This window comes from Coregonus lavaretus, assembly GCF_964263955.1.
Source record: "Coregonus lavaretus genome assembly, chromosome: 26".
Taxonomy (NCBI): Eukaryota; Metazoa; Chordata; class Actinopteri; order Salmoniformes; family Salmonidae; genus Coregonus; species Coregonus lavaretus.
In genome coordinates this window covers 46,161,343-46,292,873 of record NC_140013.1, presented here as the reverse complement: position 1 = coordinate 46,292,873, position 131,531 = coordinate 46,161,343, and the positions used below count along the sequence as shown (strand labels likewise).

Genomic DNA, 131,531 nt, shown 5'->3' with positions numbered 1-131,531 from the left:
CTCTCTCCCTCTCTCCCTCTCTACCTCTCTCCCTCTCTCCCTCTCTCCCTCTCTACCTCTCTCCTTCTCTCCCTCTCTACCTCTCTCCCTCTCTACCTCTCTCCCTCTCTCCCTCTCTACCTCTCTCCCTCTCTACCTCTCTCCCTCTCTACCTCTCTACCTCTCCTTTCTACCTCTCTACCTCTCTACCTCTCTTCCTCTCCTTTCTACCTCTCTACCTCTCTAGCTCTCTCCCTCTCTCCCTCTCTCCCTCTCTACCTCTCTCCCTCTCTACCTCTCTCCCTCTCTACCTCTCTCCCTCTCTACCTCTCTTCCTCTCCTTTCTACCTCTCTACCTCTCTCCCTCTCTACCTCTCTACCTCTCTCCCTCTCTACCTCTCTACCTCTCTCCCACTCTCCCTCTCTACCTCTCTCCCTCTCTTCCTCTCTACCTCTCTACCTCTCTACCTCTCTCCCTCTCTACCTCTCTTCCTCTCTACCTCTCTACCTCTCCTCTCTTCCTCTCTCCCTCTCTACCTCTCTTCCTCTCTACCTCTCTACCTCTCCTCTCTTCCTCTCTCCCTCTCTACCTCTCTTCCTCTCCTTTCTACCTCTCTACCTCTCTTCCTCTCCTTTCTACCTCTCTACCTCTCTTCCTCTCTTCCTCTCCTCTCCGAGTTTGAGTTTATTTTGATTTTTACACTAGTGCACATTAATCAACATTTCAGTGAAAGTGCCGGTTTTAGCCAGCCAGCTAATTTTCAACCGCAGTCCCTGGGCAGGTTATTAATAAGACAAACAATGAGCAGTGAGCAACATGCAGAGCAACATAGAACAAGCAACACGTAGCATACAGAGCAACATAGAACAAGCAACACGTAGCATGCAGAGCAACATAGAACAAGCAACACGTAGCATGCAGATAGAGCAACATAGAACAAGCAACACGTAGCATGCAGATAGAGCAACATAGAACAAGCAACACGTAGCATGCAGAGCAACATAGAACAAGCAACACGTAGCATGCAGAGCAACATAGAACAAGCAACATGTAGCATGCAGATAGAGCAACATAGAACAAGCAACACGTAGCATGCAGATAGAGCAACATAGAACAAGCAACACGTAGCATGCAGATAGAGCAACATAGAACAAGCAACACGTAGCATGCAGATAGAGCAACATAGAACAAGCAACACGTAGCATGCAGATAGAGCAACATAGAACAAGCAACACGTAGCATGCAGAGCAACATAGAACAAGCAACACGTAGCATGCAGAGCAACATAGAACAAGCAACATGTAGCATGCAGATAGAGCAACATAGAACAAGCAACACGTAGCATGCAGATAGAGCAACATAGAACAAGCAACACGTAGCATGCAGATAGAGCAACATAGAACAAGCAACACGTAGCATGCAGATAGAGCAACATAGAACAAGCAACACGTAGCATGCAGAGCAACATAGAACAAGCAACACGTAGCATGCAGAGCAACATAGAACAAGCAACACGTAGCATGCAGAGCAACATAGAACAAGCAACACGTAGCATGCAGAGCAACATAGAAAAGCAACACGTAGCATGCAGAGCAACATAGAACAAGCAACACGTAGCATGCAGATAGAGCAACATAGAACAAGCAACACGTAGCATGCAGATAGAGCAACATAGAACAAGCAACACGTAGCATGCAGATAGAGCAACATAGAACAAGCAACACGTAGCATGCAGATAGAGCAACATAGAACAAGCAACACGTAGCATGCAGATAGAGCAACATAGAACAAGCAACACGTATAATGCAGATAGAGAAATAGCACCAAAAGCAACAAAACAAAATACAGTGTTTCCACCTCACAAGCTACAGACAACATGGAAAGCAGTAATACACAGCTAGGGATTATGTTCACTGGTCTGATTGGCCTTCAGCCATGTCTTTATGTTCACTGGTCTGATTGGCCTTCAGCCATGTCTTTATGTTCACTGGTCTGATTGGCCTTCAGCCATGTCTTTATGTTCACTGGTCTGATTGGCCTTCAGCCATGTCTTTATGTTCACTGGTCTGATTGGCCTTCAGCCATGTCTTTATGTTCACTGGTCTGATTGGCCTTCAGCCATGTCTTTATGTTCACTGGTCTGATTGGCCTTCAGCCATGTCTTTATGTTCACTGGTCTGATTGGCCTTCAGCCATGTCTTTATGTTCACTGGTCTGATTGGCCTTCAGCCATGTCTTTATGTTCACTGGTCTGATTGGCCTTCAGCCATGTCTTTATGTTCACTGGTCTGATTGGCCTTTAGCCATGTCTTTATGTTCACTGGTCTGATTGGCCTTCAGCCATGTCTTTATGTTCACTGGTCTGATTGGCCTTCAGCCATGTCTTTATGTTCACTGGTCTGATTGGCCTTTAGCCATGTCTTTATGTTCACTGGTCTGATTGGCCTTTAGCCATGTCTTTATGTTCACTGGTCTGATTGGCCTTTAGCCATGTCTTTATGTTCACTGGTGTGATTGGCCTTCAGCCATGTCTTTATGTTCCCTGGTCTGATTGGCCTTCAGCCATGTCTTTATGTTCACTGGTCTGATTGGCCTTCAGCCATGTCTTTATGTTCACTGGTCTGATTGGCCTTTAGCCATGTCTTTATGTTCACTGGTCTGATTGGCCTTTAGCCATGTCTTTATGTTCACTGGTCTGATTGGCCTTCAGCCATGTCTTTATGTTCACTGGTCTGATTGGCCTTCAGCCATGTCTTTATGTTCACTGGTCTGATTGGCCTTTAGCCATGTCTTTATGTTCACTGGTCTGATTGGCCTTTAGCCATGTCTTTATGTTCACTGGTCTGATTGGCCTTTAGCCATGTCTTTATGTTCACTGGTCTGATTGGCCTTCAGCCATGTCTTTATGTTCCCTGGTCTGATTGGCCTTTAGCCATGTCTTTATGTTCACTGGTCTGATTGGCCTTCAGCCATGTCTTTATGTTCACTGGTCTGATTGGCCTTTAGCCAATTGTCTCCGTGCTGCTGTGCTGTTTGTTGCTACTTGGCTACCTGCCAAACTATTCACGTTTTACTTTTAATAAACGTTTAATCAATCTCTGTGTTCAACAAATTTACCAACTTTTTAGTTTTGTCCTCACTCATCTTTTTTCGTTAAACTTTTTCACCCCGGACGTTTATCCCGAGACAGAAGAGTCATTTTCCTGTGCGTTTTAGCTGCCAACTTTACGTTATTTTCCTTTTTTCCATCGCAACTTTTTTCCCTTATTCAACTTTTTCACTCCGGACGCTTTATCTGGACATGGTTCATCAACATCTTCAACAGCCGAAGCTAAGTAGTAACATTAACATGATGTCTTCTAATTGCAGTCGCTGTACTCATAATATACAGGAGAACGATCGCCTTACGGCGAGAATAGCTGTGCTACAAGCCCAGCTTCAGACGCAATCGTTAGGCAAGGGTAATATCAGTGTAGGAAAGGAAGAAACAGCGTCTGTGCCACCAGTAAGTACAGACAGTAACGTTAGTATAAATCCCCCCGCACAGTCCCCGCAGCCGGACAACTTTCTCATGGCTTCTGGAGGGAAATACTGTTGGAATGCTCAACCGGTGTCGCTCATTCAGCCGACAGAAACCTTCAACCGGTTTTCCCCATTATGTAGCGAGTCGGAGTCTGAGTCTGAGTCTTCTCTAGTCTCTACTCCTCCCGTTACGGGGTCTGAGACTCCGAAGGCTCCCACCATTAGCTCTGACAAATTGAAAACCCTAGTCATTGGCGACTCCATTACCCGCAGTATTAGACTTAAAACGAATCACCCAGCGATCATACACTGTTTACCAGGGGGCAGGGCTACCGACGTTAAGGCTAATCTAAAGATGGTGCTGGCTAAAGCTAAAACTGGCGAGTGTAGAGAGTATAGAGATATTGTTATCCACGTCGGCACCAACGATGTTAGGATGAAACAGTCAGAGGTCACCAAGTGCAACATAGCTTCAGCGTGTAAATCAGCTAGAAAGATGTGTCGGCATCGAGTAATTGTCTCTGGCCCCCTCCCAGTTAGGGGAAGTGACGAGCTCTACAGCAGAGTCTCAGCACTTAATCGCTGGTTGAAAACTGTTTTCTGCCCCTCCCAAAAGATAACATTTGTGGATAATTGGCCCTCTTTCTGGGACTCACCCACAAACAGGACCAAGCCTGACCTGCTGAGGAGTGACGGACTCCATCCTAGCTGGAGGGGTGCTCTCCTCTTATCTACCAACATAGATAGGGCTCTAACTCCTTTAGCCCCACAGTGAAATAGGGTGCAGGCCAGGCAGCAGGCTGTTAGCCAACCTGCCAGCTTAGTGGAGTCTGCCAATAGCACAGTCAGTGTAGTCAGCTCAGCCATACCCATTGAGACTGTGTCTGTGCCTCGACCTAGGTTGGGCAAAACTAAACATGGCGGTGTTCACCCTAGCAATCTTATTAGGATAAAGACCTCCTCCATTCCTGCCATTATTGAAAGAGATCGTGATACCTCACATCTCAAAATAGGGTTACTTAATGTTAGATCCCTCACTTCAAAGGCAATCATAGTCAATTAACTAATCACTGATCATAATCTTGATGTGATTGGCCTGACTGAAACATGGCTTAAGCCTGATGAATTTGCTGTGTTAAATGAGGCCTCACCTCCTGGTTACACTAGTGACCATATTCCCTGTGCATCCCGCAAAGGCGGAGGTGTTGCTAACATTTACGATAGCAAATTTCAATTTACAAAAAAAAAAATGGCGTTTTCATCTTTTGAGCTTCTAGTCATGAAATCTATGCAGCCTACTCAATCACTTTTTATAGCTACTGTTTACAGGCCTCCTGGGCCATATACAGCGTTCCTCTCTGAGTTTCCTGAATTCCTATCAGACCTTGTAGTCATAGCAGATCATATTCTAATTTTTGGTGATTTTAATATTCACATGGAGAAGTCCACAGACCCACTCCAAAAGTCTTTCGGAGCCATTATCGACTCAGTGGGTTTTGTCCAACATGTCTCTGGACCTACTCACTGCCACAGTCATACTCTGGACCTAGTTTTGTCCCATGGAATAAATGTTGTAGATCTTAATGTTTTTCCACAAAATCCTGGACTATCGGACCACCATTTTATTACGTTTGCAATCGCAACAAATAATCTGCTCAGACCCCAACCAAGGAGCATCAAAAGTCGTGCTATAAATTCTCAGACAACACAAAAATTCATTGACGCCCTTCCAGACTCCTTCTGCCTACCCAAGGACGTTAGAGGACAAAAATCAGTTAACCACTTAACTGAGGAACTCAATTTAACCTTGCGCAATACCCTAGATGCAGTTGCACCCCTAAAAACGAAAAACATTTGTCATAAGAAACTAGCTCCCTGGTATACAGAAAATACCCGAGCTTTGAAGCAAGCTTCCAGGAAATTGGAACGGAAATGGCGCCACACCAAACTGGAAGTCTTCCGACTAGCTTGGAAAGACAGTACCGTGCAGTACCGAAGAGCCCTCACTGCTGCTCGATCATCCTACTTTTCCAACTTAATCGAGGAAAATAAGAACAATCCAAAATTTCTTTTTGATACTGTTGCAAAGCTAACTAAAAAGCAGCATTCCCCAAGAGAGGATGGCTTTCACTTCAGCAGTGATAAATTCATGAACTTCTTTGAGGAAAAGATCATGACCATTAGAAAGCAAATTACGGACTCCTCTTTGAATCTGCGTATTCCTCCAGGGCTTAGCTGTCCTGGATCTGCACAGCTCTGCGAGGGCCTGGGATCGGGAGAGACACTTAAGTGTTTTAGTACTATATCTCTTGACACAATGATGAAAATAATCATGGCCTCTAAACCTTCAAGCTGCATACTGGATCCTATTCCTACTAAACTGCTGAAGGAGCTGCTTCCTGTGCTTGGCCCTCCTATGTTGAACATAATAAACAGCTCTCTATCCACCGGATGTGTACCAAACTCACTAAAAGTGGCAGTGATAAAGCCTCTCTTGAAAAAGCCAAACCTTGACCCGGAAAATATAAAAAACTATCGGCCTATATCGAATCTTCCATTCCTCTCAAAAATTTTAGAAAAAGCTGTTGCGCAGCAACTCACTGCCTTTCTGAAGACAAACAATGTATACGAAATGCTTCAGTCTGGTTTTAGACCCCATCATAGCACTGAGACTGCACTTGTGAAGGTGGTAAATGACCTTTTAATGGCATCAGACCGAGGCTCTGCATCTGTCCTCGTGCTACTAGACCTTAGTGCTGCCTTTGACACCATCGATCACCACATTCTTTTGGAGAGACTGGAAACCCAAATTGGTCTACACGGACAAGTTCTGGCCTGGTTTAGATCCTACCTGTCGGAAAGATATCAGTTTGTCTCTGTGAATGGTCTGTCCTCCGACAAATCAACTGTACATTTCGGTGTTCCTCAAGGTTCCGTTTTAGGACCACTATTGTTTTCACTATATATTTTACCTCTTGGGGATGTTATTCGAAAACATAATGTTAACTTTCACTGCTATGCGGATGACACACAGCTGTACATTTCAATGAAGCATGGTGAAGCCCCAAAATTGCCCTCGCTAGAAGCCTGTGTTTCAGACATAAGGAAGTGGATGGCTGAAAACGTTTTACTTTTAAACTCGGACAAAACAGAGATGCTTGTTCTAGGTCCCAAGAAACAAAGAGATCTTCTGTTAAATCTGACAATTCATCTTGATGGTTGTAAAGTCGTCTCAAATAAAACTGTGAAGGACCTAGGCGTTACTCTTGACCCTGATCTCTCTTTTGACGAACATATCAAGACTGTTTCAAGGACAGCTTTTTTCCATCTACGTAACATTGCAAAAATCAGAAATGTTCTGTCCAAAAATGATGCAGAAAAATTAATCCATGCATTTGTTACTTCTAGGTTAGACTACTGCAATGCTCTATTTTCCGGCTACCCGGATAAAGCACTAAATAAACTTCAGTTAGTGCTAAATACGGCTGCTAGAATCCTGACTAGAACCAAGAAATTTGATCATATTACTCCAGTGCTAGCTTCCCTACACTGGCTTCCTGTTAAGGCAAGGGCTGATTTCAAGGTTTTACTGTTAACCTATAAAGCGTTACATGGGCTTGCTCCTACCTATCTTTCCGAGTTGGTCCTGCCGTACATACCAATACGTACGCTACGGTCACAAGACGCAGGCCTCCTAATTGTCCCTAGAATTTCTAAGCAAACAGCGGGAGGCAGGGCTTTCTCCTATAGATCTCCATTTTTATGGAACAGTCTGCTTACCCATGTGAGAGACGCAGACTCGGTCTCAACCTTTAAGTCTTTACTGAAGACTTATCTCTTCAGTAGGTCATATGATTGAGTGTAGTCTGGCCCAGGAGTGTGAAGGTGAACGGAAAGGCTGGAGCAACGAACAGCCCTTGCTGTCTCTGCCGGGCCGGTTCCCCTCTCCACTGGGGTTCTCTGCCTCTAACCCTGTTGCAGGGGCTGAGTCACTGGCTTGCTGGTGCTCTTTCATGCCGTCCCTGGGAGGGGTGCGTCACTTGAGTGGGTTGAGTTACTGACGTGATCTTCCTGTCTGGGTTGGCGCCCCCCCCTTGGTTTGTGCTGTGGTGGAGACCTCTGTGGGCTATACTCGGCCTTGTCTCAGGATTGTAAGTTGGTGGTTGGGGATATCCCTCTAGTGGTGCGGGGGCTGTGCTTTGGCGGAGTGGGTGGGGTTATATCCTTCCTGTTTGGCCCTGTCCGGGGGTTTCTTCGGATGGGGCCACAGTGTCTCCGGACCGCTCCTGTCTCAGCCTCCAGTATTTATGCTGCAGTAGTTTATGTGTCGGGGGGCTGGGGTTAGTTGGTTATACCTGGAGTACTTCTCCTGTCTTATCCAGTGTCCTGTGTGAATTTAAGTATGCTCTCTCTAATTCTCTCGTTCTCTCTTTCTCTCTGAGAACCTGAGCCCTAGGACCATACGTCAGGACTACCGGGCATGATGACACCTTGCTGTCCCCAGTCCGCCTGGCCTTGCTGCTATTCCAGTTTCAACTGTTCTGCCTGCGGCTACGAAACCCCTACCTGTCCCAGACCTGCTGTTTTCAACTCTTAATGATCGGCTATGAAAAGCCAACTGAGAGACCTGAGCCCTAGGACCATACGTCGGGACTACCGGCCGTGGTGACTCCTTGCTGTCCCCAGTCCGCCTGGCCTTGCTGCTATTCCAGTTTCAACTGTTCTGCCTGCGGTTATGGAACCCCTACCTGTCCCAGACCTGCTGTTTTCAACTCTTAATGATCGGCTATGAAAAGCCAACTGAGATTTATTCCTGATTATTATTTGACCATGCTTGTCACTTATGAAAATTTTTGAACATCTTGGCATGGTTCTGTTATAATCTCCACCCGGCACAGCCAGAAGAGGACTGGCCACCCCTCATAGCCTGGTTCCTCTCTAGGTTTCTTCCTAGGTTTTCGCCTTTCTAGGGAGTTTTTCCTAGCCACCGTGCTTCTACACCTGCATTACTAGCTGTTTGGGGTTTTAGGCTGGGTTTCTGTACAGCACTTCGAGATATTAGCTGATGTAAGAAGGGCTATATAAAATAAAATTGATTGATTGATTGATTCACTGGTCTGATTGGCCTTCAGCCATGTCTTTATGTTCACTGGTCTGATTGGCCTTCAGCCATGTCTTTATGATCTCTGTGAAGGTGTGATAGGTGGGGCAGTTGTGTGTGTCTGATGGCAGTGTGTTCCAGACATGGGAAGCTCTCCCAGAGAAAGCAGATTGACTAAAGGTGCTTTTCCTTAAGGGAACTATACCGTCACCTCTCATTGCAGACCCTCTACCTCTCTATCGCTCCTCTCTACCTCTACCTCTCCCCTCTCCCTCTACCTCTCCCTCTCCCTCTCCTCTACACCTCTCCTCTCTACCTCTCTACCTCTCCTCTACACATCTATCTCTCTGCTCTTCCTGTACCTCTCCTCTCGCCTCTCTATCTCTCCTTTCTACCTCTTCCTCTCCTCTCTACCTCTCCACCCCTACCTCTCTCCTCTCCTCTCCTCTCCTCTCCTCTCCTCTCCTCTCCTCTCCTCTCCTCTCCTCTCCTCTCCTCTCCTCTCCTCTCCTCTCCTCTCCTCTCCTCTCCTCTCCTCTCCTCTCCTCTCCTCTCCTCTCCTCTCCTCTCCTCTCCTCTCCTCTCCTCTCCTCTCCTCTCCTCTCCTCTCCTCTCCTCTCCTCTCCTCTCCTCTCCTCTCTACCTCTCTACTTCTACCTCTCTTCTCTACCTCTCCTGTCTTTGTTGACATTGTGTTGTTGATCTGAAGTGAACATTTAACATTGGCCAACTAGATAAGACTGATGCCATGGTCCCCTGGTCTAACTTGTCTACCAATCTGGTTTACTGTTTTCCTCTCTCCTTACCTCCTCCCTCCCTCCTTACCTCCTCCCTCCCTCCTTACCTCCTCCCTCCCCCCTTACCTCCTCCCTCTCTCCTTAACCCCTCCCTCTCTCCTTACCTCCTCCCTCTCTCCTTACCTCCTCCCTCTCTCCTTACCTCCTCCCTCTCTCCTTACCCCCTCCCTCTCTCCTTACCTCCTCCCTCCCTCCTCCCTCTCTCCTTACCTCCTCCCTCTCTCCTTACCTCCTCCCTCTCTCCTTACCCCCTCCCTCTCTCCTTACCTCCTCCCTCCCTCCTTACCTACTCCCTCTCTCCTTACCTCCTCCCTCTCTCCTTACCTCCTCCCTCTCTCCTTACCTCCTCCCTCCCTCCTTACCTCCTCCCTCCCTCCTTACCTCCTCCCTCCCTCCTCCCTCCCTCCTTACCTCCTCCCTCCCTCCTTACCTCCTCCCTCTCTCCTTAACCCCTCCCTCTCTCCTTACCTCCTCCCTCTCTCCTTACCTCCTCCCTCCCTCCTTACCTCTCCCTCTCTCCTTAACCCCTCCCTCTCTCCTTACCTCCTCCCTCTCTCCTTACCGCCTCCCTCTCTCCTTACCTCCTCCCTCTCTCCTTACCCCCTCCCTCTCTCCTTACCGCCTCCCTCTCTCCTTACCGCCTCCCTCTCTCCTTACCGCCTCCCTCTCTCCTTACCCCCTCCCTCTCTCCTTACCTCCTCCCTCCCCCCTTACCTCCTCCCTCTCTCCTTAACCCCTCCCTCTCTCCTTACCTCCTCCCTCCCTCCTTACCTCCTCCCTCCCTCCTTACCTCCTCCCTCTCTCCTTACCTCCTCCCTCTCTCCTTACCTCCTCCCTCTCTCCTTACCTCCTCCCTCCCTCCTTACCTCCTCCCTCCCTCCTCCCTCCCTCCTTACCTCCTCCCTCCCTCCTTACCTCCTCCCTCTCTCCTTAACCCCTCCCTCTCTCCTTACCTCCTCCCTCTCTCCTTACCTCCTCCCTCTCTCCTTACCTCCTCCCTCCCTCCTTACCTCTCCCTCTCTCCTTAACCCCTCCCTCTCTCCTTACCTCCTCCCTCTCTCCTTACCTACTCCCTCTCTCCTTACCTCCTCCCTCTCTCCTTACCGCCTCCCTCTCTCCTTACCCCCTCCCTCTCTCCTTACCTCCTCCCTCTCTCCTTACCCCCTCCCTCTCTCCTTACCCCCTCCCTCTCTCCTTACCTCCTCCCTCTCTCCTTACCCCCTCCCCATCTCCTTACCCCCTCCCTCTCTCCTTACCTCCTCCCTGACTCGTTCATGTGCCCATGTCAGGACCAGCGACAGACAGAGAATGACCCTGTCCATACTATGTCAGTGGGCGTGCCAGCATCCGTTATCGTCAGCAGCAACAGCAGCTCTGGCCACGCCTCCTCAGGCCATGACTGCCAATTAGCTGAGGCAGCAGTGGTAAACCAGGTAGACAACACGCCCCTTTATGCTAAGTCCCACCCCCTGTTGCTGCTACTGCCACTCTGCGTTAGGACGTTGTCTTTACCTGCTGGCTTCTCTCTGTCTCTGTTTCCCATCTGGCCATACTGTACCTTCCATTGGCCATACTGTACCTTCCATTGGCCATACTGTACCTTCCATTGGTCATACTGTACCTTCCATTGGCCATACTGTACCTTCCATTGGCCATACTGTACCTTCCATTGGCCATACTGTACCTTCCATACTGTACCTTCCATACTGTACCTTCCATTGGCCATACTGTACCTTCCATACTGTACCTTCCATTGGCCATACTGTACCTTCCATTGGCCATACTGTACCTTCCATTGGCCATACTGTACCTTCCATACTGTACCTTCCATTGGTCATACTGTACCTTCCATTGGCCATACTGTACCTTCCATTGGCCATACTGTACCTTCCATTGGCCATACTGTACCTTCCATTGGCCATACTGTACCTTCCATACTGTACCTTCCATACTGTACCTTCCATTGGCCATACTGTACCTTCCATACTGTACCTTCCATTGGCCATACTGTACCTTCCATACTGTACCTTCCATACTGTACCTTCCATTGGCCATACTGTACCTTCCATACTGTACCTTCCATTGGCCATACTGTACCTTCCATTGGCCATACTGTACCTTCCATTGGCCATACTGTACCTTCCATACTGTACCTTCCATTGGTCATACTGTACCTTCCATTGGCCATACTGTACCTTCCATTGGCCATACTGTACCTTCCATTGGCCATACTGTACCTTCCATTGGCCATACTGTACCTTCCATACTGTACCTTCCATACTGTACCTTCCATTGGCCATACTGTACCTTCCATACTGTACCTTCCATTGGCCATACTGTACCTTCCATTGGCCATACTGTACCTTCCATTGGCCATACTGTACCTTCCATTGGCCATACTGTACCTTCCATTGGTCATACTGTACCTTCCATACTGTACCTTCCATACTGTACCTTCCATTGGCCATACTGTACCTTCCATTGGTCATACTGTACCTTCCATTGGCCATACTGTACCTTCCATTGGTCATACTGTACCTTCCATTGGCCATACTGTACCTTCCATTGGCCATACTGTACCTTCCATACTGTACCTTCCATTGGCCATACTGTACCTTCCATACTGTACCTTCCATTGGCCATACTGTACCTTCCATTGGTCATACTGTACCTTCCATTGGCCATACTGTACCTTCCATTGGCCATACTGTACCTTCCATTGGCCATACTGTACCTTCCATTGATCATACTGTACCTTCCATACTGTACCTTCCATACTGTACCTTCCATTGGCCATACTGTACCTTCCATTGGCCATACTGTACCTTCCATTGGTCATACTGTACCTTCCATTGGCCATACTGTACCTTCCATTGGTCATACTGTACCTTCCATTGGCCATACTGTACCTTCCATTGGCCATACTGTACCTTCCATACTGTACCTTCCATTGGCCATACTGTACCTTCCATTGGTCATACTGTACCTTCCATTGGCCATACTGTACCTTCCATACTGTACCTTCCATTGGCCATACTGTACCTTCCATTGGCCATACTGTACCTTCCATTGGCCATACTGTACCTTCCATTGGCCATACTGTACCTTCCATTGGCCATACTGTACCTTCCATTGGCCATACTGTACCTTCCATTGGTCATACTGTACCTTCCATACTGTACCTTCCATTGGCCATACTGTACCTTCCATTGGCCATACTGTACCTTCCATTGGCCATACTGTACCTTCCATTGGCCATACTGTACCTTCCATTGGCCATACTGTACCTTCCATTGGCCATACTGTACCTTCCATTGGTCATACTGTACCTTCCATTGGCCATACTGTACCTTCCATTGGTCATACTGTACCTTCCATTGGCCATACTGTACCTTCCATACTGTACCTTCCATTGGCCATACTGTACCTTCCATACTGTACCTTCCATTGGCCATACTGTACCTTCCATTGGTCATACTGTACCTTCCATTGGCCATACTGTACCTTCCATTGGCCATACTGTACCTTCCATTGGTCATACTGTACCTTCCATTGGCCATACTGTACCTTCCATTGGCCATACTGTACCTTCCATTGGCCATACTGTACCTTCCATTGGCCATACTGTACCTTCCATTGGCCATACTGTACCTTCCATTGGTCATACTGTACCTTCCATACTGTACCTTCCATACTGTACCTTCCATTGGCCATACTGTACCTTCCATTGGCCATACTGTACCTTCCATTGGTCATACTGTACCTTCCATTGGTCATACTGTACCTTCCATTGGTCATACTGTACCTTCCATTGGTCATACTGTACCTTCCATTGGCCATACTGTACCTTCCATTGGTCATACTGTACCTTCCATTGGCCATACTGTACCTTCCATTGGTCATACTGTACCTTCCATTGGCCATACTGTACCTTCCATTGGTCATACTGTACCTTCCATACTGTACCTTCCATTGGCCATACTGTACCTTCCATTGGCCATACTGTACCTTCCATACTGTACCTTCCATACTGTACCTTCCATTGGTCATACTGTACCTTCCATTGGCCATACTGTACCTTCCATTGGTCATACTGTACCTTCCATTGGCCATACTGTACCTTCCATTGGTCATACTGTACCTTCCATTGGCCATACTGTACCTTCCATTGGCCATACTGTACCTTCCATACTGTACCTTCCATACTGTACCTTCCATTGGCCATACTGTACCTTCCATTGGCCATACTGTACCTTCCATTGGCCATACTGTACCTTCCATTGGCCATACTGTACCTTCCATTGGCCATACTGTACCTTCCATTGGTCATACTGTACCTTCCATACTGTACCTTCCATACTGTACCTTCCATTGGCCATACTGTACCTTCCATTGGTCATACTGTACCTTCCATTGGCCATACTGTACCTTCCATTGGCCATACTGTACCTTCCATTGGTCATACTGTACCTTCCATTGGCCATACTGTACCTTCCATTGGCCATACTGTACCTTCCATTGGTCATACTGTACCTTCCATTGGCCATACTGTACCTTCCATACTGTACCTTCCATTGGCCATACTGTACCTTCCATTGGCCATACTGTACCTTCCATTGGCCATACTGTACCTTCCATTGGCCATACTGTACCTTCCATTGGCCATACTGTACCTTCCATACTGTACCTTCCATTGGCCATACTGTACCTTCCATTGGTCATACTGTACCTTCCATTGGCCATACTGTACCTTCCATTGGTCATACTGTACCTTCCATTGGTCATACTGTACCTTCCATTGGCCATACTGTACCTTCCATTGGCCATACTGTACCTTCCATTGGTCATACTGTACCTTCCATTGGCCATACTGTACCTTCCATTGGCCATACTGTACCTTCCATTGGTCATACTGTACCTTCCATACTGTACCTTCCATACTGTACCTTCCATACTGTACCTTCCATTGGCCATACTGTACCTTCCATTGCCATCTCAGTTCATCCTAACTATAGACCCGGTGGTTGTTTCCTCTCTAAATCACCATGCCAATCCATCTCTGTTTCCTCTCTCTCTGTTTCCTCTCTAAATCACCATGCCAATCCATCTCTGTTGATCTCTCTCTGTTTCCTCTCTAAATCACCATGCCAATCCATCTCTGTTGATCTCTCTCTGTTTCCTCTCTAAATCACCATGCCAATCCATCTCTGTTGATCTCTCTCTGTTTCCTCTCTAAATCACCATGCCAATCCATCTCTGTTGATCTCTCTCTGTTTCCTCTCTAAATCACCATGCCAATCCATCTCTGTTGATCTCTCTCTGTTTCCTCTCTAAATCACCATGCCAATCCATCTCTGTTGATCTCTCTCTGTTTCCTCTCTAAATCACCATGCCAATCCATCTCTGTTGATCTCTCTCTGTTTCCTCTCTAAATCACCATGCCAATCCATCTCTGTTGATCTCTCTCTGTTTCCTCTCTAAATCACCATGCCAATCCATCTCTGTTGATCTCTCTCTGTTTCCTCTCTAAATCACCATGCCAATCCATCTCTGTTGATCTCTCTCTGTTTCCTCTCTAAATCACCATGCCAATCCATCTCTGTTGATCTCTCTCTGTTTCCTCTCTAAATCACCATGCCAATCCATCTCTGTTGATCTCTCTCTGTTTCCTCTCTAAATCACCATGCCAATCCATCTCTGTTGATCTCTCTCTGTTTCCTCTCTAAATCACCATGCCAATCCATCTCTGTTGATCTCTCTCTGTTTCCTCTCTAAATCACCATGCCAATCCATCTCTGTGGATCTCTCTCTGCTTCCTCTCTAAATCACCATGCCAATCCATCTCTGTTGATCTCTCTCTGTTTCCTCTCTAAATCACCATGCCAATCCATCTCTGTTGATCTCTCTCTGTTTCCTCTCTAAATCACCATGCCAATCCATCTCTGTTGATCTCTCTCTGTTTCCTCTCTAAATCACCATGCCAATCCATCTCTGTTGATCTCTCTCTGTTTCCTCTCTAAATCACCATGCCAATCCATCTCTGTTGATCTCTCTCTGTTTCCTCTCTAAATCACCATGCCAATCCATCTCTGTTGATCTCTCTCTGGTTCCTCTCTAAATCACCATGCCAATCCATCTCTGTTGATCTCTCTCTGTTTCCTCTCTAAATCACCATGCCAATCCATCTCTGTTTCCTCTCTCTGTTTCCTCTCTCTGTTTCCTCTCTCTGTTTCCATGCCAATCCATTGTCATAACTCTCATTTTCTTTAGCTATTCACCATCACGTCTCTGTCGCTTGCGTTTGGGTGTTTAAACTAGATCTGGGAATTGCCCGGGACTTCACCATATGATTTTATCATGATAGTTAGTGTCTTCAGAAAGTATTCACACCCCTTGATTTAATTGTCATTTTTTGTTAATGATCTACTCAAAATACTTTAACGTCCAAGTGAAAGAGAAAGTTCTAACAGTAAAAATTGTATAAAAAATATAAATATCTTGAGTAAGTAAGGATTCAATACATGTTAGAATCACCTTTGGCAGTGATTACAGCTGTGAGTCTTTCTGGGTAAGTTTGTAAAAGCTTTGCACAAGTGGATTGTACAATGTTTGCACATTATTGTTTATAAAACTTTTGAAGCTCTGTCAAGTTGGTTGTTGATCGTTGCTAGATAGCCATTTTCAAGTCTTGCCATAGATTTTCAAGCCGATTTTAAGTCGTAACTCAGCCACTCAAGAACAGGTAAGCAACTCCAGTGTAGATTTGGCCTTGTGTTTTAGGTTAGGGTTAGGGTTGGGGTTGGTTGTGTTTTAGGTTATTGTCCTGCTGACTCCATGTGTCTGGTGGAAAGCCAGGTTTTCCTCTAGGATGTTGCCTGTGCTCAGCCAGGTTTTCCTCTAGGATGTTGCCAGTGCTCAGCCAGGTTTTCCTCTAGGATGTTGCCTGTGCTCAGCCAGGTTTTCCTCTAGGATGTTGCCTGTGCTCAGCCAGGTTTTCCTCTAGGATGTTGCCTGTGCTCAGCTCCATTCTGTTTCTTTTTATCCCAAAAACTGTCCTTGTCGTGCTGATGACATGCATACCCATAACATGATGCAGCCATCACCATGCTTGAAAATATGTGACCGACCTGCTGGATTTGGTCTTATGTAGCAAAATGTGAAATTGTGTTTTTTTTACATTGGATAAAAGTAGAGTCTCAGAGCTAGAAAATTGTATATCATACACTACAGCTGAGGAACAATGGGAAAGTAATTATTCTTTGAAAGTTGATAAACTTGTAACCTTACTTTCGAGAAAATGATCCTTGAATGTTTTGGTACCTACTGGAGAGCTCTTCTTTGTCTACACCCATTCAGCATCGTTCACACCATCTTAAGCCTTAGCCCCACCCAGCTCTTTAAGGATTCACATGTGAGGCCATGTACTAAACAATCAAAGATTTCAAGACTAAAGGCTGGTTTATACTACGGGTGTGTTTGTAATATATAAAAACATTTTGTAAAAGTTTTCTGGGCATTCATAAACTCAGAGCATTGTCAGATTGTCCGTTCATACATTCAGGTTCGCTCTCTGAGCATTCAGAGCAACACTGGACACTCTGGCGGAGGAGTAGGGTTGATCTGAGCGTTCTGACCTAACAGCGGCAGTCAAGCACCCAAGCTAACTGGCTAACGTTGGCTAGCTACTTCCAGACACAAATGAGAGAACAGCTCACTCTGACCATTTTACTCGCCCTAGCAGAGCTGGTTAGGCTGTTTTTATGTTATCCAGAGCGTTGGTGACTGTAACTGTGCTGCTGGCAACAATCTAATTACGCTTTTTGCCAACGTTTACTGACACCGGCCATATTCAACTTGTGTTGAGCGTTCATAAATTAATCAGTTATTATACGCTCTTTTCCAGCTACGTCTATCGACAGTTGTCGCAGTGACATCATGAACATTCTATTGAAATGGTTACTATAGTCTTTTGTTTAGACATGTAGCTAGCTAGCTAAACAATGAACCATAATCCCAACTCATAACGTTACTACCCTTCATGAATCTGCAGGTAGCTAACCAACCAGGTTCAATGTTAGCTAGCTAACATTAGCCTATAACTAGCAATGCAAATGGCTCTGAGATACAAATAATATTACTACACAGATCATACTCGTAACGTTAGCTAGCGAGCCACTTTTTCCACATTTTGTTACTTTGCAGCCTAATTCTAAAATGGATTAAATTAAATGTTTTCTTCATCAATATACACACAATACCCCATAATGACAAAGTGAAAACAGGTTTAATTGTTTTGGTGCAATTTTATTAAAAATAAAAAACAGATACTTATTTACAAAAATATTCAGACGCTTTGCTGTGAGACTCGAAATTGAGCTCAGGTGCATCCTGTTTCCATTAATAATCCTTTGTGTTTCTACAACTTGATTGGAGTCCACCTGTGGTAAATTCAATTGATTTGGAAAGGCACACAACTGTCTATATAAGGTCCCACAGTTGACAGTGCATGTCAGAGCAAAAACCAAGCCATGAGGTCAAAGGAATTGTCCATAGAGCTCTGAGTCACGATTGTGTCGAGGCACAGATCTGGGGAAGGGTACCAAAAAATGTCTGCAGCATTTGCTTCAACAAAGTACTGAGTAAAGGGTCTGAATGCTTATGGTAAATTCTGTGGTAAATTCAATAGATTGGACATGATTTGGAAAGGCACACCTGTCTGCAGAGAAGAATGTGAGAAACTCCCCAAATACAGGTGTGCCAAGCTTTGTAGCGTCATACCCAAGAAGACTCGAGGCTGTATTCACTGCCAAAGGTGCTTCAACGAAGTACTGAGTAAAGGGTCTGAATACTTATTTCAGTTTTTTATTTTTAATACATTTGCTATAATGTCTAAAAAGCTGTTTTTGCTTTGTCATTATGGGGTATTGTGTGTAGATTGAGGGGGAAAAAACAATTTAATCAATTTTAGGATTAGGCTGTAACGTAATAAAATGTGGAAAAAGTAAAGGGGTCTGAATACTTTCCTAATGCACTGTGTGTGTATACAGTGACTTGCGAAAGTATTCACCCCCCTTGGCATTTTTCCTATTCTGTTGCCTTACAACCTGGAATTAAAATAGATTTTTGGGGGGTTTGTATCATTTGATTTACACAACATGCCTACCACTTTCAAGATGCAAAATATTTTTTAATGTGAAACAAACAAGAAATAATACAAAAAAACAGAAAACTTGAGCGTGCATAACTATTCACCCCCCCAACGTCAATACTTTGTAGAGCCACCTTTTGCAGCAATTACAGCTGTAAGTCTCTTGGGGTATGTCTATATATACACACACACACACGATATTTGCCCCATTCTTCAAGGCAAAACTGCTCCAGCTCCTTCAAGTTGGATGGGTTCTGCTGGTGTACAGCAATCTTTAAGTCATACCACAGATTCTCAATTGGATTGAGGTCTGGGCTTTGACTAGGCCATTCCAATACATTTAAATGTTTCCCCTTAAACCACTCAAGTGTTTCTTTAGCAGTATGCTTAGGGTCATTGTCCTGCTGGAAGGTGAACCTCTGTCCCCGTCTCAAATCTCTTGAAGACTGAAACAGGTTTCCCTCAAGAATTTCCCTGTATTTAGCGCCATCCATCATTCCTTCAATTCTGACCAGTTTCCCAGTCCCTGCCGATGAAAAATATCCCCACAGCATGATGCCGCCACCACCATGCTTCACTGTGGGGATGGTGTTTTCGGGGTAATGAGAGGTGTTGAGTTTGCGCCGGACATAGCATTTTCCTTGATGGCCAAAAAGCTAAATTTTTGTCTCATCTGACCAGAGTACCTTCTTCCATATGTTTGGGGAGTCTCCCACATGCCTTTTGGTGAACACCAAACGTGTTTTATTTTATTTTTCTTTAAGCAATGGCTTTTTTCTGGCCACTGTTTCGTAAAGCCCAGCTCTGTGGAGTGTACTGCTTAAAGTGGTCCTATGGACAGATACTCCAATCTCCGTCGTGGAGCTTTGCAGCTCCTTCAGGGTTATCTTTGCTCTCTTTGTTGCCTCTCTGATTAATACCCTCCTTGCCTGGTCTGTGAGTATTGGTGGGCGGCCCTCTCTTGCAGGTTTGTTGTGGTGCCATATTCTTTCCATTTTTTAATAATGGATTTAATGGTGCTTTGTGGGATGTTCAAAGTTTCTGATATTTGTTTATAACCCATCCCTGATCTGTACTTCTCCACAACTTTGTTCCTGACCTGTTTGGAGAGCTCCTTGGTCTTCATGGTGCCGCTTGCTTGGTGGTGCCGCTTGCTTAGTGGTGTTGCAGACTCTGGGGCCTTTCAGAAAAGGTGTATATATACTGAGATCATGTGACATTTCATGTGACACTTAGATTGCACACAGGTGGACTTTATTTAACTAATTATGTGACTTCTGAAGGTAATTGTTTGCACCAGATCTTATTTAGGGGCTTCATAGCAAGGGGGGTGAATACATATGCATGCACCACTTTTACGTTATTTATTTTCTATAATTTTTTTGACAATTTTTTCTTTTCACCAATTTGGACTATTTTGTGTATGTCCATTACATGAAATCCAAATAAAAATCCATTTAAATTACAGGTTGTAATGCAACAAAATAGAAACATGCCAATGGGGATGAATACCTTTGCAAGGCCCTGTATATACAGTACCTGTCAAAAGTTTGGACACACCTACTAATTCAAGCTGTCATCAAGGCAAAGGGTGGCTACTTTGAAGAACCTCAAATATAAAATATATTTGGATTTGTTTAACATTTTTGTGGTTACTACATGATTCCATGTGTGTTATTTCATAGTTTTGATGTCACTATTATTCTACAATGTAAAAAATAGTCAAAATAAAGAAAAACCCTTGAATGAGTAGGTGTGTCCAAACTTTTGTCTGGTATTGTAAATAAATCAGACTGTCACAAGCAATGCACCATCACACCTCCTCCTCCATGCTTCACGGTGGGATCACACTTCCTCCTCCATGCTTCACGGTGGGATCACACCTCCTCCTCCATGCTTCACGGTGGGATCACACTTCCTCCTCCATGCTTCACGGTGGGATCACACTTCCTCCTCCATGCTTCACGGTGGGATCACACTTCCTCCTCCATGCTTCACGGTGGGATCACACCTCCTCCTCCATGCTTCACGGTGGGATCACACCTCCTCCTCCATGCTTCACGGTGGGAACCACACGTGCAGAGATCATCCTACTCTGCGTCTCACAAAGACAGGACAGATTTCCACCGGTCTAATGTCCATTGCTCGTGTTTCTTGGCCCAAGCAAGTATTTTCTTCTTATTGGTGCCCATTAGTAGTGGTTTCTTTGCAGCAATTTGACCACGAAGGCCCGATTCACGCAGTCTCCTCTGAACAGTTGATGTTGAGATGTGTCTGTTACCTGAACTCTGTGAAGCATTTATTTGGCCTGCAATTTCTGAGGCTGGTAAGTCTAATGAACTTATCCTCTGCAGCAGAGGTAACTCTGGGTCTTCCTTTCCTGTGGCGGTCCTCATGATGTTTTTTGCGATTGCACTTGAAGAAACTTTTAAAAGTTCTTGAAATCTTATGGATTGACTGAATTTCATGTCTTAAAATAATGATGGACTGTCGTTTCTCTTTGCTTATTTGAGCTGTTCTTGCCTTAATATGGACTTGGTCTTTTACCAAATAGGGCTATCTTCGGTATACCACCCCTACCTTGTCACAACACAGCTGATTGGCTCAAATGCATTAAGAAGGAAAGAAATTCCACAAATTAACTTTTAACAAGGCACACCTGTTAATTGAAATGCATTCCAGGTGACTACCTCATGAAGCTGGTTGAGAGAATGCCAAGAGTGTGCAAAGCTGTCATCAAGGCAAAGGGTGGCTACTTTGAAGAATCTAAAATATATTTTGATTTGTTTAACACTTTTTTTGGTTACTACACATAGAAAATAGTACGGATAAAGAAAACCCCTTGAAGGAATAGGAATAGGTGTCCAACCTTTTGACTGGTACTGTGGTTAGGGTTAGGGTTATTAGGGTTAGGGTTATTAGGGTTAGGGTTAGAAAACCCCTTGAAGGAATAGGAATAGGAATAGGTGTCCAACCTATTGACTGGTACTGTGGTTAGGGTTAGGGTTATTAGGGTGGTTAGGGTTATTAGGGTTATTAGGGTTAGGGTTAGAAAACCCCTTGAAGGAATAGGAATAGGAATAGGTGTCCAACCTTTTGACTGGTACTGTGGTTAGGGTTAGGGTTATTAGGGTTAGGGTTATTAGGGTTAGGGTTAGGGTTAGAAAACCCCTTGAAGGAATAGGTGTCCAACCTTTTGACTGGTACTGTATGTGTATATGTATATATGTACAGTTGAAGTCGGAAGTTTACATACACTTAGGTTGAAGTCTTTAAAACTTGTTTTTCAACCACTCCACACATTTCTTGTTAACAAACTATAGTTTTGGCAAGTCGGTTAGGACATCTACTCTATGCATGACACAAGTAATTTTTCCAACAATTGTTTACAGACAGATTATTTCACTTATAGTTATTTCCAGTGGGTCAGAAGTTTACATACACAAAGTTGACTGTGCCTTTAAACAGCTTGGATAATTCCAGAAAATTATGTCTTGGCTTTAGAAGCTTCTGATAGGCTAATTTACATCATTTGAGTCAATTGGAGGTGTACCTGTGGATATATTTCAAGGCCTACCTTCAAACTCAGTGCTTCTTTGCTTGACATCATGGGAAAATCAGCCAATACTTCAGAAAATAAATTGTAGACCTCCACAAGTCTGGTTCATCCTTGGGAGCAATTTCCAAATGCCTGAAGGTACCACGTTCATCTGTACAAACAATAGTACGCAAGTATAAACACCATGAGACCACGCAGCCGTCATACTGCTCAGGAAGGAGACGCGTTCTGTCTCCTAGAGATGAATGTACTTTGGTGGGAAAAGTGCAAATCAATCCCAGAACAACAGCAAAGGACCTTGTGAAGATGCTGGAGGAAACAGGTACAAAAGTATCTATATCCACAGTAAAACGAGTCCTATATCGACATAACCTGAAAGGCTGCTCAGCAAGGAAGAAGCCACTGCTCCAAAACTGCCATAAAAAAGCCAGACTACGGTTTGCAACTGCACATGGGGACAAAGATCGTACTTTTTGGAGAAATGTCCTCTGGTCTGATGAAACAAAAATAGAAATGTTTGTCCATAATGACCATCGTTATGTTTGGAGGAAAAAGGGGGTTGCTTGCAAGCCGAAAAACACCATCTCAACCGTGAAGCAAGGGGGTGGCAGCGTCATGCTGTGGGGGTGCTTTGCTGCAGGAGGGACTGGTGCACTTCACAAAATAGATGGCATCATGAGGAAGGAAAATGATGTGGATATTGAAGCAACATCTCAAGACATCAGTCAGGAAGTTAAAGCTTGGTCGCAAATGGGTCTTCCAAATGGACAATGACCCCAAGCATACTTCCAAAATTGTGGCAAAATGGTTTAAGGACAACAAAGTCAAGGTATTGGAGTGGCCATCACAAAGCCCTGACCTCAATCCTATAGAAAATTTGTGGGCAGAACTGAAAAAGCGTGTGCGAGCAAGGAGGCCTACAAACCTGACTCAGTTACACCAGCTCTGTCAGGAAGAATGGGCAAAAATTCACCCAACTTATTGTGGGAAGCTTGTGGAAGGCTCCCCGAAACGTTTGACCCAATTAAACAATTTAAAGGCAATGCTACCAAATACTCATTGAGTGTATGTAAACTTCTGAACCACTCTGAATGTGATGAAAGAAATAAAAGCTGAAATAAATCATTCTCTCTACTATTATTCTGACATTTCACATTCTTAAAATAAAGTGGTGACCCTAACTGACCTAAGACAGGGGATTTCTACTAGGATTAAATGTCAGGAATTGTGAAAAACGGAGTTTAAATGTATTTGGCTAAGGTGTATGTAAACTTCCGACTTCAAGTGTGTGTGTGTGTGTGTGTATATATATATATATATATATATATATATATGTATATATATATATATATATATATAATTTTACAAATTGATACTTTGAGTCAGATTTTGATATCTTACAAAGCTAATATTGTGATATGAAACTGTAGGTCCCCCCCCCCCCCCTCTAGTTTCTAATGCTGTGAAAGCATAGCATGTCTACTGGCACTGCATGTCTTGGATCTGTCCAGTGGGTCCACTCAGTGTGTTTCTGCCTGTCTCTGTTGGTACTGTCCAGTGTGTCCACTCAGTGTGTTTCTGCCTGTCTGTGTTGGTACTGTCCAGTCATTATGTATAGGGTGTAGTGGGTTATTAGGGTCTAGTGGGTTATTAGGGTGTAGTGGGTTATTAGGGTGTAGTGGGTTATTAGGGTCTGGTGGGTTATTAGGGTCTGGTGGGTTATTAGGGTCTGGTGGGTTATTAGGGTCTGGTGGGTTATTGGGGTCTGGTGGGTTATTAGGTTCTAGTGGGTTATTGGGGTCTAGTGGGTTATTAGAGTCTAGTGGGTTATTAGGGTCTAGTGGGTTATTAGGGTCTGGTGGGTTACAGGATCAAGCCTGACCTGCTGAGGAGTGACGGACTCCATCCTAGCTGGAGGGGTGCTCTCCTCTTATCTACCAACATAGATACGGCTCTAACTCCTCTAGCCCCACAGTGAAATAGGGTGCAGGCCAGGCAGCAGGCTGTTAGCCAACCTGCCAGCTTAGTGGAGTCTGCCAATAGCACAGTCAGTGTAGTCAGCTCAGCCATACCCATTGAGACTGTGTCTGTGCCTCGACCTAGGTTGGGCAAAACTAAACATGGCGGTGTTCACCCTAGCAATCTTATTAGGATAAAGACCTCCTCCATTCCTGCCATTATTGAAAGAGATCGTGATACCTCACATCTCAAAATAGGGTTACTTAATGTTAGATCCCTCACTTCAAAGGCAGTCATAGTCAATGAACTAATCACTGATCATAATCTTGATGTGATTGGCCTGACTGAAACATGGCTTAAGCCTGATGAATTTGCTGTGTTAAATGAGGCCTCACCTCCTGGTTACACTAGTGACCATATTCCCCGTGCATCCCGCAAAGGCGGAGGTGTTGCTAACATTTACGATAGCAAATTTCAATTTACAAAAAAAAAAATGGCGTTTTCATCTTTTGAGCTTCTAGTCATGAAATCTATGCAGCCTACTCAATCACTTTTTATAGCTACTGTTTACAGGCCTCCTGGGCCATATACAGCGTTCCTCTCTGAGTTTCCTGAATTCCTATCAGACCTTGTAGTCATAGCAGATCATATTCTAATTTTTGGTGATTTTAATATTCACATGGAGAAGTCCACAGACCCACTCCAAAAGTCTTTCGGAGCCATTATCGACTCAGTGGGTTTTGTCCAACATGTCTCTGGACCTACTCACTGCCACAGTCATACTCTGGACCTAGTTTTGTCCCATGGAATAAATGTTGTAGATCTTAATGTTTTTCCACAAAATCCTGGACTATCGGACCACCATTTTATTACGTTTGCAATCGCAACAAATAATCTGCTCAGACCCCAACCAAGGAGCATCAAAAGTCGTGCTATAAATTCTCAGACAACACAAAAATTCCTTGATGCCCTTCCAGACTCCTTCTGCCTACCCAAGGACGTCAGAGGACAAAAATCAGTTAACCACTTAACTGAGGAACTCAATTTAACCTTGCGCAATACCCTAGATGCAGTTGCACCCCTAAAAACATTTGTCATAAGAAACTAGCTCCCTGGTATACAGAAAATACCCGAGCTTTGAAGCAAGCTTCCAGGAAATTGGAACGGAAATGGCGCCACACCAAACTGGAAGTCTTCCGACTAGCTTGGAAAGACAGTACCGTGCAGTACCGAAGAGCCCTCACTGCTGCTCGATCATCCTACTTTTCCAACTTAATCGAGGGAAATAAGAACAATCCAAAATTTCTTTTTGATACTGTTGCAAAGCTAACTAAAAAGCAGCATTCCCCAAGAGAGGATGGCTTTCACTTCAGCAGTAATAAATTCATGAACTTCTTTGAGGAAAAGATCATGACCATTAGAAAGCAAATTACGGACTCCTCTTTGAATCTGCGTATTCCTCCAGGGCTTAGCTGTCCTGGATCTGCACAGCTCTGCGAGGGCCTGGGATCGGGAGAGACACTTAAGTGTTTTAGTACTATATCTCTTGACACAATGATGAAAATAATTATGGCCTCTAAACCTTCAAGCTGCATACTGGATCCTATTCCTACTAAACTGCTGAAGGAGCTGCTTCCTGTGCTTGGCCCTCCTATGTTGAACATAATAAACAGCTCTCTATCCACCGGATGTGTACCAAACTCACTAAAAGTGGCAGTGATAAAGCCTCTCTTGAAAAAGCCAAACCTTGACCCCGAAAATATAAAAAACTATCGGCCTATATCGAATCTTCCATTCCTCTCAAACATTTTAGAAAAAGCTGTTGCGCAGCAACTCACTGCCTTTCTGAAGACAAACAATATATACGAAATGCTTCAGTCTGGTTTTAGACCCCATCATAGCACTGAGACTGCACTTGTGAAGGTGGTAAATGACCTTTTAATGGCATCAGACCGAGGCTCTGCATCTGTCCTCGTGCTACTAGACCTTAGTGCTGCCTTTGACACCATCGATCACCACATTCTTTTGGAGAGACTGGAAACCCAAATTGGTCTACACGGACAAGTTCTGGCCTGGTTTAGATCTTACCTGTCGGAAAGATATCAGTTTGTCTCTGTGAATGGTCTGTCCTCCGACAAATCAACTGTACATTTCGGTGTTCCTCAAGGTTCCGTTTTAGGACCACTATTGTTTTCACTATATATTTTACCTCTTGGGGATGTTATTCGAAAACATAATGTTAACTTTCACTGCTATGCGGATGACACACAGCTGTACATTTCAATGAAACATGGTGAAGCCCCAAAATTGCCCTCGCTAGAAGCCTGTGTTTCAGACATAAGGAAGTGGATGGCTGAAAACGTTTTACTTTTAAACTCGGACAAAACAGAGATGCTTGTTCTAGGTCCCAAGAAACAAAGAGATCTTCTGTTAAATCTGACAATTCATCTTGATGGTTGTAAAGTCGTCTCAAATAAAACTGTGAAGGACCTCGGCGTTACTCTTGACCCTGATCTCTCTTTTGACGATCATATCAAGACTGTTTCAAGGACAGCTTTTTTCCATCTACGTAACATTGCAAAAATCAGAAATTTTCTGTCCAAAAATGATGCAGAAAAATTAATCCATGCATTTGTTACTTCTAGGTTAGACTACTGCAATGCTCTACTTTCCGGCTACCCGGATAAAGCACTAAATAAACTTCAGTTAGTGCTAAATACGGCTGCTAGAATCCTGACTAGAACCAAGAAATTTGATCATATTACTCCAGTGCTAGCTTCCCTACACTGGCTTCCTGTTAAGGCAAGGGCTGATTTCAAGGTTTTACTGTTAACCTATAAAGCGTTACATGGGCTTGCTCCTACCTATCTTTCCGAGTTGGTCCTGCCGTACATACCAATACGTACGCTATGGTCACAAGACGCAGGCCTCCTAATTGTCCCTAGAATTTCTAAGCAAACAGCGGGAGGCAGGGCTTTCTCCTATAGATCTCCATTTTTATGGAACAGTCTGCCTACCCATGTGAGAGACGCAGACTCGGTCTCAACCTTTAAGTCTTTACTGAAGACTTATCTCTTCAGTAGGTCATATGATTGAGTGTAGTCTGGCCCAGGAGTGTGAAGGTGAACGGAAAGGCTCTGGAGCAACGAACAGCCCTTGCTGTCTCTGCCAGGCCGGTTCCCCTCTCTCCACTGGGGTTCTCTGCCTCTAACCCTGTTACAGGGGCTGAGTCACTGGCTTGCTGGTGCTCTTTCATGCCGTCCCTAGGAGGGGTGCGTCACTTGAGTGGGTTGAGTTACTGACGTGATCTTCCTGTCTGGGTTGGCGCCCCCCCTTGGTTTGTGCTGTGGTGGAGACCTCTGTGGGCTATACTCGGCCTTGTCTCAGGATTGTAAGTTGGTGGTTGAGGATATCCCTCTAGTGGTGCGGGGGCTGTGCTTTGGCAGAGTGGGTGGGGTTATATCCTTCCTGTTTGGCCCTGTCCGGGGGTTTCTTCGGATGGGGCCACAGTGTCTCCGGACCGCTCCTGTCTCAGCCTCCAGTATTTATGCTGCAGTAGTTTATGTGTCGGGGGGCTGGGGTTAGTTGGTTATACCTGGAGTACTTCTCCTGTCTTATCCAGTGTCCTGTGTGAATTTAAGTATGCTCTCTCTAATTCTCTCGTTCTCTCTTTCTCTCTGAGAACCTGAGCCCTAGGACCATACGTCAGGACTACCGGGCATGATGACACCTTGCTGTCCCCAGTCCGCCTGGCCTTGCTGCTATTCCAGTTTCAACTGTTCTGCCTGCGGTTACGAAACCCCTACCTGTCCCAGACCTGCTGTTTTCAACTCTTAATGATCGGCTATGAAAAGCCAACTGAGAGACCTGAGCCCTAGGACCATACGTCGGGACTACCGGCCGTGGTGACTCCTTGCTGTCCCCAGTCCGCCTGGCCTTGCTGCTATTCCAGTTTCAACTGTTCTGCCTGCGGTTATGGAACCCCTACCTGTCCCAGACCTGCTGTTTTCAACTCTTAATGATCGGCTATGAAAAGCCAACTGAGATTTATTCCTGATTATTATTTGACCATGCTTGTCACTTATGAACATTTTTGAACATCTTGGCATGGTTCTGTTATAATCTCCACCCGGCACAGCCAGAAGAGGACTGGCCACCCCTCATAGCCTGGTTCCTCTCTAGGTTTCTTCCTAGGTTTTGGCCTTTCTAGGGAGTTTTTCCTAGCCACCGTGCTTCTACACCTGCATTACTAGCTGTTTGGGGTTTTAGGCTGGGTTTCTGTACAGCACTTCGAGATATTAGCTGATGTAAGAAGGGCTATATAAAATAAAATTGATTGATTGATTAGGGTCTAGTGGGTTATTAGGGTCTAGTGGGTTATTAGGGTCTAGTGGGTTATTAGGGTCTGGTGGGTTATTAGGGTCTAGTGGGTTATTAGGGTCTAGTGGGTTATTAGGGTCTGGTGGGTTATTAGGGTGTAGTGGGTTATTAGGGTCTAGTGGGTTATTAGGGTGTAGTGGGTTATTAGGGTCTAGTGGGTTATTAGGGTGTAGTGGGTTATTAGGGTCTGGTGGGTTATTAGGGTGTAGTGGGTTATTAGGGTCGGGTGGGTTATTAGGGTCTAGTGGGTTATTAGGGTCTAGTGGGTTATTAGGGTCTAGTGGGTTATTAGGGTCTAGTGGGTTATTAGGGTCTGGTGGGTTATTAGGGTCTAGTGGGTTATTAGGGTCTGGTGGGTTATTAGGGTCTGGTGGGTTATTAGGGTCTAGTGGGTTATTAGGGTCTGGTGGGTTATTAGGGTCTGGTGGGTTATTAGGGTGTAGTGGGTTATTAGGGTCTAGTGGGTTATTAGGGTGTACAGGTATATAATATGGTTGTGGAAGCATGGTAGATGTAATGACATTTCCCGTGTTGTAAACCATCTACTAGACCTGACATACACAACCGGTCAAAAGTTTGGACACACCTACTCATTAAAAGGTTTTTCTTTATTTTTACTATTTTTTACATTGTAGAATAATAGTGAAGACATCAAAACTAAAAAAATAACACATATGTAATCATGTAGTAACCAAAAAAGTGTTCAACAAATCAAAATATATTTTATATTTGAGATTCTTCAAATAGCCACCCTTTGCCTTGATGACAGCTTTGCACAGGACTGCAGACCTGTACACCCCCCCCAGTCCTGCTGCAGACCTCTACACCCCCCCAGTCTTACTACAGTCCTGTACACCCCCCCAGTCCTGCTGCAGACCTCTACACCCCCCCAGTCCTGCTGCAGTCCTGTACACCCCCCCAGTCCTGCTGCAGTCCTGTACACCCCCCCAGTCCTGCTGCAGTCCTGTACACCCCCCAGTCCTGCTGCAGACCTCTACACCCCCCAGTCCTGCTGCAGACCTCTACACCCCCCAGTCCTGCTGCAGTCCTGTACACCCCCCCAGTCCTGCTGCAGACCTGTACACCCCCCCAGTCCTGCTGCAGTCCTGTACACCCCCCCCCCCCCCCCCCAGTCCTGCTGCAGACCTCTACACCCCCCCCCCCCCAGTCCTGCTGCAGACCTCTACACCCCCCCCCCCCCAATCCTGCTGCAGACCTCTACACCCCCCCCCCAGTCCTGCTGCAGACCTCTACACCCCCCCCCCCAGTCCTGCTGCAGACCTCTACACCCCCCCAGTCCTGCTGCAGACCTCTACACCCCCCCCCCCCAGTCCTGCTGCAGTCCTGTACACCCCCCCAGTCCTGCTGCAGTCCTGTACACCCCCCCAGTCCTGCTGCAGTCCTGTACACCCCCCCAGTCCTGCTGCAGTCCTGTACACCCCCCAGTCCTGCTGCAGATCTCTACACCCCCCAGTCCTGCTGCAGACCTCTACACCCCCCAGTCCTGCTGCAGTCCTGTACACCCCCCCAGTCCTGCTGCAGACCTGTACACCCCCCCAGTCCTGCTGCAGTCCTGTACACCCCCCCCCCCCCCCCCCCCAGTCCTGCTGCAGACCTCTACACCCCCCCCCCCAGTCCTGCTGCAGACCTCTACACCCCCCCCCCCCCAATCCTGCTGCAGACCTCTACACCCCCCCCCCAGTCCTGCTGCAGACCTCTACACCCCCCCCCCAGTCCTGCTGCAGACCTCTACACCCCCCCAGTCCTGCTGCAGACCTCTACACCCCCCCCCCCCAGTCCTGCTGCAGTCCTGTACACCCCCCCAGTCCTGCTGCAGTCCTGTACACCCCCCCCAGTCCTGCTGCAGACCTCTACACCCCCCCAGTCCTGCTGCAGTCCTGTACACCCCCCCAGTCCTGCTGCAGACCTCTACACCCCAGTCCTTTTCAACTCTCCCAAACACCAGGCAGAATGCTATCCCTTTCAGCACTTTTATGACTTCATGACTACTACTACTGCTATAAATATTACTATTAGTGGTCTGTCTGAACCTGTGTTCTCTCTGAAAGTTATCTTCTGTTTCTGCTTGTAGTTTTTTGCTTGATGTCCTGTAGCTGCCTGTCCTGTTAAAATGCTGTTCCACATGTTTTATTATCGTCAAATCTAGTATAGTTTATATTATTTGGAACCGTTAATATCATGTTTGTATCTGTGTTTCCTGTCTGACGTGTTTCCTGTCTGTTTTGACCTCTAACACCAGATGCCCCAGGCGGCCGGCCAGCAGCAGCAACTGAAGCTCCAGAGCCTGTCCCCCTCCCAGAGCCTGTCCCCCTCCCAGAGCCTGTCCCCCTCCCAGTCCTGGCCCCCCTCCCAGAGCCTGTCCCCCTCCCAGCCCCTGGCCTCCCACACCGCCCTCTCTCTGTCGGACAGCCCCCAGCCCTCCCCCCGCCCCCAGCCCTCCCCCCAGTCCTGGCCCCCCTCCCAGCCCCAGACCCCCACCCGATCCTGCACCCCCTCCTCTCTTCCCCCAATGTTAATTATCCAGAACCAGATCCCAGGCTCCTCCCAGCCTGCCCCACAACAACAACAACAGATACACCTCCAGCCCCAGCCCCTACCCCGGCCCCCCTCCCAGCCTTCTCTCTACCAACCGGACGTCCCCCCTCCCTCCTGCTCCCCCAAACCCCCACAGATCCTCCAGGCCCCTCTGGCAGGGTTCCAGTTCACTGCTAGCCAGGTGGGGGCCCCCGGGGGTGGAGTGGTGAAGACCCAGGTCCCCCTGCAGTTCCCGGTCTTAACAGCAGAGCAGCAGCACCATCTGCAACTGGTTGGTGCTCAGCTCCAGACGCTGTCTACCATCGCTCAGCCCTCTCCACAACAGAAACAACTGCTGGACAAACTACACCAGGTGTGAAGGAACCCACCCTAACATTCCCTCACTTCTCACTGCTCAGATGTTTTGATTTGCTGCTACCTGTGTGTTTATCAAAGTATTCGAATAATCCATTTTCTCTCTTTATTCACGCTCAGGTCCAACAGAACATTCTACTACAGGCCAACCAGCAGCAGCAGCAGCAAAGCCAACCCCAACAACATCGTCGTCAACAACAAGACTTGCTTGCTCCTCAGACGTCTGTGCTGGTCAAGACTCCTGCCACAGGTCAGAAAGAAACAACATTACTACTGTGAAATGTGTTCCTGATCTGACTCCCCTCTCTCTCTTCAGCATCCAATGACGTGTTGTCAGGAGTTCAGGTGAACCAGGGGGGCATGGCTCCAGCTAGCCTTAACCAGTCAGTACACCAGGCTGGTCAACAGTCCCTACACCAGGCGGGTCAACAGTCCCTACACCAGGCTGGTCAACAGTCCCTACACCAGGCGGGTCAACAGTCCCTACACCAGGCGGGTCAACAGTCCCTACACCAGGCTGGTCAACAGTCCCTACACCAGGCTGGTCAACAGTCCCTACACCAGGCTGGTCAACAGTCCCTACACCAGGCTGGTCAACAGTCCCTACACCAGGCTGGTCAACAGTCCCTACACCAGGCGGGTCAACAGTCCCTACACCAGGCTGGTCAACAGTCCCTACACCAGGCTGGTCAACAGTCCCTACACCAGGCTGGTCAACAGTCCCTACACCAGGCTGGTCAACAGTCACTAAACCAGGCTGGTCAACAGTCACTAAACCAGGCTGGTCAACAGTCCCTACACCAGGCTGGTCAACAGTCCCTAAACCAGGCTGGTCAACAGTCCCTACACCAGGCGGGTCAACAGTCCCTACACCAGGCTGGTCAACAGTCCCTAAACCAGGCTGGTCAACAGTCACTAAACCAGGCTGGTCAACAGTCCCTACATCAGGCTGGTCAACAGTCCCTACACCAGGCTGGTCAACAGTCCCTACACCAGGCTGGGGCTGTGCAGGTGGGTAACACTAACTGACCCTCAAACCTCATTTCAACCAAAAAGCTTTATTGGCATTCAAATTGAAATAAATACGAATTTGTTGTTAACTGCCATACCTGGATAAATGAAGGTTCAATAGTATGATTTTACTACCCCTCTTTCTTCTGCCAGGTGGGGGGGATGGAGTCAGGGTCAGGTCTGGGTCAGATGACCTTCAGCCCTGATCTGGCCTCTCTACAAATACAGGTGAGGAGACCCTCAACCAATCCTGATGGCTTCCATTTCTGACTATTCAATCACATGTCTAATCAATCTGGGTCTATGGTGTGATGGTGCGATGGTGTGATGGTGCTATGGTGTGATGGTCATGGATGCTGTGATGGTGCTATGGTGTGATGGTCATGGATGCTGTGATGGTGCTATGGTGTGATGGTGCTATGGTGTGATGGTCATGGATGCTGTGATGGTGCTATGGTGTGATGGTGCTATGGTGTGATGGTCATGGATGCTGTGATGGTGCTATGGTGTGATGGTGTGATGGTCATGGATGCTGTGATGGTGCTATGGTGTGATGGTGCTATGGTGTGATGGTCATGGATGCTGTGATGGTGCTATGGTGTGATGGTCATGGATGCTGTGATGGTGTGATGGTGTGATGGTCATGGATGCTGTGATGGTGCTATGGTGTGATGGTCATGGATGCTGTGATGGTGCTATGGTGTGATGGTCATGGATGCTGTGATGGTGCTATGGTGTGATGGTGCTATGGTGTGATGGTGCTATGGTGTGATGGTGCTATGGTGTGATGGTCATGGATGCTGTGATGGTGTGATGGTGTGATGGTGCTATGGTGTGATGGTGCTATGGTGTGATGGTCATGGATGCTGTGATGGTGCTATGGTGTGATGGTCATGGATGCTGTGATGGTGCTATGGTGTGATGGTGCTATGGTGTGATGGTGCTATGGTGTGATGGTGCGATGGTGTGATGGTGCTATGGTGTGATGGTCATGGATGCTGTGATGGTGCTATGGTGTGATGGTGCTATGGTGTGATGGTCATGGATGCTGTGATGGTGCTATGGTGTGATGGTTGCTATGGTGTGATGGTCATGGATGCTGTGATGGTGCTATGGTGTGATGGTCATGGATGCTGTGATGGTGTGATGGTGTGATGGTCATGGATGCTGTGATGGTGCTATGGTGTGATGGTCATGGATGCTGTGATGGTGCTATGGTGTGATGGTCATGGATGCTGTGATGGTGCTATGGTGTGATGGTGCTATGGTGTGATGGTGCTATGGTGTGATGGTGCTATGGTGTGATGGTCATGGATGCTGTGATGGTGTGATGGTGTGATGGTGCTATGGTGTGATGGTGCTATGGTGTGATGGTCATGGATGCTGTGATGGTGCTATGGTGTGATGGTCATGGATGCTGTGATGGTGCTATGGTGTGATGGTGCTATGGTGTGATGGTGCTATGGTGTGATGGTGCGATGGTGTGATGGTGCTATGGTGTGATGGTCATGGATGCTGTGATGGTGCTATGGTGTGATGGTGCTATGGTGTGATGGTCATGGATGCTGTGATGGTGCTATGGTGTGATGGTTGCTATGGTGTGATGGTCATGGATGCTGTGTCTTATTCACCTGACAGACTGCTACTATGAAGATGCCTTTCAGTATGGCTAAACCCAGCAAGGAAGCCAGGTATGCTCCTGTATCATTCTCCTGTAAAATATCCACATTGTGTGGAACAATAATGTTTTTTTCTCTATTCTATTTTATGTGGTGTTTGTTTGTGCGCATGAGTGTTGTCTTACGGCTTGTTAAAAGTATGGCAATTCAGTCTTGTGACCCATCTTCCTCGACCCTGTGTGTGTGTAGGATGTTGGAGCAGCTGAGGAAGCAGCAGGGTTCAGTCCTCCACCCAGACTACAGCTCTCCCTTCCAGTGCTTTGAAGACACCCTGATCCGCCTGGTGCCTTACCACCTCTACCAGGGCACTGCCACCTCACCACACGACTACCACAGAGGTATACACACCCTGACCCGCCTGGTGTCTTACCACCTCTACCAGGGCACTGCCACCCCACCACACGACTACCACAGAGGTACACACACCCTGACCCGCCTGGTGTCTTACCACCTCTACCAGGGCACTGCCACCTCACCACACGACTACCACAGAGGTACACACACCCTGACCCGCCTGGTGTCTTACCACCTCTACCAGGGCACTGCCACCTCACCACACGACTACCACAGAGGTACACACACCCTGACCCGCCTGGTGTCTTACCACCTCTACCAGGGCACTGCCACCTCACCACACGACTACCACAGAGGTACACACACCCTGACCCGCCTGGTGCCTTACCACCTCTACCAGGGCACTGCCACCTCACCACACGACTACCACAGAGGTATACACACCCTGATCCGCCTGGTGCCTTACCACCTCTACCAGGGCACTGCCACCTCACCACACGACTACCACAGAGGTATACACACCCTGACCCGCCTGGTGTCTTACCACCTCTACCAGGGCACTGCCACCCCACCACACGACTACCACAGAGGTACACACACCCTGACCCGCCTGGTGTCTTACCACCTCTACCAGGGCACTGCCACACCACCACACGACTACCACAGAGGTACACACACCCTGACCCGCCTGGTGTCTTACCACCTCTACCAGGGCACTGCCACCCCACCACACGACTACCACAGAGGTACACACACCCTGACCCGCCTGGTGTCTTACCACCTCTACCAGGGCACTGCCACCTCACCACACGACTACCACAGAGGTACACACACCCTGACCCGCCTGGTGTCTTACCACCTCTACCAGGGCACTGCCACCCCACCACACGACTACCACAGAGGTACACACACCCTGACCCGCCTGGTGTCTTACCACCTCTACCAGGGCACTGCCACCACACCACACGACTACCACAGAGGTACACACACCCTGACCCGCCTGGTGTCTTACCACCTCTACCAGGGCACTGCCACCTCACCACACGACTACCACAGAGGTATACACACCCTGACCCGCCTGGTGTCTTACCACCTCTACCAGGGCACTGCCACCTCACCACACGACTACCACAGAGGTACACACACCCTGACCCGCCTGGTGTCTTACCACCTCTACCAGGGCACTGCCACCACACCACACGACTACCACAGAGGTATACACACCCTGACCCGCCTGGTGTCTTACCACCTCTACCAGGGCACTGCCACCCCACCACACGACTACCACAGAGGTAAACACACCCTGACCCGCCTGGTGTCTTACCACCTCTACCAGGGCACTGCCACCTCACCACACGACTACCACAGAGGTATACACACCCTGACCCGCCTGGTGTCTTACCACCTCTACCAGGGCACTGCCACCTCACCACATGACTACCACAGAGGTATACACACCCTGACCTGCCTGGTGTCTTACCACCTCTACCAGGGCACTGCCACCTCACCACACGACTACCACAGAGGTACACACACCCTGACCCGCCTGGTGTCTTACCACCTCTACCAGGGCACTGCTACCACACCACACGACTACCACAGAGGTACACACACCCTGACCCGCCTGGTGTCTTACCACCTCTACCAGGGCACTGCCACCTCACCACACGACTACCACAGAGGTACACACACCCTGACCCGCCTGGTGTCTTACCACCTCTACCAGGGCACTGCTACCACACCACACGACTACCACAGAGGTACACACACCCTGACCCGTCTGGTGTCTTACCACCTCTACCAGGGCACTGCCACACCACCACACGACTAACACAGAGATATACACCCTGCTGTTAACAGCAGGATCGATACAGTATTATATTGCAATATTATTTTGGATAATATTATATCAATACTTTGACTCCAAGTATCAATTTGTGGGTAGCGTTAGCTAGCGCTAGTTGGCTGTACCGGGGCCAAAACGCCGGTGTTTTGTTCTCCATCTTCTTTTTAAATAGTGAGTAGTGCTGAGCGGTTAACGGAAATTTCTGTTATTTTTCTGGTTTTTAAACAACTATAATTGACCAACGTCGGTTAAATATTTGAATTCCATTTTCGTAGTTATTTTTTTCTGTGAGCTTGATGTGCCGTTTCTGTAGCGATAAATCAGATGATGCCTGAACTGTGCGATGTAGTAGGGAGTTGGAGTTTCCAACAGGCCAATATTCTACATAGTTTAGCGCAGAAAATGTGGTAATTAACTACAATGACCATAATCCATTGCGCGCCCACTTAAATTTGTCCGGTCTGTGCGGAGCAGACACGGGGACAGAGAGAAGGAGCAATAGAGAAGGGTAGAAAGCAGTTGCTTTGTGAGCCTGAAAATACATGATCTAAGTGATTGATAGTTGGTATTCAGCAGTCATTAAAGTCTGCCTTATTTACTTTGAAGAAACTACTAAAATAGTGATTTAATCAGACAGCAGCTCTATAGAGACGAGATGATGACTTGGAATGAAATAATAAAGTCATCAAATAAAACAAATATTCTATTAAAGGAACGTCAATTAATGATGGTCAATAAGTGATAAGCAGTAATGGTCAGTCACTACCATCATGGGACTTATTGTTTTATTCTGTGTTGTTATAGCATTCAACCCACATAATGCATAGTGCATTTAATGTAACGGAAACCGTGTTTATTTTTTAATAATCGAACCGAAACCGAACCGACCTCAAAAACCAATAATCACTCAGCACTAACAGTGAGCCAACATGTTTTCAGCACTTATATTTCCATGACTGATCAAAACAAATGATGGGGGGCATGCTATCTCCTGTCCCTCCCCAGCAGACATATAGTGAGCAATATGTTTGGAACATCAAATCGCAGTTTCGAATATCAACACATGTAGAATCGCAACACATGGAGAATCGCAACACATGGAGAATCACAACACATGGAGAATCACAACACATGGAGAATCACAACACATGGAGAATCACAACACATGGAGAATCACAACACATGGAGAATCACAACACATGGAGAATCACAACACATTGAGAATCGCAATACAGATCATATCGGCACCTAAGTATCGTGGTAATATCGTATCGTGATGTCCCTGGCATTTCCCAGCCCTAATGTGTATGGTCGGGAGTGACCACATGACTCTTAGCCCTAATTACCATTGGTTACCTCTGTCTGATCCCCCCTGTTCCATTCTCTCCCTCTCTGCCCCCCCAGTGGATGATGAGTTTGACAGTGTTTCCAGCCAGCTCCTAAAGAGAACACAGGCCATGCTGGATAAATACAGACACCTGCTTTTTGAGGAATCAACGGTAAGTTATTAATGTTATATTACCTTATTATCAACCATAAGTTATTAAAGTTATCTGTCTCCTTCCACAGCCCTCCCACACTAGGGTTCCTTCTCTGGAGGATGATGTATCTGTTCTGTCTCCTTCCACAGCCCTCCGACACTAGGGTTCCTTCTCTATAGGATGATTTATCTGTTCTGTCTCCTTCCACAGCCCTCCCACACTAGGGTTCCTTCTCTATATGATGATTTATCTGTTCTGTCTCCTTCCACAGCCCTCCCACACTAGGGTTCCTTCTCTATAGGATGATGTATCTGTTCTGTCTCCTTCCACAGCCCTCCCACACTAGGGTTCCTTCTCTATAGGATGAGTTATCTGTTCTGTCTCCTTCCACAGCCCTCCCACACTAGGGTTCCTTCTCTAGAGGATGATGTATCTGTTCTGTCTCCTTCCACAGCCCTCCCACACTAGGGTTCCTTCTCTATAGGATGATGTATCTGTTCTGTCTCCTTCCACAGCCCTCCCACACTAGGGTTCCTTCTCTGGAGGATGATTTATCTGTTCTGTCTCCTTCCACAGCCCTCCCACACTAGGGTTCCTTCTCTATAGGATGATTTATCTGTTCTGTCTCCTTCCACAGCCCTCCCACACTAGGGTTCCTTCTCTGGAGGATGATGTATCTGTTCTGTCTCCTTCCACAGCCCTCCCACACTAGGGTTCCTTCTCTATAGGATGATGTATCTGTTCTGTCTCCTTCCACAGCCCTCCCACACTAGGGTTCCTTCTCTGGAGGATGATTTATCTGTTCTGTCTCCTTCCACAGCCCTCCCACACTAGGGTTCCTTCTCTGGAGGATGATTTATCTGTTCTGTCTCCTTCCACAGCCCTCCCACACTAGGGTTCCTTCTCTGGAGGATGATTTATCTGTTCTGTCTCCTTCCACAGCCCTCCCACACTAGGGTTCCTTCTCTGGAGGATGAGTTATCTGTTCTGTCTCCTTCCACAGCCCTCCCACACTAGGGTTCCTTCTCTGGAGGATGATGTATCTGTTCTGTCTCCTTCCACAGCCCTCCCACACTAGGGTTCCTTCTCTGGAGGATGATGTATCTGTTCTGTCTCCTTCCACAGCCCTCCCACACTAGGGTTCCTTCTTTATAGGATGATGTATCTGTTCTGTCTCCTTCCACAGCCCTCCCACACTAGGGTTCCTTCTCTATAGGATGATGTATCTGTTCTGTCTCCTTCCACAGCCCTCCCACACTAGGGTTCCTTTTCTGGAGGATGATTTATCTGTTCTGTCTCCTTCCACAGCCCTCCCACACTAGGGTTCCTTCTCTATAGGATGAGTTATCTGTTCTGTCTCCTTCCACAGCCCTCCCACACTAGGGTTCCTTCTCTATAGGATGATTTATCTGTTCTGTCTCCTTCCACAGCCCTCCCACACTAGGGTTCCTTCTCTATAGGATGAGTTATCTGTTCTGTCTCCTTCCACAGCCATCCCACACTAGGGTTCCTTCTCTATATGATGATTTATCTGTTCTGTCTCCTTCCACAGCCCTCCCACACTAGGGTTCCTTCTCTGGAGGATGATGTATCTGTTCTGTCTCCTTCCACAGCCCTCCCACACTAGGGTTCCTTCTCTGGAGGATGATTTATCTGTTCTGTCTCCTTCCACAGCCCTCCCACACTAGGGTTCCTTCTCTATAGGATGATTTATCTGTTCTGTCTCCTTCCACAGCCCTCCCACACTAGGGTTCCTTCTCTGGAGGATGATGTATCTGTTCTGTCTCCTTCCACAGCCCTCCCACACTAGGGTTCCTTCTCTATAGGATGATTTATCTTTTCTGTCTCCTTCCACAGCCCTCCCACACTAGGGTTCCTTCTCTGGAGGATGAGTTATCTGTTCTGTCTCCTTCCACAGCCCTCCCACACTAGGGTTCCTTCTCTATAGGATGATTTATCTGTTCTGTCTCCTTCCACAGCCCTCCCACACTAGGGTTCCTTCTCTATAGGATGATGTATCTGTTCTGTCTCCTTCCACAGCCCTCCCACACTAGGGTTCCTTCTCTATATGATGATGTATCTGTTCTGTCTCCTTCCACAGCCCTCCCACACTAGGGTTCCTTCTCTATAGGATGATGTATCTGTTCTGTCTCCTTCCACAGCCCTCCCACACTAGGGTTCCTTCTCTATATGATGATGTATCTGTTCTGTCTCCTTCCACAGCCCTCCCACACTAGGGTTCCTTCTCTATAGGATGATGTATCTGTTCTGTCTCCTTCCACAGCCCTCCCACACTAGGGTTCCTTCTCTATAGGATGATGTATCTGTTCTGTCTCCTTCCACAGCCCTCCCACACTAGGGTTCCTTCTCTATAGGATGATGTATCTGTTCTGTCTCCTTCCACAGCCCTCCCACACTAGGGTTCCTTCTCTATAGGATGAGTTATCTGTTCTGTCTCCTTCCACAGCCCTCCCACACTAGGGTTCCTTCTCTATAGGATGATTTATCTGTTCTGTCTCCTTCCACAGCCCTCCCACACTAGGGTTCCTTCTCTGGGGGATGATGAATCTGTTCTGTCTCCTTCCACAGCCCTCCCACACTAGGGTTCCTTCTCTGGAGGATGATTTATCTGTTCTGTCTCATTCCACAGCCCTCCCACACTAGGGTTCCTTCTCTGGAGGATGAGTTATCTGTTCTGTCTCCTTCCACAGCCCTCCCACACTAGGGTTCCTTCTCTGTAGGATGATGTATATGTTCTGTCTCCTTCCACAGCCCTCCCACACTAGGGTTCCTTCTCTGGAGGATGATTTATCTGTTCTGTCTCATTCCACAGCCCTCCCACACTAGGGTTCCTTCTCTGGAGGATGAGTTATCTGTTCTGTCTCCTTCCACAGCCCTCCCACACTAGGGTTCCTTCTCTGGAGGATGATGTATCTGTTCTGTCTCCTTCCACAGCCCTCCCACACTAGGGTTCCTTCTCTATAGGATGATTTATCTGTTCTGTCTCCTTCCACAGCCCTCCCACACTAGGGTTCCTTCTCTGGAGGATGATTTATCTGTTCTGTCTCCTTCCACAGCCCTCCCACACTAGGGTTCCTTCTCTATAGGATGAGTTATCTGTTCTGTCTCCTTCCACAGCCCTCCCACACTAGGGTTCCTTCTCTATAGGATGAGTTATCTGTTCTGTCTCCTTCCACAGCCCTCCCACACTAGGGTTCCTTCTCTATAGGATGATGTATCTGTTCTGTCTCCTTCCACAGCCCTCCCACACTAGGGTTCCTTCTTTGGAGGATGAGTTATCTGTTCTGTCTCCTTCCACAGCCCTCCCACACTAGGGTTCCTTCTCTATAGGATGATGTATCTGTTCTGTCTCCTTCCACAGCCCTCCCACACTAGGGTTCCTTCTCTATATGATGATGTATCTGTTCTGTCTCCTTCCACAGCCCTCCCACACTAGGGTTCCTTCTCTATAGGATGATTTATCTGTTCTGTCTCCTTCCACAGCCCTCCCACACTAGGGTTCCTTCTCTATAGGATGATTTATCTGTTCAGTGTCTTCTCTTTCTCCATCACTAGGATTGTCTTGCTGACTTATGTGTTATGTTTATGAGATGGCCGTTTAACGTAGACTCAGAAATACACAAAGTAAACCACAGTATTGGGATGACTAAACTATCGGGCCTCACTCTGAAATGTCTTTGGTTCACGTTGCTGCTTGTGATCACTGCATAGTGCTGAGTCTCAGTTTAAGAAATCAATACAAGAACATGTCATGGTTTGCTTGTTTCATTCTTTTTTATTACAGGAAACATGCAAGTACAAAATTATTTTCCACATTCAACTGTATACAGTACAGGACAATCACCCATCTAGTAAAGTCCCCTGTAGCTCAGTGGGTTCGATTCCCACTGGGGGCCAGTATGAAAATGTATGCACTCACTAACTGTAAGTCGCTCTGGATAAGAGCGTCTGCTAAATGACTAAAATGTTAATGTAATGTTTGGTTGATTGATTAGCTGGCTGGCTGTTCCTGTTGTGTTTCACAGCGCCTTGGCCCGTCAGCTGAGATGGTAATGATGGACAGGATGTTTATTCAGGAAGAGAAGATCTCTCTGGGACAGGACCGCATCCTCGCCAGGGACAGACTTGGTAACACCTCTATATCTGATATACATACAGTGCAGTTGGACAAAGTATTCAGACCCCAAGACTTTTTCCACATTTTGTTACGTTTCAGCCTTATTCTAAAATGGATTAAATTGTTTTTCCCCTCATCAATCTACACACAATATCCCATAATGACAAAGCAAAAACAGGTTTTTATAAATGTTTACTAATGTATAAAATAAACTGAAATATCACATTTACATAAGTATTCAGACCTTTTACTCAGTACTTTTTTGAAGCACCTTTAGCAGGGATTACAGCATCAAGTCTTCTTGGGTATGATTCTAGAACCTTGACATTTGGGGAGTTTCTCCCATTATTTTCTGCAGATCCTCTCAAGCTCTGTCAGGTTGGATGGGGAGTGTCGCTGCACAGCTATTTTCAGGTGTCTCTAGAGATGTTCGATCGGGTTCAAGTCCAGGCTCTGGCAGGGCCGCTCAAGGACATTCAGAGACTTGTCCCGAAGCCTGACAGAGCTTGAGAGGATCTGCAGGGAAGAATGGGTGAAACTCCCCAAATACAGGTGTGCCAAGCTTGTAGCGTCATACCCAAGAAGACTCAAGGCTGTAATCGCTGCCAAAGGTGCTTCAACAAAGTACTGAGTAAAGGGTCTGAATACTTATGTAAATGTGATATAAAAAAATGTGTTTTGTTTGTTAACTTAGCAAACATTTCTAACAAGATGTTTTTGCTTTGTCATTATGGGGTATTGTGTGTAGATTGAGGGGGGAAAATACTATTTTATCAATTTTAGAATAAGGCTGTAACCTAACAAAATTACCTATATATATATATATATATATATATATATATATATATATATATATATATATATATATATATATATATATACACACACACATACAGTGGGGAAAAAAAGTATTTAGTCAGCCACCAATTGTGCAAGTTCTCCCACTTAAAAAGATGAGAGAGGCCTGTAATTTTCATCATAGGTACACGTCAACTATGACAGACAAATTGAGGAAAAAAATCCAGAAAATCACATTGTAGGATTTTTTATGAATTTATTTGCAAATTATGGTGGAAAATAAGTATTTGGTCACCTACAAACAAGCAAGATTTCTGGCTCTCACAGACCTGCAACTTCTTCTTTAAGAGGCTCCTCTGTCCTCCACTCGTTACCTGTATTAATGGCACCTGTTTGAACTTGTTATCAGTATAAAAGACACCTGTCCACAACCTCAAACAGTCACACTCCAAACTCCACTATGGCCAAGACCAAAGAGCTGTCAAAGGACACCAGAAACAAAATTGTAGACCTGCACCAGGCTGGGAAGACTGAATCTGCAATAGGTAAGCGGCTTGGTTTGGAGAAATCAACTGTGGGAGCAATTATTAGGAAATGGAAGACATACAAGACCACTGATAATCTCCCTCGATCTGGGGCTCCACGCAAGATCTCACCCCGTGGGGTCAAAATGATCACAAGAACGGTGAGCAAAAATCCCAGAACCACACGGGGGGACCTAGTGAATGACCTGCAGAGAGCTGGGACCAAAGTAACAAAGCCTACCATCAGTAACACACTACGCCGCCAGGGACTCAAATCCTGCAGTACAAGACGTGTCCCCCTGCTTAAGCCAGTACATGTCCAGGCCCGTCTGAAGTTTGCTAGAGTGCATTTGGATGATCCAGAAGAGGATTGGGAGAATGTCATATGGTCAGATGAAACCAAAATAGAACTTTTTGGTAAAAACTCAACTCGTCGTGTTTGGAGGACAAAGAATGCTGAGTTGCATCCAAAGAACACCATACCTACTGTGAAGCATGGGGGTGGAAACATCATGCTTTGGGGCTGTTTTTCTGCAAAGGGACCAGGACGACTGATCCGTGTAAAGGAAAGAATGAATGGGGCCATGTATCGTGAGATTTTGAGTGAAACCCTCCTTCCATCAGCAAGGGCATTGAAGATGGAACGTGGCTGGGTCTTTCAGCATGACAATGATCCCAAACACACCAGCCGGGCAACGAAGGAGTGGCTTCGTAAGAAGCATTTCAAGGTCCTGCAGTGGCCTAGCCAGTCTCCAGATCTCAACCCCATAGCAAATCTTTGGAGGGAGTTGAAAGTCTGTGTTGCCCAGCGATAGCCCCAAAACATCACTGCTCTAAAGGAGATCTGCATGGAGGAATGGGCCAAAATACCAGCAACAGTGTGTGAAAACCTTATGAAGACTTACAGAAAACGTTTGACCTGTGTCATTGCCAACAAAGGGTATATAACAAAGTATTTAGAAACTTTTGTTATTGACCAAATACTTATTTTCCACCATAATTTGCTAATAAATTCATTATAAATCCTACAATGTGATTTTCTGGAATGTTTTTTCTCATTTTGTCTGTCATAGTTGACGTGTACCTATGATGAAAATTACAGGCCTCTCTCATCTTTTTAAGTGGGAGAACTTGCACAATTGGTGGCTGACTAAATACTTTTTTTCCCCACTGTACATACACACACACACACAGTGGGGAGAACAAGTATCTGATACACTGCCGATTTTGCAGGTTTTCCTACTTACAAAGCAGGTAGAGGTCTGTAATTTTTATCATAGGTACACTTCAACTGTGAGAGACGGAATCTAAAACAAAAATCCAGAAAATCACATTGTATGATTTTTAAGTAATTAATTTGCATTTTATTGCATGACATAAGTATTTGATACATCAGAAAAGCAGAACTTAATATTTGGTACAGAAACCTTTGTTTGCAATTACAGAGATCATATGTTTCCTGTAGGTCTTGGCCAGGTTTGCACACACTGCAGCAGGGATTTTGGCCCACTCCTCCTTACAGACCTTCTCGAGACCCTTCAGGTTTCGGGGCTGTCGCTGGGCAATACGGACTTTCAGCTCCCTCCAAAGATTTTCTATTGGGTTCAGGTCTGGAGACTGGCTAGGCCACTCCAGGACCTTGAGATGCTTCTTACGGAGTCACTCCTTAGTTGCCCTGGCTGTGTGTTTCGGGTCGTTGTCATGCTGGAAGACCCAGCCACGACCCATCTTCAATGCTCTTACTGAGGGAAGGAGGTTGTTGGCCAAGATCTCGCGATACATGGCCCCATCCATCCTCCCTTCAATACGGTGCAGTCGTCCTGTCCCCTTTGCAGAAAAGCGTCCCCAAAGAATGATGTTTCCACCTCCATGCAAGGCACTACAGAGGGTAGTGTGTACGGCCCAGTACATCACTGGGGCCAAGTTTCCTGCCATCCAGGACCTCTATACCAGGCGGTGTCAGAGGAAGGCCCTCAAAATTGTCAAAGACTCCAGCCACCCTAGTCATAGACTGTTCTCTCTGCTACCGCACGGCAAGCGGTACCAAGTCTAGGTCCAAAAGACTTCTCAACAGCTTCTACCCCCAAGCCATAAGACTCCTGAACAGCTAATCATGGCTACCCGGACTATTTGCACTGCCCCCCCACCCCATATTTTTACGCTGCTGCTACTCTGTTAATTATTTATGCATAGTCACTTTAACTCTACCCACATGTACATATTACCTCAACTACCTCAACTAGCCGGTGCCCCCGCACATTGACTCTGCACCGGTACCCCCCTGTATATATAGCCTCCCTACTGTTATTTTATTTTACTGTATATATAGCCTCCCTACTGTCACTTTATTTTACTTCTGCTCTTTTTTTCTCAACACTTTTTTGTTGTTGTTTTATTGATTTACTTTTTTTATAAAAAATAAATGCACTGTTGGTTAAGGGCTGTAAGTAAGCATTTCACTGTAATGTCTGCACCTGTTGTATTCGGCGCATGTGGCCAATAAAATTTCTAATATGCATATCTATATCAAATATGCATATACAGTGGGGAGAACAAGTATTTGATACACTGCCGATTTTGCAGGTTTTCCTAATTACAAAGCATGTAGAGGTCTGTAATATCCAGAAAATCACATTGTATGATTTTTAAGTAATTAATTTGCATTTTATTGCATGACATAAGTATTTGATCACCTACCAACCAGTAAGAATTCCGTCTCTCACAGACCTGTTAGTTTTTCTTTAAGAAGCTCTCCTGTTCTCCACTCATTACCTGTATTAACTGCACCTGTTTGAACTCGTTACCTGTATAAAAGACACCTGTCCACACACTCAATCAAATAGACTCCAACCTCTCCACAATGGCCAAGTCTAGAGCTGTGTAAGGACATCAGGGATAAAATTGTAGACCTGCACAAGGCTGGGATGGGCTACAGGACAATAGGCAAGCAGCTTGGTGAGAAGGCAACAACTGTTGGTGCAATTATTAGAAAATGGAAGAAGTTCAAGATGACGGTCAATCACCCTCGGTCTGGGGCTCCATGCAAGATCTCACCTCGTGGGGCATCAATGATCATGAGGAAGGTGAGGGATCAGCCCAGAACTACACGGCAGGACCTGGTCAATGACCTGAAGAGAGCTGGGACCACAGTCTCAAAGAAAACCATTAGTAACACACTACGCCGTCATGGATTAAAATCCTGCAGCGCACGCAAGGTCCCCCTGCTCAAGCCAGCTCATGTCCAGGCCCGTCTGAAGTTTGCCAATGACCATCTGGATGATCCAGAGGAGGAATGGGAGAAGGTCATGTGGTCTGATGAGACAAAAATAGAGCTTTTTGGTCTAAACTCCACTCGCCGTGTTTGGAGGAAGAAGAAGGATGAGGACAACCCCAAGAACACCATCCCAACCGTGAAGCATGGAGGTGGAAACATCATTCTTTGGGGATGCTTTTCTGCAAAGGGGACAGGACGACTGCACCGTATTGAGGGGAGGATGGATGGGGCCATGTATCGCGAGATCTTGGCCAACAACCTCCTTCCCTCAGTAAGAGCATTGAAGATGGGTCGTGGCTGGGTCTTCCAGCATGACAACGACCCGAAACACACAGCCAGGGCAACTAAGGAGTGGCTCCGTAAGAAGCATCTCAAGGTCCTGGAGTGGCCTAGCCAGTCTCCAGACCTGAACCCAATAGAAAATCTTTGGAGGGAGCTGAAAGTCCGTATTGCCCAGCGACAGCCCCGAAACCTGAAGGATCTGGAGAAGGTCTGTATGGAGGAGTGGGTCAAAATCCCTGCTGCAGTGTGTGCAAACCTGGCCAAGACCTACAGGAAACGTATGATCTCTGGAATTGCAAACAAAGGTTTCTGTACCAAATATTAAGTTCTGCTTTTCTGATGTATCAAATACTTATGTCATGCAATAAAATGCAAATTAATTACTTAAAAATCATAAAATGTGATTTTCTGGATTTTTGTTTTAGATTTAGTCTCTCACAGTTGAAGTGTACCTATGATAAAAATTACAGACCTCTACATGCTTTGTAAGTAGGAAAACCTGCAAAATTGGCAGTGTATCAAATACTTGTTCTCCCCACTGTATATATATATAATATTTTTTTATTTTATTTCACCTTTATTTAACCAGGTAAGCCAGTTGAGAACAAGTTCTCATTTACAACTGCGACCTGGCCAAGATAAAGCAAAGCAGTGCGATAAAAACAACACAGAGTTACATATGGGGTAAAAAAACATAAAGTCAAAAATACAACAGAAAATATATATACAGTGTGTGCAAATGTAGCAAGTTATGGAGGTAAGGCAATAAATAGGCTATAGTGCAAAATAATTACAATAGTATTAACACTGGAATGCTAGATGTGCAAGAGATTATGTGCAAATAGAGATACTGGGGTGCAAAAGAGCAAAATAAATAACAATATAGGGATGAGGTAGTTGTATACATACCTATATATAATATTCATACCTATACCTACAGTTGAAGTCGGAAGTTTACATACACTTAGATTGGAGTCATTAAAACTTGTTGTTCAACCACTCCACAAATGTCTTGTTAACAAACTATAGTCCTGGAAAGTCGGTTAGGACATCTACTTTGCGCATGACACAAGTAATTTTTCCAACAATTGTTTACAGACAGATTATTTCACTTATAATTCACTGTATCACAATTCCTCTCTGTCGTAGCCGGCCGCGACCGGAAGACCCATGGGGTGGCGCACAATTGGCCCAGCGTCGTCCAGGGTAGGGGAGGGAATGGCCGGCAGGGATGTAGCTCAGTTGATAGAGCATGGCGTTTGCAATGCCAGGGTTGTGGGTTCGATTCCCACGGGGGGCCAGTATGAAAAAATAAATAATAATAATGTATGCACTCACTAACTGTAAGTAGCTCTGGATAAGAGTGTCTGCTAAATGACAAAAAAATAAAATAAAAACTTTCCAGTGGGTCAGAAGTTTACATACACTAAGTTGACTGTGCATTTAAACAGCTTGGAAAATTCCAGAAAATGATGTTATTGCTTTAGAAGCTTCTGATAGGCTAATTTATATAATTTGAGTCAATTGGAGGTGTACCTGTGGATGTATTTCAAGGCCTACCTTCAAACTCAGTGCCTCTTTGCTTGACATAATGGGAAAATCAAAATAAATCAGCCAAGACCTCAGAAAAAAGATTGTAGACCTCCACAAGTCTGGTTCATCCTTGGGAGCAATTTCCAAACGCCTGAAGGTACCACGTTCATCTGTACAAACAATAGTCGCAAGTATAAACACCATGGGACCACGCAGCCATCATACCGCTCAGGAAGGAGATGCGTTCTGTCTCCTTGAGATGAACGTACTTTGGTGCGAAAAGTGCAAATCATTCCTAGAACAACAGCAAAGGACCTTGTGAAGATGGTGGAGGAAACAGGTACAAAAGTATCTATATCCACAGTAAAACGAGTCCTATATCGACATAACCTGAAAGGCCGCTCAGTAAGGAAGAAGCCATTGCTCCAAAACCGCCATATAAAAGCCAGACTACGGTTTGCAACTGCACATGGGGACAAAGATCATACTTTTTGAAGAAATGTCCTCTGGTCTGATGAAACAAAAATAGAACTGTTTGGCCATAAAGACCATCATTATGTTTGGAGGAAAAAGGGTGTGGCTTGCAAGCCGAAGAACACCATCCCAACCGTGAAGCAAGGGGGTGGCAGCGTCATGCTGTGGGGGTGCTTTGCTGCAGGAGGGACTGGTGCACTTCACAAAATAGATGGCATCATGAGGACGGAAAATGTATGTGGATATAGTGAAGCAACATCTCAAGACATCAGTCAGGAAGTTAAAGCTTGGTCGCAAATGGACAATGACCCCAAGCATACTTCCAAAGTTGTGGCAAAATGGCTTAAGGACAACAAAGTCAAGGTATTGGAGTGGCCATCACAAAGCCCTGACCTCAATCCTATAGAACATTTGTGGGCAGAACTGAAAAAGCGTGTGCGAGCAAGGAGGCCTACAAACCTGACTCAGTTACACCAGCTCTGTCAGGGTTAGGGTTAGGGTTACAATGACACACTTAGCTAGCTACCCACCTCGTTTCTTTCTGTTTGCATGTGAACGTAGTAAGGACTCCATCATGCTTTCAAGATACATGTCTTTTCAGATTCCACAATGATTCTTTAGTTGTGGACACTACATCAATATTTAGTTGTGGACACTACATCAATCTTTAGTTGTGGACACTACATACCTCTTTAGTTGTGGACACTACATACCTCTTTAGTTGTGGACACTACATACCTCTTTAGTTGTGGACACTACATACCTCTTTAGTTGTGGACACTACATACCTCTTTAGTTGTGGACACTACATACCTCTTTAGTTGTGGACACTACATACCTCTTTAGTTGTGGACACTACATCAATCTTTAGTTGTGGACACTACATACCTCTTTAGTTGTGGACACTACATACCTCTTTAGTTGTGGACACTACATACCTCTAGTTGTGGATACCACACTCCCTCTCTTGCTCTTGGTCCTCATCTTTGTAAGTCACCTTGATTTAGCACCTGTGTGTTCTATCAGTTTCTTTATAAAAATATTTAGCAAACTCCATGACAGTAGCTAAAGCAAGGGGCTATTAGCAGCACACAAGTAGACTACAAACGCATGCTGGGCCGGGCACGCCCTGAGCTGGTGAAGTGAGTGGTACTGGAGCGAAATTGGAGCGGGGGAGAAGGCCGACGCTCCAGCCTTTGGGAAACTCTCCAACACTCCAGAGCGGGGGATAAGGCCGACGCTCCAGCCTTTGGGAAACTCTCTCCAACACTCCAGAGCGGGGGATAAGGCCGACGCTCCAGCCTTGGGGAAACTCTCTCCAACACTCCAGAGCGGGGGAGAAGGCCGACGCTCCAGCCTTTGGGAAACTCTCCAACACTCCAGAGCGGGGGAGAAGGCCGACGCTCCAGCCTTTGGGAAACTCTCTCCAACACTCCAGAGCGGGGGAGAAGGCCGACGCTCCAGCCTTTGGGAAACTCTCTCCAACACTCCAGAGCGGGGGAGAAGGCCGACGCTCCAGCCTTGGGGAAACTCTCTCCAACACTCCAGAGCGGGGGAGAAGGCCGACGCTCCAGCCTTTGGGAAACTCTCTCCAACACTCCAGAGCGGGGGAGAAGGCCGACGCTCCAGCCTTGGGGAAACTCTCCAACACTCCAGAGCGGGGGAGAAGGCAGACGCTCCAGCCTTTGGGAAACTCTCCAACACTCCAGAGCGGGGGAGAAGGCCGACGCTCCAGCCTTTGGGAAACTCTCTCCAACACTCCAGAGAAGGGGAGAAGGCCGACGCTCCAGCCTTTGGGAAACTCTCTCCAACACTCCAGAGAAGGGGAGAAGGCCGACGCTCCAGCCTTTGGGAAACTCTCTCCAACACTCCAGAGAAGGGGAGAAGGCCGACGCTCCAGCCTTTGGGAAACTCTCTCCAACACTCCAGAGCGGGGGAGAAGGCCGACGCTCCAGCCTTTGGGAAACTCTCTCCAACACTCCAGAGCGGGGGAGAAGGCAGACGCTCCAGCCTTTGGGAAACTCTCCAACACTCCAGAACGGGGGAGAAGGCAGACGCTCCAGCCTTTGGGAAACTCTCCAACACTCCAGAGCGGGGGAGAAGGCCGACGCTCCAGCCTTTGGGAAACTCTCCAACACTCCAGAGCGGGGGAGAAGGCCGACGCTCCAGCCTTTGGGAAACTCTCCAACACTCCAGAGCGGGGGAGAAGGCCGACGCTCCAGCCTTTGGGAAACTCTCCAACACTCCAGAGCGGGGGAGAAGGCCGACGCTCCAGCCTTTGGGAAACTCTCTCCAACACTCCAGAGCGGGGGAGAAGGCAGACGCTCCAGCCTTTGGGAAACTCTCCAACACTCCAGAGCGGGGGAGAAGGCCGACGCTCCAGCCTTGGGGAAACTCTCCAACACTCCAGAGCGGGGGAGAAGGCCGACGCTCCAGCCTTTGGGAAACTCTCCAACACTCCAGAGCGGGGGAGAAGGCCGACGCTCCAGCCTTGGGGAAACTCTCCAACACTCCAGAGCGGGGGAGAAGGCCGACGCTCCAGCCTTTGGGAAACTCTCCAACACTCCAGTCAAATTGGGTTCCGCTCCACTCACATATTCTGGTTGGAGGCGGCTTATGGTAGAGAAATTAACATGACATTTTCTGGCAACAGCTGAGGTGGACATTCATGCTGTCAGCATGCCAATTGCACGCTCCCTCAAAACTTGAGATATCTGTGGCATTGTGTTGTGTGACAAAACTACACATTTTAGAGTGGCCTTTTACTGTCCCCAGAACAAGGTGCACCTGTGTAATGATCATGCTGTTTAATTCTAAGCCGTTGGGGATTTCTAAGCTGACATAAGGAAGTATTTTAAGATGTTCATACTATGGATCATTTAGCTATTTGATTTAGAATTATAGGACCCATTCAGGTATAAAAAAATATATAGAGAAATATGATTTGGAGAAGTTGTTTCTATTGGTCAAACTGGCCCTCCTGTGTACAGCAGAGAAGCACATAGTCAGATTAGCTTTGACAGAACTGTGGACCTTTGGTCATCTCTGATTCATCTTATCACTTCCATATCTCTCTCTCTCTCCAGAGGAGTATGTGGCCAACTCAAGGATGATGGAGATTGAGAGTGTAGCTGCCAGCATGGCCCAGCCCCAGCCCCAGCCCCAGCCCCAGCCCCAGCCCCAGCCCCTACCCCAACCCCAGCCCCTGCCCCAACCCCAACCCCAGCCCCAGCCCCAGCCCCAGCCCCAGCCCCAGCCCCAGCCCCAGTCGCATCCCCAGCCCCAGTGGTTTGTGTGTGCTGAGCCCAGCACCATGAGGAGTGGTGTAGCCCCTACTCCAACTCCTACCCCAACACCTACTCAGGCCCCAACACCTACACCCATTGCACCGGCCCACTTCCCCTCCACCAAGCTGGTGATAAAGCAGGGAGGAGCGGGGGCGTCTGTCTCCTGGTCCAGCTCCCCAGCTCCTGTGGCTAGGTCGGGTTCAGGGGTGAGACAGACAGCTGACACCCAGAGTCACCGCTCCTCCTTCAGCCGCTCTCCTCCACCTCCCTCCTGTCACTCACCCTATCACCCTTCCTCCTCCTCTTGTCCAGCTGAGGATGATGATGATGCTCTCCCCCAGAGGAGCAGTAAACCCCCCATGAAGACGTACGCCGCCCGCCCACGCATCGGCTTGAAGCTCAAGATCAAGCAGGAGGCGGGGTTTAGTAAGGTGGTGCACAACACCGCCCTCGACCCGGTCCACACACCATCCACCCCCCTCGACCCGGTCCACACACCATCCACCCCCCTCGACCCGGTCCACACACCATCCACCCCCCTCGACCCGGTCCACACACCATCCAGCCCCCACCCTAAACCCCAGACACAGCCCCAGACACACCCTACCACCCAGCCCCAACCAGCGCCGACACACCCTACCACCCTGCCAGAACCGGCGCCGACACACCCTACCACCCTGCCAGAACCGGCGCCGACACACCCTACCACCCTGCCAGAACTGGCGCCGACACACCCTACCAACCTGCCAGAACCAGCGCCGACACACCCTACCACCCAGCCCCAACCAGCGCCGACACACCCTACCACCCTGCCAGAACCGGCGCCGACACACCCTACCACCCTGCCAGAACCAGCGCCGACACACCCTACCACCCAGCCCCAACCAGCGCCGACACACCCTACCACCCTGCCAGAACCGGCGCCGACACACCCTACCACCCTGCCAGAACCAGCGCCGACACACCCTACCACCCTGCCAGAACCAGCGCCGACACACCCTACCACCCTGCCAGAACCAGCGCCGACACACCCTACCACCCTGCCAGAACCGACACACCCTACCACCCTGCCAGAACCAGCGCCGACACACCCTACCACCCTGCCAGAACCAGAACCGACACACCCTACCACCCTGCCAGAACCAGCGCCGACACACCCTACCATCCTGCCAGAACCGGCGCCGACACACCCTACCACCCTGCCAGAACCGGCGCCGACACACCCTACCACCCTGCCAGAACCCGCGCCGACACACCCTACCACCCTGCCAGAACCGACACACCCTACCACCCTGCCAGAACCAGCACTGACACACCCTACCACCCTGCCAGAACCAGCACTGGCACACCCTACCACCCTGCCAGAACCAGCACCGACACACCCTACCACCCTGCCAGAACCAGAACCGACACACCCTACCACCCTGCCAGAACCGGCGCCGACTCACCCAAAAGCCCAAGCAGCAGCAGCACTAGCCACGCCGCCTTCTGTAACTGTCATTAGGACTCCTCCCCCTAGCTGTAACACAGCCTCCTCAGCAACGGTCTCCATAGCAACCACACAGGCGACCCCCAGCCCACACAGAGTCACAGCCCCCCCATCCTCCTCTTCCTCCTCTCACTCATGGTCTTCATCCTCCTCCTCCTCCACAACTCAGATGAACGGAGCGTTAGAACATCACAGTGTGTGTGGAGTCAAGCGTAACCCCGCCTCCACGGCCACTTCCCTTCAGACCACCTGCCGCCTTCCTCTACGGAAGACTTACCGGGAGAACATCAGCCCCCGCGTCCGACCGGGCGTACCTGGAGGAGGAGGAGACAGTGTCCCGTACCCCCGTCCCTCCCCTTCGCCCCCCAAATCTCCCCTCCCACCCTCCTCAGAGGGGACGGTGATCGCCAACATGAAGCTGGAGAAGAGAGGAGGTAGCCCCAGGGAGGGGGGCTCCCACCCCCACACAGAGCCCAGCCGGGAGGCCCTGAGGCTGGGGAACTCCTCCCCCTCCCCTGGCCTAGTGCAGGGCATCACAAACACCCACCAGCACCCACACTGCCCCCACCTCTCAGACAGAGGGGCGGAGGAGAGGGGGAGAGAAGGGGATCATTGGGACAGAGGGGCGGAGGAGAGGGGGAGAGAAGGGGATCATTGGGACAGAGGGGCGGAGGAGAGGGGGAGAGAAGGGGATCATTGGGACAGAGGGGCGGAGGAGAGGGGGAGAGAAGGGGAGCATTGGGACAGAGGGGCGGAGGAGAGGGGGAGAGAAGGGGAGCATTGGGACAGAGGGGCGGAGGAGAGGGGGAGAGAAGGGGAGCATTGGGACAGAGGGGCGGAGGAGAGGGGGAGAGAAGGGGAGCATTGGGACAGAGGGGCGGAGGAGAGGGGGAGAGAAGGGGAGCATTGGGACAGAGGGGCGGAGGAGAGGGGGAGAGAAGGGGAGCATTGGGACAGAGGGGCGGAGGAGAGGGGGAGAGAAGGGGAGCATTGGGACAGAGGGGCGGAGGAGAGGGGGAGAGAAGGGGAGCATTGGGACAGAGGGGCGGAGGAGAGGGGGAGAGAAGGGGAGCATTGGGACAGAGGGGCGGAGGAGAGGGGGAGAGAAGGGGAGCATTGGGACAGAGGGGCGGAGGAGAGGGGGAGAGAAGGGGAGCATTGGGACAGAGGGGCAGACATGGGGAGGTATAAGAGGGTGAGCAGTAAAAACCGCCAGTGGTCAGGGGGGGGTGGAACGTTCAGAATGGACCAGCATGCCCCTGGGCCCCCTTCCTCGCCGCCAGACACTTCTTGTTACAGAGACTCATCACTTCCTGCTAAGCGCTGTAAGTCAGACTCTCCTGTCATGGACATGGACAACGCCTCCTTCTCCTCTGGCTCTCCGCCACACAATGAGTCTCTTAACGAGCACCTGCAGTGTGCCATCGACTCCATCCTCAACCTGCAGGGCCAGGCCCAGGGGCCCACGCCGCGCAGGGCCAAAGGGGGCTCCGCCAGGCCACACCACCACCACAGTCAGCGACCCGTGGCCCCCCAGCCCTCCTCACACACATACAGACCCTCAGTCTCCTCTTCATCCTCTCTGGTGCCACAGACTCACAGCAGATAACACACACAGAACAGTAGAGACTGAAGAGAGGAGATAACTCTCACACTGTGCTCTGACAAGCTCGGTTGGCTTTGTTTGTCCATCTGAATGTTTTTTACTTTACATCATGACCCAATGCTCAGAGTCACACGATGGATGGAAAGATGGTGATGACTCTCTCTCTGTAAAAAGGTATGCTTTACTCTGTGGCAGTCCCCTCTGCTCTCTCAACCACGCTCACTCATCAATTCCATTCATTTGTCTCCAGTTTTGTGTTATTGAGGTTTTTCCTTTTTCATTCCCACTGTATTCCATTCCTTAGTAATCATGTTATAGCTGCTGCCCGACTGTCTCTGTCTAACAAATAAAGACCTGGGTCATGTTCAGTAGGTATAAAACAGGAAAAAACATTCTGAAACTACAGGAACTTGTCCAATAATAAGACAGATTTGGTTTTCTGTGACTAAATGTTTTGCTACGGTGTGCTCTACTGAACATAACCAAAGCGAGACTGCATAGAAGTTCCTACAGCCTCTTTTCACTAGGTAAACCACACGAGGAGAGGCCTGTTTTAGCTATCATCATCATTAACCCTAACCCTGTTTTAGCTCATCATTAACCCTAACCCTGTTTTAGCTAGCTCATCATTAACCCTAACCCTGTTTTAGCTAGCTCATCATTAACCCTAACCCTGTTTTAGCTAGCTCATCATTAACCCTAACCCTGTTTTAGCTAGCTCATCATTAACCCTAACCCTGTTTTAGCTAGCTCATCATTAACCCTAACCCTGTTTTAGCTATCATCATCATTAACCCTAACCCTGTTTTAGCTAGCTCATCATTAACCCTAACCCTGTTTTAGCCATCATCATCATTAACCCTAACCCTGTTTTAGCTAGCTCATCATTAACCCTAACCCTGTTTTAGCTAGCTCATCATTAACCCTAACCCTGTTTTAGCTATCATCATCATTAACCCTAACCCTGTTTTAGCTAGCTCATCATTAACCCTAACCCTGTTTTAGCTATCATCATCATTAACCCTAACCCTGTTTTAGCTAGCTCATCATTAACCCTAACCCTGTTTTAGCTCATCATTAAACCTAACCCTGTTTTAGCTAGCTCATCATTAACCCTAACCCTGTTTTAGCTAGCTCATCATTAACCCTAACCCTGTTTTAGCTATCATCATCATTAACCCTAACCCTGTTTTAGCTAGCTCATCATTAACCCTAACCCTGTTTTAGCCATCATCATCATTAACCCTAACCCTGTTTTAGCTAGCTCATCATTAACCCTAACCCTGTTTTAGCTAGCTCATCATTAACCCTAACCCTGTTTTAGCTAGCTCATCATTAACCCTAACCCTGTTTTAGCTAGCTCATCATTAACCCTAACCCTGTTTTAGCTAGCTCATCATTAACCCTAACCCTGTTTTAGCTAGCTCATCATTAACCCTAACCCTGTTTTAGCTAGCTCATCATTAACCCTAACCCTGTTTTAGCTCATCATTAACCCTAACCCTGTTTTAGCTAGCTCATCATTAACCCTAACCCTGTTTTAGCTAGCTCATCATTAACCCTAACCCTGTTTTAGCTAGCTCATCATTAACCCTAACCCTGTTTTAGCTAGCTCATCATTAACCCTAACCCTGTTTTAGCTAGCTCATCATTAACCCTAACCCTGTTTTAGCTAGCTCATCATTAACCCTAACCCTGTTTTAGCTCATCATTAACCCTAACCCTGTTTTAGCTAGCTCATCATTAACCCTAACCCTGTTTTAGCTAGCTCATCATTAACCCTAACCCTGTTTTAGCTAGCTCATCATTAACCCTAACCCTGTTTTAGCTAGCTCATCATTAACCCTAACCCTGTTTTAGCTAGCTCATCATTAACCCTAACCCTGTTTTAGCTAGCTCATCATTAACCCTAACCCTGTTTTAGCTAGCATCATCATCAACCCTAACCCTGTTTTAGCTAGCTCATCATTAACCCTAACCCTGTTTTAGCTAGCTCATCATTAACCCTAACCCTGTTTTAGCTATCATCATCATTAACCCTAACCCTGTTTTAGCTCATCATTAACCCTAACCCTGTTTTAGCTAGCTCATCATTAACCCTAACCCTGTTTTAGCTAGCTAGCTCATCAACCCTAACCCTGTTTTAGCTATCATCATCATTAACCCTAACCCTGTTTTAGCTAGCTAGCTCATTAACCCTAACCCTGTTTTAGCTAGCTCATCATTAACCCTAACCCTGTTTTAGCTAGCTCATCATTAACCCTAACCCTGTTTTAGCTAGCTCATCATTAACCCTAACCCTGTTTTAGCTAGCTCATCATTAACCCTAACCCTGTTTTAGCTAGCTCATCATTAACCCTAACCCTGTTTTAGCTAGCATCATCATTAACCCTAACCCTGTTTTAGCTAGCTCATCATTAACCCTAACCCTGTTTTAGCTAGCTCATCATTAACCCTAACCCTGTTTTAGCTATCATCATCATTAACCCTAACCCTGTTTTAGCTCATCATTAACCCTAACCCTGTTTTAGCTAGCTCATCATTAACCCTAACCCTGTTTTAGCTAGCTAGCTCATCAACCCTAACCCTGTTTTAGCTATCATCATCATTAACCCTAACCCTGTTTTAGCTAGCTCATCATTAACCCTAACCCTGTTTTAGCTAGCTCATCATTAACCCTAACCCTGTTTTAGCTAGCTCATCATTAACCCTAACCCTGTTTTAGCTAGCATCATCATTAACCCTAACCCTGTTTTAGCTAGCTCATCATTAACCCTAACCCTGTTTTAGCTAGCTCATCATTAACCCTAACCCTGTTTTAGCTATCATCATCATTAACCCTAACCCTGTTTTAGCTCATCATTAACCCTAACCCTGTTTTAGCTAGCTCATCATTAACCCTAACCCTGTTTTAGCTAGCTAGCTCATCAACCCTAACCCTGTTTTAGCTATCATCATCATTAACCCTAACCCTGTTTTAGCTAGCTCATCATTAACCCTAACCCTGTTTTAGCTATCATCATCATTAACCCTAACCCTGTTTTAGCTAGCTCATCATTAACCCTAACCCTGTTTTAGCCATCATCATCATTAACCCTAACCCTGTTTTAGCTAGCTCATCATTAACCCTAACCCTGTTTTAGCTAGCTCATCATTAACCCTAACCCTGTTTTAGCTAGCTCATCATTAACCCTAACCCTGTTTTAGCTAGCTCATCATTAACCCTAACCCTGTTTTAGCTAGCTCATCATTAACCCTAACCCTGTTTTAGCTATCATCATCATTAACCCTAACCCTGTTTTAGCTAGCTCATCATTAACCCTAACCCTGTTTTAGCCATCATCATCATTAACCCTAACCCTGTTTTAGCTAGCTCATCATTAACCCTAACCCTGTTTTAGCTAGCTCATCATTAACCCTAACCCTGTTTTAGCTATCATCATCATTAACCCTAACCCTGTTTTAGCTAGCTCATCATTAACCCTAACCCTGTTTTAGCTATCATCATCATTAACCCTAACCCTGTTTTAGCTAGCTCATCATTAACCCTAACCCTGTTTTAGCTCATCATTAACCCTAACCCTGTTTTAGCTAGCTCATCATTAACCCTAACCCTGTTTTAGCTAGCTCATCATTAACCCTAACCCTGTTTTAGCTATCATCATCATTAACCCTAACCCTGTTTTAGCTAGCTCATCATTAACCCTAACCCTGTTTTAGCCATCATCATCATTAACCCTAACCCTGTTTTAGCTAGCTCATCATTAACCCTAACCCTGTTTTAGCTAGCTCATCATTAACCCTAACCCTGTTTTAGCTAGCTCATCATTAACCCTAACCCTGTTTTAGCTAGCTCATCATTAACCCTAACCCTGTTTTAGCTAGCTCATCATTAACCCTAACCCTGTTTTAGCTAGCTCATCATTAACCCTAACCCTGTTTTAGCTAGCTCATCATTAACCCTAACCCTGTTTTAGCTCATCATTAACCCTAACCCTGTTTTAGCTAGCTCATCATTAACCCTAACCCTGTTTTAGCTATCATCATCATTAACCCTAACCCTGTTTTAGCTAGCTCATCATTAACCCTAACCCTGTTTTAGCCATCATCATCATTAACCCTAACCCTGTTTTAGCTAGCTCATCATTAACCCTAACCCTGTTTTAGCCATCATCATCATTAACCCTAACCCTGTTTTAGCTAGCTCATCATTAACCCTAACCCTGTTTTAGCTAGCTCATCATTAACCCTAACCCTGTTTTAGCTAGCTCATCATTAACCCTAACCCTGTTTTAGCTAGCTCATCATTAACCCTAACCCTGTTTTAGCTAGCTCATCATTAACCCTAACCCTGTTTTAGCTAGCTCATCATTAACCCTAACCCTGTTTTAGCGATCATCATCATTAACCCTAACCCTGTTTTAGCTCATCATTAACCCTAACCCTGTTTTAGCTAGCTCATCATTAACCCTAACCCTGTTTTAGCTATCATCATCATTAACCCTAACCCTGTTTTAGCTAGCTCATCATCAACCCTAACCCTGTTTTAGCTAGCTCATCATTAACCCTAACCCTGTTTTAGCTATCATCATCATTAACCCTAACCCTGTTTTAGCTAGCTCATCATTAACCCTAACCCTGTTTTAGCTAGCTCATCATTAACCCTAACCCTGTTTTAGCTAGCTAGCTCATCAACCCTAACCCTGTTTTAGCTAGCTCATCATTAACCCTAACCCTGTTTTAGCTAGCTCATCATTAACCCTAACCCTGTTTTAGCTAGCTCATCATTAACCCTAACCCTGTTTTAGCTAGCTCATCATTAACCCTAACTAACTCATCACAGATCCACGTCTCTCTTTTTCCATATTGTGACTTCTGTCATCATCTCCACACTTTCTGGTTCCAGCTGTTCCATTCTTCTTAGCTAGATGGTTAGGTTGTGTTCTTATACATGGTTAGGTAATGGGTAGTATGGTTAAATATTGAGGTGGTTGGCTGACTTTCTGGTTGACTGTTGAGGCTGATTACTGTAATGATGATGAGGTGTCAATGAAAGATGAAATCACCTTTACATGTTAAAACAAATCCTCTGGTTGTCCTGACGTTCAGTAGGCTAGGATGCATTTCAATTAACACGGCCACATTCAGGTCACATTGTTGACCTTTTTTCTTTATCAAATCTCTGACTCTCTCCCCCCGTCCTGTCCCGTCCCGTCACTGTTAATCTCTCCATCCCCCATCATCCCTCTGTTCAAAGCCCGGTGGACAATTCAAACCCAAACGCAGCAAGAGCAACAACGACACAGAGAAACCAACAATACTGTACAAAAAAGAGAGAATTTGAAGTATAGTATTAGATTACTTTTGTATTGTATTTATTGTGTATAATGACACTTTAAAAAAAGAAATAAAACTGTAAATTAAATCTTGCTGCTTTTATGAGAGCGTTGGTGCTTATAGTCCTTTTATACAATGGGTGGGTATAATACTGGCTGCTGATTGGTTAAAACCGCGGTCCAGCCGGTATCTATTCCACAAGTTACCACTGGCTATGACATTGAAATACCTATGTGTGGCTGGAAAGTGGAATTGAGAGCAAGAAATTGAAGTGTGGAGCCCGCATCTCCCTGGTCATGGTACACTTGATATATGATCTCTGTCTGCTCACAAATCTACAATGACATCAAAGGTACAATGGTGGAAAAAGCTCCCCCACGACGCCAGGACAGCGGAGTCACTGACCACCTTCCGGAGACACTTGAAACCCCACCTCTTTAAGGAATACCTGGAATAGTATAACAGTAATCCTTCTACACCCCCTCTCCCCCAGTGGTGGTTGTCCCACTGGCTATCCTAAGTTGAATGCACCAATTTGTAAGTCGCTCTGGATAAGAGCGTCTGCTAAATGACGTAAATGTAAATTTAGAAACTCTGTGATGAAATAGTACTCAAATATGATTGGCAGCCTTATTGACCAATCATAGCACTGCTTTTTGTTACAATGCCATTGATTGGCTAGCTAAATGGAAGGTGGGACCCATACAACATGATGTTTACGTCCCCAGGTAGCTAACCAGAAGTAGCGTGAATTTGTTTTTTGGGGGTAGTTGGTAGGAATTTCTTCATCCAAAATAGCTTTAGTTTTGGGGGGATAGTTTACTACTCCATACAGTAGGTGGCGGCAGTACACCTTATGGTTGTAGTCTGCCAATAAACCTTAAAGAAGAAGGTAGCTAACCCACAGATAGAACAATGAGACAGATATTTTACCTGATGTACAGTATAAATGAAGCATCCGCTTGGCGTTTCCAATGCAGAGTGGCTGGCAGTGGGTGAAGATGGAATGAGATTGATTTTGGCTGACATTCTGCTAATTTACTCATCGATTAAACATTTGATCACAATAGTTTTCTGTTCCCAAAACTACAATAGGTTACGAACAGAGTGGACTAACTTTGGCAAAGTTTCAAAAAATGGCGTTGTTTAGAAGGTGGGCAATGGCGAATTGAGTTATTACACACGGTCACTTCACAGAGTAGGCGACCCGTAACGGAAATAAACAAATGATGCTAGAACGCGGCGATAGGATCGCGCTAACTCGTGTTTGGCTCTGCTCCCCTCCTTGTTTGGCTCTGCTCCCCTCCTTGTTTGGCTCTGCTCCCCTCCTTGTTTGGCTCTGCTCCCCTCCTTGCTTGGCTCTGCCCCCTCCTTGCTTGGCTCTGCTCCCCTCCTTGCTTGGCTCTGCTCCCCTCCTTGCTTGGCTCTGCTCCCCTCATTGCTTGGCTCTGCTCCCCTCCTTGTTTGGCTCTGCTCCCCTCATTGCTTGGCTCTGCTCCCCTCCTTGCTTGGCTCTGCTCCCCTCTTTGCTTGGCTCTGCCCCCATCCTTGCTTGGCTCTGCCCCCCTCCTAGCTTGGCTCTGCTCCCCTCCTTGCTTGTTCTGCCAACTGACTCATTTGTTCCCATGTGAAACAACAGGCTGTGGTCTATCCTGGTAAATTTATGTTAAGGATTATGTTGACGAATAGATGGCAGTATTGACTCAATATGGGGTTTGCTTTCCACTATCCGTAGCTGTTTAAATGTCTGCCATATAACCGTGATCGGAAAAGCCTCAGGTAGCTTACGCCAGGTGCATTCCGGTAATGTTATTCTAAATTAAATACTAAAACGTACTTACGTGTCCGGTGTCATCAATCCAAGAAGCATCCTAAGATAAATATTTGGCGACGAGAATGGCTATGGATGATTTGGATTTGTTTGCCACGAATTCAACGGAGTGTTTGGCGTGTAACGATAGATGTGAGACTCGAGTGAGCGGTGGAAGAGACTGAATAATTGATTCCCTTTATATGGGTAGGACAAATTATTGACTATGTGAGGGGAGAGAGAATCGGAAAAGATGGCTTTGACGACAATAGGCTCGCTACCACCATTTGACCCTAAAAATCAGGAATGGGAGGAGTACTGTGAAATAATGGAACATTTCTTTGCTGCTAATAAAATAACTGATGCCGCTATACAGAAATCCATACTCATTAGTGTTGTGGGTGCACAGACAGACAGCTTAATGAGAAACCTGTTGAGCTCAGATAACCAGGAGAAAAGTCATTCATAGATCTAGTCGATCTATTAACAGATCACTTCAAACCCAGTGAAAAAATGCAACGATTCAAGTTTGATTCACGCATGAGAGAACCTACCCAATCGGTTCACGCATGAGAGAACCTACCCAATCGGTTCACGCATGAGAGAACCTACCCAATCGGTTCACGCATGAGAGAACCTACCCAATCGGTTCACGCATGAGAGAACCTACCCAATCGGTTCACACATGAGAGAACCTACCCAATCGGTTCACGCATGAGAGAACCTACCCAATCGGTTCACGCATGAGAGAACCTACCCAATCGGTTCACGCATGAGAGAACCTACCCAATCGGTTCACGCATGAGAGAACCTACCCAATCGGTTCACGCATGAGAGAACCTACCCAATCGGTGGGGGAATACTAGCCCTGGACTGTAACTATGGAAATACATTATTGCAAATGCTACGCGATCGGCTGGTGTTAATGATGACGGGATACAAATAGGCTTGTTATCAGAGCCTGATCTCACGTTTGAGAATGCAGTGTAACTGACCCAGGCCATGGAGTCCGCGAATAGAAATGCACTGGATTTGCAGGCAAGGGACGCAACTGTGTGCTATACAGTAAAAGAGAGCAGCTCTGAGCGCGTTGAGTTTCAAAGAAGGGAAATCGGCGGGGCAGCAGCCAATAGACTATCGTTGCAAAGGCAAACATGCAGCATTTGACTGTAAATTCAAACATGAAAAGTGTTATGCATGTGGGATAATAGGACACACTGCGTGGGCGTGCCGCAATAAGAAAAGGCAACGGGTTACAAAAAAGAAAACGGACAGAAGAAAACCGAATACCTCGCGACGCTTTAACTACCGTGACTACGCAGAGCAAGCGTTTTCAATGTACAGTGTACAGGTGGCGAATATGAAAAAGGTGAAGCCTTTCTTTGTTGAAATGGGAATAAATGGATTTAAGGTACCATTTGAAATATACACAAGATGTAGCGTCACACTGTTGAACAGGCCCAATTCAATGAGAAGTGGAAAAAAGGTGAAATGCCTAAACTGAGAGAGACCCCATTAAACTCAAAATGTACACAGGGGAGAAAATCACTCTGATTTGGAGTTGCTGATGTTCAAGTGGATTATCAAGGACAAAATAAAAGTCTGCCTCTCTTAGCAGTGGAAGGTACTGGCCCCAGCTTACTAGGGAGAAGATGGTTGGAGGAAATAAAACATGTCACCACAGGGGAGAAAATCACTGTGTGGCTCAGGGCCTATGAGTACAGAATAATCTACAAGCCAGGTAGATACCGTGGGAATGCTGATGCTCTGAGTAGGCTGCCCATTCCAGAAATCATCGCTCAGGAAGGAGAAAATGACCAAGTCTTGATGATCAATGTGTTGGATGATGCACTGGTGAACACAGCACAAATCAGCCAATGGACTTCAAAGGATGTGACGCTATCACAAGTGCATGAATTTGTCCTGAAAGTGGCCTACAGCGACAGAGCCTCAGATCATGGCATACTACACGCGCCGCTTGGCCTTGAGTGTTGGAGATGGGTGTGTTATGTGGGGTTCAAGAGTAGTTATCCCACCACAAGGGTGGGGTATGCTACTGATGTTGTTGCACCAGTCACATCCAGGTACGTCGAGAATGAAAGGCCTAGCGAGGTCATATGTCTGGTGGCCAAAGATGGTCCAAGATGTGGAAAATGAGGTTAGCCTCTGTGCAGATTGTCAGAGTAACAGGAAGTCACCCCCCACCGCGCCATTACATCCATGGGAATGGCCTGAAAAACCATGTGGACTACTGGACCCTTCCTAGGGAAAATTTTCCTCGTGCTGATTGAGTCTCATTCAGAACGGATGCATGTTTACCCCATGAACACGTCACCATCGCACACTACGATTGAGAAGTTGAGACAAAGCTTCTGTGTCATGGGATTGCCTCAAATGTTGGTTAGCGACAATGCTACTTGTTTTACAAGCACTGGTTTCATGAAACAAAATGGAATTCAGCATGTAACGTCGGCCCCTTTTCACCCATCTTCAAACGGATTAGCAGAACGTGCGGTTCAGACCGTGAAGGAAGGGATGAGGAAGACGCAAGGGGACAGCGTTGAAACGAAGGTGTCAAGATTCTTGTTTAGCTAAAGGATCACTCCTCAAGCTATAACTGGGTTGTCACCTGCAGAAATGCTGCTATCAAGGAGGTTAAGGTCAACCTTGGATCTCATCAGACCAGACCTGAAAGTCAAAATACAACAAAAACGGAATCATGACGGCAGAGCCAAACTCAGAACTTTCTCACCTGGAGACTATGTCTACACAAGAAACTATGGGTTTGGTCCCAAATGGATTCCAGCTACAATTGAGGATTGCTCAGGACCAGTATCATATACTGTGTTCCCCAGAAGAGGACAAAGACTAAGGAGACACGTGGATCAGATCCGAGCTTGAATTCCAGTTCCATCTGTTGGCTTGGATCAATGCTTAAACAAGCAGGACAGGACATTGGAACGTTCCCCAGAGTTGCAGTTGGACAAACAACCTGCAACCAACAAGGCTCAACTTCCTGGGACCAACTTCCTGAGACCAACTTCCTGAGACCAACTGCCTGAGACCAACTTCCTGAGACCAACTGCCTGAGACCAACTTCCTGAGACCAACTTCCTGAGACCACCAGTCTGGGACGGCCACTTCCTGTGACGCCTCCACAGAAGGACTTGTTCACCATAAAGTGGCACCTCTGAGACGCTCCATTAGAGAGAGACGTCCGCCAGACTATTTCAGATCTTAAGGGAGATCATGTTCCTAGAGGTCACGAACAAAATGTGATTGTTATGAGAATCATAAATGTTTAGTTGGCAGCTCAAAGGAATGATGTTGGGTTATTAGCCTTAAAGGGGGAATGTAGTAACTTGGTATATTTATGTTAAGTATTATGTTTACCAATAGATGGCAGTATTGACTGTACGGGATTTGCTTTCCACCATGCGTAACTGTTTAAATGTCTGCCATATAACCATGATCGGAAAAGCCTCAGGTAGCTTACACCATGTGCATTCCTGTAATGTTATTCTAAATTTAATACTAAAACGTACTTGTGTGTCCGGTATCATCAATCTAAGAAGCATCCTAAGATACTACAGTTTAGTTATAACACATATTTGATAGAATCTTTGCATAGAACAATGGGTTAGTTATAAAAATATGTGGCTATCTGTGGCTAACGGATCCAGTAGCCACATCGGATGCACCCACTAACTGTGAGTCGCTCTGGATAAGAGCGTCTGCTAAATTACTAAAATGTACAAAATGTAAGTCGCTTCTTCTTTTAGGTAAGAAAGCTAGCTAGTTCAGCCTAATGCTATTTCAACATGTTTTTGATGATCTCATGTATGTAAAGATTTACCAGTTCATATCTGTAATGGTATACTCAGTAATTCCAGTTTAGCTTGTAATTCCAGGAGTAATTAATTGACGCGTCACTGATTGGGACCTGGGAGTTGCTTGCACCTGTAATTTATTCAAGGTGAAAGCCAGAAGCAGCACGCCATTAATGTGAGCTGGGAGCAGCGAGGTTGCAGAGCCAGAGAGGAGAACACTGTTGCTGGAGCAGACCGGGACCAGTGTTGAAACGGAGAGAGAAGGCCTTTATGGGAATTGGGAGGGTGAACGCGTCACACTTCCCAAAGCTAAGTATCTCCCTATATCCAACTCTAATTTAGTGCCAGATAAAGCTGTATTCTGACGCTCTCTACTGCGTTGCTACACACTCATTAATGCCAGTGCACCTACTGTGAGCAAGAGAGGAGGTATTTTGGGATACTGGGAGGGTGAGGCATGGGAGGGTGAGGCATGGGAGGGTGAGGCATGGGAGGGTGAGGCATGGGAGGGTGAGGCATGGGAGGGTGAGGCATGTTCACCCTTCCCTTAGTTGCCTACACTTCTCATTCTATCTGCACCAGTATAGACTCACAACGTTTCGATAGCGCTCGACAAGTCAGTGGATTATAGCGACTTTTCTGCCTGAACACTCTCCACTCACATCTGGACTGTTTTATTCACTAGTGTCCCCCCCACTGGCCCTTACTACATAGACCATTGAAAACCTGAACTTTGGTGAATAGACATTTGCCTTTATTGATACCAGATAATGTTACTTTAGTCATTATCCCCTGTTTCTCCATTTATTTTGGTTCCAGTTACTGTATCAAGCCTTGGTCATTTTCCCATCTATTAAATCTATTTACTATTTCCCCATCATCTTTCTGTTCTATTGTGGTTTAGTTTCATCATTTGTGGAGAGGTATTGTGGAGGTTTGTTGTATTTGACCTGAGGCGTCAGCGCAGTCTTCTGACAGAATCTTTCTTTCACTCAGTACAACATCACCCAGGAGAGGCCTGATGCGAACACCTGCTTGGATCCCTCAGAGCGTTCCTGCCATGAACACTTGCTTGGATCCCTCAGAGCGTTCCTGCCATGAACACTTGCTTGGATCCCTCAGAGCGTTCCTGCCATGAACACTTGCTTGGATCCCTCAGAGCGTTCCTGCCATGAACACCTGCTTGGATCCCTCAGAGCGTTCCTGCCATGAACACCTGCTTGGATCCCTCAGAGCGGTCCTGCCATGAACACCTGCTTGGATCCCTCAGAGCGTTCCTGCCATGAACACCTGCTTGGATCCCTCAGAGCGGTCCTGCCATGAACACTTGCTTGGATCCCTCAGAGCGTTCCTGCCATGAACACTTGCTTGGATCCCTCAGAGCGTTCCTGCCATGAACACTTGCTTGGATCCCTCAGAGCGTTCCTGCCATGAACACCTGCTTGGATCCCTCAGAGCGTTCCTGCCATGAACACCTGCTTGGATCCCTCAGAGCGGTCCTGCCATGAACACCTGCTTGGATCCCTCAGAGCGGTCCTGCCATGAACACCTGCTTGGATCCCTCAGAGCGGTCCTGCCATGAACACTTGCTTGGATCCCTCAGAGTGGTCCTGCCATCGTGGGACCACGGAACGCTCCTCAAGGACTTTTAAAATAGGACTTTTTGCACTTGTCCACTTGGGACTTTCAGTTATTGTTAAATAAATATTGTGGAACACCCTTCTGTGCTGTTTTGAAGGTGTACATATCTTGGAACCACTCATTCATACAAACTGATACAAATATCTTGGGACTACTCATTCATACAAACTGATACAAATATATTGGAACCACTCATTCATACAAACTGATACAAATATCTTGGAACCACTCATTCATACAAACTGATACAAATATCTTGGAACCACTCATTCATACAAACTGATACAAATACGTGGTCCTCTGTAGCTCAGCTGGTAGAGCACGGCGCTTGTAACGCCAAGGTAGTGGGTTCGATCCCCGGGACCACCCATACACAAAAATTTATGCACGCATGACTGTAAGTCGCTTTGGATAAAAGCGTCTGCTAAATGGCATATTATTATTATTATATATTGGAACCACTCATTCATACAAACTGATACAAATATATTGGAACCACTCATTCATACAAACTGATACAAATATATTGGAACCACTCATTCATACAAACTGATACAAATATCTTGGAACGACTCATTCATACGAACTGATACAAATATATTGGAACCACTCATTCATACAAACTGATACAAATACACTGCTCAAAAAAATAAAGGGAACACTTAAACAACACAATGTAACTCCAAGTCAATCACACTTCTATGAAATCAAACTGTCCACTTAGGAAGCAACACTGATTGACAATACATTTCACATGCTGTTGTGCAAATGGAATAGACAACAGGTGGAAATTATAGGCAATTAGCAAGACACCCCCAATAAAGGACTGGTTTTGCAGGTGGTGACCACAGACGACTTCTCAGTTCCTATGCTTCCTGGCTGATGTTTTGGTCACTTTTGAATGCTGGTGGTGCTTTCACTCTAATGGTAGCATGAGACGGAGTCTACAACCCACACAAGTGGCTCAGGTAGTGCAGCTCATCCAGGATGGCACATCAATGCGAGCTGTGGCAAGAAGGTTTGCTGTGTCTGTCAGCGTAGTGTCCAGAGCATGGAGGCGCTACCAGGAGACAGGCCAGTACATCAGGAGACGTGGAGGAGTAGTGTGAGTCCTGTGGCTGCAGAATGGTCCAACATGTCTGCTAATTCATTTATATAAATGTTGAAAAGGTTTGGACTCAAACTGCAGCCTTGTCTCACACCTCGACGTTGAGAAAATAATTATGTTCTTTGGTTTTTGATTTTTATTGCACACTTGTTTTCTGTGTACGTACATTTTATAAGGTCATACACCCTACCACCGAGCCCACTTTGGAGAAATTTGAAGAATAGCCCTTCGTGCCAAATAGAATCGAATGCTTTTTTAAAGTCAATAAAGCAAAGATTTTGCTCTCTTTTTTTTGGTGAACGTGTTTATTAATTAGTGTGTGTAAGGTGTATATACGGTCAGTATTGCGATGGTTGGACAGTTTGACATTTACTTATTACTTTTTTCTCTTGAAGAAAGGTTTGAATTCTTGAATTCAAAATGCAACAGAAAACCTTTCCCAAGTTTCTGTTTACGCATATTCCCCTGTAATTATTGGGGTCTGATTTGTCTCCACTGTTGTGGATAGGCGAGATGAGCCCCTGGTTCCAGACATCAGGAAAGCAGCCAGAAGTTAGTACCATGTTGATCAATTTAAGCACAGCATTTTGCAACTCAGGTGTGCTGTTTTTCAGCATTTAATTTATGATGTTATCTAGACCACAAGCCTTCTTTGGTTTGATAGATTTTAGCTTTTCATTTAGTTCTTGTTGGGTTATTGGGTAATCTAATGGATTTTGGTTGTTTTTAATGACTAATTCAAGGATGTTCAATTTTTCTTGAATTTCTAATTGGTTCTGTTGTAAGTCTTTTTGTGGGATGTTTTTGTATAGATTATCAAAATAAGTTTTCAAAATTCCTTCATCTTGTATGGCTCATTCATGTGGCTTTGTTGTGCTTAAATTGTTCCACATGTCCCAGAATTGGTTTTCAATTTCATCAAGTGTCTTTGATACTGTGAACCATCAGATCCTCCTCTCCACCCTCTCAGAGTTGGGCATCTCCGGCGCGGCTCACTCTTGGATTGCGTCCTACCTCACAGATCGCTCCTACCAGGTGGCGTGGCGAGAATCTGTCTCCGCTCCACGTGCTCTCACCACTGGTGCCCCCCAGGGCTCAGTTCTAGGCCCTCTCCTATTCTCGCTATACACCAAGTCACTTGGCTCTATCATATCCTCACATAGTCTCTCCTATCATTGCTACGCAGACGACACACAATTAATCTTCTCCTTTCCCCCTTCTGATAACCAGGTGGCGAATCGCATCTCTGCATGTCTGGCAGACATATCCGTGTGGATGACGGATCACCACCTCAAGCTGAACCTCGGCAAGACGGAGCTGCTCTTCCTCCCGGGGAAGGACTGCCTGCTCCATGATCTCGCCATCACGGTTGACAACACTGTTGTGTCCTCCTCCCAGAGTGCAAAGAACCTTGGCGTGACCCTGGACAACACCCTGTCGTTCTCCGCTAACATCAAAGCGGTGACCCGATCCTGTAGGTTCATGCTCTACAACATTCGCAGAGTACGACCCTACCTTACACAGGAAGCGGCACAGGTCCTAATCCAGGCACTTGTCATCTCCCGTCTGGATTACTGCAACTCGCTGTTGGCTGGGCTCCCTGCCTGTGCCATTAAACCCCTACAACTTATCCAGAACGCTGCAGCCCGTCTGGTGTTCAACCTTCCCAAGTTCTCTCACGTCACCCCACTCCTCCGCACACTCCACTGGCTTCCAGTTGAAGCCTGCATCTGCTACAAGACCATGGTGCTTGCCTACAGAGCTGTGAGGGGAACGGCACCTCCGTACCTTCAGGCTCTGATCAGTCCCTACACCCAAACGAGGGCATTGCGTTCATCCACCTCTGGCCTGCTGGCTCCCCTTCCTCTGCGGAAGCACAGTTCCCGCTCAGCCCAGTCAAAACCGTTCGCTGCTCTGGCACCCCAATGGTGGAACAAGCTCCCTCACGACGCCAGGACAGCGGAGTCACTCACCACCTTCCGGAGACACTTGAAATCCCACCTCTTTAAGGAATACCTGGGATAGGATCAAAGTAATTATTCTACCCTCCCCCTACCCCACCCCCCCAAAAAAATGAATGAAAAAAATATATATACATATATTGTAAAGTGGTTGTCACACTGGCTATCATAAGGTGAACGCACCAATTTGTAAGTTGCTCTAGATAAGAGCGTCTGCTAAATGACGTAAATGTAAATGTAAAAAAATCAATTAGAATGGAATAAGATTGCCCTAAATGCAAAGCAATGCAATCTGCAACCCCTTGTACGTATGTGTTTCGTGTGCGTGTGTGTGTATGTACGTGTGAGTGTGTGTAAATTAAAGGGTCTGTCTAGCCCACTAGTCTGCATATTCGATCCAGTAGTTGGCGCACCTCACCAATCTCTGATAGTTCTAGGTGTGTTTTGCCAGAGGTTACCTCAGTATATGTAGGCTGATGATCTGAATGATACATGTTGTGGACTGCATCATGTGGTGCACTTCTCTGAAGGACAGTGTTCTGCCCGACACTAGAGTAGTGGTCAGTGCTGTGCTGTGATGTGCCGGGTCTAGTAGAGCTGTGTTGTGATGGGTCGGGTCTAGTAGAGCTGTGTTGTGATGGGTCGGGTCTAGTAGAGCTGTGTTGTGATGGGGTCTAGTAGAGCTGTGTTGTGATGGGTCGGGTCTAGTAGAGCTGTGTTGTGATGGGTCGGGTCTAGTAGAGCTGTGTTGTGATGGGGTCTAGTAGAGCTGTGTTGTGATGGGGTCTAGTAGAGCTGTGTTGTGATGGGTCGGGTCTAGTAGAGCTGTGTTGTGATGGGGTCTAGTAGAGCTGTGTTGTGATGGGTCGGGTCTAGTAGAGCTGTGTTGTGATGGGTCGGGTCTAGTAGAGCTGTGTTGTGATGGGGTCTAGTAGAGCTGTGTTGTGATGGGGTCTAGTAGAGCTGTGTTGTGATGGGGTCTAGTAGAGCTGTGTTGTGATGGGGTCTAGTAGTGCTGTGTTGTGATGGGGTCTAGTAGAGCTGTGTTGTGATGGGGTCTAGTCTAGTAGAGCTGTGTTGTGATGGGGTCTAGTAGAGCTGTGTTGTGATGGGGTCTAGTAGAGCTGTGTTGTGATGGGGTCTAGTAGAGCTGTGTTGTGATGGGGTCTAGTAGAGCTGTGTTGTGATGGGTCGGGTCTAGTAGAGCTGTGTTGTGATGGGGTCTAGTAGAGCTGTGTTGTGATGGGGTCTAGTAGAGCTGTGTTGTGATGGGGTCTAGTAGTGCTGTGTTGTGATGGGGTCTAGTAGAGCTGTGTTGTGATGGGTCGGGTCTAGTAGAGCTGTGATGGGCCTGGTCTAGTAGAGCTGTGTTGTGATGGGGTCTAGTAGAGCTGTGTTGTGATGGGCCTGGTCTAGTAGAGCTGTGTTGTGATGGGTCGGGTCTAGTAGAGCTGTGTTGTGATGGGTCGGGTCTAGTAGAGCTGTGTTGTGATGGGCCGGGTCTGGTCGTGCTGTCCTGAGGCGGGTCTGGTCTGGTAAATCTGTGCTGTGTTGGGCCCGGTCTTGTAGAGCTGTGCTGTAAAAAGCCGTGTCTGGCTCTTCTCTCCTGGGGATGGTGGGGGTACTGTTGTTTCAGAAGGTGGGGCGGGGGGACTCTGCTGCTGGGGTGATGGGTGTGTGGGTCCCTGCCAAGTGTTACATCCTTAAGGTCCTTAGCAAAAGTTCTGACACTGTCCTGATCAAGATGTACATTATCGTATAAGTGTTCACCTGTCAGAGTGGGATGGTGAGCCATTCTAACGTTGAGCAGTGAGGCACAGTCCACAGTGATCTGTCGATTTATTCTGTCGATCAACTGTCCTGGGAAGTATTTTCTTGGTAGGAGGGTGGACACAACTATATTGGTTGTTGGGAACATAGCCTGGGCCCGTTCTGCCACTCTTCTCACTGCCCCAGATACATTTTCACCTTTGGCATGAAGGTCGTTTGTGCCAGTGTGGATGATGATGTTGTCGGGGGTGTCAATCCTGGTCTGACTGAGTAGCTGCATTGCACTCTCAGTTGTAGGACACCAGAACTTATACACCTGGTGTCTAGGGAATAATCTTTCCTGGACCAAGAACTTCCCATTTGAATCGATAAGGATTGCAGTTGTGGATGATTGTCTGGGTGACGCAGACTGGGAGGCTGGTAGACTGACCTGGGCTGGAGCAGACTGGGAGGCTGGTTGGCTGACCTGGGCTGGAGCAGACTGGGAGGCTGGTAGGCTGACCTGGGCTGGAGCAGACTGGGAGGCTGGTAGGCTGACCTGGGCTGGAGCAGACTGGGAGGCTGGTAGGTTGACCTGGGCTGGAGCAGACTGGGAGGCTGGTAGGCTGACCTGGGCTGGAGCAGACTGGGAGGCTGGTAGGCTGACCTGGGCTGGAGCAGACTGGGAGGCTGGTTGGCTGACCTGGGCTGGAGCAGACTGGGAGGCTGACCTGGGCTGGAGCAGACTGGGAGGCTGACCTGGGCTGGAGCAGACTGGGAGGCTGACCTGGGCTGGAGCAGACTGGGAGGCTGGTAGGCTGACCTGGGCTGGAGCAGACTGGGAGGCTGACCTGGGCTGGAGCAGACTGGGAGGCTGGTAGGCTGACCTGGGCTGGAGCAGACTGGGAGGCTGACCTGGGCTGGAGCAGACTGGGAGGCTGGTAGGCTGACCTGGGCTGGAGCAGACTGGGAGGCTGACCTGGGCTGGAGCAGACTGGGAGGCTGGTAGGCTGACCTGGGCTGGAGCAGACTGGGAGGCTGACCTGGGCTGGAGCAGACTGGGAGGCTGGTAGGCTGACCTGGGCTGGAGCAGACTGGGAGGCTGGTAGGTTGACCTGGGCTGGAGCAGACTGGGAGGCTGGTAGGTTGACCTGGGCTGGAGCAGACTGGGAGGCTGGTAGGCTGACCTGGGCTGGAGCAGACTGGGAGGCTGGTAGGCTGACCTGGGCTGGAGCAGACTGGGAGGCTGGTAGGCTGACCTGGGCTGGAGCAGACTGGGAGGCTGGTAGGTTGACCTGGGCTGGAGCAGACTGGGAGGCTGGTTGGTTGACCTGGGCTGGAGCAGACTGGGAGGCTGGTAGGCTGACCTGGGCTGGAGCAGACTGGGAGGCTGGTAGGCTGACCTGGGCTGGAGCAGACTGGGAGGCTGGTAGGCTGACCTGGGCTGGAGCAGACTGGGAGGCTGGTAGGTTGACCTGGGCTGGAGCAGACTGGGAGGCTGGTTGGTTGACCTGGGCTGGAGCAGACTGGGAGGCTGGTAGGCTGACCTGGGCTGGAGCAGACTGGGAGGCTGGTAGGCTGACCTGGGCTGGAGCAGACTGGGAGGCTGGGAGGCTGACCTGGGCTGGAGCAGACTGGGAGGCTGGTAGGCTGACCTGGGCTGGAGCAGACTGGGAGGCTGGTAGGCTGACCTGGGCTGGAGCAGACTGGGAGGCTGGTAGGCTGACCTGGGCTGGAGCAGACTGGGAGGCTGGGAGGCTGACCTGGGCTGGAGCAGACTGGGAGGCTGGTTGGCTGACCTGGGCTGGAGCAGACTGGGAGGCTGGGAGGCTGACCTGGGCTGGAGCAGACTGGGAGGCTGGTGCAGTGTCATCAGGCTGTGTGGTGGAGGCCATGCTGGTTATGCTGGTCTCAGGTTCTGCCTGTGTTGTACCAAGCTGGTGGACATGTTCTCTAGATGCAGAGGACATATTGACTAGCTGCTGGTTGAGGGGGTAAATGTACCTCTCTCTCTGCTCTGGCTCCTCTCTTGTTGTGCTCAGATGGTATCGGAGGTCATCATTTGTCTGACTCAGTTTGTCCATTCTGCTTTATAATTTAGCAATAGATGCTCTGCTCTCCTCCCTGAACTGTTTCATCTCTTCTTTTAGTTTCTGGACAGTGTCATCCTCTTGAAGCTTGTTCTCTCTGAGTTCTATGACCTCTGCTTCGACGAGAGAGAGGGTGTTGTGGAAACGTTGCATAGCAGGTGTTCTTGGTGTTGTAGGCATGTCCTTGGCTCTGCCTGCTGCAGGTGAGGTAGGTAGAGGGGCACGGAGGGCTTCTTGCTGGGTCACAGAGTCTCTCTCTCTCACCTAGTGTACAGTGTGACTCACATGCCAGGAATGTGGTGGGCTGTCCTGAGAACTATTAATATCAGCTTTCCTCGGTCCACTAAGTTTCCTTGGGCTGTAGCTCAGCCTCTAGACACTGTACCTTTAAGATAAAACATTCAAATGAACAACATTCCCCTATTTGGACTTTTCCCTAGGAACACAATGTTTAGGCTACACCCACAATCTGTTATTTGTGTGCGTGGGCACGAGAGAGAGAGAAAGATTTCCTAATCAGATCAACAGGCAGTGTTGCTTACTGAACAGTTTGGCTTTCCAACATTACAGTAATGTGGAGCAAATGTCTTGACATTTCTCATGAGCTATTTCAGTGACAGAGGGATTTTGATTAGCTTCAAATGTGGATATTAAAACAAATCTATGCCATGTATAACACAGCTAGAGATAATTAAATCCCCACTTTGACGTGATGATTGGTATTTGGTTATGCACATTACAGACAGTTAAAAATACTATTATCAAAACTATTTAGTTGCTCAAAAAGAGTTGAAGTTACTGTTGATGGAAAATGTATTTTTCACAACAAAAAAAACAAACATAATATGTTACGTGGCATTCCCACTGAAGCCTAAAAGGAACTGGTTAACACTGGCACACTGTTGTCAAGACTACAGCATAGGAAGACCATCACAAGGATGGAACATCCCCAAACAACAGCCCCCTAAACAGGGGTCTCCACTACTTCACTGGGTCACTAGGACGCCCCGTGAAGGATGAAAACTACCTAGGAAATACACTATTTCACGTTTTCCTTTCTCAGAAACACGACGGTGTTATGTGTCTGCCTGTAGGGGCACGAATGCACAGTTTGCACTAGAATTCGAACGGAGAAGAAGAAATGACCTTAGCAACAGAGCTGTTTTACGACAGTTGCTGAACGTATTCCAGGCGGGCAGTGTCGTACATTTTGCAGAATCACCATGGCGTCTGTATTGAAAGAGACCGCGGGGCTATATGCAACGTTGAAAACGGAATGGAACAAGAAAAATCCAAATCTGAACAAATGTGGAGAAATATTGAGCAAGCTCAAGGTAAAGGCTATTACAATACTTGGTTTATTAACCCTCAATTATATGGTCTGTTTGTTGTGAATTAGTTCCATAGCCCGCCCGCTAGCTAAGCTAACGTCAACCAACTTGTTTTCAAAGATTAGACAGGACAAACATATTTTCACGATTTCACTAATGTTATCCAAATGAAATCATTGCACGTTTTTGGGATCATTCAGTAGTTTTTACCTAATAAAGTAGAATCCTGTTGAAAGTACAATTTTATATTCCTAAAACATATTTAAAATTATACTATTATAGGCTGGACACATGACATTTTTAACAACGTATTTTTTCTGATAACTAGTTCATTGCATCCGCCGTTTCATAATATGACCATATGTCCCCAACTGCTTGCCGTAATTTTGAAGTAATCGCGAAAAAACAGGCCTCATTTTAGTGCATTTTTCACCCTGCCAGCTCCTATTAGTTCTATTGAGCACCGTGGTACCAACCAACTCCTCAGTAAGGAAAGTAGTTATTGGCTGTCCTAAAAGTCGCTAAATGACGTCATCGCCTAATTGGCAATGTGCAGGTAATTGTGATGGACGCTGTAGGAGAGAGCTATAACGTCATGGGAGAGACAGTGAGTAAAAAAACACCCAACATTTACATCCCGCCCTGAATGTAAGCCAGGGCGGGATCAGCCAGTGGCGGCTTCCTGCATTTGCAGTCTGGACGTGGAGGGGTGAACATCTCCTGCTCTGACTGCAGCTGAGAGGGCCTGCTGTGCGAGGACTGGTTGAGTGCTTTGGGACTGGGGTGGGGCCCACGGCAGCAACAGCTGCTCGTTGAGAAGAGTGAGAACGATAGGTGCTATCACGTCAGTCTCCAATAACACCAGAAAAAGTCGCTAGATTTGTCGCTAATCGCTTTTTTGAAAATGTGTCGCTAGAGGGGTCTGAATACTCGCTAAATATAGTGACAAAGTCGCTAAGTTGGCAACACTGGTACCAACTCGCCTTCCGAACGTTCTATTCCCAGTCACAATGCCTACTTCGCTATTGTTGGCAATGAGACCTGCCCACGTTGAACTCTGAAACTTACCTCAGGTAATTTATTATTAACAAGATTATGGCTACTTTGTGAGCAAGCTGACTGTTCCCCTGGGTACACGTTGTTGTCGCCCACACTGCTAATGATGGCTGGCTTTGCCATCAAACATGAAACATTTTCTGGTCATGGTTAACCATATTTTTTTGCAGAAAAAGGTGTAAACCTGAACAAAACGCATATCCCTGGCCTTTTTTCCCACGATGTGGCCGATTTAAACCGCCAGAAGTCATTTGTTAATTAAGAAAGAACCTTTCTTTTGACGATTTGTTGTTTCTAAATGGCTGCTGGGTAATTTGATATGCGTCAATCTTCGTTCGTAGGCATCGAATTGAGCGAATGCTGGGCAGGTTCACTGAGTTGCACACCATATGGATAGGTCTAGCTCATTGATTTGTAGATCTAACGCAGTTGCTACCTCAGATTATGAGCCAAGCAAGTGTTGCAAATGAGTTATGTAGTACCCACAGAAGGCCACATGGACACGCAAGAGAGCTATAAACCCATACTGTTTTTTTGCCTTAAAAAACCTAACCCTAGGTATAACCTATTTTAGCCTTAACCCTGACCGGTAACACAATGCACCTATAGCTGTCATGGTAACCCTAACCCTAACCCTGACTGGTAACACAATGCACCTATAGCTGTCATGGTAACCCTAACCCTAACCCTGACTGGTAACACAATCCACCTATAGCTGTCATGGTAACCCTAACCCTGACTGGTAACACAATGCACCTATAGCTGTCATGGTAACCCTAACCCTAACCCTGACTGGTAACACAATGCACCTATAGCTGTCATGGTAACCCTAACCCTGACTGGTAACACAATCCACCTATAGCTGTCATGGTAACCCTAACCCTAACCCTGACTGGTAACACAATGCACCTATAGCTGTCATGGTAACCCTAACCCTGACTGGTAACACAATGCACCTATAGCTGTCATGGTAACCCTAACCCTGACTGGTAACACAATGCACCTATAGCTGTCATGGTAACCCTAACCCTGACTGGTAACACAATCCACCTATAGCTGTCATGGTAACCCTAAACCTGACTGGTAAAAGAAGTCCAGCAATTGGATACACTTTATTTCTCAGCTGCCTCACCAATGTCTTTATGTGAATTAATAACTTTTAATTGCTAAATATTTCCAATAGATGCCAGCATAAGACCACAAAGCATCAGTTATAGACTATTGCAGCAATATGATTTACATAAAATAGCATGCAACCAAAGACTATCTGTCCCATGATTTTCTAAAAGGTTACTCATTACTTTACATATATATATATATATATATATATATATATATATATATATATATATATATATATATATATATATATATATATATATATATATCGATCGTATTAGGCCTGTGTTGCTTTTGGGAGAGCAAAATAATATTAACCATAGCAGGTATTGAACCCTGGCCAAATAATCACTAGTCAGATGCGCTAACTTCAATTCTAGTATACATGCATTATAGAATCATCTTAATATCTCATATAACAGTAATAGAAAACACTAAAGACTACATCTTCAACAGCCCGCAAATAGATTATATCATGCAACCCTCGCAGTCAACAAATTTACCTCAACATGCCCTTCGCCTGCACGAGAAGACGGAGTGCTCGCTGCCGCTGACAACCAGAGGTGACTGAATTAATGTTCAGGTTTATTGATAATCATTATAGTAATGAAGTATCATTTCAAAACATGATTATAAAAACAGGTAATAATAAAAATGAATCATCATTATATTACATTTACATTTTAGTCATTTGGCAGACGCTCTTATCCAGAGCGACTTACATTTTTCAATATTTTTCATATTACTTCACAGTAATCTGTTAAATGCTTTGTCAGTCCTTCCTCTTGCGTTAGCAGTGTCGAAAGGGACAGAAACAAGTGCGCACGGGAGTTTTCCTGTGAAGGCAAGGAGGGGGAGAGTGGTGTATCCAGAGAGAAACTGATCTTCTGACATTTCATTTGTGGTCTTATGCTGCCATCTATTGGAATGATTTAGTAATTGCAGTTCATTCATTTTCTTTAACAATCTGATCAGACCAAAGTTTATTTACCTAAGGTCACTGAATAAAGTGTATATCCTTACTGAGGTAGTAATTACTCAGAATTACTAAATGTAAATTAGTTGCTAGTTCATTTTATCACTTACAACCATAAAATAAACATTTACAGCATAACAATAAAACTGATGGGCCATTCGCATATACAAAAAACACCGTAGATTTAGTTAATTATTTAAGAAACACTTTCTTTACATGGGTAACATTATCTGCCAAAGTAACACCCCCTTAATATATAAACACAGACACTGGACACAGAATGTGCTTTTTTAAATACATCTGGTAGCTCTTAAAAGAGCCTTTGCTTTGCTGAAATTCAGGTGTGCTGCTTGTCTGTCAGTCTGCCGTGTCATCAGATAAGTAAACCTGTGAATAAGTTATTGCCATGCTTTCACATAGAGGCCTAATTCAAACCACAACATCTGTAACACAAAAAATGCAAATAGCAGCAGATAAATGGTTAAATAAAAGACTACTCTTAACAGCCAGACTGCCATTGTTTTGGGGAAATAGGGACGTCTCTCTTTAGCCAAATATCTCAATGTATGTATTTTAAATCAGGATAACCTATTATTTCTAATGATGTAAGTTTGGGCAGCTTACATTGCTGTTACCAATTGCTGGTAGTTAAACGTCAACAAACAAAATAAATACTCCTGGAACTCTTGAGGTCGTTCCATTGTTTCCTACAGGGGAAGTCGGAAGTTTACATACACCTTAGCCAAATACATTTAAACTCAGTTTTTCACAATTCCTGACATTTAATCCTACTAAAAATTCCCTGTATTAGGTCAGTTATGATCAACACTTTATTTTAAGAATGTGAAATGTCAGAATAATAGTAGAGAGAATTATTTATTTCAGCTTTTATTTCTTTCATCACAGCGGGTCAGAAGTTTACATACACTCAATGAGTATTTGGTAGCATTGCCTTTAAATTGTTTAACTTGGGTCAAACGTTTCGGGTAGCCTTCCACAAGCTTCCCACAATAAGTTGGATGAATTTTGGCCCATTCCTCCTGACAGAACTGGTGTAACTGAGTCAGGTTTGTAGGCCTCCTTGCTCGCACACGCTTTTTCAGTTCTGCCCACAAATTGTCTATAGGATTGAGGTCAGGGCTTTGTGATGGCCACTCCAATACCTTGACTTTGTTGTCCTTAAGCCATTTTGCCACAACTTTGGAAGTATGCTTGGGGACATTGTCCATTTGGAAGACCCATTTGCGACCAAACTTGAACTTCCTGACTGATGTCTTGAGTTGTTGCTTCAATATATCCACATAATTTTCCTTCCTCATGATGCCATCTATTTTGTGAAGTGCACCAGTCCCTCCTGCAGCAAAGCACCCCCACAGCATGACGCTGCCACCCACTTGCTTCACGGTTGGGATGGTGTTCAAACAGTAATATTTTTGTTTCATCAGACCAGAGGACATTTCTCCAAAAAGTACGATCTTTGTCCCCATGTGCAGTTGCAAACCGTGGTCTGGCTTTTTTATGGCGGTTTTGGAGCAGTGCCTTCTTCCTTGCTGAGCGGCCTTTCAGGTTATGTCGATATAGGACTCGTTTTACTGTGGATATAGATACTTTTGTAGTTTTTCCTCCAGCATCTTCACAAGGTCCTTTGCTGTTGTTCTGGGATTGATTTGCATTTTTCGCACCAAAGTACGTTCATCTCTAGGAGACAGAACGCGTCTCCTTCCTGAGCGGTATGACGGCTGCGTGGTCCCATGGTGTTTATACTTGCGTACTATTGTTTGTACAGATGATCGTGGTACCTTCAGGCGTTTGAAAATTGCTCCCAAGGATGAACCAGACTTGTGGAGGTCTACAATTCTTTTTCTGAGATCTTGGCTGATTTATTTTGATTTTCCCATGATGTCAAGCAAAGAGGCACTGAGTTTGAAGGTAGGCCTTGAAATACATCCACAGGTATACCTCCAATTGACTCAAATTAGCCTATCAGAAGCTTTTGTTTTCTGGAATTTTCCAAGCTGTTTAGGAGGGAGTTGAAAGTCTGTGTTGCCCAGCGACAGCCCCAAAACATCACTGCTCTAGAGGAGATCTGCATGGAGGAATGGGCCAAAATACCAGCAACAGTGTGTGAAAACCTTGTGAAGACTTACAGAAAACGTTTGACCTGTGTCATTGCCAACAAAGGGTATATAACAAAGTATTGAGAAACTTTTGTTATTGACCAAATACTTATTTTCCACCATAATTTGCAAATAAATTCATAAAAAATCCTACAATGTGATTTTCTGGATTTTTTTACAAGTGGGAGAACTTGCACAATTGGTGGCTGACTAAATACTTTTTCCCCCACTGTAAATATTTATTTTATCCCTTAACTCCATATACCGCTCATCCCCGGTTAGTTCCAGGGCCTCCTTTGAGGATTTTACCTCCCATGGCGTATTCTTGATAAGCCTATAATATTTCAAACATTAAATAGTCTTCCTTCTATTGAGTAATCTTGATATTTCTAGAAAATCTAATCCATGAAGGGATTTACCCTTTACGGTTTAATCTCGATACCTCTAGAAAATCTAATACATGAAGAATTCTTCCTCTTCTACATTAGAGAGTCTATAGTAACGGGAGATAGTTTCCTATTATATGTATGTGGATTTCATTCTGCTAGATTGATCACATGTACATTAATTATCCAATAAGTATATCCTCCCTTGTATCTCTTAATAGTCCTTTTTCATACTATTTCAATACAGGGTTGTTTCTATTGGTAATGTCCTCTACTACCATGAGTCATTACGGACCCCCCCTTTTATATTCATCTAGAATACTGGCGCATGGGTTTTCTCTAGATAAACGTCGAAAAACTGTATACCGGATGACGATCCCGTTTTGGATTATCGACGGATTACTACCCTCACTACAGCGGATTTAAACTGTTATTTTTTTTCTACTGCAGTTTCCAGATATCAATCCCCCAAAAGCCATGACTAAAAATTACTGACCTTATCCTTGCAGCTGGGATTTAAATTTAGGTTGGATCTCGTCACCGTTCCTGTCATTACCAAGTTAACACTGGCCTGAATTTGGACCCTTAATATAAGGGCAGGTCTTTGTTTTTACGGATGTATCATCCGCCCGTTGACGGTTTTCAGGGCCTTCTGGAACCACAAACGGGTGTTGAGATCCCGCTCGAAGGACCAATTGTCACAAGAATTTTGTTATCTCAATGGTTGAACTCAACTATCACTTTGAATAATTCCCAGAGGTTGTAAGGCTCTGGTTAACGAAGAATTAAACAAATTCCCAGTCTGCAATTGATCAGTCCTTTTATTCAGAGAACAGTCTTTTTATATGCGTTCACACAAAGGAACTTGCTCCGCCCACCTTTAGGCGGCCTGTGATTTATTTTTATTTTTTAAAGAGACTCATGCTTGTTCTTCCTATCTAGCTTTTTGGAAAAATCAATGGGGTGATGATATCTAGTTATCATACAGTGGGGAAAAAAAGTATTTAGTCAGCCACCAATTGTGCAAGTTCTCCCACTTAAAAAGATGAGAGAGGCCTGTAATTTTCATCATAGGTACACGTCAACTATGACAGACAAAATGAGAAAAAAAAATCCAGAAAATCACATTGTAGGATTTTTAATGAATTTATTTGCAAATTATGGTGGAAAATAAGTATTTGGTCAATAACAAAAGTTTCTCAATACTTTGTTATATACCCTTTGTTGGCAATGACACAGGTCAAACGTTTTCTGTAAGTCTTCACAAGGTTTTCACACACTGTTGCTGGTATTTTGTCCCATTCCTCCATGCAGATCTCCTCTAGAGCAGTGATGTTTTGGGGCTGTCGCTGGGCAACACGGACTTTCAACTCCCTCCAAAGATTTTCCTAACCCTAACCCTCTGGCTGGCGGTGGTCCGCTGGAAGGTGGCAGGTTTGCAGCCTCTGGCTGGCGGTGGTCCGCTGGAAGGTGGCAGGTCCAATTTGAGATTAGAGAAATTCCTTGCTATTGTCTTTCAAATTAACTCATGGCTTGATGGCAACGTCAGGGTTGTGGGTTTGATTCCCACGGGGGGCCAGTATGAAAAAAAATAAAAATAATGTATGTACTAACTGTAAGTCGCTCTGGATAAGAGCTTCTAAATGACTAAACTGTAAATGTATGAGATGCAAATCACGTCTTGACCAAAACTCCATTTGCCTGCTGGCGGTAGGAATCTCTAGCCTTGGGTGAGGAACGCAGCAGATAGCGGGAGGACATGTTTTACTATCTGGACAGTCATAACCATTTATCAACTTCCATCTCTTTTGAGAAAATGGTTTTGGCCAATAGGGAAAAGGAAACAACACTGACTGGATCATTTCAACCAATCACCAACTCACATCGGCTTCTAAATTTTTACGGGTTGGCTTTCATTTGAATGAAAGCGTAACCCTCAAATCCATTAATTCATTTGAGGCTAGAGACGTTTGAGAGGAGCGTCCAATTAGTTTTCTTTATTTTTCTTTTAGCCACTGGACTGGCATGTATGACAAAAACACTGGTACTAAACCAAAGTTATCGATCTGTTTTAGGCAATCAATTTTGTGAGATCGGGATGACTATAAACTTTAATACTAACATCACCAATCTGAGGTTTCCTGTAATTATTGTGTGGTGAAAACTTTAGTCTGTGTAATGTAGTAACACGCTCTGTCTACCATAGAGAAATCAGCGTAATATAACATAATTAAACATGTTAAAGTAATTCAATAGTTTTATATATGATGGTAAATGTAGCACACACACATTTTTACAACAATTACATCTATTTCTTCCTACTTTAACCATGTTTAAAAATGCTCCTAAGCACAATGTTAAATAGGGTGTGCAGCAGGGCTGAATGTTTGACGTCCCTACAAAGAAGTCAACTGTTGCTGTTTCTTTCTATAGATCTCGCTATTGGAGTTAAACTTCTTACCTACAAGTGGGACCAAACTCACCAAACAGCAGCTTATTTTAGCTCGTAAGTATCAAGTCATCTCAACAAAACGCTAGCTAACGTTAGTTTATGGTTTTTGTTGACGTGTTATCCTGCTTGTCAACAGAAAGGACTAAGTCATTGCTCAGAATCAGCAACATAACTTCAGTGTGTGATAACTAGTTAGCTAAGATGTCAGGGTTTGATCATATATCAACTGGATGACAACACTGGCTAACAAATTTCTAAATTCTTTGTCAGGTGATGTTCTGGAGATCGGAGCTCTGTGGGCTGTCCTGAAGAAGGACATCCCCTCCTTTGAGAGATACATGTCCCAGCTTAAATGCTACTACTTTGATTACAAGTAATGCCACTTTGTTTGTTTCATGTTCAATACGATACATTTTTAGATTTTTATAATCTCATACCCCTTGGCTTATTCCTCATTCTGTTACAGCCTGAATTCAAAATAGATTGTAATAGAAGACTTTCACACATCGACACACAATACCAAAGTGGGATGACAAAGTGAAAACATTTTTGCAAATTTATTGAAAATGAAATCTAATTTCCATAAGTATTCACTCCCCTGAGTCAATACTTTGTAGGAGCAGCTTTGGCAGCAATTTCAGCTGAGAGTCTTCCTGGGTAAGTCTCTTTCCATACCTGGATTGTACAATATTGGTCCATTACTATTTTTAAACTTCTTCAAGCTCTGTCAAATTGGTTGTTGATGCTAGACAACCGTTTTCAAGTCTTGCCATAGAATTTCAAACAGATTTAAGTAAAAACTGTAACTCGGCCAGTCAGGACATTCACTGTCTAAGCAACTCTAGTGTAGATTTGGTCTTGATATTGTCCTGCTGAAAGGTGAATTAATCTCCCAGTGTCTGGTGGAAAGCAGACTGAAGCAGGTTTTCCTCTAGTCTCCCAGTGTCTGGTGGAAAGCAGACTGAACCAGGGTTTCCTCTAGTCTCCCAGTGTCTGGTGGACAGCAGACTGAACCAGGTTTTCCTCTAGTCTCCCAGTGTCTGGTGGAAAGCAGACTGAACCAGGGTTTCCTCTAGTCTCCCAGTGTCTGGTGGACAGCAGACTGAACCAGGTTTCCCTCTAGTCTCCCAGTGTCTGGTGGACAGCAGACTGAACCAGGTTTTCCTCTAGTCTCCCAGTGTCTGGTGGACAGCAGACTGAACCAGGGTTTCCTCTAGTCTCCCAGTGTCTGGTGGAAAGCAGACTGAACCAGGTTTTCCTCTAGTCTCCCAGTGTCTGGTGGAAAGCAGACTGAACCAGGGTTTCCTCTAGTCTCCCAGTGTCTGGTGGACAGCAGACTGGACCAGGGTTTCCTCTAGTCTCCCAGTGTCTGGTGGACAGCAGACTGAACCAGGGTTTCCTCTAGTCTCCCAGTGTCTGGTGGACAGCAGACTGAACCAGGGTTTCCTCTAGTCTCCCAGTGTCTGGTGGACAGCAGACTGGACCAGGGTTTCCTCTAGTCTCCCAGTGTCTGGTGGAGAGCAGACTGAACCAGGGTTTCCTCTAGTCTCCCAGTGTCTGGTGGAGAGCAGACTGGACCAGGTTTTCCTCTAGTCTCCCAGTGTCTGGTGGACAGCAGACTGAACCAGGTTTTCCTCTAGTCTCCCAGTGTCTGGTGGAAAGCAGACTGGACCAGGGTTTCCTCTAGTCTCCCAGTGTCTGGTGGAGAGCAGACTGAACCAGGGTTTCCTCTAGTCTCAGTGTCTGGTGGAAAGCAGACTGGACCAGGTTTTCCTCTAGTCTCCCAGTGTCTGGTGGAAAGCAGACTGAACCAGGGTTTCCTCTAGTCTCCCAGTGTCTGGTGGAAAGCAGACTGAACCAGGTTTTCCTCTAGGATTCTGCCTGTGCTTAGCTCCATTACGTTTGTTTTGTCTGGGGGAAAAACTCCCCAGTCCTTAACGATTACAAGCATACCCATAACATGATGCAGCTACCACTATGCTTGAAAATATGGAGAGTGGTACTCAGTAATGTGTTATATTGGATTTGCCCCAAACATAACAATTTTGTATTCAGGACAAAAAGTGAATTGCTTTCCAACATTTTTTGCAGTATCGCTTTAGTGCCTTGTTGCAAACAGGATGCATGTTTTGGAATATTTGTATTCTGTACAGCAGGGTTCGTCAACTAGGTTGGCCTCGGGGCAAAACTATTCTGAGCTAATAGTCGGCGGAGCATAATTAGTATATAATATTAGCACAATTAATAAAACACTACAAATTGAACAACTTCTAAAATTGAATTAGTACATAATAAATTCAGTGACAATAACAATTTCGATCTGATAACGCTCATAAAATCACCATGTCTCTATTTAATTATTATTTTTGTCTTTCTCTGCGTTGATTGGTGGAGAAAACAGGTATACGTAGCCTACTATTGGCTACACTACTTTTTTTAACTTCAACATTTGTTCAGAACAATTAGCTTGGTAGCAAGAGAAAATGTTACACTCAAATTATCAAAAGAAAGGTGGTTAATGAAAATCGAAGTTTCAGGGAAGAATGTTCAGAGATGCGTTCATTTTACCATATTTTCCTAATGCCAAGCCAGTGTGTCTTATTTGCAATGAAAATGTCGCTGTTTTCAGACGTCGTCATGAATCTAATCATGGCGTTCTTGACCCAGACAGAGGCTTGATGCAGAGAAAGCTCATTAACATTGAAGTGTTAACTGCAAGCTACACGCACTGCTTTTTTGGCTGACATATTCTGTCACTTAAATGGGTTCAATCTGCAGTTACAAGGAAGAGGGAAAACAGTCGTGGACATGGTGGAAAAACTTGAGGCCTTTACTAGGAAGCTTGAGTTGTTGGATTTGGACTTGTCATTTGGAAGACTACTGCACTCCAGCACACTGAAGAAACGACAGGCAGAGGGACCAGGCCGCAGCATTATCACAGAGGACAAGCTGAGGGACCAGGCCGCAGCATTATCACAGAGGACAGGCAGAGGGACCAGGCCGCAGCATTATCACATAGGACAGGCAGAGGGACTAGGCCGCAGCATTATCACAGCATTAACTGCTATTCCAGTTTCAACTGTTCTGCCTGCGGTTACGAAACCCCTACCTGTCCCAGACCTGCTGTTTTCAACTCTTAATGATCGGCTATGAAAAGCCAACTGAGAGACCTGAGCCCTAGGACCATACGTCGGGACTACCGGCCGTGGTGACTCCTTGCTGTCCCCAGTCCGCCTGGCCTTGCTGCTATTCCAGTTTCAACTGTTCTGCCTGCGGTTATGGAACTCCTACCTGTCCCAGACCTGCTGTTTTCAACTCTTAATGATCGGCTATGAAAAGCCAACTGAGATTTATTCCTGATTATTATTTGACCATGCTTGTCACTTATGAACATTTTTGAACATCTTGGCATGGTTCTGTTATAATCTCCACCCGGCACAGCCAGAAGAGGACTGGCCACCCCTCATAGCCTGGTTCCTCTCTAGGTTTCTTCCTAGGTTTTGGCCTTTCTAGGGAGTTTTTCCTAGCCACCGTGCTTCTACACCTGCATTACTAGCTGTTTGGGGTTTTAGGCTGGGTTTCTGTACAGCACTTCGAGATATTAGCTGATGTAAGAAGGGCTATATAAAATAAAATTGATTGAATTGATTGATCACAGAGGACAGGCTGAGGGACCAGGCCGCAGCATTATCACAGAGGACAGGCTGAGGGACCAGGCCGCAGCATTATCACAGAGGACAGGCTGAGGGACCAGGCATTATCACAGAGGACAGGCAGAGGGACCAGGCTGCAGCATTATCAATTTTTAGGGCCTTCCTCTGACACCGCCTGGTATAGAGGTCCTGGATGGCAGGAAGTTTGGCCCCAGTGATGTATTGGGCCGTACGCACTACCCTCTGTAGTGCCTTGCGGTCGGAGGCCGAGCAGTTGCCATACCAGTCGGTGATGCAACCAGTCAGGATGCTCTCGATGGTGCCGCTGTATAATTTTTTGAGGATCTGAGGACCCATGCCAAGTCTTTTCAGTCTCCTGAGGGGGAATAGGCTTTGTCGTGCCCTCTTCACGACTGTCTTGGTGTGTTTGGACCATGATAGTTTGTTGGTGATGTGGACACCAAGGAAATTGAAGCTCTCAACCTGTTCCACTACAGCCCTGTCGATGTGAATGGGGGCGTGCTGACTTTTTTCCCCTGTAGTCCACAATCATCTCCTTTGTTTTGGTCACGTTGAGGGAGAGGTTGTTATCCTGGCACCACACGGCCAGGTCTCTGACCACCTCCCTGTAGGCTGTCTCATTGTTGTCGGTGATCAGGCCTACCACTGTTGTGTCGTCGGCAAACTTAATGATGGTGTTGGAGTCGTGCCTGGCCATGCAGTCATGGGTGAACAGGGAGTACAGGACCGGACTAAGCACGCACCCCTGAAGGGCCCCCGTGTTGAGGATCGGCGTGGGAGATGTGTTGTTACCTACCCTTACCACCTGGGGGTGTCCTGTCAGGAAGTCCAGGATCCAGTTGCAGAGGGAGGTGTTTAGTCCCAGGGTCCTTAGCTTAGTGATGAACTTTAAGGGCACTGTGGTGTTGAACGCTGAGCTGTAGTCAATGAATAGCATTCTCACGTAGGTGTTCCTCTTGTCCAGGTGGGAAAGGGCAGTGTGGAGTGCAATAGAGATTGCATCATCTGTGGATCTGTTGGGGCGCAGTATGCAAATTGGAGTGGGTCTAGGGTTTCTGGGATAATGGTGTTGATGTGAGCCATGCCCAGCCTTTCAAAGCACTTCATGGCTACAGACGTCAGTGCTACGGGTCGGTAGTCATTTAGGCAGGTTATCTTAGTGTCCTTGGGCACGGGGACTACGGTGGTCTGCTTGAAACATGTTGGTATTACAGACTCAGTCAGGGACATGTTGAAAATGTCGGTTGTTGGTCAGCACATGCTCGGAGTACACGTCCTGGTAATCCGTCTGGCCCTGCGGCCTTGTGAATGTTGACCTGCTTAAAAGTCTTACATCGGCTACGGAGAGTGTGATCACATAGTCATCCGGAACAGCTGATGCACTCATGCAGGCTTCGGTGTTGCTTGCCTCGAAGTGAGCATAGAAGAGATTTAGCTCGTCTGGTAGGCTTGTGTCACTGGGCAGCTCGCGGCTGTGCTTCCCTTTGTCGTCTAATAGTTTGCAAGCCCTGCCACATCCGACGAGCATCAGAGCCGGTGTAGTACGATTCAATCTTAGTCCTGTATTGACTCTTTGCCTGTTTGATGGTTCGTCGGAGGGCATAGCGGGATTTCTTATGTGTCCGGGTTAGAGTCCCACTCCTTGAAAGCGGCAGCTCTACCCTTTAGCTCAGTGCGGATGTTTCCTGTAATCCATGGCTTCTGGTTGGGGTATGTACGTATGGTCACTGTGGGGGACGACGTCATCGATGCACTTATCTGGTGTTATTCTCCTGTCTTATCCAGTGTCCTGTGAATTTAAGTATGCTCCCTCTAATTCTTCCCCTCTCCCTCCCATCCCGGAGGACCTGAGCCCTAGGACCATGCCTCAGGACTACCTGGCCTGATGACTCCTGGCTGTCCCCAGTCCACCTGGTCGTGCTGCTGCTCCAGTTTCCACTCTTCTGCCTGCGGTTATGGAACCCTGACCTGTTCACTGGACGTGCTACCTTGTCCCAGACCTGCTGTTTTCAACTCTCTCTCTCTACCGCACCTGCTGTTTCAACCTCTAAATGCCTGGCTATGAAAAGCCAAGTGACATTTACTCCTGATGTACTGACCTGTTGCAACCTCTACAACCACTGTGATTATTATTTGACCCTGCTGGTCATCTATGAACGTTTGAACATCTTGGAGAAAAATCTGGCCTTAATGGCCATGTACTGTTATAATCTCCACCCGGCACAGCCAGAAGAGGACTGGCCACCCCTCAGAGCCTGGTTCCTCTCTAGGTTTCTTCCTAGGTTTCTGCCTCTCTAGGGAGTTTTTCCTAGCCACCGTGCTTCTACATCTGCATTGCTGCTGTTTGGGGTTTTAGGCTGGGTTTTTTTATAGCACTTTGTGACATCTGCTGATGTAAAAAGGGCTTTAGAAATAAAAAAAATCTTATTGATGACTGTCACGAGAATTTCTATCTCTAATAGTTAAATTCAACCCAAGCTGTGAATAATTCCCAGAGGTTGTAATGCTCTAGTTAAATAATGAATTAAGCAAGCTCTCCAGTCTGCAAATGGGTCAGTTTATTTTCATTCAGAGACCGCTCTGCCGCCAAAACCACACACAGCCCTCTTTATAAGCGTCCAAACAAAGGACTTAGCCCCGCCCACCTTTTGGCGGTCTGTAACATTCCACAGTATAGAATGTTTTTATTGCCTTCTAACTCAGTTCACTAAACAGAATCAGGGGGTGGAACAAGTTTAGTCATATATTCTATACACACACAAATTCCTTTATCAATGACGCCAGTGACTGATGTGGTGTACTCCTCAATGCCATCGGAATAATCCCGGAACATGTTCCAGTCTGTGCTAGCAAAACAGTTCTGTAGCTTAGCATCTGCGTCATCTGACAACTTCCTTATTAACCGAGTCACTGGTGCTTCCTGCTTTAGTTTTTGCTTATAAGCAGGAATCAGGAGGATAGAGTTATGGTCAGATTTGCCAGATGGAGGGCGAGGGAGAGCTTTGTATGAGTCTCTGTGTGTGGAGTAAAGGTGGTCTAGAGTTTTTTTTTTTTCTCTGGTTTTTTAACATTTAACATGCTGGTAGAAATTAGGTAGAACGGATTTAAGTTTCCCTGCATTAAAGTCCCCAGCCACTAGGAGCGCTGCCTCCGGATAAGCGTTTCCTGTTTACTTATGGCCTTATACAGCTCGTTGAGTGCGGTCTTAGTGCCAGCATCGGTTTGTGGTGGTAAATACACAGCTACAAAAAATATAGATGAAAACTCTCTTGGTAAATAGTGTGGTCTACAGCTTATCATGAGGTACTGTACCTCAGGCGAGCAAAACCTCGAGACTTCCTTGGTATTAGATTTTATGCACCAGTTGTTTACAAATATACACAGACCGCCACCCCTTGTCTTACCGGAGTCAGCCGTTGTATCCTGCCGATGTAGCGTATATTCCGCCAGCTGTATGTTATTCAAGTCGTTCAGCCATGACTCGGTGAAACATCAAGTATTACAGTTGTTAATGTTCCGTTGGTAGGAAATGCTTGATCTTAGGTCGTCCATTTTGTTTTCAAATGATTGAACATTGGCTAATAGGATTGATGGAAGAGGCAGTTTACTCGCTCACCGTCGGATCCTTACAAGGCACCCCGACCTACGTCCACGATATCTCTGTCTCTTTCTCATGCGAATGACAGAGATTTGGGCCTTGTTGTGTGTCTATAGAATATCCTTTGTGTCCGACTCATTGAAGAAAACATATTTGTCCAATACGAGGTGAGTAATTGCTGTCCTGATATCCAGAAGCTCTTTTTGGTCATAAGAGACGGTGGCAGAAACATTATGTACAGAATAAATTACAAATAACGTGAAAAAACACACATAATAGTACAATTGGTTAGAGGGCTGTAAAACGGCATCCATCTCCTCCGGCGCCATCTCTGTCTATGCCCACATTCCTCCCAGGTGGGGAATTGTCCTCCCTTGCTAAGAAAATAACCCTCTCTGGGTGAGGCCGCAATTCAAACTGAGCTGATTGAATTCTAGACATCAAGCAAAATCAGGGATGTGCTCAGGAGTGCCGAATCCTTGTGTGTGTTTTAGGTGGCATGCTCAGAGGAATACAGCCAATAAAGAAACTTGCATTTTATGTGCTAACAATGTTTGGATCGACTTACACCTGCGAGTCCTCATTTTCCTCTATGAACCCAATATAGACTCACTACAGGAACCAACTTTCACATAAGTCAATCGAGGACTGCCTGCGCATCAAAATCACATTTAATCTCACGCGACAATCCAGAAGCTCGTGTCCGAGGGGAAATGGCACTTTTCCCATTAAGTAACTTAGTGTCCTATATGACTATTTAGTAAATACTAACATTACAGGGATATTTAGGTCTCAAGCTGACAGTATTTTCTGTTTGTTCTGTAGTTAAAGGAGCAGGCTATCCCGATAGACATTCAGACACAGACATCGCCTTGTTTTCTTTAAATGGTTGCTATATTTTTGGCCAGTTGTAATTAGGTCTAATAAACAAAATCCCATCTAGACCATCTTCTCTTCCTGTTAAGCCTTACAGCTAGTTGTTATTTTATATAGGCCTAGGCTTGGAAGAAATATACTCCAATTAAGCCCTCTTGTTGTTTGTAAAGTGAAATTAAAATGAAGACTTTTGTTTGAATGAATTACTCGACTGGTGTAGGTTTTCTCCATCTGTTGCTGTGCAACACTTGCATAACAAGTGAGCTATATTTTCAGCACCAGGCGCTGTTCGCCTCCTATTGATTGGGCCGCGGTTCTGCTTTACGTTTCAGCCCCACAGAATGGTCCGCTGCCTGCTTTATTAGTTGACTGCATTCTCTCTCCTCATCAATGAAGTTAAAATGTAACTTTCACATTATTTAGGTAGGGTAACTTCCGTCTTGGAACATTGCATTTGGGAGTTTTTGCATCTCGGGTCCGAGATGTATTTTTTTTAATGAAGAAAATATTCATAATTTGGGAGGGCAAATAATATTGTTGGCGGACCAGATTTGGCTCGCGGACCGCCAGTTGGGGAACCCTGCTGTGCAGGCTTCCTGCTTTTCACTCTGTCAATTAGTTCCTGCTTTTCACTCTGTCAATTAGTTCCTGTTTTTCACTCTGTCAATTAGTTCCTTCTTTTCACTCTGTCAATTAGTTCCTGCTTTTCACTCTGTCAATTAGTTCCTTCTTTTCACTCTGTCAATTAGTTCCTGCTTTTCACTCTGTCAATTAGGTTAGTATTGTGGAGTAACTACAATGTTGTTGATCCATCCTCAGTTTTCTCCTATCACAGCCATTAAACTCTGTAACTGTTTTAAAGTCACCATTGGCCTCATGGTAAAATCCCTGAGCAGTTTCCTTTCTCTCCGGCAACTGAGTTAGGAAGGACACCTGTATCTTTGTAGTGACTGGGTGTTGATACACTATCCAAAGTGTAGTTAATAACTTCACCATGCTCAAAGGGATATTCAACGTCTGCTTTTTTTAACCTATCTACTAATATGTGCCCTTCTTTGCGAGCCAATGGAAAACCTTGCTGGTCTTTGTGGTTGAATCTGTGTTTGAAATTCACTACTCGACTGAGGGATCTTACAATTATCTGTATGTGGGATACAGAGATGAATTTAATAATAGTTAAACTCTATTATTGCACACAGATTGAGTCCATGCAACTTATTATGTGACTTAAGGACATGTTTACTCCTGATCTTGTTTAGGCCTTAACAGGGGTTGGATACTTATTGACTCAAGACATTTCAGCTTTTCATTTATAAAAAATGTATACTAACACTTTGACATTATGGGGTATTGTGTGTAAGCTAGTGACATCTAAATGTAATAAAAGTTAAATTCAGGCTGTAACAACAAAATGTGGAGAAAGTCAAGAGGTGAATACTTTCTGAAGGCAGTGTATTCCCAGAGCATCTCAACCTAAGCTTGTTCAATCAACTAAATCAGTGTCTCCCTCTTTCTCTCGCTCCATCCAGGGATGATTTGCCAGAGTCGGCCTACATGCTGCTGGGTCTGAACCTGCTCTTCCTGCTGTCCCAGAACCGTGTGTCAGAGTTTCACACAGAGCTGGAGAGACTGACTGCTAAAGACATCCAGACCAACGTATACATCCGACACCCCGTCTCCCTAGAGCAGGTGACTGACTGCTAAAGACATCCAGACCAACGTATACATCCGACACCCCGTCTCCCTAGAGCAGGTGACTGACTGCTAAAGACATCCAGACCAACGTATACATCCGACACCCCGTCTCCCTAGAGCAGGTGAGACTGACTGCTAAAGACATCCAGACCAACGTATACATCCGACACCCCGTCTCCCTAGAGCAGGTGAGACTGACTGCTAAAGACATCCAGACCAACGTATACATCCGACACCCCGTCTCCCTAGAGCAGGTGACTCCTGCTGTTTCAGACATGTACCCTCATTACCTTCCCAAGAAGAGTCATATTCTGGTCTTCATTGACTTCTTAGTTCAATGTTTTAACCTCAAGATGCCCGAGAAAGGATTTATGTTGACCAGTTCAATGTTGGATTTTGACACCCATCTCAGATTGTTCTGAAATCCTTGTCTGTTAGAACAGATAAGAATAACATTACTGAAACATTATTTTGTTGAAATATAATTTGATCTTTGAGAAGTGAAGCTAATTGATTGCACCCGAATTGGCCTTTTAATTTATAGGATTCACATAATATTCAAAAAATTATATAGATATATAGATATATAGATATATATATATATAGTACCCAACATCCGATTTAAGACCAAACTTCTTCCTAACATTGAGAAAGACATGATGAATCCAATAGATTGGCATTCCATTGTAGTCATTTAGCAGACGCTCTTATCCATACTGGCCCCCCGTGGGAATCGAACCCACAACCCTGGCGTTGCAAGCGCCATGCTCTACCAACTGAGCCACCCACAGAACCCACTACCCACTGAGCTACATCCCTGCCGGCCATTCCCTCCCCTACCCTGGACGAATTGTGCGCCGCCTCATGGGTCGAGGGTATTTGGGACTTCAGTCATTTCTCATGCCGAAACCGGATTACATACATCAATTCCAAAAGATGATATTCGCAATGCCACTAAGCAAAAAAAAAAACCCACCAATTACATCAAAAGCCACTACAAAGTAAAAACATGATTTTGTCATGAGTTCAGTACCATTTACTTGATTTTGCAGACCCACGACTATGGTGTATCGACATTAGCCAGTGTTAGCTACCTAGCTAGCCAGCCTAGCAAGCTCTAGTCTAGTCCAAATGAAACCGATGAAACCCTGCTGGCTAATGTGGCTAGCTAGATGACCAGTGGTGAGACAGTTTCAAGGCTCTATTTTGATGGTTAGGGAGAAATTAACCACATGACCACCTAGGTGTCATCGTATCACCACAGATCAAATTGATTTCAACAGTCCTTGATAGAGTGGACTAGCTTGCTGCACTGGTGTAAAATGTCCCTATTGCATATGATTTGTATATTAACATATCTGGGACATTTTGGAGAACACTTATGGATTGTTAGACACATACATACATCTATGGATTTTCTCTTTAAACTGATTTGACAACTGATTTGCGTTTCTGGGGTGATGTGGGGCTAACTAAATGAGAAATGGAAATGCAGCAAACTTTGATGTCAAATCCCTTCTTACACTTTAAGATGGGGGATGCAACCAAGCTCACATAAAACCATTCATGAAGACAAATGATCTGAAATATGTATGCCCCCACCTGCTGAGTATAAAAAAGAAAGATAATTATAAATACCCCAAAATAGATTCAATAGGCTTTTGTCATTCACACAGTTCTAATGAAATATCTTGCGTTTGATCTAAATATGGGTATATGAGGACATCTAGTGGTCACCAGGTTTTTCCTCCTCAGTCACTAGCTATCATAAATGTGTATTCCCCATTTCACAGTTTGGCTCAGAACAGGGCAGCACGTCTGGCCCTTAAATGTCCACGGAGCACTAACATTAATAATATGCATGCAAATGTCTCATGGCTCAAAGTGGAGGAGAGATTGACTTCATCGCTACTTGTTTTTGTAAGAAGTGTTGACATGTTGAATGAACCGAGCTGTCTGTTTGAACTACTGGCACACAGCTCGGACACCCATGCATACCCCACAAGACATGCCACCAGAGGTCTCTTCACAGTCCCCAAGTCCAGAACAGACTATGGGAGGTGCACAGTACTACATAGAGCCATGACTACATGGAACTCTATTCCACATCAAGTAACTCATGCCAGCAGTAAAAGTAGATTTAAAAAACAGATAAAAATACACCTTATGGAACAGCGGGGACTGTGAAGCAACACAAACATAGACACATACAGACACATGCATACACACACACAATAACATACACACTCTACACACACGTACACATGGATTTTGTATTGTAAATATGTGATAGTGGAGTATTGGCCTGAGGGAACACTAAATATATTGGGTAAAGTGTTATGAAATGTAATGTCATGTAATATTAAAAAGTCGCTAGCATGTTAACGTAAGCTAGCTAGCTAATGTCGATACACCGTAGTCATGGGTCTGCAAAATCAAGCAAATTGTACAGAACTCGTGACGAAATCATGTTTTGACATTGTAGTGGCTATAGATTTTTGGGTTGTTTGCTTTTTGCCTAGTGACATTTGGAATATCAACTTTTTGGCATTTTAATCTGGTTTCGGCATGAGAAAAATTACACATTCCTGCGAGGTACTGCGATAATTTCCACCCTTATGGATACGGAGCCTCAGAAATAAGAGATCCGGTCACGGATTAGGAGCCACTATCTTAGCTCATAGACTGGAATGACCCATATGTATATCGCTTCTTTGCTTGTTCTCTTCTCAGTTTGTCTTTGTGGAACAATGTCAATTCCAGCTGGCTTGTAGAATGTCTTCAACTCTTCATTATCTTCCTGTCAGTACCTGATGGAAGGAAGTTACAACAAGGTGTTTCTGGCCAAAGGGAACATCCCTGCTGAGAGCTACACCTTCTTCATAGACATTCTGCTAGACACCATCCGGTAAGAGACAGCATGATTCATATTGTCTGGGAATGGCAGATGCATGGATTCACTGAGTCATCCTTGTGGTCCAGCAATGACATGGTGTGATTCTTATCTGTCTGTTTCCAGTGATGAGATTGCTGGGTGCATAGAGAAGGCGTATGAACAGATCCAGTTCAACGAAGCTACCAGAGTGCTCTTCTCCTCCCCAAACAACATGACAGAGTATGCCAAGAAGGTTAGTTCATGTCTGTTCTACTCTGTTGTGTGCCCTACTGAACACTAGCCTGGTCCAATATCTGTTTGTGCTTGACAAAGTACCATAGGAGTTGGCTTTACAGAAGGGCCGATCCTTAGGACTATAGTTTAGTCCCCTCTCATCATATTAAAGTTGTCTGTGTGTTACAGCAGGACTGGACCCAGAACCTCTCATCATATTAAAGTTGTCTGTTTTACAGCGGGACTGGACCCAGAACCTCTCATCATATTAAAGTTGTCTGTTTTACAGCGGGACTGGACCCAGAACCTCTCATCATATTAAAGTTGTGTCTGTGTTTTACAGCGGGGCTGGACCCAGAACCTCTCATCATATTAAAGTTGTGTCTGTGTGTTACAGCGGGACTGGACCCAGAACCTCTCATCATATTAAAGTTGTGTCTGTGTTTTACAGCGGGACTGGACCCAGAACCTCTCATCATATTAAAGTTGTGTCTATGTTTTACAGCGGGGCTGGACCCAGAACCTCTCATCATATTAAAGTTGTGTCTGTGTTTTACAGCGGGGCTGGACCCAGAACCTCTCATCATATTAAAGTTGTGTCTGTGTTTTACAGCGGGACTGGACCCAGAACCTCTCATCATATTAAAGTTGTGTCTGTGTTTTACAGCGGGGCTGGACCCAGAACCTCTCATCATATTAAAGTTGTGTCTGTGTTTTACAGCGGGGCTGGACCCAGAACCTCTCATCATATTAAAGTTGTGTCTGTGTGTTTTACAGCGGGACTGGACCCAGAACCTCTCATCATATTAAAGTTGTGTCTGTGTTTTACAGCGGGGCTGGACCCAGAACCTCTCATCATATTAAAGTTGTGTCTGTGTTTTACAGCGGGGCTGGACCCAGAACCTCTCATCATATTAAAGTTGTGTCTGTGTTTTACAGCGGGGCTGGACCCAGAACCTCTCATCATATTAAAGTTGTGTCTGTGTGTTTTACAGCGGGGCTGGACCCAGAACCTCTCATCATATTAAAGTTGTGTCTATGTTTTACAGCGGGACTGGACCCAGAACCTCTCATCATATTAAAGTTGTGTCTATGTTTTACAGCGGGGCTGGACCCAGAACCCAGGTGGTTACTACTCATTCAGCGGCCAACAGCAGAGGACAGGGGAAGTCAACATCCCCTCCACCGAGCTGGCTACGCAGGTCATCGAGTACGCACGGCAGCTGGAGATGATTGTCTAGGACGGTGGTTCACAACCTTTTTCAGTTACTGTACCACCAACTGAATTTAGCTCTGACTGGAGTTTTACAAGTAGGTCTATGGTCTCATGAGTCTCCTCAAGTACCCCCTGGGGTCCTAGTACCCTGGTTGGGAACCACTGGTCTAGAGAGTAACATACTGCAGAAGATAGCTATTACACACACACACTTTATACCCAACAACAAGTCCTCTGTTATGTCTACATACATTGTCAGACTGGTAGATTTGGCAACACTGACGTTCTCTCCCACTCAAACTGCTTCTCGTGGGTTAGGGTTAGGGTCCAGAGAAGTGACAAGTGTTTTTACATCCTCTGGTCTGACAGTGTGTTTATACATCTGAGTAATGTACTGAAATAATTGTTTTGCATCACTTTCCAACTAAGGCCAGTCTGTTCAGTGTCTCCTAACAGCTCTGTCCACCTTTGGGAATGAGTTCAAAGATTGAAGTGTTGTTACATTCTAATGTCCAAGTTGCCATTTACCCTGACTACATAGAGGAGCATGATGTGAATGTTTGGAGGGTTTCTGTCTAGAGATTAGGGTCCATTTCCTAATGCATAGTGTGCTGCAGCACAGTGGCCATAGAGTAAAACATGTTCAGGACATCCTGCTAAATGGCATATTATATTATTATTATTATCCTGCGTTACACCTGATACTTGGCTTTACATTGTGCTCCGAGGTATCAGCAAACTCATTCAGTAAACTCAAGTTAATATTTTTTACAGAGGTCTATTTCAATGCCCTGGCCTTGTCTCATAGCAACTTGCGGGTGTTTTTAAAATGGTAACTTATTGCCCCCCCCCCCCCCACCCCAATGGTTTGTAATCCAATTGATCTGGAAAATACAATTGTTTGTTTAAGAAATGTAAAATATTAAACATATTTTTTTCTGACTTATGGTCTACTTTCTATATCTGTGTCTTATGTGATTTAACATACTAACTATACTACTCAATTATTTCATCCATTATTTATTTAGGAGATCAGTTTCATGTAGTATAAATATTTCCTAGTGTGACTCCAGGATTGTCACTAGCGCATCTCCCCTCAGCGTTAGGGCGGCGGCTAGGGTCGCTGTGGTGACCCAGGGAGGTTCTGGGCTGGGCGGCGGCTAGGGTCGCTGTGGTGACCCAGGGAGGTTCTGGGCTGGGCGGCGGCTAGGGTTGCTGTGGTGACCCAGGGAGGTTCTGGGCTGGGCGGCGGCTAGGGTCGCTGTGGTGACCCAGGGAGGTTCTGGGCTGGGCGGCGGCTAGGGTCGCTGTGGTGACCCAGGGAGGTTCTGGGCTGGGCGGCGGCTAGGGTTGCTGTGGTGACCCAGGGAGGTTCTGGGCTGGGCGGCGGCTAGGGTCGCTGTGGTGACCCAGGGAGGTTCTGGGCTGGGCGGCGGCTAGGGTCGCTCACACGGATAGTTCCTGCTCACGTTCAACCTGACGGGAGAGGAAGATGGAGAAGAGACAGTTAGAAATGATCTGGCTAGTATAGGAATGGTTGGGTTGAAAGAGAACGTTAGGTTTCTCCACTGGGGGAATAGAAATGATCTGGCTAGTATAGGAATGGTTGGGTTGAAAGAGAACGTTAGGTTTCTCCACTGGGGGAATAGAAATGATCTGGCTAGTATAGGAATGGTTGGGTTGAAAGAGAACGTTAGGTTTCTCCACTGGGGGAATAGAAATGATCTGGCTAGTATAGGAATGGTTGGGTTGAAAGAGAACGTTAGGTTTCTCCACTGGGGGAATAGAAATGATCTGGCTAGTATAGGAATGGTTGGGTTGAAAGAGAACGTTAGGTTAATGGGTTCTGGGCTGGGGTGGGGGTGGGCTGGTTCTGGGCTGGGCGGTGGGCTGGTTCTGGGGGGTGGGCTGGGCTGGTGCTGGGCTGTGGGGGTGGGCTGGTTCTGGGGGGTGTGGGCTGGTTCTGGGGGGTTGGGGTGGGCTGGTTCTGGAGGGTGGGCTGGTTCTGGGCTGGTGCTGGGCTGTGGGGGTGGGCTGGTTCTGGGCTGGAGGTGGGTTGGTTCTGGGTGGTGGGCTGGTTCTGGGGGGTGGGGGTGGGCTGGTTCTGGGGGGTGGGGTTGGGCTGGTTCTGGGGTGGGGGGGTGGAATGTCTGGAAGGCCCTTGCTGCATCATGGCTGGGCCTGTGGGTTTGGCAGGGGTTTGAGGAGACCAGGGTTTCAGTTAGCTGGTAAATGGCGGCTTTTGGACAAAAATAAATAAATGAAAAGCCGATAAACTGTTGTCTGCCAAAATGATAGATCCCATCGCAAAATAATGCTTTTTATTCATTGATGGAAATACATTTGACCATCATGCTTATCGGTCTATAGGTAATTTGCATAATTTAGTGGAATTAAATTGGCCTGTGTATTCTGGTTAATCATCACGAGTCTTATTTATCCAACACAACTATCACGCGCACAGCATGCAGAGCCTATTTTGAGCTGGATATTTCCTGCATCTCCTCAACTGGTTGCTGTTGGATTAAAACATGTGTTTTTATCATTCTAAATGCAATCACGTAATTAAAAAGAGCTACTATTTTTTTTTTTCTTAACTGGTAATTGAAGCGCAAATCCCATTGAAGTGCAGGCAGCACTCCATCAGTGTGTCACCCACCACTTTACAATGTGAGCTGGATGCAGTATGCATTTGGAAAACATAATTGTTTGAAACCTGAATGTTTTATTTCACATTATGAAGCATGTCTTCAGAGTAGCCCGTAGGCTAAATCCGAAAACGTGGAGGGAATTCTATTATAAAGACTTCGTAGGCAGCGGGTGAGTTTCAAGTTTGGGGGAAGCTTACAATTTATCTTACAATTTCTACCGTTCTGCCAGTTATGATTTTCATATGCACATTTTCGCGGAACAGTTTTATTTTAATAATGCATTTGTTTTTCAAAATCATTGTCATGTGGTTAATCATAAAAATCTGAATTAAAATGATAACAATTTCAAAGTCAACTAAAACGAAATCACCAGCCTCTGCCATATGGACACGTTGATACACTGTGATCCATTGGTGGCTAAAGAAATGAGCTCATGGAACTCACAGCCTATAGGCCAATGCAGCAGTAGACCTAGAACTTCCATTGCTCTTTCACACCGAGGGTTGGTGATTATCAAGGGGGAGATTGTTGGAAAGATTTTTCAAATAGCTGAGGAACTATAGTTCTAATATACTGTATTATAATTTGCAATGGATGTTAGAAAAACATTTTCCTACATTTCTGCGCAGCAGGCCATGTACTTCTATGTGTAGTCAGGCGTGCTCCCTCAACATTATCAGAGAAACCAGACATATGCTCACATGGAGCACTCCAAACAAAAGACAAAAAATTGACTAATCTCAAAAATGATGGTTATTAAATAAACAACTTGTTTCTCACAAATGTTGCAGGTTGTGAACTCTGCAAACAACGTTTCCACTTCGAGAATGAGAATGGTAAATGACGGGGATCAACGGTATATTTACTACTGGTGACATACACTACCATCAAAAGTTTGGGGTCACTTAGAAATGTCCTTGTTTTCGAAAGAAAAGCAATTTTGTTGTCCATTAAAATAACATCAAAATGACTCCGGGATGCTGACCTTCTATAATTATAATAATATAATAATAATAATATAATATAATATGCCATTTAGCAGACGCTTTTATCCAAAGCGACTTACAGTCATGCGTGCATACATTTTTTTTGTGTATGGGTGGTCCCGGGGTTCGAACCCACTACCTTGGCGTTACAAGCGCCGTGCTCTACCAGCTGAGCTACAGAGGACCACAGGCAGAGTTCGAACAGTTCTAGGCAGAGTTGCAAAGAAAAAGCCATATCTCAGACTGCCCATCTTAATCTTTTCTTTTTATTGGCCAGTCTGAGATATGGCTTTTTCTTTGCAACTCTGCCTAGAAGGTCAGCATCCCGGAGTCGCCTCTTCACTGTTGACGTTGAGACTGGTGTTTTGCGGGTACTATTTAAGTGGCTCAGTGGTCTAAGGCACTGCATCGCAGTGCTAGCTGTGCCAGTAGAGATCCTGGTTCGAATCCAGGCTCTGTCGTAGCCGGCCGCGACCGGGAGACCCATGGGGCGGCGCACAATTGGCCCAGCGTCGTCCAGGGTAGGGGAGGGAATGGCCGGCAGGGGATGTAGCTCAGTTGGTAGAGCATGGCGTTTGCAACGCCAGGGTTGTGGGTTCGATAAAAATAATGTATGCGCTAACTGTAAGTCGCTCTGGATAAGAGCGTCTGCTAAATGACTAAAATGTTATGTAATGTAATGAAGCTGCCAGTTGAGGACCTGTGAGGCGTCTGTTTCTCAAACTAGACATTAATGTATTTGTCTTCTTGCTCAGTTGTGCACCGGGGCCTCCCACTCCTCTTTCTATTCTGGTTAGAGCCGTTTTGCGCTGTTCTGTGAAGGGAGTAGTACACAGCGTTGTACGAGATCTTCAGTTTCTTGGCAATTTCTCTCATGGAAAAGCCTTCATTTCTCAGAACAAGAATAGACAAACGACTTTCAGAAGAAAGTTCTTTGTTTCTGGCCGTTTTGATCCTTTAATCGAACCCACAATTGCTGATGCTCCAGATACTCAACTAGTCTCAAGAAGGCCAGTTTTATTGCTTCTTTAATCAGCACAACAGTTTTCAGCTGTGCTAACATAATTGCAAAAGGGTTTTCTAATGATCAATTAGCCTTTTAAAATGATCAACTTGGATTAGCAAACACAACGTGCCATTGGAACACAGGACTGACGGTTGCTGATAATGGGTCTCTGTACGCCTATGTAGATATTCCATAACAAATCAGCAGTTTCCAGCTACAATAGCCATTTTAAAACATTAACAATGTCTACACTGTATTTCTGATCAATTTGATGTTATTTTAATTGACAAAAAAATTGCTTTTCTTTCGGAAATAAGGACATTTCTAAGTGACCCCAAATTTTGGAACGGTAGTGTGTGTAATGGGGAATTGAAATAATTCACACAATGAAACGATGAATGCGGTAGACAGCGGAGCCATTCTGGAGAGAAACTGGCCTGTATCTTCACCACACCCCTCCCCTTCTGGAGAGAAACTGGCCTGTATCTTCGCCACACCCCTCCCCTTCTGGAGAGAAACTGGCCTGTATCTTCACCACAGCCCTCCCCTTCTGGAGAGAAACTGGCCTGTATCTTCGCCACACCCCTCCCCTTCTGGAGAGAAACTGGCCTATATCTTCGCCACAGCCCTCCCCTTCTGGAGAGAAACTGGCCTATATCTTCGCCACAGCCCTCCCCTTCTGGAGAGAAACTGGCCTATATCTTCGCCACACCCCTCCCCTTCTGGAGAGAAACTGGCCTGTATCTTCACCACACCCCTCCCCTTCTCGTCTCAACATTTGAAATTATACTCAAGAAACATTATCTTCACACACATTTTTTGTTTTAATAAATGCAGCCAGGATATGTGGTTTCCAGTTTGCATAAAGTCCAGTGAAGTTTTTTGAGGGCCGTCCTGGCATCGGCTTGAGGGTGGATATACACGGCCGTGACTATAACTGAAGAAAATTATCTTGGGAGATAATACGGTCGGCATTTCATTGTTAGGTATTCTAGGTTGGGTGAACAAAAAGACTTGAGTTCCTACAGTGAGGGAAAAAAGTATTTGATCCCCTGCTGATTTTGTACGTTTGCCCACTGACAAAAACATGATCAGTCTATAATTTTAATGGTAGGTTTATTTGAACAGTGAGAGACAGAATAACAACAAAATCCAGAAAAACCCATGTCAAAAATGTTATAAATTGACTTGCATTTTAATGAGGGAAATAAGTATTTGACCCTTCTGCAAAACATGACTTAGTACTTGGTGGCAAAACCCTTGTTGGCAATCACAGAGGTCAGACGTTTCTTGTAGCTGGCCACCAGGTTTGCACACATCTCAGGAGGGATTTTGTCCCACTCCTCGTTGCAGATCTTCTCCAAGTCATTAAGGTTTTGAGGCTGACGTTTGGCAACTCGAACCTTCAGCTCCCTCCACAGATTTTCTATGGGATTAAGTTCTGGAGACTGGCTAGGCCACTCCAGGACTTTAATGTGCTTCTTCTTGAGCCACTCCTTTGTTGCCTTGGCCGTGTGTTTTGGGTCATTGTAATGCTGGAATACCCATCCACGACCCATTTTCAATGCCCTGGCTGAGGGAAGGAGGTTCTCACCCAAGATTTGACGGTACATGGCCCCGTCCATCGTCCCTTTGATGCAGTGAAGTTGTCCTGTCCTCTTAGCAGAAAAACACCCCCAAAGCATAATGTTTCCACCTCCATGTTTGACGGTGGGGATGGTGTTCTTGGGGTCATAGGCAGCATTCCTCCTCCTCCAAACACGGCGAGTTGAGTTGATGCCAAAGAGCTCGATTTTGGTCTCATCTGACCACAACACTTTCACCCCACTTTCACTCCTCTGAATCGTTCAGATGTTCATTGGCAAACTTCAGACGGCCCTGTATATGTGCTTTCTTGAGCAGGGGGACCTTGCGGACACTGCAGGATTTCAGTCCTTCACGGTGTAGTGTGTTACCAATTGTTTTCTTGGTGACTATGGTCCCAGCTGCCTTGAGATCATTGACAAGATCCTCCCGTGTAGTTCTGGGCTGATTCCTCACCGTTCTCATGATCATTGCAACTCCACGAGGTGAGATCTTGCATGGAGCCCCAGGCCGAGGGAGATTGACAGTTCTATTGTGTTTCTTCCATTTGCGAATAATCACACCAACTGTTGTCACCTTCTCACCAAGCTGCTTGGCGATGGTCTTGTAGCCCATTCCAGCCTTGTGTAGGTCTACAATCTTGTCCCTGACATCCTTGGAGAGCTCTTTGGTCTTGGCCATGGTGGAGAGTTTGGAATCTGATTGATTGATTGCTTCTGTGGACAGGTGTATTTTATACAGGTAACAAACTGAGATTAGGAGCACTCCCTTTAAGAGTGTGCTCCTAATCTCAGCTCATTACCTGTATAAAAGACACCTGGGAGCCAGAAATCTTTCTGATTGAGAGGGGGTCAAATACTTATTTCCCTCATTAAAATGCAAATCAATTTATAATATTTTTGACGTGCGTTTCTCTGGATTTTTTTGTTGTTATTCTGTCTCTCACTGTTCAAATAAACCTACCATTAAAATTATAGACTGATCATTTCTTTGTCAGTGGGCAAACGTACAAAATCAGCAGGGGATCAAATACTTTTTTCCTTCATTGTATATTGACGCCCCAATAGACTCTTAAGGATTCTTAACAACCAACTGTTTAGACCTCTTGCAGAACATCTGCTGGTAGCTGGTACTGCACGTCTCCTGGAAATACATGGTTGTGGTGTTTTGCATTTTACACATTTTGTGGAAGGAATGTAGTGCAACACGCCTTTGTTGGTAGAGACGTCAACCGAATGGGACCGTGTTTAGAGACAAGCTAGTTTATTGTTTAGGGACAATGAGGGATATTGGGAGCTGCTTTTGAGAGGAAAGATCAGTCAATAAAGTGAATGGGCTGAAAAAGGTGTGAAAAGTATTCTACACAGTATGTATTGTTATGTATGAGAGATTGAAGAAAAATTGCACCTCGCAATCACTCTCATACACAACAATGCATCTGCTGTCTCTAAGCACAACCCTTCATGACCAAAACCCCCTTCTTCATTTCAAAGACTTGTCTGTAAACCTCCCCATCGACTATATCAGATCATTCTTGTCAATAGTAGGCCTTTGTAGGGTTTTTTGTAGACATGTCTTTGTATTGTGTTTTGAGAATCTGCAAAAAGAAAAATGAGGTGGTTGTTTCATTACTGTATATCTTTCAGTGTCCCTTTCTGGTTCCATAACCGCAAGGTGTGTCCCCTCCCTCATGCTTGTGTACCCAAAATGCAGCTGCTTTGTATTTTTCAAAGAGAAAATATAAAAAGAGAAAAGGGGTGGACTAAATTGAATTTAAGTATGCTCCCTCTAATTACCTCTCCCTCCCCTCTTGGAGGACCTGAGCCCTAGGACCATGCCTCAGGACTACCTGGCCTGATGACTCCTGGCTGTCCCCAGTCCTCTCCCTCTCTCCCTCTCTCCCTCCCCTCCCGGAGGACCTGAGCCCTAGGACCATGCCTCAGGACTACCTGGCCTGATGACTCCTGGCTGTCCCCAGTCCACCTGGTCGTGCTGCTGCTCCAGTTTCAACTGTTCTGCCTGCGGCTATGGAACCCTGACCTGTTCACTGGACGTGCTACCTTGTCCCAGACCTGCTGTTTTCAACTCTCTCTCTCTACCACACCTGCTGTTTCAACCTCTAAATGCCCGGCTATGAAAAGCCAAGTGACATTTACTCCTGATGTACTGACCTGTTGCAACCTCTACAACCACTGTGATTATTATTTGACCCTGCTGGTCATCTATGAACGTTTGAACATCTTGGAGAAAAATCTGGCCTTAATGGCCATGTACTGTTATAATCTCCACCCGGCACAGCCAGAAGAGGACTGGCCACCCCTCAGAGCCTGGTTCCTCTCTAGGTTTCTTCCTAGGTTCCTGCCTTTTTAGGGAGTTTTTCCTAGCCACCGTGCTTCTACATCTGCATTGCTGCTGTTTGGGGTTTTAGGCTGGGTTTCTGTATAAGCACTTTGTGACATCTGCTGATGTAAAAAGGTCTGTATAAATAAATGGGATTGATTGATTAGATGGTCTGGAAGGTTCTCTGTGTCCTCAGGCTATCTCTAACCACCTGTAACCCCAGAACACAGCCAATACAAACACTACCCAATTCACATTTAGCTGGCTTAGCTGTCAGCATTCTTACCTTCACCTTGTGCAGAGGTGTTGTACCACCTACAACTAAATACACAACAATACACCATTTACCACCCCACTAACTGTATTGATCTCTATTAGAATGTCTAGCTAATGCAATGTTATTTCTCTGTAAACAAATGAACAGACTTTCACAATGCTCATAGAGAAGGGCACTCAACATGTACTGACACAAATGACTGATGATTGGTTGAAGACATGTATAAAAAGAAGATTGTGTGAGCTGTACTGTTAGATTTCAGTGCAACCTTTGATATTATTGACCATAACCTGTTGTTGAAAAAACGTATGTGTTATGGCTTTTCAACCTCTGCCCTATCGTGGATTCAGAGCTATCTATCTAATAGAACTCGGAGGGTTTTCTTTAATGGAAGCTTTTCTAATGTCAATCATGTAAAGTTTGGTGTACCGCAGGGCAGCTCTCTAGGTCATCTATGTATACTGATGATTCAACCATATACGCATCAGCAACCACAGCTAATGAAGTCACTGAAACCCTTAACAAAGAGTTGCAGTCTGTTTTGGAATGGGTGGCCAGTAATAAACTGGTCCTGAACATCTCTAAAACTAAGAGCATTGTATTTGGTACAAATCATTCCCTAAGTTCTAGACCTCAGCTGAATCTGGTAATGAATGGTGTAGCTGTTGAACAAGTTGAGGAGACTAGATTACTTGGCGTTACCTTAGATTGTAAACTGTCATGGTCGAAACGTATATATTCAGTGGTTGTAAAGATAGGGAGAGGTCTGTCCGTAATAAAGAGATGCTCTGCTTTTTTGACACAACGCTCCACAAAGCAAGTCCTGCAGGTTCTAGTTTTGTCTTATCTTGATTATTGTCCAGTCATATGGTCAAGTGCTGCAAAGAAAGACCTAGTTAAACTGCAGCTGGCCCAGAACAGAGCAGCACGTCTTGCTCTTCATTGTAATCAGAAGGCTAATATTAATAATATGCATGCCAGTCTCTCTTGGCTAAAAGTTGAGGAGAGACTGACTGAGTCACTTCTTGTTTTTATAAGAAACAATGTGTTGGAAATTCCAAATTGTTTGCAAAGTCAACTTATACACAGCATTGACACACACACTTACCCCACCAGACATGCCACCAGGGGTCTTTTCAAAGTCCCCAGGTCCAGAACAAATTCAAGGAAATGTACAGTATTATACAGAGCCATAAGTGCATGGAACTCCATTCCATCTTATTTAGGGGAAATGAACAGCAAACCTGGTTTCAAAAAACAAATAAAGCAACACGTCACAACACAACGCCTCTCCCCCATGTAACCTACTTGTGTGTATGTACTGACATGTATGTGGAACTGATAGATGCACACACACAACACATGTTACTGTTTTTATGTAAAGTATTTTGTCTGTAATGTATTTTTCGTTATGTGTTGGACATCAGTAAGACTAGCTGTCGCCATTGGCATCGGCTAATGGGGATCCTAATAAATCTAATTGAGCTTAGCACACCTGACATTTCAATATTGTTGCTGGTAGCTAGCTAGCATCACTAAATTGGCAGAAAGGTTGCTAGCCAGCTGAGAACCAGCTAACCAACCATAGACAGTTTATACACTTTCATCATTGCTACCAACACAAACAGAGAGTTAGTTAGCTATATCGACAATTGTATTTTTAGTAAGGGAGTGTTTTCCAGAGGAGGGTGGAATAGAAGGCTACCAGATGGACCTACTCTTATCTGCTAATGTTAGCTAGTTTTCTGTAGCCTGGCGAAAGTGAACACAGCAATTCAATCCAATTACTATACAGTCTAAGGACACCAACTTAGTAACAGGAGCGACTCAGCTTTTTATTTAAAAAAAAACACGAAAATACAAAATCTGAAGGTTCACAAATAGAAAAACAACTCTAACAATGTTCAATATTAGTACAACAAGACTATAAACCAAAGTACATCTTGCATGAAAAATGAAAACAATATGAAATACTCACTCACACACTATCCACGTGATACCCTAAACCCACATAATAATATGCCATTTAGCAGACGCTTTTACCCAAAGCGACTTACATTTTTATGTATGGGTGGTCCCGGGGATCGAACCCACTACCCTGGTGTTACAAACACCATGCTCTACCAATTGAGCTACAGAGGAACAGCAGGTCGACATATCATCCCAAAATGCACTGAGGGAAATGACATATCACAATATAAAAGTTTACAATTGGAAAATTAAACAAAATACAACACACTGAAGCTTTACATTAAATAGAATATGTAATTCAGATAATTAACACATGATTCAAATGATGTTACCAAGTGCACAACCTGTTTCTGAGAGCACTGGTATTCAGCTAGCAAGAAGCTAACATCCTCGTGTCAATCTGAAAGTATCAACAGGCTAACATGACCATCTGGTATAAATATTACAAAAGCAACTCTTATACATTGCAGATGATGCAAAATATGATATATTTTGGTACAAGAGTAAGATAAAGAGTTTTATTTCCCCATCTGAAGTAAAGTTGGACCTATGATGGATTTACCCATCTGAAGTAAAGTTGGACCCATGATGGATTTACCCATCTGAAGTAAAGTTGGACCCATGATGGATTTACCCATCTGAAGTAAAGTTGGACCCATGATGGATTTACCCATCTGAAGTAAAGTTGGACCCATGATGGATTTCCCCATCTGAAGTAAAGTTGGACCCATGATGGATTTACCCATCTGAAGTAAAGTTGGACCCATGATGGATTTACCCATCTGAAGTAAAGTTTGACCCATGATGGATTTCCCCATCTGAAGTAAAGTTGGACCCATGATGGATTTACCCATCTGAAGTAAAGTTGGACCCATGATGGATTTACCCATCTGAAGTAAAGTTGGACCCATGATGGATTTCCCCATCTGAAGTAAAGTTGGACCCATGATGGATTTCCCCATCTGAAGTAAAGTTGGACCCATGATGGATTTCCCCATCTGAAGTAAAGTTGGACCCATGATGGATTTCCCCATCTGAAGTAAAGTTGGACCCATGATGGATTTCCCCATCTGAAGTAAAGTTTGACCCATGATGGATTTCCCCATCTGAAGTAAAGTTGGACCCATGATGGATTTACCCATCTGAAGTAAAGTTGGACCCATGATGGATTTACCCATCTGAAGTAAAGTTGGACCCATGATGGATTTCCCCATCTGAAGTAAAGTTGGACCCATGATGGATTTCCCCATCTGAAGTAAAGTTGGACCCATGATGGATTTCCCCATCTGAAGTAAAGTTGGACCCATGATGGATTTACCCATCTGAAGTAAAGTTGGACCCATGATGGATTTCCCCATCTGAAGTAAAGTTGGACCCATGATGGATTTCCCCATCTGAAGTAAAGTTGGACCCATGATGGATTTCAACAGCTCTCACTCTTACACACTGCACAGGCGCAATCCCATAACCTCCTTCCATTATTTACTGATCACTTACATTTACATTTCATTTACGTCATTTAGCAGACGCTCTTATCCAGAGCGACTTACAAATAGGTGCATTCACCCTATAGCCAGTGGGATAACCACTTTACAATATCTTTTTTTTTTTTTTTTTTAGGGGGGGGGGGGGGGGGGGGGTAGAAGGATTAGCACCATGGTCTTGTAACAGATGCGAGCTTCAACTGGAAGCCAGTGGAGTGTGCGGAGGAGCGGGGTGACGTGAGAGAACTTGGGAAGGTTGAACACCAGACGGGCTGCGGCATTCTGGATGAGTTGTAGGGGTTTAATGGCACAGGCAGGGAGCCCAGCCAACAGCGAGTTGCAGTAATCCAGACGGGAGATGACAAGTGCCTGGATTAGGACCTGTGCCGCTATCACGGTTTCGGCCGAGGCTGCTCCTCCTCCTGGTTCGGGCAGGCTTCGGCGGTCGTCGTCCCCGGAGTACTAGCTGCCACCGATCTATGTTTCATGTTCGTTTGGTTTTGTCTGGATGTTGTACACCTGTGTCTTGTTAGTCCTCGTTAGTGTCCTAGTTAGTTCTCGTTGTGTGTGCTTGTCGTTGTGTGTGATTGCGCTTCTGTTTCGTGTTTGGAGCTACATTTTCCCTCCAGTGTTTTGGAGAGGTTATTTTGCACATGTTTGTGCGCCGTTTGTTTTGTCGCCTGTGTGCGCCGTGTATTCGCCTTCGGGCTTATTGTGTTTCTGTCTTTTATATATATTGCACTAAAGCCTGTGGACTGAGCCTCTGCGTCCTGCGCATGATTCATACACCACACCCACCTTCAGCACGCCTTGACAGAATCACACACCATAATGGAATCAGCAGGATCGGCAGTGACGCCTGTGTCGCTCGAGGAGCATCTCCGTGGGCAAGAGGGCCAGATAAGACAACTGGAGACCGCTCTACAGGAGGTAATCAACACCTTGCACCGATGGGAGGCCAGCAGGGTACCCACACCTCCACCTACCCTGCCCACCCCATCGGTCGGTCCACCAGTCCCAGGTTCGGAACCCAGGGGGATTCGGCTCTCGCTCCCGAGGGCGTATGACGGAACAGCTGCCGGGTGTCAGGGGTTCCTCCTGCAGGTGGAGCACTACCTGGCCACTGTACACCCGGTGCCCTCGGGATACGAGAGCGTTTCCGCCCTCATCTCCTGTCTCACGGGCAAGGCGTTGGAGTGGGCTAACGCTGAGTGGAGGAAGATGGACGCCAACACCATCACCTACGCCGAGTTCTCCCGCCGCTTCAAGGCCGTGTTCGACCATCCACCTGAGGGCAAAGTGGCGGGGGAGCGTCTAGTCCATTTGAGACAGGGGAGGAGGAGCGCTCAGGTGTTCGCTCTAGAGTACCGGACTCTAGCGGCGGATGCAGGGTGGAATGAACGGGCTCTCATCGACCATTTTTGATGTAGCCTACGAGAGGACGTTCAACGTGAGTTGGCCTGCAGGGATACCCATCTTACCTTCGACCAGTTGGTCGATATGTCCATCCGTCTGGACACCCTGCTGGCCACCCGTGGACGTCCCGAGGGGAGTCCGTCCATTCCGCCCTCCGGCACCTCCGAGCCGAGCCCTATGGAGCTCGGGGGTGCCGGCGCTAGAGAACGGAGGAGGAGGAGCCCGAGGGGGCCTGTCTCCTGCACCAAGTGCGGTCGTGGAGGGCACACTGCGGCCAGGTGCTGGGGAGGGTTCTCCGGGGGAGAAGACAACAGGCCACGCACTGGGGGGGCCTCCCAGGTGAGTAGACGTCCCACTTACCCAGAGCTTTCTGTTGCGCACTTTTGTATACCTGTTTGTTTTCCACAGGTTGCACCTCATTCCCAGCATAAGGCGCTAGTAGATTCAGGCGCAGCTGGGAATTTTGTTGAACGGAAGTTTTGTTTTGAGTTAGGGATCCCTCTCCTACCTGTTGACAAACCTTTTCCCGTTCATGCCTTAGGTAGCCGCCCGTTGGGGTCGGGGTTGATCAGGGAGATCACAGCGCCACTTCGGATGTGTGCGCAGGGGGGTCATGAGGAGACTATACAGCTGTATCTGATCGACTCTCCTGCGTACCCAGTGGTGCTGGGGATTCCCTGGTTAAGCACCCATAACCCTGCTATTTCGTGGCAACAGAGGGCTCTCGATGGGTGGTCTGCTCAGTGCGAGGGGCGATGTCTGGGTGTTTCCGTGGGGGCGACTTCGGTGGAAAGTCCAAACCAAGTGCCCGCACTGCACATTCTGCCTGAATATGGGGATTTAGCTCTCGTGTTTAGCAAAACTAGGGCGACGCAGTTGCCTCCTCATAGACAGGGGGATTGTGCGATTGATCTCCAGGCAGGAGCAGCGCTCCCACGGAGCCATGTGTATCCTTTGTCTCAAGAGGAGAGAAAAGCTATGGAGACTTACATAGCCGAATCTTTGAGACAGGGATACATTCGGCCCTCCACTTCTCCCGCCTCCTCGAGCTTCTTTTTTGTGAAAAAGAAAGATGGAGGGTTGCGCCCGTGCATTGATTACCGTGGTCTCAATCAGATTACTGTGAAATACAGTTATCCACTCCCTCTGATTGCGACCATGACGAAGTCATTGCATGGAGCGCGGTTTTTCACAAAACTGGATCTCAGGAGCGCGTATAACTTGGTGCGCATTAGGGAGGGTGACGAATGGAAGACAGCGTTTAGTACCACGTCAGGTCATTTCGAATATCTCGTCATGCCATATGGGTTGATGAATGCTCCATCAGTCTTCCAATCCTTCGTAGATGACATTTTCCGGGATATGCAGGGACAAGGGGTGGTCGTGTACATTGATGACATTCTGGTGTACTCGTCTACCCGAGCCGAGCATATAACCCTGGTGCGTCGTGTATTGAGGAGGCTGTTGGAGCACGACCTATATGTCAAGGCAGAGAAATGTCTGTTTTTCCAGGAGTCGGTCTCCTTTTTGGGTTATCGGTTGTCCGCGTCAGGGGTGAGAATGGAGGTGGATCGTGTGTCCGCTGTGCGTAATTGGCAAACCCCAACTACTGTAAAAGAGGTGCAGCAGTTTTTGGGCTTTGCGAATTACTACCGGAGGTTTATCCGGGGTTTTGGACAGGTGGCAGCTCCCATCACGTCCCTTCTGAAGGGGGGTCCGGTGCGCCTGCAGTGGTCAGCCGATGCGGACAGGGCCTTTAGGAGACTGAAGGACCTGTTTACGTCGGCTCCGGTGCTGGCGCATCCGGATCCCGCATTACCCTTTCAGGTCGAGGTAGACGCGTCTGAGGCTGGTATAGGGGCCGTTCTCTCTCAACGGTCCGGCACGCCACCTAAACTCCGCCCCTGTGCTTTTTACTCAAAGAAGCTCAGCCCGGCGGAGCGTAACTATGACGTTGGGGACAGGGAGCTGTTAGCTGTAGTTCAAGCCCTTAAGGTGTGGAGGCATTGGCTTGAGGGGGCTCAACACCCTTTCCTCATTTTGACTGACCATCGGAACCTGGAGTACATCCGGGCAGCGAGGAGACTGAACCCTCGCCAGGCTCGATGGAGTATGTTTCTCACCAGGTTCGTATTTAAAATCACGTACATCCCTGGGTCCCAGAATGGTAAGGCGGATGCGCTGTCCCGGCGGTATGACACGGAGGAGAGGTATTCCTTAAAGAGGTGGGGTTTCAAATGTCTCCGGAAGGTGGTGAGTGACTCCGCTGTCCTGGCGTCGTGAGGGAGCTTGTTCCACCATTGGGGTGCCAGAGCAGCGAACAGTTTTGACTGGGCTGAGCGGGAACTATGCTTCCGCAGAGGTAGGGGAGCCAGCAGGCCAGAGGTGGATGAACGCAGTACCCTCATTTGGGTGTAGGGACTGATCAGAGCCTGAAGGTACGGAGGTGCCGTTCCCCTCACAGCTCCGTAGGCAAGCACCATGGTGCTTGATGCGAGCTTCAACTGGAAGCCAGTGGAGTGTGCGGAGGAGCGGGGTGACGTGAGAGGACTTGGGAAGGTTGAACACCAGACGGGCTGCGGCATTCTGGATGAGTTGTAGGGGTTTAATGGCAAAGGCAGGGAGCCCAGCCAACAGCGAGTTGCAGTAATCCAGACGGGAGATGACAAGTGCCTGGATTAGGACCTGTGCCGCTTCCTGTGTAAGGCAGGGTCGTACTCTCCGAATGTTGTAGAGCATGAACCTGCAGGATCGGGTCACCGCCTTGATGTTAGCGGAGAACGACAGGGTGTTTTCCAGGGTCACGCCAAGGCTCTTCGCACTCTGGGAGGAGGACACAATGGAGTTGTCAACCGTGATGGCGAGATCATGGAACGGGCAGTCCTTCCCCGGGAGGAAGAGCAGCTCCGTCTTGCCAAGGTTCAGCTTGAGGTGGTGATCCGTCATCCATACTGATATGTCTGCCAGACATGCAGAGATGCGATTCGCCACCTGGTTATCAGAAAGGGGAAAGGAGAAGATTAGTTGTGTATCGTCAGCGTAGCAATGATAGGAGAGGCCATGTGAGGATATGACAGAGCCAAGTGACTTGGTGTATAGGGAGAATAGGAGAGGGCCTAGAACTGAGCCCTGGAGGACACCAGTGGTGAGAGCATGTGGTGTGGAGACAGCTTCTCGCCACGCCACTTGGTAGGAGCGACCGGTCAGGTAGGACGCGATCCAGGAGTGAGCCACGCCGGAGATGCCCAGCTCGGAGAGGGTGGAGAGGAGGACCTGATGGTTCACAGTATCAAAGGCAGCAGACAGGTCTAGAAGGACAAGAGCAGAGGAGAGAGAGTTAGCTTTAGCAGTGCGGAGAGCCTCCGTGACACAGAGAAGAGCAGTCTCAGTTGAATGACCAGTTCTGAAACCTGACTGGTTTGGATCAAGAAGGTCATTCTGAGAGAGATAGCAAGAGAGTTGGCTAAAGACGGCACGCTCAATAGTTTTGGAAAGAAAAGAAAGAAGGGATACTGGTCTGTAGTTGTTGACATCAGTGGGATCGAGTGTTGGTTTTTTGAGAAGGGGTGCAACTCTCGCTCTCTTGAAGACGGAAGGGACATAGCCAGCGGTCAAGGATGAGTTGATCAGCGAGGTGAGGTAGGGGAGAAGGTCACCGGAGATGGTCTGGAGAAGAGAGGAGGGGATGGGGTCAAGCGGGCAGGTTGTTGGGCGGCCTGCAGTCACAAGTCGCAAGATTTTATCTGGAGAGAGAGGGGAGAAAGAAGTCAAAGCATAGGGTAGGGCAGTGTGAGCAGGACCAGCAGTGTCATTAGACTTAACAAACGAGTATCGGATGTCGTCAACCTTCTTTTCAGAGTGGTTGACGAAGTCATCCACAGAGAGAGAGGAGGGGGGGGGGGGGATTCAGCAGGGAGGAGAATGTGGCAAAGAGCTTCCTAGGGTTAGAGACAGATGCTTGGAATTTAGAGTGGTAGAAAGTGGCCTTAGCAGCAGAAACAGATGAAGAAAATGTAGAGAGGAGGCAGGGAGTTTAGTTTTCTTCCATTTCCGCTCCGCTGCCCGGAGCTCTGTTCTGTGAGCTCGCAATGAGTCATCAAGCCACGGAGCTGGAGGGGAGGACCGAGCCGGCCGGGAGGATAGGGGACACAGAGAGTCAAAGGATGCAGAAAGGGAGGAGAGGAGGGTTGAGGAGGCAGAATCAGGAGATTGGAGGGAGAAGGATTGAGCAGAGGGAAGATATGATAGGATGGAAGAGGAGAGAGTAGTGGGAGAGAGAGCGAAGGTTGCGGCGGCGCATTACCATCTGTGTAGGGGCAGAGTGAGTAGTGTTGGAGGAGAGCGAGAGAGAAAGGGATACAAAGTAGTGGTCGGAGACATGGAGGGGAGTTGCAGTGACATTAGTAGAAGAGCAGCATCTAGTAAAGATGAGGTCAAGCGTATTGCCTGCCTTGTGAGTAGGGGGGGACGGTGAGAGGGTGAGGTCAAAAGAGGAGAGGAGTGGAAAGAAGGAGGCAGAGAGAAATGAGTCAAATGTAGACGTAGGGAGGTTGAAATCCCCCAAAACTGTGAGGGGTGAGCCATCCTCAGGAAAGGAGCTTATCAAGGCGTAAAGCTCATTGATGAACTCTCCAAGGGAACCTGGAGGGCGATAGATGACAAGGATATTAAGCTTAAATGGGCTAGTGACTGTGACAGCATGGAATTCAAATGAGGAGATAGACAGATGGGTTAGGGGAAAAATTGAGAATGTCCACTTGGGAGAGATGAGGATTCCTGTGCCACCACCCCTCTGACCAGATGCTCTCGGGGTATGCGAGAACACATGGTCAGAAGAGGAGAGAGCAGTAGGAGTAGCAGTGTTTTCAGTGGTAATCCATGTTTCCGTCAGCGCCAGGAAGTCGAGGGACTGGAGGGTAGCATAGGCTGGGATGAAGTCAGCCTTGTTGGCAGCAGAACGGCAGTTCCAGAGGCTGCCTGAGACCTGGAACTCCAGGTGTGGGGTGCGTGCAGGGACCACCAGGTTAGAGAGGCAGCAGCCACGCGGTGTGAAGCGTTTGTGTAGCCTGTGCGGAGTGGAGAGAACAGGGATAGGCAGAGGCATAGTTGACAGGCTGTAGCAAATGGCTACAATAATGCAGAGGAGATTGGAATGAAATGAACTAAACATCTGGGAAAGGAGAGAGTAAAAACCAAAACTCCCAAATATAACTCTCCCAACTTCACCTCAGAAACTATAATTGTTTCACTGAACCACCCGAATAAAACTCTCCCAACTTCCACTTTAGAAATTAGAATTGTTGTGAACTACAGCGGTTCAATGTTTCAAGGAATAGACTCAACTTACTTTATTCAGCTAGCTAACTATGACGCTATAGCTAACTAGCATGCTAGCATCCAATAACACACAGTTTAGCACCAATACTTGGTTACAACAAACTACCAATAGTGTGTTAACACACTAAACAGATAATTCGTGTCCGTGTCTAGTTCCTTTCATAACGCAGCAATAATTAAACGTTGGCTAGCTAGCACAAATATATTGTATTTAGCTGCTACAGTACAGCTAGCTGGTCGTGTTGGCTAGCTAGCAATGGCTGCTGTGTTGACTTTGTTTGAATAACGGCAGCGCTGCGAACAAATGTAGCTGGCTAAAAGGATATTGTATTTAGCTGCTACCGTTGCTAATAGCTACTCGCCAGCTAGTCCAGGAGGTGAGTTAGCTAGCTATCTAGCTTCGTGCTACACCCGGCACCGCCGAATACAATGCTAACCTACAATAACTACCCACAACAGCCCACGATGCCTACCTATAATACCTAACTACAATCTAAATACATAGTTTAAGCCTTACTTGACAAAGCCCAAGCTATGTATAAAGCCAAACTTACCCGACGCCAGCTGTCTGGGTGGCAGACTGCAATCAGTAGCTGTAATTAAGTACAGCAGCTACCAACCACCTAACGTTAATGCCTCGGATAATGAGGTTAGAAAAACAGCTGAATGGTAGGTAGCTAGCTGGCTTAATTACAGGTACTCTTAAGCGTGAAATAACATTGGAAACAACTATCCACAGTTGCTAAAAGTTACCAGTAGCTACCCGCTAGCTAGCTAGCTTTGTTGGTCCAGGTAGTGGGTTAGCTAGCCTCGTGCTTCGCCGGGCTCCGCCGAATACAATACTTACCTACAATAATTACCTACAATAACCTACAATAACCTACAATAACTACCTAAGTAAACTACCTACAATACCTAACTACAATCTAAATACATGGTTTAAGCTTTACTCAACACCATATAAGAAGCCAAGCTTACCTCCTGCTAGAGAAAACACAACCTCTCCCGACCAGGAACAGCAGCATCACTTAAAGGGACAGTGCCATCTAGTGGATATAAATGAATACAGCTACGTGCTTTTACCACCTGGCTACATTCTCCCCTGCTAAAAAGTCTACGTCCTCAGTGACTTAGCACAAGTTTCTAACTTGTCTTAGAGCTTCTCTGTAGAATACAGTACCCAGACTGATTATTACCTGAGACTTCAGGACTAAGTGAAACTGTGCTACTACAAGCTGATTGCAGAATGTCATACGGGTTTGAGTGTACCCCAGTGTTTGCTCTGATACTTCTCCCCAGTGTTTGCTCTGATACTTCTCCCCAGTGTTTGCTCTGATACTTCTCCCCAGTGTTAGCTCTGATACTTCTCCCCAGTGTTAGCTCTGATACTTCTCCCCAGTGTTAGCTCTGATACTTCTCCCCAGTGTTAGCTCTGATACTTCTCCCCAGTGTTAGCTCTGATACTTCTCCCCAGTGTTTGCTCTGATACTTCTGCACAGTGTTTGCTCTGATTCTTCTCCCCAGTGTTTGCTCTGATACTTCTCCCCAGTGTTAGCTCTGATACTTCTCCCCAGTGTTTGCTCTGATACTTCTCCCCAGTGTTAGCTCTGATACTTCTCCCCAGTGTTAGCTCTGATACTTCTCCCCAGTGTTAGCTCTGATACTTCTCCCCAGTGTTTGCTCTGATTCTTCTCCCCAGTGTTTGCTCTGATACTTCTCCCCAGTGTTTGCTCTGATACTTCTTCCCAGTGTTTGCTCTGATACTTCTGCACAGAGCAGGAATGGGCTCTTGAACCTCTGGTTCACTCACAGAATCAGCTGTATGAACTGGCTCAGAAACATCTTGTTCCTCAGTAACATCTTCATGTTCCACTCCACCGGAAAAGGAACTGTCACTGTCACTATCAACATTACCCACAGACAAAGCATCAACAGGAAGGTGTGGATGGACCCTGAAAAAGCAGGGAGTATGGTGAGTACCCAGTGGTGGAATGGGGCGTCACATTGTAGGCATACACCAACTCTGGTAACTGCTCAGGCCAACAGCACTTCTTTTCTGGAGGCAGTGTGTGCAGGAGATCATGGAACGTTCTATTAAACATCTGGCACTGAGAGTTTCCCTCAAGGTTATGGGGGTTTTCTTGACTCCATAAAGCTTACACAACTCGGCAATAACTTCACTCTCAAAATTACTCCCTCGGTCAGACTGCAATCTCTCAGGTACCCCATACTTGATGAACCACTCCTTGGCTGTAGTCTCTGCTTTCTGGTCATGAGTAGGGAACATCCATTACCACTGACACATTCTCTCGCCCATCAGGTTCAAGGATGGTGAAATCCACTACAACAACCTCAAGGCGGCCGTGAAGCTAGGAATGGTTTCATGGGTGCCTGTATCTTGGGCTGTGGCATTTCTGTCAGAATACATCTCTGCATTTCTTCACCCAACATCTTCATACATCCCAACCCAGAAACATCTCTGTGTCAGTAGGTTCTGTGTGTGTTATATCCCCGGTCATCCCATGTGATCATGCACACTTTCAAGTACTGGCTCTTTCAAGCCAGCTGGCAACAGGAGCTGGTGACATTCACCTACATGGGCATCCTTAATCACATGGTACAACAACTGGCTTAGTTCATCCTGACCTCTCCTTGAGAGGAGGTTACAGGAGCTGGTGACATTCACCTACATGGGCATCCTTAATCACATGGTACAACATCTGGCTTAGTTCATCCTGACCTCTCCTTTCTGTCTGTCACAAAACATCCTGAACCCACTGAGTGTAACTCATCTGTAGATGAACTAGGAAGTGTTGGTGTGTTACCTTGAGATTCACTACTATCAGAAGCCTTCTGATGAACTAGGAAGTGTTGGTGTGTTACCTTGAGATTCACTACTATCAGAAGCCTTCTGATGAACTAGGAAGTGTTGGTGTGTTACCTTGAGATTCACTACTATCAGAAGCCTTCTGATTAACTAGGAAGTGTTGGTGTGTTACCTTGAGATTCACTACTATCAGAAGCCTTCTGAGGTACGAATCTGTCTGATCTTACTGCTCTTACTGCGGTCACTAAGTCTGGTTCCAGAGCTGTCCCCTTTCGAATTGATATTGCAAATGGCCACACAATTGTCATACTCGGCATCATCATTACCAGGCTCAGGCTCCCCTGCAAACGGCTGCCTAGAGAGGGCCTCTGCAACTGTGTTGCATTGTCCCGTGCGGTACTTCACCTCCAAGTCAAAGACAGCTAACTGAGACACCCATCTTTGCTTAATGGCACCTTACTTGGCTGTGGAAAGGTGACACAGGGGGTTGTTGTTTGTTATAACATTGAACTTAGAGGCCAAAAGATAACCTCAACATTTCTCTGAAACAGCCCACTTGAGGGTGAGGAGCTCAAGATTGATACTGTTGTAGTTCCTGTAATTATTTTTAGCATTACGGAGTCTCCTGCTTGCGTACGTTATTACTCTCTTCCTATATCCTTGCTGCTGGTAGCAAACAGCATCTAATCCTAGGCCACTTGCATCTGTCTCTACAATGAAAGGACAAGTGAAATCAGCATAACCTAACACAGGAGCAGTGGTACGTTTCTCTTTCAACAGCTCGAAAGCAGCTTGGCACTCAGATATCCATGAACCTTCAAACAACCGTTTTGCTTTTGCAGGGCTATCTTTTCTGAGGCAAGTATTGACTAGGTCATGGAGAGAGACAGCCAGCTTGGAAAAACCCTCAATGAACCTCCTTTAGTTGCTACAGAAACCAAGAAACAACCTCAGATCTTTGAGTGTACTGGGGACATGCCTCTGTTTTACAGCGGTGATCTTCTCTGGGTCTATCCCAATACCCTTTGCTGAAATCTGATGTCCAAGGAGACTTAGGTACTGCTGGAGGAAATGGCACTTCTTAAGCTTCACTTACAACCCTGTCTCTTTCAGTCTCTTCAGAAAAGTTATTCCAAGTGGTCCTGGAATGTCTGAGAGAAAATGAGTATGCCATCATTTACATTTTAGTCATTTAGCAGACGCTCTTATCCAGAGCGACTTACAGTTAGTGAGTGCATACATCATTTTTTTTCATACTGGCCTCCCGTGGGAATCGAACCCTCAACCCTGGCGTTCCAAACGCCATGGTCTACCAACTGAGCTACACGGGACCATCAAATGTACTAACAGTATCTGAAAGACTAGGTTACTCATAGTAGCTTGCATGATTCGTTGAAACCCCAAACAGCATCCTAAGATACACCCATAGGCCAGAGTTGTAATTGCAGTCTTGTGTCTGTCACTTGCATAGCAAAGTGATGGTAACCACTGGCTTGTTTCTGCGTTTAGTCGCCTATAGTCAACACATAGATGAAGACTCCCATCACTCTGTTTAGTCGCCTATAGTCAACACCTAGACAAAGACTCCCATCACTCTGTTTAGTCGCCTATAGTCAACACATAGATGAAGACTCCCATCACTCTGTTTAGTCTTCTATAGTCAACACATAGACAAAGACTCCCATCACTCTGTTTAGTCGCCTATAGTCAACACATAGATGAAGACTCCCATCACTCTGTTTAGTCGCCTATAGTCAACACCTAGACAAAGACTCCCATCACTCTGTTTAGTCGCCTATAGTCAACACATAGATGAAGACTCCCATCACTCTGTTTAGTCTTCTATAGTCAACACATAGACAAAGACTCCCATCACTCTGTTAAGTCGCCTATAGTCAACACCTAGACAAAGACTCCCATCACTCTGTTTAGTCGCCTATAGTCAACACATAGACAAAGACTCCCATCACTCTGTTTAGTCGCCTATAGTCAACACATAGATGAAGACTCCCATCACTCTGTTTAGTCGCCTATAGTCAACACATAGATGAAGACTCCCATCGCTCTGTTTAGTCGCCTATAGTCAACACATAGATGAAGACTCCCATCGCTCTGTTTAGTCGCCTATAGTCAACACATAGATGAAGACTCCCATCGCTCTGTTTAGTCGCCTATAGTCAACACATAGATGAAGACTCCCATCACTCTGTTTAGTCGCCTATAGTCAACACATAGATGAAGACTCCCATCACTCTGTTTAGTCGCCTATAGTCAACACATAGATGAAGACTCCCATCACTCTGTTTAGTCTTCTATAGTCAACACATAGATGAAGACTCCCATCACTCTGTTTAGTCGCCTATAGTCAACACATAGATGAAGACTCCCATCACTCTGTTTAGTCGCCTATAGTCAACACATAGATGAAGACTCCCATCACTCTGTTTAGTCGCCTATAGTCAACACATAGATGAAGACTCCCATCACTCTGTTTAGTCTTCTATAGTCAACACATAGATGAAGACTCCCATCACTCTGTTTAGTCGCCTATAGTCAACACATAGATGAAGACTCCCATCACTCTGTTTAGTCGCCTATAGTCAACACATAGATGAAGACTCCCATCACTCTGTTTAGTCGCCTATAGTCAACACATAGACAAAGACTCCCATCACTCTGTTTAGTCGCCTATAGTCAACACATAGATGAAGACTCCCATCACTCTGTTTAGTCGCCTATAGTCAACACCTAGATGAAGACTCCCATCACTCTGTTTAGTCGCCTATAGTCAACACATAGATGAAGACTCCCATCACTCTGTTTAGTCTTCTATAGTCAACACATAGATGAAGACTCCCATCACTCTGTTTAGTCGCCTATAGTCAACACATAGATGAAGACTCCCATCACTCTGTTTAGTTGCCTATAGTCAACACATAGATGAAGACTCCCATCACTCTGTTTAGTCTTCTATAGTCAACACATAGATGAAGACTCCCATCACTCTGTTTAGTCGCCTATAGTCAACACATAGATGAAGACTCCCATCACTCTGTTTAGTCGCCTATAGTCAACACCTAGACAAAGACTCCCATCACTCTGTTTAGTCGCCTATAGTCAACACATAGATGAAGACTCCCATCACTCTGTTTAGTCGCCTATAGTCAACACATAGATGAAGACTCCCATCACTCTGTTTAGTCGCCTATAGTCAACACCTAGATGAAGACTCCCATCACTCTGTTTAGTCTTCTATAGTCAACACCTAGACAAAGACTCCCATCACTCTGTTTAGTCGCCTATAGTCAACACATAGATGAAGACTCCCATCACTCTGTTTAGTCGCCTATAGTCAACACATAGATGAAGACTCCCATCACTCTGTTTAGTCGCCTATAGTCAACACATAGATGAAGACTCCCATCACTCTGTTTAGTCGCCTATAGTCAACACATAGATGAAGACTCCCATCACTCTGTTTAGTCGCCTATAGTCAACACATAGATGAAGACTCCCATCACTCTGTTTAGTCGCCTATAGTCAACACATAGACAAAGACTCCCATCACTCTGTTTAGTCGCCTATAGTCAACACCTAGACAAAGACTCCCATCACTCTGTTTAGTCTTCTATAGTCAACACATAGATGAAGACTCCCATCACTCTGTTTAGTCGCCTATAGTCAACACATAGATGAAGACTCCCATCACTCTGTTTAGTCTTCTATAGTCAACACATAGATGAAGACTCCCATCACTCTGTTTAGTCGCCTATAGTCAACACATAGATGAAGACTCCCATCACTCTGTTTAGTCGCCTATAGTCAACACATAGATGAAGACTCCCATCACTCTGTTTAGTCGCCTATAGTCAACACCTAGATGAAGACTCCCATCACTCTGTTTAGTCTTCTATAGTCAACACCTAGACAAAGACTCCCATCACTCTGTTTAGTCGCCTATAGTCAACACATAGATGAAGACTCCCATCACTCTGTTTAGTCGCCTATAGTCAACACATAGATGAAGACTCCCATCACTCTGTTTAGTCGCCTATAGTCAACACATAGATGAAGACTCCCATCACTCTGTTTAGTCGCCTATAGTCAACACATAGACAAAGACTCCCATCACTCTGTTTAGTCGCCTATAGTCAACACATAGATGAAGACTCCCATCACTCTGTTTAGTCGCCTATAGTCAACACATAGATGAAGACTCCCATCACTCTGTTTAGTCGCCTATAGTCAACACATAGATGAAGACTCCCATCACTCTGTTTAGTCGCCTATAGTCAACACATAGATGAAGACTCCCATCACTCTGTTTAGTCGCCTATAGTCAACACATAGATGAAGACTCCCATCACTCTGTTTAGTCGCCTATAGTCAACACATAGACAAAGACTCCCATCACTCTGTTTAGTCTTCTATAGTCAACACATAGATGAAGACTCCCATCACTCTGTTTAGTCGCCTATAGTCAACACATAGATGAAGACTCCCATCACTCTGTTTAGTCGCCTATAGTCAACACATAGACAAAGACTCCCATCACTCTTACAGACTAGGACCACAGAGGAAGTGTATGAGCTCTTTGTACTGTGTAGGAGGAATGTGGCAGTAGGACTGTGTTACTGGTGTGTCAAGACCAAATTAATTTTGTGCTTGACTTTATCAGTGTAACTCATCCTGGGAAAAAAAACATCTGCCAGAAGCATACCACCCTGAATCCCACTGCTGGCTTGCCTCTGAGGCTAAGCATGGTTGGTCCTAGTCGGTCCCTGGATGGGAGACCAGATGATGCTGGAAGTGCTGTTGGAGGGCCAGTAGGAGGCACTCTATCCTCTGGTCTAAAAAAAAGATCCCAGGGCAGTCATTGGGGACATTGCCCTGTGTAAGGTGCTGTCTTTCGGGTGGGACGTTAAACGGGTGACCTGACTCTCTGTGGTCACTAAAGATCCCATGGCACTTATCATAAAGTAAGGGTGTTAACCCCGGTGTCCTGGCTAAATTACCAGTCTGGCCCTCATTCCATCACGGCCACCTAATGCTCCCAATTGGCTCATTCATCCCCTCTCCATTGTAACTATTCCCCAGGTCATTGCTATAAATGAGAATGTGTTCTCAGTCAACTTACCTGGTAAAATAAAAAAAGATAAGCTGGCCAGAAGAGCAGCTTGTTCTCCCTGCGTGGTTGTCCCACCGATGTGTAGGCTGTCCAATATCGTCTGACCTTCTTTAATGCCAACAGTCACTTCTTCTGTCTCAACAGAGATACGCTCAAACCACACCTCACATTGATCACTGTCTACACACTCAACCTGAGTCACTTTGTCACGTTCATTGAATGACGGGACAGACCATGGCGCAGCGTGATATACGGACATGTTTATTAAACTTAATAAACACACGACAAAACAATAAACGAAACGTGAAGTCCTAAGGTAAAATAATAATAATATATAATATGCCATTTAGCAGACGCTTTTATCCAAAGCGACTTACAGTGTTGCGTACATACATTTTTGTGTATGGGTGGTCCCGGGGATCGAACCCACTGTTAGTTAGCCATCTGCTAGCAGGCTAGTGGGAGGAGCCAGAGAGCTGTCAATCACAACTGGAAAGGGAGGGGTGATCTTAGAGAGGGGCTACTCTCGTATCCCCTTTCAGGTGTGTGTGTCCTCTTAACTCAGGCTGTGTGGGTGTGTCCTCTTTCTGGGGGTGTGTCTTTCTCTGCTTCCTCTCCAGTGGGTGTGTCCTGACCAGTCTCCTCCCCTTCTGATGCAGCTGCATCCAGAGAAAGGGGCGTGTCTCCCTCTGCCTCTGGGGGCGTATCTTGCTCAGTGGGCGTTCCCGCCTCTGCTTCAGCCGTCTCTCGAATTGTTTTTTCTGTTTCAGTCTCCGCCCCTTTCACTAAGGTAGATACACAACCAACCTTAACCTGAACAAGATCCCACAACTACACAGTGCCAATAGGCTGCCTAAGTATGATCCCCAATCAGAGACAACGAGCTACAGCTGCCTCTGATTGGGAACCACACCGGCCAACATAGATCTATACATACTAGATCCTATAACATAGAACAAGCACAACAAGGAATATACACACCCAGACTCAACATATAAGCGTCCCCTGAGTCAGGGCGTGACAGTACCCCCCCCCCCCCCCCCCCCCCCCCCCCCCCCCGACTCCGACCGCACAACCTTTACATAACAGGGTAGGGGCCGGGTGGGCATTCCGCCTCGGGGCGTGACGACCACATACTCTCCGCCTCCCTGTTGCGCCCCTGGTCTGGTCTGGACCTCGGCGCGCTGCTTCCCCTCTCCTTCCTCCCACTATACTCCAAGCCCTGTCTGGACCCTGGTGTGGGAGACCCCGAACCTGGAGAGGGGCTGACGTCTGGGTCTGGACTGGAACCGCTGACCGGAGCTGGACCGGGCACCGGTGGAGTGGACTGCTCGGAGTGGAGCCAGAGCACAGTACCCACAGTATACATACAGCATACATATACAGTACCCACAGCATACATACAGTATTTTCAATGGAAGGTTGACATCTGAATCTATGGTCCTACAGCTCTGGACTTTGAGTCTATGGTGATACAGATCTGGACATTGAGTCTATGGTGATACAGATCTGGACCTTGAGTCTATGGTGATACAGATCTGGACCTTGAGTTTATGGTGATACAGATCTGGACCTTGTACCTCCCTCTGTGTGGAGAATAGGATCTCTGATTCCATGCATTAGGGTTAGATAGCTAAGAAGAAAAATATTTCATAAATGATGCTGGAATGATTGAAACATATTTGAACATGAACAATTCAAGGGGGTTAAACCTGCCAGAAGAAACGTATAGTATGGTACATACAAAAGCAATCAAATAGCAAAATTGCAATAAGCTGTTCATGTACATGTCATAGTCAACCATTATTAATACATGTCATAGTCAACCATTATTAATACATGTAATAGTCAACCATTATTAATACATGTAATAGTCAACCATTATTAATACATGTAATAGTCAACCATTATTAATACATGTAATAGTCAACCATTATTAATACATGTTAGTCAACCATTATTAATACATGTTAGTCAACCATTATTAATACATGTAATAGCCAACCATTATTAATACATGTAATAGTCAACCATTATTAATACATGTAATAGTCAACCATTATTAATACATGTAATAGTCAACCATTATTAATACATGTTAGTCAACCATTATTAATACATGTTAGTCAACCATTATTAATACATGTAATAGTCAACCATTATTAATACATGTAATAGTCAACCATTATTAATACATGTAATAGTCAACCATTATTAATACATGTAATAGTCAACCATTATTAATACATGTTAGTCAACCATTATTAATACATGTTAGTCAACCATTATTAATACATGTAATAGCCAACCATTATTAATACATGTAATAGTCAACCATTATTAATACATGTCATAGTCAACCATTATTAATACATGTAATAGTCAACCATTATTAATACATGTTAGTCAACCATTATTAATACATGTTAGTCAACCATTATTAATACATGTAATAGTCAACCATTATTAATACATGTTATAGTCAACCATTATTAATACATGTAATAGTCAACCATTATTAATACATGTAATAGTCAACCATTATTAATACATGTAATAGTCAACCATTATTAATACATGTTAGTCAACCATTATTAATACATGTTAGTCAACCATTATTAATACATGTAATAGCCAACCATTATTAATACATGTAATAGTCAACCATTATTAATACATGTAATAGTCAACCATTATTAATACATGTTAGTCAACCATTATTAATACATGTTAGTCAACCATTATTAATACATGTAATAGTCAACCATTATTAATACATGTCATAGTCAACCATTATTAATACATGTAATAGTCAACCATTATTAATACATGTTAGTCAACCATTATTAATACATGTTAGTCAACCATTATTAATACATGTAATAGTCAACCATTATTAATACATGTTATAGTCAACCATTATTAATACATTGATATAACGTCTTGTCATGGTGTTTTATGAACAAAGTTAAATCAGTTAGATAGGTAACTATTGGTGCCACGGGGTCTGAATGCCAAGGATTCCATTATGTCGAGGGAGCTTACTGGGGTTTATCTTAGAATGATTGATAGATGGAATATACTGACTTGGGGTACAAGGTAATAACATCAGAGTGGGGAGTGCCCACTGATGGTTACCTAATGTTGTTGAAGAAACATGTAACATGAAGTATATACAGTTGAAGTCGGAAGTTTACATACACTTAGGTTGGAGTCATTAAAACTCGTTTTTCAACCACTCCACAAATGTCTTGTTAACAAACTATAGTTTTGGCAAGTTGGTTAGGACATCTACTTTGTGCATGACACAAGTAATTTTTCCAACAATTGTTTACAGACAGATTATTTCACTTATAATTCACTGTATCACAATTCCAGTGGGTCAGAAGTTTACATACACTAAGTTGACTTTGCCTTTAAACAGCTTGGAAAATTCCAGAAAATGATGTCTTGGCTTTAGAAGCTTCTGATCTTTGACATTATTTGAGTCAATTGGAGGTGTACCTGTGGATGTATTTCAAGGCCTACCTTCAAAGAACGTCTCAAGACATCAGTCAGGAAGTTAAAGCTTAGACACAAATAGGTCTTCCAAATGGACAATAACCCCAAGCATACTTCCAAAGTTGTGGCAAAATGGCTTAAGGACAACAAAGTCAAGGTATTGGAGTGGCCATCACAAAGCCCTGACCTCAATCCTATAGAAAAGTTATGGGCAGAACTGAAAAAGCGTGTGTGAGCAAGGAGGCCTACATACCTGACTCAGTTACACCAGCTCTGTCAGGAGGAATGGGCCAAAATTCACCGATTTATTGTGGGAAGCTTGTGGAAGGCTATGCGAAACGTTTGACCCAAGTTAAACAATTTAAAGGCAATGCTACCAAATACTAATTGTATGTGTATGTAAACTTCTGACCCACTGGGAATGTGATGAAATAAATAAAAACTGAAATAAATAATTCTCTCTACTATTATTCTGACATTTCACATTCTTAAAATAAAGTGGTGATCCTAACTGACCTAAAACAGGTAACTTTTACTAGGATTAAATGTCAGGAATTGTGAAAAACGGAGTTTAAATGTATTTGGTAAGGTGTATGTAAACTTCCGACTTCAACTGTAAACTGAGAGATTTCCTTTGTCCAGAGTTCGGATGACTAGAGGCCAAGCATGTGCCGTTTGTTATGCGAACCCGGTACTGGATCTATTAAATAATTAGCATCAACTCTCCATCTAAGTGTTAAATATCTTCTTGCATCCTGAATTACTTGATACCAGAGAAACTCATCATAACAGATTGGCGTCTATGAACGGGATACAGTTTCATCCTAACCGACAGGTAAGCAGACTTTCATTTTTTTGGATTGTGTTAAACTCTCCTTATCTGTGGTAAGGCTGAGCTGAAAGACAGGAATGCTTTAAAATTCTATGTTTTAAAAGGGGGAAGATGAGTTGTATTGAGTTATTTGATGAGATGTAAGGAGAAATATCAAATTAAGGAAGGACATGATGTAATGATTCAAAATAGGGGTGTGTTCGAAGTAATGAGTAAAAGCAACAGAGGACAACGAGTGGGCGCAGGACTTCCCTTAATATGTAATGGCATTCTAAAAGAGAGTGGGTGTTAGTCCCTTAATGTTTAAAGTACATTATAAAGTGATTGGGTTTTATTCCCTTAGTGTGTAAGGCATTATAAAAGGAATAGCTTACGGACAGAATTTGTATTTTGTGAATTACTCAAAACGATCAAATTGAATCGTGGCACCCATGACAAAATAGGCAAACAACATTTTAATAAAGATCAAGTTGGGGATTTGATTCAAATATTTAATTACTAACATTGCATGAACTAATAAAACAATGGGGAGCCAACAGACTCAGATATGTACACAGGTCATAGAAGGTCAAGCAGTGGTATTGAGAACGGAATGGTGTTTTAGAAAATAGTGGAAAGTCGGTCTTTTCTGGGAGGATCCCATGACAGGCAGGGCAGTGTCCTGGAAACTACAGTCTGTTCTGGGAGGATCCCATGACAGGCAGGGCAGTGTCCTGGAAACTACAGTCTGTTCTGGGAGGATCCCATGACAGGCAGGGCAGTGTCCTGGAAACTACAGTCTGTTCTTTGGTTCCGCTGGGACTATGTTTGTAGAAGTTGATTTGTGTCGATTGAGAATCGTAAAAAAAAAAAAGAAGGGATTGTTTGATGTGAGTACCTAGGACTTCCATCGTTCTATATGGATTATGTGAATATATGAAAATATGATGAATTCTATGAGTATGTAGGCGATTAACAGAGATTTCATAAAGTAATAATTTGAATAATATTTATATATTAACTTGCTCACCTAAACGTAGACGTACGTTGGGTGTGAGAAACAGTAAATAAACGTTTTCGGAGTTGGTGCTGTTTAGGCATCATGTGATAGAGATAAGGTTTAAGGAATAAACTGTCCATAAGGATTGGAATTTCTTTGTCATTTCAATAGCATTGGGGCAATGGCATAGTAAAATCTGGGTTTCTGAGTGTAATTCAACTGTTGGTATGTGTTGCTGAGACATTTAGCCAGTGTTTGTTTTGTGATGTAGACTGGACGATTTAGCAGCTTGTTTGGTTCAAATTGAAAGACTCACTTATTTAACAGGAATAGCGGGACGATTTCAAGGTAGTAATTTTTTGCATTGCCCAATGGTTTGCTAGCTTAAACAACTGAGAATGGTGTCGAATGGTGTCGTAATGTCAATTAAAGGTTTGAACATTAATAATATGGATATAAATTGAATGTATGATTGTCCAAAAACAGCAAGTGTTTGTTGTATTACCTGTAGCCTAATTAGAAGGGACAGTTACCTAAATGTAATTTACATTTTAGTCATTTAGCAGACGCTCTTATCCAGAGCGACTTACAGTTAGTGAATACATCTTTTTTTTTTTTTTTTAATACTGCCCCCCCCATGGGAATCGAACCCACAACCCTGGCGTTTCAAACGCCATGCTCTATCAACTGAGCTACATCCCTGCCGGCCATTCCCTCCCCTACCCTGGACGACGCTGGGCCAATTGTGCGCCGCCCATGAGTCTCCCGGTCGCGGCCGGCTGCAACAGAGCCTGGATTCGAACCAGGATCTCTAGTGGCACAGTTAGCACTGCGATGCAGTGCCTTAGACCACTGAGCCACTCAGGAGCACGGAGTAATGGAGCTCAGGAGTAATGACTTCTAATAACAGCGGATTGACCAATGGAATAGAACTGTGGCCATGATCTTACCCTAGACAGATATGCTAGTGTGAGTGGAGTATGATATAGCACGGAAGTAGCTAGCAAGC

At 45.8% G+C, this 131,531-nt stretch overlaps 2 protein-coding genes across 2 annotated transcripts; both read left to right on the top strand.

Annotated features, from left to right (window-relative positions):
* Positions 1-10,608: 10,608 nt before the first annotated feature.
* Positions 10,609-56,138, top strand: LOC311102059 (uncharacterized protein). Its single transcript, XM_084143276.1, has 11 exons — positions 10,609-10,833; positions 30,707-31,354; positions 31,477-31,606; positions 31,673-32,367; positions 32,521-32,595; positions 34,006-34,058; positions 34,236-36,100; positions 37,591-37,685; positions 41,714-41,816; positions 51,777-51,853; positions 51,941-56,138. Exons 1-11 carry the CDS (start codon positions 10,675-10,677, stop codon positions 55,073-55,075), a joined length of 7,035 nt encoding a protein of 2,344 aa, XP_083999402.1. The 5' UTR covers positions 10,609-10,674; the 3' UTR covers positions 55,076-56,138.
* A 19,656-nt stretch (positions 56,139-75,794) lies between these two features.
* LOC311101662 (26S proteasome non-ATPase regulatory subunit 8-like) lies at positions 75,795-99,155 on the top strand. The gene is made up of 7 exons (XM_084142809.1): positions 75,795-75,932; positions 84,017-84,089; positions 84,306-84,408; positions 93,713-93,872; positions 96,686-96,786; positions 96,898-97,006; positions 98,091-99,155. The coding sequence occupies exons 1-7, from the start codon at positions 75,822-75,824 to the stop codon at positions 98,226-98,228; spliced, it is 795 nt and encodes a 264-aa protein (XP_083998935.1). The 5' UTR covers positions 75,795-75,821; the 3' UTR covers positions 98,229-99,155.
* The last annotated feature ends 32,376 nt before the right edge of the window (positions 99,156-131,531 follow it).

What these genes read in the sequence shown, in the direction of transcription:
- LOC311102059 (XM_084143276.1), top strand. Translation starts at nt 10,675, where the DNA reads ATGTGCCCATGTCAGGACCAGCGACAGACAGAGAATGACCCTGTCCAT. An exon ending in TGGCCTCTCTACAAATACAG is followed by an intron (nt 32,596 to 34,005) that starts GTGAGGAGACCC and finishes TTCACCTGACAG; the next exon opens with ACTGCTACTATGAAGATGCC. An exon ending in CCCAGCCCCAGCCCCAGCCC is followed by an intron (nt 51,854 to 51,940) that starts CAGCCCCAGCCC and finishes CCCCAGCCCCAG; the next exon opens with CCCCAGCCCCAGCCCCAGTC.
- LOC311101662 (XM_084142809.1), top strand. Translation starts at nt 75,822, where the DNA reads ATGGCGTCTGTATTGAAAGAGACCGCGGGGCTATATGCAACGTTGAAA. An exon ending in ACCCCGTCTCCCTAGAGCAG is followed by an intron (nt 93,873 to 96,685) that starts GTGACTGACTGC and finishes TCTTCCTGTCAG; the next exon opens with TACCTGATGGAAGGAAGTTA. An exon ending in ATTCTGCTAGACACCATCCG is followed by an intron (nt 96,787 to 96,897) that starts GTAAGAGACAGC and finishes GTCTGTTTCCAG; the next exon opens with TGATGAGATTGCTGGGTGCA.